This window comes from Thalia democratica, chromosome 6 (assembly GCF_965202585.1).
Source record: "Thalia democratica chromosome 6, ktThaDemo2.hap1.1, whole genome shotgun sequence".
Taxonomy (NCBI): Eukaryota; Metazoa; Chordata; class Thaliacea; order Salpida; family Salpidae; genus Thalia; species Thalia democratica.
The window spans coordinates 60,854,991-60,999,169 of NC_139170.1; the positions used below are offsets into that span (position 1 = coordinate 60,854,991).

At 27.1% G+C, this 144,179-nt stretch overlaps 3 protein-coding genes and 29 non-coding genes across 33 annotated transcripts; 17 read left to right on the forward strand and 15 right to left on the reverse strand.

Annotated features, from left to right (window-relative positions):
• The first annotated feature begins 1,827 nt into the window (after nucleotides 1–1,827).
• On the forward strand, nucleotides 1,828–1,946 carry Trnal-caa (transfer RNA leucine (anticodon CAA)). Its single transcript has 2 exons — nucleotides 1,828–1,865; nucleotides 1,901–1,946. It is a non-coding gene; the product is annotated as a tRNA-Leu (tRNA).
• A 23,899-nt stretch (nucleotides 1,947–25,845) lies between these two features.
• On the forward strand, nucleotides 25,846–25,918 carry Trnar-ucg (transfer RNA arginine (anticodon UCG)). The gene has a single exon. It is a non-coding gene; the product is annotated as a tRNA-Arg (tRNA).
• A 1,700-nt stretch (nucleotides 25,919–27,618) lies between these two features.
• Trnap-ugg (transfer RNA proline (anticodon UGG)) lies at nucleotides 27,619–27,690 on the forward strand. Its single transcript has one exon. It is a non-coding gene; the product is annotated as a tRNA-Pro (tRNA).
• Nucleotides 27,691–27,771: 81 nt separating this feature from the next.
• On the forward strand, nucleotides 27,772–27,844 carry Trnak-cuu (transfer RNA lysine (anticodon CUU)). Its single transcript has one exon. It is a non-coding gene; the product is annotated as a tRNA-Lys (tRNA).
• Nucleotides 27,845–30,566: 2,722 nt separating this feature from the next.
• Trnak-cuu (transfer RNA lysine (anticodon CUU)) lies at nucleotides 30,567–30,639 on the forward strand. The gene has a single exon. It is a non-coding gene; the product is annotated as a tRNA-Lys (tRNA).
• A 703-nt stretch (nucleotides 30,640–31,342) lies between these two features.
• Nucleotides 31,343–31,415, reverse strand: Trnav-aac (transfer RNA valine (anticodon AAC)). Its single transcript has one exon. It is a non-coding gene; the product is annotated as a tRNA-Val (tRNA).
• Nucleotides 31,416–38,621: 7,206 nt separating this feature from the next.
• LOC145838397 (uncharacterized) lies at nucleotides 38,622–42,498 on the forward strand. 2 transcript variants are annotated; one of them, XM_082945980.1, is made up of 9 exons: nucleotides 38,622–38,706; nucleotides 38,980–39,107; nucleotides 39,506–39,610; nucleotides 39,817–39,931; nucleotides 40,272–40,351; nucleotides 40,696–40,800; nucleotides 40,877–41,012; nucleotides 41,222–41,417; nucleotides 42,262–42,498. In XM_082945980.1, the coding sequence occupies exons 2-9, from the start codon at nucleotides 38,988–38,990 to the stop codon at nucleotides 42,449–42,451; spliced, it is 1,047 nt and encodes a 348-aa protein (XP_082802106.1). In that variant the 5' UTR covers nucleotides 38,622–38,706; nucleotides 38,980–38,987; the 3' UTR covers nucleotides 42,452–42,498. The 2 variants fall into 2 exon arrangements, with proteins under 2 accessions (XP_082802106.1, XP_082802107.1); XM_082945981.1 differs by lacking the exons at nucleotides 38,622–38,706; nucleotides 39,506–39,610 and having other exon boundaries at nucleotides 38,966–39,107.
• Nucleotides 42,499–45,006: 2,508 nt separating this feature from the next.
• Trnav-aac (transfer RNA valine (anticodon AAC)) lies at nucleotides 45,007–45,079 on the forward strand. Its single transcript has one exon. It is a non-coding gene; the product is annotated as a tRNA-Val (tRNA).
• A 3,695-nt stretch (nucleotides 45,080–48,774) lies between these two features.
• Trnak-cuu (transfer RNA lysine (anticodon CUU)) lies at nucleotides 48,775–48,847 on the forward strand. The gene has a single exon. It is a non-coding gene; the product is annotated as a tRNA-Lys (tRNA).
• A 505-nt stretch (nucleotides 48,848–49,352) lies between these two features.
• Trnag-gcc (transfer RNA glycine (anticodon GCC)) lies at nucleotides 49,353–49,423 on the reverse strand. The gene has a single exon. It is a non-coding gene; the product is annotated as a tRNA-Gly (tRNA).
• Nucleotides 49,424–51,005: 1,582 nt separating this feature from the next.
• On the reverse strand, nucleotides 51,006–51,078 carry Trnak-cuu (transfer RNA lysine (anticodon CUU)). The gene has a single exon. It is a non-coding gene; the product is annotated as a tRNA-Lys (tRNA).
• An 863-nt stretch (nucleotides 51,079–51,941) lies between these two features.
• On the reverse strand, nucleotides 51,942–52,023 carry Trnas-aga (transfer RNA serine (anticodon AGA)). The gene has a single exon. It is a non-coding gene; the product is annotated as a tRNA-Ser (tRNA).
• A 3,018-nt stretch (nucleotides 52,024–55,041) lies between these two features.
• On the forward strand, nucleotides 55,042–55,123 carry Trnas-aga (transfer RNA serine (anticodon AGA)). Its single transcript has one exon. It is a non-coding gene; the product is annotated as a tRNA-Ser (tRNA).
• Nucleotides 55,124–55,982: 859 nt separating this feature from the next.
• On the forward strand, nucleotides 55,983–56,055 carry Trnak-cuu (transfer RNA lysine (anticodon CUU)). Its single transcript has one exon. It is a non-coding gene; the product is annotated as a tRNA-Lys (tRNA).
• Nucleotides 56,056–57,637: 1,582 nt separating this feature from the next.
• Nucleotides 57,638–57,708, forward strand: Trnag-gcc (transfer RNA glycine (anticodon GCC)). Its single transcript has one exon. It is a non-coding gene; the product is annotated as a tRNA-Gly (tRNA).
• A 505-nt stretch (nucleotides 57,709–58,213) lies between these two features.
• Trnak-cuu (transfer RNA lysine (anticodon CUU)) lies at nucleotides 58,214–58,286 on the reverse strand. The gene has a single exon. It is a non-coding gene; the product is annotated as a tRNA-Lys (tRNA).
• Nucleotides 58,287–59,892: 1,606 nt separating this feature from the next.
• Nucleotides 59,893–59,964, forward strand: Trnad-guc (transfer RNA aspartic acid (anticodon GUC)). Its single transcript has one exon. It is a non-coding gene; the product is annotated as a tRNA-Asp (tRNA).
• A 2,040-nt stretch (nucleotides 59,965–62,004) lies between these two features.
• On the reverse strand, nucleotides 62,005–62,077 carry Trnav-aac (transfer RNA valine (anticodon AAC)). Its single transcript has one exon. It is a non-coding gene; the product is annotated as a tRNA-Val (tRNA).
• A 925-nt stretch (nucleotides 62,078–63,002) lies between these two features.
• Trnav-aac (transfer RNA valine (anticodon AAC)) lies at nucleotides 63,003–63,075 on the forward strand. The gene has a single exon. It is a non-coding gene; the product is annotated as a tRNA-Val (tRNA).
• A 687-nt stretch (nucleotides 63,076–63,762) lies between these two features.
• Trnak-cuu (transfer RNA lysine (anticodon CUU)) lies at nucleotides 63,763–63,835 on the reverse strand. Its single transcript has one exon. It is a non-coding gene; the product is annotated as a tRNA-Lys (tRNA).
• Nucleotides 63,836–65,560: 1,725 nt separating this feature from the next.
• On the forward strand, nucleotides 65,561–65,633 carry Trnav-aac (transfer RNA valine (anticodon AAC)). The gene has a single exon. It is a non-coding gene; the product is annotated as a tRNA-Val (tRNA).
• A 302-nt stretch (nucleotides 65,634–65,935) lies between these two features.
• Trnak-cuu (transfer RNA lysine (anticodon CUU)) lies at nucleotides 65,936–66,008 on the reverse strand. The gene has a single exon. It is a non-coding gene; the product is annotated as a tRNA-Lys (tRNA).
• Nucleotides 66,009–66,089: 81 nt separating this feature from the next.
• On the reverse strand, nucleotides 66,090–66,161 carry Trnap-ugg (transfer RNA proline (anticodon UGG)). Its single transcript has one exon. It is a non-coding gene; the product is annotated as a tRNA-Pro (tRNA).
• A 1,875-nt stretch (nucleotides 66,162–68,036) lies between these two features.
• Trnar-ucg (transfer RNA arginine (anticodon UCG)) lies at nucleotides 68,037–68,109 on the reverse strand. Its single transcript has one exon. It is a non-coding gene; the product is annotated as a tRNA-Arg (tRNA).
• Nucleotides 68,110–72,837: 4,728 nt separating this feature from the next.
• Nucleotides 72,838–72,953, reverse strand: Trnal-caa (transfer RNA leucine (anticodon CAA)). The gene is made up of 2 exons: nucleotides 72,916–72,953; nucleotides 72,838–72,883 (listed from the first exon to the last, which is right to left on the reverse strand). It is a non-coding gene; the product is annotated as a tRNA-Leu (tRNA).
• A 4,011-nt stretch (nucleotides 72,954–76,964) lies between these two features.
• Nucleotides 76,965–77,037, forward strand: Trnar-ucu (transfer RNA arginine (anticodon UCU)). The gene has a single exon. It is a non-coding gene; the product is annotated as a tRNA-Arg (tRNA).
• Nucleotides 77,038–78,037: 1,000 nt separating this feature from the next.
• Trnai-aau (transfer RNA isoleucine (anticodon AAU)) lies at nucleotides 78,038–78,111 on the forward strand. Its single transcript has one exon. It is a non-coding gene; the product is annotated as a tRNA-Ile (tRNA).
• Nucleotides 78,112–78,119: 8 nt separating this feature from the next.
• Nucleotides 78,120–78,191, forward strand: Trnad-guc (transfer RNA aspartic acid (anticodon GUC)). Its single transcript has one exon. It is a non-coding gene; the product is annotated as a tRNA-Asp (tRNA).
• A 2,008-nt stretch (nucleotides 78,192–80,199) lies between these two features.
• Trnar-acg (transfer RNA arginine (anticodon ACG)) lies at nucleotides 80,200–80,272 on the reverse strand. Its single transcript has one exon. It is a non-coding gene; the product is annotated as a tRNA-Arg (tRNA).
• Nucleotides 80,273–86,429: 6,157 nt separating this feature from the next.
• On the reverse strand, nucleotides 86,430–89,323 carry LOC145839501 (uncharacterized). Its single transcript, XM_082947093.1, has 4 exons — nucleotides 89,266–89,323; nucleotides 88,676–88,839; nucleotides 87,291–87,392; nucleotides 86,430–86,559 (listed from the first exon to the last, which is right to left on the reverse strand). The coding sequence occupies exons 1-4, from the start codon at nucleotides 89,267–89,269 to the stop codon at nucleotides 86,497–86,499; spliced, it is 333 nt and encodes a 110-aa protein (XP_082803219.1). The 5' UTR covers nucleotides 89,270–89,323; the 3' UTR covers nucleotides 86,430–86,496.
• Trnar-acg (transfer RNA arginine (anticodon ACG)) lies at nucleotides 87,446–87,518 on the reverse strand. The gene has a single exon. It is a non-coding gene; the product is annotated as a tRNA-Arg (tRNA).
• Nucleotides 89,324–99,838: 10,515 nt separating the features above from the next.
• LOC145838585 (uncharacterized) lies at nucleotides 99,839–108,503 on the reverse strand. Its single transcript, XM_082946203.1, has 4 exons — nucleotides 108,380–108,503; nucleotides 104,312–104,481; nucleotides 103,294–103,404; nucleotides 99,839–100,453 (listed from the first exon to the last, which is right to left on the reverse strand). The coding sequence occupies exons 1-4, from the start codon at nucleotides 108,474–108,476 to the stop codon at nucleotides 100,379–100,381; spliced, it is 453 nt and encodes a 150-aa protein (XP_082802329.1). The 5' UTR covers nucleotides 108,477–108,503; the 3' UTR covers nucleotides 99,839–100,378.
• Nucleotides 108,504–144,179: the final 35,676 nt, after the last annotated feature.

A 144,179-nucleotide genomic window follows, 5' to 3' on the forward strand; every position in this document is an offset into this window, starting at 1 on the left:
TATTTTTGAGATAAAGCTGGTTGAAGTCAGAGACTACAATAGTACTAATCAAGACCTCCCCAATACCCAAATTGACTTCTAAAAGGGGATTTTCCTTACTTTGAAAAAATGTCAGGCTAAACTAGTCTCAGTCAGGCTAAATAAAAAAAATTTTGCGCACGAACCCTGTCTTTAGCTTTGATCCCTTGTATCCAAATACTATGAATATTGTTAAGGGGTAAAAAGCTTGCGATAGATAATATAGAAAATTACAATTTATGATCAACTTGCAGTAACCTTCCTTAATCAAACAGAAAAATAAATAAATTAGACCCCCTATGACCTTAGTTGTTGAACTGGCAGGTAGATTAAGACATGTTGTAACTTAAAGTTTATAAAATATTTTTTGTGCAGAGTGAAGCTAGTGTAAAAGTTGCCATCAGTTAAATGGTTTATCACTTATGAGCAAGTGATGTTTAACTTGAAAAGGTGTAAAAAACATTTTTGAAAAACAATTCATAAAAAAATATGTTCTAAACAAGTTTAAAAAAGTATTGCAGTTTTTTACAAGATGACAAGTACACATATTTTTGTGCAAATTAAAAATACTATAAGCAAATTAAAAAAAGGTGTAACATGTTAAATCGGAAGCACATAAAAAATATAAATAAGCTTAAATTTATACAATCCCAACTATAAAGTAAATTTGTATTTCATGTATCTTTTTGAGCAATCTAAAGTAAATTTGTAAGCTTTAATAAGTAAATATGCTTAGTTTTCTAGTTTTTTAACAACATAGCATAAAAAAGTATTTTAGTTTATAACTTTTTTAAGAAACAAATTTGCTTAAATTATTTTAATTTAAGTCTATTAAGATTTAAAACATAATAAATTAATTATGTTATGGAAACTCCTACAAATATAAAAACTTCAAATAGTTTTCAAAAGATCTGATAAGTAAGTTTAAGCATTTTAGTGTGTCATATTGAATATTAAGTATCTAAAACCTAAGTAACATAATTGTATTTTAAATATATACTATTTGTTGTAAAAAGTCCTTTTAAAGTTAATTTTAACAACCTGTTCATAAAATAGTTACTTATATAGCTTCTTAGTTTAAAAAAAAGTTTTTGGTATAAAAATTTTTGTGCATGGAAAAGAATTTAAATGTTTATATTGTATAATTTTCATATTTAAAAGGCTTTTTATCTTCAAAATATAGAATTATCTATACACAATTTTTATTAAAATGTTTAGACTTGACATATAAAGTATTTTATTAAAATTTTCAAATGAGTTGCAAAATTGTTAATTTAAAGCATCAATTTAAATTACATAGTAAGTTTTTAAAAATTTAAGTGATATGTTTCTGTTGCACAATAATATTACAACATTTACTATCTGTTTTTGTCATAACATGTCTTTTTGAAATTATTAGCCATATCTAAAATTACTTTCTTATGCAAATTGCATTTTGAAGTTAACAACTTTATTACCTTGATACTTAATTAATCAAAAAAAAGTATACTGTGCTTAATTTATTATTCACTTGTCATTTTTGAAATAAAGTACAACATACATTTGCAGTCATTTTTTTTTTAAATTTTAATTTAAAGATAATAACTTAAAAACTATATATTAGATTTATACATTATAAGTTAAGTTTTTAATATTTGCAAACAAAATTATTAACAACATAGCCTATCCTAGTATAAGTACAGCTGTTCAAACAAGTTTAAAACATTTAATATAGTTGTGTGAAGGCCAAAGGCAAGTTTATTTTAACATTAACTGTATGCTACCAATGCAGTATGCTTTATATATGCATACTATTTGCTTCTATCACAAGTCAGGATGGCCGAGTGGTCTAAGGCGCCAGACTCAAGCGTAATAATGCTTCATTGCCATGCAATGCCGAGTGTTCTGGTCCACAATTGTGGGCGTGGGTTCGAATCCCACTTCTGACACATTTTTTATGTACTTTTCTAGTGTTTTTAGTAGTACCTTTAACAAGTTTAAACTTTAAAAATTGTATTTTGTACCTTTAAAGTTTTTACTTTATTTTTATAGAAAAATTTATAATTATTTAAACTTAAATTTATGAAGTGCATTGTTTTAAAATTAATTACAAGTTGAAATACATAAAAAATATTAAAATACTTAATTTAACTGTAAACTTAACAGCTTTTAAGTTTTAAACACTCCAACATCTAATTAATAAATTATATATGTTAGCATTTTTAAGCATATATTAGTGAAATTATCATGTAAAATCAATTTAATAAACAATTTTAATGACAAATATTTACAAATTTGCAAAGACTGCTTATTTTGTTTGTTTAGAATTACACAAGTTTAGCTGTTGAAAAATCAAATGCTTACTTATAAATGGATATACAGTGTATTTATTTAATTAAAAACATAGCAAAATTTAAATGTTTTTATATAAATAGTTAATATATATAAATAGTTAAAAAACTCAAAATGTTGTTTAAATAAAAACTTCATTGTAAACCATAATTTTGTTAAGTGCAACTGTTAATATTTTGCCACTTCACAGAACTAGCAAATAAAAAATTAACTTTTAAAAATGGACTGCGAACTGAAGTGCAATTTGAGAGAGTGTGGCAAGCCGCTGTCAAGCGGTCATGCTTGGGTGACTTGCTGCTCACACATTTTCTGCAATGAGCATGGCAACAAGTTTTTAGGTGAGAAAATAGAATTGCTACTACTTACTACACATGTGTGCTTTGCAGCATGAATTAAATTGCGCTTTTTTTGAATGATTTTTAATTTGGTAGTATTTTTTGTTTAGGTTTTGTTTTAGAAAAGCTATATTTTTGATGGCTTTGTGCTCTCCATTGTATACACATTTTTAAGGTGAACTATTTTAAAGTTGGGTATATTCTTAGTTGATAATCAAACTGTTTTTAAATTAAATAAATCTAATGTTACTTCAACAATTTTAGTGTTTGGAATCTATATTTTAGATTAAGAATTGGTTTTTCATCTAAATGTTCTGTATAAAGCTTATTTAAAAAAAGTATTATAACTTTTTGTTGGTGAAAAGCCTACCCTTTAAAAATAAGTATTACATATTGAAAAACTATTTGTTTAATTTTGGCTAAAGCATGACAGTAAAAAAGATATGCAAAACACTGTTGTTTTACATTGTTTTGAAGTACCTTAATTTTGTCTAGTTATTTACCTGCATACTTAGCTATACAAATATTTGCCTAAATCTGATGTCTTTTGTTTTTAGAAGTATAATCTTATCACCAAGTAATTTAAAATTTTTGTATTTGGCTTTATTTCCACCACCAAATATTTTAAACTAGCTTTGTAAGTTTTAATATACCTTATATATTAAAAAAAATCTTATATTCATTGTAAGCTTGCTTTTGTTACATCTTATTTTAATCGTAATACTTTTATACTACACACATGTTGCTTTTTCTAGTGTTCGATTACCTATTTAATTATTGAAACCTACATTTTTATGAAATTTCTCATAACTTAACTGTACAACAGCACATAGTTGTAGTGTATAGTTTTGTACCACATATATAAAGTATTTAACTATAATTTTTACAATCAAACAGTACAACAGCACAAGTGTCCAGTGTGTGGCCACATAATGAAGGGGGAGGAATACGAGTTTGTCCGTGTCAACCTCAACCCAAGTGAAGGGTACAAGACCATGTCCTTGGTGGGCCACAAACCAGATGTTATCATGGACATTTGTACCAGGGCCATGAACTTTTGGATATTTCAGACCACCCAAGACTCACTGTATAAGGTTTGTTGTTTTAAAAATATATAAATTAATATTAATTAATAATTTAATTAAATAAAATTTAATGAAAAATCACTTAATCATGTGTTAAATGTTTATGTTAAATTTTTTGAATTTCAGAGTATCAATTTTATTAATATTTATTTTAATTTGAATTAAGTTTCAAATATGATTATATTTTAAATAATGATAAAATAATTAATTGGTTAAAAAATCTAAAATATAAACAAAGTTTGTCTTAAACATATAAATCATCCGTATATATGAAGTATTAATTGTTTTTAACACATCCAACTATAAGTATTAAAGAAAAAATAAACTAAATCAAGTCTCAAAAAAAATTTTTGGTCTACACAATTCAAAGAATTTTTTTAAGGTTGAAAACTACTGTTATATATTATTTAAAAAAGCTTAATTGACAACAATTCCCACCAAACAGTTACTGGCAAAAGGTGAGTGAAAATAAAATTGTTTTCACTTATTTCAATTACACAATAATATTTTTATAATAACTACTTTTATGTATGATATATACGTTTCAAAGCCTGTTTATTTTCGTTTTTTGTTTATGATATTTACTGTTTCATTCATGCAGTTACTGGCATCAGTGGGTGAGAAGAACAGGGAACTTCAAAAGCTGAAGATGAACTTCACAACGCAGAAGATGAGGAACAAACTCCACAGCAGGCAAGTGAGTCCTCACATGAAGCTCCACAGCAGGCAAGTTAGTCCTCACATGAAGCTCCACAGCAGGCAAGTTAGTCCACACATGAAGCTCCACAGCAGGCAAGTGAGTCCTCACATGAAACTCCACAGCAGGCAAGTTAGTCCTCACATGAAACTCCACAGTAGGCAAGTGAGTCCTCACATGAAACTTCACAGCAGGCAAGTGAGTCCTCACATGAAACTTCACAGCAGGCAAGTTAGTCCTCACATGAAACTCCACAGCAGGCAAGTGAGTCCTCACATGAAACTCCACAGCAGGCAAGTTAGTCCTCACATGAAACTCCACAGCAGGCAAGTTAGTCCGCACATGAAACTCCACAGTAGGCAAGTGAGTCCGCACATGAAACTTCACAGTAGGCAAGTGAGTCCTCACATGAAACTCCACAGTAGGCAAGTGAGTCCGCACATGAAACTCCACAGCAGGCAAGTTAGTCCGCACATGAAACTCCACAGCAGGCAAGTTAGTCCGAACATGAAACTTCACAGCAGGCAAGTTAGTCCGCACATGAAACTTCACAGCAGGCAAGTTAGTCCGCACATGAAACTTCACAGCAGGCAAGTTAGTCCGAACATGAAACTCCACAGCAGGCAAGTTAGTCCGCACATGAAACTTCACAGCAGGCAAGTTAGTCCGCACATGAAACTTCACAGTAGGCAAGTTAGTCCGAACATGAAACTCCACAGCAGGCAAGTTAGTCCGCACATGAAACTCCACAGCAGGCAAGTGAGTCCGCACATGAAACTCCACAGCAGGCAAGTGAGTCCGCACATGAAGCTCCACAGTAGGCAAGTTAGTCCGCACATGAAACTCCACAGCAGGCAAGTTAGTCCGCACATGAAACTCCACAGCAGGCAAGTTAGTCCGCACATGAAACTCCACAGCAGGCAAGTTAGTCCGCACATGAAACTCCACAGCAGGCAAGTGAGTCCTCACATGAAACTTCACAGCAGGCAAGTGAGTCCTCACATGAAACTCCACAGCAGGCAAGTTAGTCCGCACATGAAACTCCACAGCAGGCAAGTGAGTCCTCACATGAAACTTCACAGCAGGCAAGTTAGTCCGAACATGAAACTTCACAGCAGGCAAGTGAGTCCCCACATGAAACTCCACAGTAGGCAAGTTAGTCCGCACATGAAACTCCACAGCAGGCAAGTTAGTCCGAACATGAAACTTCACAGCAGGCAAGTTAGTCCGCACATGAAACTTCACAGCAGGCAAGTTAGTCCGCACATGAAACTTCACAGCAGGCAAGTTAGTCCGAACATGAAACTCCACAGCAGGCAACTTAGTCCGCACATGAAACTCCACAGCAGGCAAGTGAGTCCGCACATGAAACTTCACAGCAGGCAAGTTAGTCCGCACATGAAACTCCACAGTAGGCAAGTTAGTCCTTACATGAAACTCCACAGTAGGCAAGTGAGTCCGCACATGAAACTTCACAGCAGGCAAGTGAGTCCGCACATGAAACTCCACAGCAGGCAAGTTAGTCCGCACATGAAACTTCACAGTAGGCAAGTTAGTCCAAACATGAAACTTCACAGCAGGCAAGTTAGTCCGCACATGAAACTTCACAGCAGGCAAGTGAGTCCGCACATGAAACTCCACAGCAGGCAAGTTAGTCCGAACATGAAACTTCACAGCAGGCAAGTTAGTCCGCACATGAAACTTCACAGCAGGCAAGTTAGTCCGCACATGAAACTCCACAGCAGGCAAGTTAGTCCGCACATGAAAATTCACAGCAGGCAAGTGAGTCCGCACATGAAACTCCACAGCAGGCAAGTTAGTCCGCACATGAAACTCCACAGCAGGCAAGTTAGTCCGCACATGAAGCTCCACAGCAGGCAAGTTAGTCCGCACATGAAACTTCACAGCAGGCAAGTTAGTCCGCACATGAAACTTCACAGCAGGCAAGTTAGTCCGAACATGAAACTTCACAGCAGGCAAGTTAGTCCGCACATGAAACTTCACAGCAGGCAAGTGAGTCCGCACATGAAACTTCACAGTAGGCAAGTGAGTCCGCACATGAAACTCCACAGCAGGCAAGTGAGTCCTCACATGAAACTCCACAGCAGGCAAGTTAGCCCGCACATGAAACTTCACAGCAGGCAAGTTAGTCCGCACATGAAACTTCACAGCAGGCAAGTTAGTCCGCACATGAAACTCCACAGCAGGCAAGTTAGTCCTCACATGAAACTTCACAGCAGGCAAGTTAGTCCGCACATGAAGCTTCACAGCAGGCAAGTTAGTCCGCACATGAAACTCCACAGCAGGCAAGTTAGTCCACACATGAAACTCCACAGCAGGCAAGTGAGTCCGCACATGAAACTTCACAGCAGGCAAGTTAGTCCGCACATGAAACTCCACAGCAGGCAAGTGAATCCTCACATGAAGCTCCACAGCAGGCAAGTTAGTCCCCACATGAAACTTCACAGCAGGCAAGTTAGTCCGCACATGAAACTCCACAGTAGGCAAGTGAGTCCTCACATGAAGCTTCACAGTAGGCAAGTTAGTCCTTACATGAAACTCCACAGCAGGCAAGTTAGTCCTCACATGAAACTCCACAGTAGGCAAGTGAGTCCGCACATGAAACTTCACAGCAGGCAAGTTAGTCCGCACATGAAACTTCACAGCAGGCAAGTTAGTCCGCACATGAAACTTCACAACAGGCAAGTTAGTCCGCACATGAAACTTCACAGCAGGCAAGTGAGTCCCCACATGAAGCTCCACAGCAGGCAAGTTAGTCCGCACATGAAACTCCACAGCAGGCAAGTTAGTCCGAACATGAAACTTCACAGCAGGCAAGTTAGTCCGCACATGAAACTCCACAGTAGGCAAGTTAGTCCGCACATGAAACTCCACAGCAGGCAAGTTAGTCCGCACATGAAACTCCACAGCAGACAAGTTAGTCCGCACATGAAACTCCACAGTAGGCAAGTTAGTCCGCACATGAAACTCCACAGCAGGCAACTTAGTCCGCACATGAAACTCCACAGCAGGCAAGTGAGTCCGCACATGAAACTTCACAGCAGGCAAGTGAGTCCGCACATGAAACTCCACAGCAGGCAAGTTAGTCCGCACATGAAACTTCACAGTAGGCAAGTTAGTCCAAACATGAAACTTCACAGCAGGCAAGTTAGTCCGCACATGAAACTTCACAGCAGGCAAGTGAGTCCGCACATGAAACTCCACAGCAGGCAAGTTAGTCCGAACATGAAACTTCACAGCAGGCAAGTTAGTCCGCACATGAAACTTCACAGCAGGCAAGTTAGTCCGCACATGAAACTCCACAGCAGGCAAGTTAGTCCGCACATGAAAATTCACAGCAGGCAAGTTAGTCCGCACATGAAACTCCACAGCAGGCAAGTTAGTCCGCACATGAAACTCCACAGCAGGCAAGTTAGTCCGCACATGAAGCTTCACAGCAGGTAAGTGAGTCCGCACATGAAACTCCACAGCAGGCAAGTTAGTCCGCACATGAAACTCCACAGCAGGCAAGTTAGTCCGCACATGAAGCTCCACAGCAGGCAAGTTAGTCCGCACATGAAACTTCACAGCAGGCAAGTTAGTCCGCACATGAAACTTCACAGCAGGCAAGTTAGTCCGCACATGAAACTTCACAGCAGGCAAGTTAGTCCTCACATGAAACTTCACAGCAGGCAAGTTAGTCCGCACATGAAACTTCACAGCAGGCAAGTTAGTCCGCACATGAAACTCCACAGCAGGCAAGTTAGTCCGCACATGAAAATTCACAGTAGGCAAGTTAGTCCGTACATGAAACTCCACAACAGGCAAGTTAGTCCGCACATGAAACTCCACAGCAGGCAAGTGAGTCCCCACATGAAACTCCACAGCAGGCAAGTTAGTCCGCACATGAAACTCCACAGCAGGCAAGTGAGTCCACACATGAAACTCCACAGCAGGCAAGTTAGTCCGCACATGAAGCTTCACAGCAGGCAAGTGAGTCCGCACATGAAACTCCACAGCAGGCAAGTTAGTCCGCACATGAAACTTCACAGCAGGCAAGTTAGTCCGCACATGAAACTTCACAGCAGGCAAGTTAGTCCGCACATGAAACTTCACAGCAGGCAAGTTAGTCCGCACATAAAACTCCACAGCAGGCAAGTGAGTCCCCACATGAAACTCCACAGCAGGCAAGTTAGTCCGCACATGAAACTCCACAGCAGGCAAGTGAGTCCACACATGAAACTTTACAGCAGGCAAGTTAGTCCGCACATGAAACTTCACAGCAGGCAAGTTAGTCCGCACATGAAACTCCACAGCAGGCAAGTTAGTCCGCACATGAAACTTCACAGCAGGCAAGTTAGTCCGCACATGAAACTTCACAGCAGGCAAGTGAGTCCGCACATGAAACTTCACAGCAGGCAAGTTAGTCCGCACATGAAACTTCACAGCAGGCAAGTTAGTCCGCACATGAAACTCCACAGCAGGCAAGTTAGTCCGCACATGAAACTTCACAGCAGGCAAGTTAGTCCGCACATGAAACTTCACAGCAGGCAAGTGAGTCCTCACATGAAACTCCACAGTAGGCAAGTTAGTCCGCACATGAAACTTCACAGCAGGCAAGTTAGTCCGCACATGAAACTCCACAGCAGGCAAGTTAGTCCGCACATGAAACTTCACAGCAGGCAAGTAAGTCCGCACATGAAACTTCACAGTAGGCAAGTGAGTCCTCACATGAAACTCCACAGCAGGCAAGTGAGTCCGCACATGAAACTCCACAGCAGGCAAGTTAGTCCGCACATGAAACTTTTTATTTTAAATATAATTTTTACAATCAAACAGTACAACAGCACAAGTGTCCAGTGTGAGGCTACGTAATGAAGGGGGAGGAATACGAGTTTTTCAGGGTCAACCTCAACCCAAGTGAAGGGTACAAGACCATGTTGTTGGTGGGCCACAAACCAGATGTTATCATGGACATTTGTACCAGGGCCATGAACTTTTGGATATTCCAGACCACCCAAGACTCCCTGTATAAGGTTTGTTGTTAAAATTACACTTTCAATACAACATGTTAGTTTTAGTATTTTGAATAAGTATAAAATTTATTTGAATGAACCTAGTTTTAAAACTTGTATTTTATTTGTTGTTTTATTTAATTTTTTTATTTATTTATGTGATTATTCATAAAATTAAAAAAATTTTAAATGAGTTATTAGTTTCAATAATTTACAAAATGAAGTTTTAGCTAATTAGTCTCATATATGTGATTTTAAATATTATAAAGATTAATTGGTATTTCATATTTTTTATAACCATTATAAATTTTTTACTGTTGACTAATTTTTATAATAGGTTATGCTGTAGAGGTACATAATATTATACATTCATAATATTAAATTTAATTTCAATAAATTTAAAAAGTCTCTTGAATTAAATGTCTTGCACAATTTACATTTTTTTAGGACCACATCATAGAAAGTTACAAGGAAAAAATAGATCAAATAGAAAAGAAGTACGCTCACGCTTTTACAAGCTTGAAAGATGAAAATATTTCTTTGTCACAAAAACTCACTGATCAATCGAAAGAACTCAAGTCTGTTAAAACTAGTGATGTACCGGACTCACTATCCGGGTCCGGGTCCGGCCGGATTCTAATTTGAAAAAAAAGTCTGGATCCGGTTCCGGCTGGATTTTAATTTGAAAAAAAAGTCCGGATCCGGTTCCGGCCGGATTCTAATTTGAAAAAAAAGTCCGGATCCGGGTCCGGCCGGATCCTAACAGAGATCCGGCCGGACCCGGATCTAGTTAGTAAAAAAGAGCATATTGAAAAGTATTTTTCCAAAAACAAACCATGTGTAAATTAATAAGAGTCATTTTCGTCAGCTAAAATGAAACATCTACCGTGATTGGCTCATTTTGTACATGTGACTAATTTACATTTGTTTACATTTAAACTATGAAATAAACATTTCAGAAATGCAACTCATTACATATGTTGTTAAATTGAAAACTTTGGAATAAATACTTGCATTATTTATTGTTTAAAGTTGAGCTTAAAGAATATTTAGAGTTAATACGGTTGAATTTAAGAGCCGATGAGAATCATATGACAAAATGTTTCAAACTAAATACTGATGCAACAAAACATCAGAACATGACAGGCAGTTTATATGTAAGCAGTTAGTTAATTTGGTGTGCAGCTTGAAGCAACAAAATATCTTGAACTTTTTTGTGAATGTTTATTGTAAGTAGTGTTTTGTTTTAAAAGTGAATATTTCAACTGGTGTTTAATTGTTTAAATATTTAAGCCAGGTTTATAGTTTAATAGTTTATTAAAAATTTAACAGTTTCTTGTTTACTAAAAGTTTTATTTAATTTTTAGTTTATTGTTTTAAGTCTTTTGATATAGATTTAAATAGCTTCCAGTTTTTAAAGTGTTACCAAAGTAATTAATAGTTTTGTATATGCTAGTATTTCTTGTTGTGTTTTATATAAAAGATTCATCACTCAAAACTGTCGTGTCTGATTATAGAAAGTAATCTCAGTTAGAATTTAGAATTTGTTAGATATTAATTAAATAAGGTAGGATTTAACTATGATGGGTAGTACTAATAGGTTAAGTGTACCACAATCAGTACACAACTTTACTACCAAATTGTCAACCCTTGCTAGCTGTTCTACTGATTACAAGATTAAAGTAGTTTTTTCAGTTTTTAATAACCTCATTCTGACTCAGGCTTGTTTATATTCACTCTAGCTAGTTTTATTGACTTAAACAGAGGCAACCCTGCTAGTTTGAAAATTTTTGGGAATTTTAGAAATCTTGGACTGCCTCAGGCTAGTTTAGTTTTTTATAAAAACTCAGGCTAATTTTCTTTTAGATTTTGAATGAGTTTGAGCTGATCCAGTTTTCAATAGTTTGTAGTTTTCTAGTGTATTTTGTTCAAGAACTTGATTTCAGATTTTTAATTGTAAATAACACCTAAATTTGTAAACCTTGTGGCTAGCTGTTCTAATTATTATTAGATTAAAGTTTTTTTTTTAGTTTTAAAAATCTCATTCTGACTCAGGCTAGTTTATACTAGTGATGTATTGGACTCACTATCCGGGTCCGGGTCCGGCCGGATATTGCCATTTTGTCTGATATCCGGATCTGGCCGGATTTTAATTTGAAAAAAAAGTCCGGATCCGGTTCCGGCCGGATTCTAATTTGAAAAAAAAGTCCGGATCCGGGTCCGGCCGGACCCGAAATTGTGGGTCCGGTACATCACTAGTTAAAACTAGCCACAGTGAGGTTAGTGTTTAATAAAAATCAAACAAAATAACAATTTTAGTAGATAATGTTAAAAGGCATTAAAACTAAAATTATGATGAGAAATCACTTAATCATGTGTTAAATGTTTATGTTAAGTTTTTTGAATTTCAAAGTATCAATTTTATTAACATTTATTTTAATTTGAATTAAGTTTCAAATATGATTATATTTTAAATAATCGTAAAATAATTTATTGGTTAAAAAATCTAAAATATAAACAAAGTTTGTCTTATACATATAAATCATCCGTATATATGAAGTATTAATTGTTTTTAACACATCCAACTATAAGTATTAAAGAAAAAATAAACTAAATTAAGTCTCAAAAAAAATTTTTGGTCTACACAATTCAAAGAATTTTTTTAAGGTTGAAAACTACTGTTATATATTATTTAAAAAAGCTTAATTGACAACAATTCCCACCAAACAGTTACTGACAAAAGGTGAGTGAAAATAAAATTGTTTTCACTTATTTCAATTACACAATAATATTTTTATAATAATTACTTTTATGTATGATACATACGTTTCATAGCCTGTTTATTTTCGTTTTTTGTATATGATATTTAACTGTTTCGTTCATGCAGTTACTGGCATCAGTGGGTGAGAAGAACAGGGAACTTCAAAAACTTAAGATGAACTTCAAAAGCTGAAGATGAGGAACAAACTCCACAGCAGGCAAGTGAGTCCGCACATGAAACTCCACAGCAGGCAAGTTAGTCCGCACATGAAACTTCACAGCAGGCAAGTTAGTCCGCACATGAAACTCCACAGCAGGCAAGTTAGTCCGCACATGAAACTCCACAGCAGGCAAGTTAGTCCGCACATGAAACTCCACAGTAGGCAAGTTAGTCCGCACATGAAACTCCACAGTAGGCAAGTTAGTCCGCACATGAAACTTCACAGCAGGCAAGTGAGTCCGCACATGAAACTCCACAGCAGGCAAGTGAGTCCGCACATGAAACTCCACAGCAGGCAAGTTAGTCCACACATGAAACTTCACAGCAGGCAAGTTAGTCCGCACATGAAACTCCACAGCAGGCAAGTTAGTCCACACATGAAACTTCACAGCAGGCAAGTTAGTCCGCACATGAAACTCCACAGCAGGCAAGTTAGTCCGCACATGAAGCTCCACAGCAGGCAAGTTAGTCCGCACATGAAACTCCACAGCAGGCAAGTTAGTCCGCACATGAAACTCCACAGCAGGCAAGTTAGTCCGCACATGAAACTTCACAGCAGGCAAGTTAGTCCGCACATGAAACTCCACAGCAGGCAAGTTAGTCCGCACATGAAACTTCACAGCAGGCAAGTTAGTCCGCACATTAAACTTCACAGCAGGCAAGTGAGTCCACACATGAAACTTCACAGCAGGCAAGTTAGTCCGCACATGAAGCTTCACATCAGGCAAGTTAGTCCGCACATGAAACTCCACAGCAGGCAAGTGAGTCCCCACATGAAACTCCACAGCAGGCAAGTTAGTCCGCACATGAAACTCCACAGCAGGCAAGTTAGTCCGCACATGAAACTTCACAGCAGGCAAGTGAGTCCTCACATGAAACTCCACAGCAGGCAAGTTAGTCCGCTCATGAAACTCCACAGTAGGCAAGTTAGTCCGCACATGAAGCTTCACAGCAGGCAAGTTAGTACGCACATGAAACTTCACAGCAGGCAAGTGAGTCCGCACATGAAACTCCACAGCAGGCAAGTTAGTCCAAACATGAAACTTCACAGCAGGCAAGTGAGCCCTCACATGAAACTCCACAGCAGGCAAGTTAGTCCGCACATGAAACTTCACAGCAGGCAAGTTAGTCCTCACATGAAACTCCACAGCAGGCAAGTGAGTCCGCACATGAAACTCCACAGCAGGCAAGTGAGTCCACACATGAAACTTCACAGCAGGCAAGTTAGTCCACACATGAAACTCCACAGCAGGCAAGTTAGTCCACACATGAAACTTCACAGTAGGCAAGTTAGTCCTCACATGAAACTCCACAGCAGGCAAGTTAGTCCGCACATGAAACTCCACAGCAGGCAAGTGAGTCAGCACATGAAACTCCACAGTAGGCAAGTGAGTCCGCACATGAAACTTCACAGTAGGCAAGTTAGTCCGCACATGAAACTCCACAGCAGGCAAGTGAGTCCGCACATGAAACTCCACAGCAGGCAAGTGAGTCCGCACATGAAACTCCACAGTAGGCAAGTGAGTCCGCACATGAAACTCCACAGTAGGCAAGTGAGTCCGCATATGAAACTTCACAGCAGGCAAGTTAGTCCGCACATGAAACTTCACAGTAGGCAAGTTAGTCCTCACATGAAACTTCACAGCAGGCAAGTTAGTCCTCACATGAAACTCCACAGCAGGCAAGTTAGTCCACACATGAAACTTCACAGCAGGCAAGTTAGTCCTCACATGAAACTCCACAGCAGGCAAGTTAGTCCGCACATGAAACTCCACAGCAGGCAAGTTAGTCCTCACATGAAACTTCACAGCAGGCAAGTTAGTCCTCACATGAAACTCCACAGCAGGCAAGTTAGTCCGCACATGAAACTCCACAGCAGGCAAGTGAGTCCGCACATGAAACTTCACAGCAGGCAAGTGAGTCCGCACATGAAACTCCACAGCAGGCAAGTTAGTCCTCACATGAAACTTCACAGCAGGCAAGTTAGTCCTCACATGAAACTCCACAGCAGGCAAGTTAGTCCACACATGAAACTTCACAGCAGGCAAGTTAGTCCTCACATGAAACTCCACAGCAGGCAAGTTAGTCCGCACATGAAACTCCACAGCAGGCAAGTTAGTCCTCACATGAAACTCCACAGCAGGCAAGTTAGTCCGCACATGAAACTCCACAGCAGGCAAGTGAGTCCGCACATGAAACTTCACAGTAGGCAAGTTAGTCCTCACATGAAACTTCACAGCAGGCAAGTTAGTCCTCACATGAAACTCCACAGCAGGCAAGTTAGTCCACACATGAAACTTCACAGCAGGCAAGTTAGTCCTCACATGAAACTCCACAGCAGGCAAGTTAGTCCGCACATGAAACTCCACAGCAGGCAAGTTAGTCCTCACATGAAACTTCACAGCAGGCAAGTTAGTCCGCACATGAAACTCCACAGTAGGCAAGTTAGTCCGCACATGAAACTCCACAGCAGGCAAGTGAGTCCGCACATGAAACTCCACAGCAGGCAAGTTAGTCCACACATGAAACTTCACAGCAGGCAAGTTAGTCCGCACATGAAACTCCACAGCAGGCAAGTGAGTCCGCACATGAAACTTCACAGCAGGCAAGTTAGTCCGCACATGAAACTTCACAGCAGGCAAGTTAGTCCGCACATTAAACTTCACAGCAGGCAAGTTAGTCCGCACATGAAACTCCACAGCAGGCAAGTTAGTCCCCACATGAAACTTCACAGCAGGCAAGTTAGTCCGCACATGAAACTTCACAGCAGGCAAGTTAGTCCGCACATTAAACTTCACAGCAGGCAAGTTAGTCCGCACATGAAACTCCACAGCAGGCAAGTTAGTCCCCACATGAAACTTCACAGCAGGCAAGTTAGTCCACACATGAAACTTCACAGCAGGCAAGTGAGTCCTCACATGAAACTCCACAGCAGGCAAGTTAGTCCTCACATGAAACTTCACAGCAGGCAAGTTAGTCCGCACATGAAACTCCACAGTAGGCAAGTTAGTCCGCACATGAAACTCCACAGCAGGCAAGTTAGTCTTCACATGAAACTTCACAGTAGGCAAGTTAGTCCGCACATGAAACTTCACAGTAGGCAAGTTAGTCCGCACATGAAACTTCACAGCAGGCAAGTTAGTCCGCACATGAAACTTCACAGTAGGCAAGTTAGTCCGCACATGAAACTTCACAGTAGGCAAGTTAGTCCGCACATGAAACTTCACAGCAGGCAAGTTAGTCCGCACATGAAACTTCACAGTAGGCAAGTTAGTCCGCACATGAAACTTCACAGCAGGCAAGTGAGTCCTCACATGAAACTTCACAGCAGGCAAGTGAGTCCGCACATGAAACTCCACAGCAGGCAAGTTAGTCCGCACATGAAACTTCACAGTAGGCAAGTGAGTCAGCACATGAAACTCCACAGTAGGCAAGTTAGTCCGCACATGAAACTCCACAGCAGGCAAGTTAGTCCGCACATGAAACTTCACAGCAGGCAAGTTAGTCCTCACATGAAACTCCACAGTAGGCAAGTTAGTCCACATATGAAACTCCACAGTAGGCAAGTGAGTCCACACATGAAACTTCACAGCAGGCAAGTTAGTCCACACATGAAACTTCACAGCAGGCAAGTTAGTCTTCACATGAAACTTCACAGCAGGCAAGTTAGTCCGCACATGAAACTCCACAGCAGGCAAGTTAGTCCGCACATGAAACTCCACAGCAGGCAAGTTAGTCCACACATGAAACTTCACAGCAGGCAAGTGAGTCCGCACATGAAACTCCACAGCAGGCAAGTTAGTCCGCTTATGAAACTCCACAGCAGGCAAGTTAGTCCGCACATGAAACTTCACAGCAGGCAAGTGAGTCCGCACATGAAACTCCACAGCAGGTAAGTTAGTCCGCACATGAAACTTCACAGTAGGCAAGTTAGTCCTCACATGAAACTCCACAGTAGGCAAGTTAGTCCCCACATGAAGCTTCACATCAGGCAAGTTAGTCCGCACATGAAACTCCACAGTAGGCAAGTTAGTCCGCACATGAAGCTTCACAGCAGGTAAGTTAGTCCGCACATGAAACTTCACAGTAGGCAAGTTAGTCCTCACATGAAACTCCACAGTAGGCAAGTTAGTCCCCACATGAAGCTTCACATCAGGCAAGTTAGTCCGCACATGAAACTCCACAGTAGGCAAGTTAGTCCGCACATGAAGCTTCACATCAGGCAAGTTAGTCCGCACATGAAACTCCACAGCAGGCAAGTGAGTCCCCACATGAAACTCCACAGCAGGCAAGTTAGTTCGCACATGAAACTCCACAGCAGGCAAGTTAGTCCGCACATGAAACTTCACAGCAGGCAAGTGAGTCCGCACATGAAACTCCACAGCATGCAAGTGAGTCCGCACATGAAACTTCACAGCAGGCAAGTTAGTCCGCACATGAAACTCCACAGCAGGCAAGTGAGTCCGCACATGAAACTTCACAGCAGGCAAGTTAGTCCGCACATGAAACTTCACAGCAGGCAAGTTAGTCCGCACATGAAACTCCACAGTAGGCAAGTTAGTCCCCACATGAAACTCCACATCAGGCAAGTTAGTCCGCACATGAAACTCCACAGCAGGCAAGTTAGTCCGCACATGAAACTCCACAGTAGGCGCCAGCCTCCTCATATTAGCAAGTTGCACAGTAGAACACCTAGCATCACCAACCACTTCAAGAACAGAAGATTCGTGTGTTCTCAACAGGAACCTGCTTACAACGTACTAGGTATGATTTTGTTGTGTTTAGAAATATAAGTTTAATTAAGTTGTCAAGAATATTAAATAGTTTTATTAAAACTTATAAATGTTTTTTGTTACCGAATGTAATAATTAAATTGTTGTTCTATCCGTAAGTTAGTAAATTAAACAATCGAAAACTGAAAGTTTCATTTAACAGAAGACTTTTAATGAATTACATTTGTGTTAGTTATTAATAAAATTTTTCAAGTACTTGGTTTTATGTTCTTTACATATAAGTATTTTGAAGAAAATACTTTACCGTTGAGTTTATTTTGGTGCAGCATAAGATACTAGTTCATTAAAATTGTTCTGTGCTGTTATAAATTTATTTCAAAATTTTGTTATTGGACTCATGTTATTGTCAACATTACAAACATATAATTCGACACTATAAGTTTATTCTATGTTTTGTGTTTCATGCTACTAAAATAGTTGTTTGAAACAAACTTATTTATAAGTAAATTAGAAATTTATTTTGTGATCTTTGTAGCTTGAAACACTGTATATAGTAATATATATGTATATATAACAAACTAATAATGTCAATTTTGTTTTTACAGTTGTGTTTTTACTAAAGTGTGGCTCTTTAAGAAATAGTAACTCTTCTTTTATTTAAAGATATATAAAAATATAATAGTTGCAATTTAAGTAACTATAGCTGCTAAGTTCAGATAAACTTGTCTGTTTCATTTTAAAAATAGTTTCTGGCTGTTTTGGTAAGAATTTTTCGTTTAAGTATATTTAAATAACCTCAGAATAGTTATAGTATACTTAAATTCTTCTAGTTATTTAATTTTTATGCTTGTATGTTGAAATTATTATTTTTATTAATTGCTATAAATGTTTTTGCTTACAACATAGTAGATTATTTCTTTTATATTGAAGTTTGATTGCCAAGACATTAATTTTAATAAGTGAAAATACATATTACTAAAAAAGCTATGTTTGACTTTATTTGAAAAGATTGAAATCGAACAATGATCCTTATACATAATTTTATTGTTGAACATATCTGATCATATCCATAGCATGTATAATTTTTCAACTTTTTGATATATGTTAAGTTTATTATTGATGTTAACTTTTATCAATTTTGAATTGTAAAATAAGCTATAAAAAAATAAATATAAAATAAGTTTCAAAAGTTTTATGTAAAGTTAAAGCTTTTTAACATATGAAGCTCTAATTAATTTTACAATAGAAGCAAATCTGAATTAGAAAATTGTATAAAGAAGTATAATAAATATTTTAAAAAATAAAAATTATTCTACTAACTTATACTTTTTAAACATTAAAAAAAAAATTGCTTTTTACAAAGTTTATAATATCAGCTAATAAGTTTAATTTAAGTTAAACAGAATTAAAAAAAAAGTAAGTTAATTAAAGACTGTATAGTAAAATTAAAGCTGTTAGTTTTATATTTGATAATAAGATTTCCAAAAAAAAAAAGTTCTATCAGAAGAGTATATTGAAAACATCAAGTTCGAAAAGTAACTTAAAGGTTATTTTTGTAGTAACAACTTTCAAAAATTAATTAATTGGTTATATTTTAAACACAATAATGCCTTAAATGACATTTAAATTAAAAACATTTAAGAAAGTATTTTATTTCTGCAACCACATAGAGAAACAGCAAACTTAGCATTGCTAGCAAGCTGTTTTAATAAGAGAGAAATTGTGTAATGAATACGTGCATTATTCATTATTCAAAGTTTAGCTCAGAGAATATTTTGAGTTTGACACGCTTCATTGCACTAGCCAATGAGAATCATCTGACGTGTTTCAAACTAATTCTGATGCAACTAAATATCAGAAAATGACAGTCAGTGTATTTGTAAGCAGTTGGTGAGTTGGTGTGCAGCTGGAACTACCTTGTATTGATTTGTGATTGTGTATTGTAAGTATTGTTTTGTGTTAAAGTGAATATTTTAAATGGTATTTAATTGTTTTAATATTTAAGCCAGGTTTATAGTTAATAATTTATTCTTTTACAGTTTCTTCTTTACTAAAAGTTTTATTTAATTTTTAGTTTATTGTTTAAAGTCTTTTAAAGAAATTTAAATAGATTGTAGTTTCTAAAAAGTTTGTCATAGTAATTTATAGTTTTGTATATGCTATTATTTCTTGTTTTGTTTTATATAAGAGTCATCACTTAAAACTGTCTGTCTGATTTATATAAAATAGTCTAGAGTAGCTTTAAGTGTTTTTTATATATTTTCCACTGATAATTACAAATTAGCACTTATAAATAAGTTATAGTACTATGTCCCACTTAGAGAATATTAATGATAAGTTGCCTGCAGCGGGTCCTGAAAATAAGCCTGTTAGAAGGTCACCCCGCTTGCAGGAAAAGTCTGAACAAAAAGGTCAGGTTGACTATCTGCCCACAGTAAGTCACCCTGACCAAACTGAGGCTTTAGATGTTGGGTCACCAACATCGGTAGCCCACAATGGCGTCCTCTTAAGTAGTGAGAACTACCAATCCTTTAACCAACAGTTAAATAAGTCAGAGTTTGAGGAAAATAAGATACAAACCACTTGTAATAAAATTGGGCCCTACAGAATTGAAAATGAAAGTAAGGTAAGCACCAATAGGCAGCAGCAGGCTTTAGATTATGAAAGTGCACTAGAAGTGGAAGACTTGGAGATAGAGAAACTCACAAAGCTAGTAGCCCAAGCTAAAATGTTAGAAAAGAAGGCCATCTTAAAAAAGGAATTAAACTCTATTTATAATAGATTAGATGAAGGTCAAAACAAATTCCAAAGTAAGATAAGTTATAGTGACAGCAGTCCTGTATATACTTCTTCCAACACTGTAGGGGCTACACATAACATCAGTCTGAAACAAAGGACTTTAGAGAACTGCAAACTTTTTCCCCAGATTGAAGCCATAAGGGACCCTGTTATTGAGTTAAGATTTTTTGAGGATAGGTGTAGTACTTATGGCATCACTGATGATACAGAAAAGTTTGAAATTCTTCAAAGAATCTGGCCGCGTGCTGACATAATAGACTTTGTTGAAGCTTATGATGAGGACCGAACATACTACAATTTGTTTAAATTTTTAGAAGGCAAAGGCAGTAAGTTGCCTCGAATCTTAGGTGTGAGCCCATCATGGTCGGGACCAGTAAAATTTCAAAACTTGTTTCTGTCAGCCAAACAATGGGCAAGAGCAGCTGAGGAAGACAGAATTAAATATTTTATGTATGTACATGCCCCAGATAATCTGAAAAAGAAAATTAAAGAATGTTTTGGGCTTGGTTATAATGAGTTCTTAAGACGGGCTGAATCAATATGCAACATTGAAGAACAGAAAGTTTGTGAACAAGCTAAAAATTTTACATATGAACCTAATGTTTTAAAATATAATAAGCGCTACACTACTAAACAAAGGTGGCAAGATAATATTCCACAAAGACAAAAATATTTTAGAAATTATGATCACAAACGTACCCAGGGGTATTCGGGAGAAGTTTATAACCAACGTGAAAATCATGACACAAACATTAATGCCAACACTATGCCATCAAACTTTCTTTGCAAAAATCACAGAAAATATGGTAATAACACTTATGAATGTGATGCACCCGATACTTGCAGAATGGCTGGCATCACAGTACAACGTCAAACAAAAAACGAGCTCCCATCTTCAAGACATTAAGAGGACAGAAAACCTCTTACTATGCCTACTGAACCTACTTTTGTAGGTTCCACTAACAAACCATGGCGGTCTAATCAGCCATCACAGAGCTGTCAGCCAAACGTTAAAGGTGAGATGCGTCATGATGTTAAGGCAAGTCAGAACTTCAACACCAATTGGTCATTTGCTATCACAAACACCCCGTCAATTGATCCTAAAACCTTACCACAGAGTCTACTATTTGTAAAGGACAATGTTACTAATGTACTTTTTTTGGTTGACTCTGGGTGCGAAATTTCAATATTGCCAAAGAATCTCACAAATGGTATTAACAACTATTTCAAACCATTCAGTAAATCCATAAAAGGAATTGGCAACAATGAAATCCACCCAATAGGAAGCGCTTGTGTTGAACTTCAAATAGGTAATTTAGATATTGTTAAACACAACTTCTGGGTTACACAAGAATCCCAGAGTTATGGAATATTAGGCATGGACATCTTAATGGTCAACAAATTAACAATATGCCCATTTGCATTAAAGTTGTGGCACCAACAATCTAACCAAACAGCTAAATTGTTCAAGGCTGCAAACTTGCCTACACCAGTAGTTTTGTCAACAAATTCAGGAGAAGTTAAATACAGTAATAATACCACGTTAGAGGCAAAATGTGAAACACTACTGATGAACTACCCTGAGCTTACAAAAACTCCTGATTACACTGCTCCGAGAAAACACAACCACTTTCTAGAGATTATAGTTGACAACTATAAACCGCGAATGATTAAGGCGCGGAGATGTAATTTTACTTGTCAACAAAAAGTAGATAAAAACTATTCAGATCTAATTGCGAGAGGAGCGGTTGTAAAGGGAGATGCCAACATGTGTGCATCACCAATCACGGTAGTGCCCAAAAAAGATGGTGATTTGTGTCGATTACACAGTTTTGAATGCCCACACACGTCCATTTTCATACCCGCTACCGCGCATAGATATGCTTTCGGAAAGAATTCCGGGAGGTACCTCTTTTTTCAGCACATTAGATCTTAAAGAGGCTTACTATAGTTTGCCTCTCCTTCCAAACTCACAAAAATATGCTGCTATCATAACTAATTCCGGAGTATTTGTCCCTAAGGTGACTTCTTTTGGGTTGCGGAATGCGCCAACACGTTTCCAGAAGTTTATGGATAGTATCTTGTTTTCATGTAAGGCCTTCACGTTTGTATATTTAGATGATATTCTTGTGTTTTCAGATTCCGCGGACAGTCACATATCACATTTAAAACAGGTTTTGGAAACATTGTCAACAAACGGTTTATTTTTAAATAAAGCAAAATGTTCTTTTGCAAAGACTAAGGTAGACTTTTTAGGTCATACAGTAGGTGTTGACGGGGTTGATGTTATGGAATCTAAAGTCGAAGCGATAAAAAAACTACCATTACCAACAACACGAAAAGAATTAAAAAGGTTTATTGGTATGGTCAGTTATTATCATAAATTGATTCCAAAGTTATCTGAAGTAATGGCACCACTTACAGAAATTTCAGGGGGACCTAAAGAGAGCAATAGGAAAATCATTAAACTTACAGACAGTCAAACCAAAGCTTATCATGACACAATAGCTATGTTAGTTGAATCAGCAACAATAAGCTACGAGGATCACACTAAACCTCTGATTCTATTCACTGACGCATCGGACAGTCATGTCGGTGCAGTGTTAGAACAAGAAGGTAAAAATGGGGAAATGCAACCTCTGGCCTTCTTTTCTAAAAAACTTCCCCCATCCAAGCAGGTACGTCACACTTTTTATAAGGAGCTTCGTGGAGTATACTTGGCTCTTAAGCACTTTCAAAGTAGAGTATTGGGGAGGTCTTTAATAATTAGAACTGACAGTAGATCAGTAGAAAGGGCCATTACAAATGAGGTGGCTAACCAATCTCCTGCGGAACAACGTTGGATATGTGCTATAAAAGAGTTTAATCCAACAGTAAAACATATTGACGGTATAAAAAACGTGGTGGCCGATAGCTTGAGTAGACCACCACAAAGCACGGCGATGTATGTGAAAGTATGCAAAGAGGATTCAGATTATGTGTACACGTCTGAGTCGAATAAAAGTGACAGTGAGTCAGATGATTACAGTATTATTGACGAAGACCCACTCATAAACTCCAATTTTTTTAGCCCGGAATAAAAAAACACAGATACAGAGGCAATTAGTTCTAAAAAAATAAATAAGAAAGCAATTGCGACATTACAAGCTAAGGAATCAGGGTTAATGGATATTGTATGTAAAATGGATAAAAGAATTGAATATCTAGAACCAGAAAAATTAGCAGTGGTGATAGAGGAAGGCAACAAACGAGTGATTCTTCCCGAAGCCTTGCGCCTAAGAGTATTCAACATGGCTCATGATAGATTGGCACTTGGGCATAGAGAAAACAATCGAGGCCATTGCAAAAGACTACTACTGGCCCACTATGATCAAAGACATAACACACTGGGTCAAAAGTTGTGTAGTATGTCAAGCAACAAAGGTTGCGAGGTATAATCGGCCAAAAATTGGTTTCTTTCCGGACAATACTGAACGTTTCCAGTTTGTTCACATAGATCTTGTGGGTCCGTTAAATGAGATTTCTTGCAACAATAAATTTATTTTGACAGCTAAAGACCGAGCAACAGGGTTCCTTGTAACTATGCCAATTCCAGATAAAAAAGCTGTGACTGTTAGGAATGCTTTTTTTCAATGCTGGGTAGGTCCGTTTGGGGTCCCACAAGTGGTCGTTTCCGATAATGGCCAAGAATTTGTAAATACTGTTTTGACTGAAGCCTTCGAACAGTTGGGCATAGACCATCGTTTAATTAGCCCGTACAGCCCCCAAACAAATGGTTTTATAGAGAGGCAACATAAAACTATCAATGTAGCACTTCGTGCTTTGTCCGATAAGACAAATTGGGCGCTACATTTGCCCCTAATAACTGCAGCTATTAACAATACCTTTGTGGAAGGGTCACTGTACACCCCATCTCAGTATGCCCTAGGGGCATCACTCAACCTTTCGGGTAGTGTAATGTTCAATGAAATTAAGGAAAATTCACTCATTACTACACCTAATTTATTAGATACCGAAACTTTTTTAAATACAATGGCAAAAACTGGTAGACAGTTCAAACGTTATAAAAATAAGCCTTATTATGAACCAGGTATATTTGAGTGTGAATGGGTATGGCTCAGAAGACAAAACAAGCGGAAACTTAGTTCACTTTATCACGGCCCGTATAGAGTTCATTCTTGCTCAGAACAAAGCATGGTAATTCAGAAGAACTCGGGGTTAGTAAAAGTCTCTATAAGAAACGTGAAAGCTTACGTGCCCAGAGACATAAAATCTTCTGCCACAGGTAATTACAATTTAAGGGAACGTAAAATTCCAATAAATTACGCCGAAACATCAAGCTCTGATGATTTATGATCTCTAAAATATCATTAATCAATTTATAAAATTCTTTGTATTCTTGGGTTAAGTTAGGCATGACAGTTGAGTGATGATTCTGTATGACTAAACATATGTTTTTTTTTTTTGTGAAAAAATTTTGATTCTAATACCAATTGATACTATATTGCCAAAGATTTTTTTTTTTGAGTTTAATATTTTGATTAAGAGTTGTTTATCTATTTATAGTAAAAATAATATTTGGAATTGTAAGCGTAAATTTATTGATATTTCATTTTATTTATTGTGCAAATACTATTATGTTGATACCATTTTTTTTTTACCATGTTGTCTAAGATTTTTTTACTGAGTTAGTTATTCTGATAAAATTTATGTTATTATATAAATTTTTTTTATTATGTGAAAACCAAATACCTAATTTTTCTCTCTCCTATTAATATTCTACTTAAGTTTGATTTTTAAATTAGTTCATGACTATTTTGAATTTGTTTGTTCTTTACACTGTTCCTTTTATTTTGTTTTTTTGCTGTTTACCAATTAGATTTAGGTGAACATCACCTTAGAATTCTTCTAGCAGGAGGCAAGCAGAGGATAGAGTGATAATGCTCTTCAAAAAAAAGGACTACAGAAGATAGTGTAATGAATACGTGCATTATTCATTATTCAAAGTTGAGCTCAGAGAATATTTTGAGTTTGACACGCTTCATTGCACTAGCCAATGAGAATCATCTGACGTGTTTCAAACTAATTCTGATGCAACTAAATATCAGAAAATGACAGTCAGTGTATTTGTAAGCAGTTGGTGAGTTGGTGTGCAGCTGGAACTACCTTGTATTGATTTGTGATTGTGTATTGTAAGTATTGTTTTGTGTTAAAGTGAATATTTTAACTGGTATAAAATTGTTTTAATATTTAAGCCAGGTTTATAGTTAATAATTTATTCTTTTACAGTTTCTTCTTTACTAAAAGTTTTATTTAATTTTTAGTTTATTGTTTAAAGTCTTTTAAAGAAATTTAAATAGATTGTAGTTTCTAAAAAGTTTGTCATAGTAATTTATAGTTTTGTATATGCTATTATTTCTTGTTTTGTTTTATATAAGAGTCATCACTTAAAACTGTCTGTCTGATTTATATAAAATAGTCTAGAAAAGCTTTAAGTGTTTTATATATATTTTCCACTGATAATTACAAATTAGCACTTATAAATAAGTTATAGTACTATGTCCCACTTAGAGAATATTAATGATAAGTTGCCTGCTGCGGGTCCTGAAAATAAGCCTGTTAGAAGGTCACCCCGCTTGCAGGAAAAGTCTGAACAAAAAGGTCAGGTTGACTATCTGCCCACAGTAAGTCACCCTGACCAAACTGAGGCTTTAGATGTTGGGTCACCAACATTGGTAGCCCACAATTGAAAAAAAAATTTTATCACAGCAATTTGCTATGCAGAGCTTTATATGAGAGCATTCAGCCAAATAAGCGCATTTATATACCCGTATGTCCCTTCCCAACAGACCGGCCGTGTGGCCTAATGGATAAGGCACTCGACTTCGAATCGAGGGATTGCGGGTTCGAGTCCCGTCATGGTCGCTTTTTTCTTTTTATTTTTAATAAGATACATAAATATCATAAAACAGTTTCACATGGTCATATTCTAAATACATGCACAAAGTGTTTAGATAGTTTAGTTTGTCAACATTAACTGAGGAGAGCATTATAGACTTATTTTTTCTTTAATTTGTATATCATATTTTTTCTAGTTTTTATGTATTAAGTTATATAAAATCTATTCAAAACATGTTTTGTTTATACTATGCTATGTTTGTAGTTTTAGTTGCTTTGATATTTTATAACTTATTTTTAATTAAAAAGTATACTTTACTTAATTCAACTTATTACAAATAACTTTTGATTACTTTTTGCTTGTTTTTCTTTGTATATAATTGATTGTAAAAGTGTTTATTAATTATTAGTTTAGTAATTTGCTAGTCATTAATTTGTAGTATACAAATGCTTTTATTCTAAATATCTTTTTTTGTGCCTGAAGACTTAGTGTTGAAATATTGTTGTAATGCAATTATATTGGCTGAACCTTATTGTTGTTAGTGTGAAGTACTAAAAATAAATAATATTTTGTGTTAAAGTAGGTGGATAAAGTGATTATTTGTTTGTATATGTATTGCAAAATTTATAATCTATTATAGGTAGTTTTTAGTTTTAAAAGTAAGTGACATGGAAATTTTACAAGTAATTGTAAAAGTTGACAGTTTTTAACAGATAAATAACAAGTCTTTAACCTGCTTAAATTTTTTTAAATCTAAATATGTATGAGGATTTTTAGTTATGAATTTTGTCAGTTTAAAATTAAATTATAATGAACTTATACAGGAGCAAAACAACGTAAAGTACAATTTCATATATTTACAATTTCTTTTTTTATTTTAACTTAAATATAATACAAAAGCTATAATGTTGAAGGATAGTTTTAATATTTTTTATTATAGAACATAAATACAGAAAGTAAATTTAAAAACTAAATGTCCTTTGTAAATTGTATTTTAAACTTAAGTTTTTAAGTAAAAATACTAAAACTAAGCAGTTTGTGATTTTTTTACTTTTCTTTAATTAGAAAACTCTATCAACTTAATTTTAAAATTTTAACTGTATTTTATAAGTTTTTTTTTTGTAAAAAGTAAATTCTTTCAATTTTTTTATATTGATAGTAAGGTTTTTTTTTATGCCAGAACATTTAATGATGCAAAATTATTTTAAGAAAAATCATTTAAAATTATATTCAATGCTTCTTTTCACTTCATTAAAACAGCTTTTTGTTTATTTGGTTCGGTTGAGCTTTTATATAATTAAAACATTCATTTAATTAAATACAAATACTTTTTATTAGGCTGTAGCAGTAATGGACAACATAGCACTCCGAATAGAAAGAAAATTATTTACCCACAAGCAAATTTCGCCAGAAGCACAAATGGTTAGTTGAATAAGTTATTGAAAGTTTTAAACTAGTGCTGACATTTAAAATATTGTAGTATCAAATCAATTATTGCTCCAGAAATGATGTATACATAGTTTATAGCTAAAATAAATAAGTCTTAACAATGTAGTCAATAGCACACAAGCACATTTTCAAACTGATCAAGTAAAAACTTAAGTTTAAACCATAAATATAGCAATGTAATAAATAGCAGCTGAACATTGAGCTTATAACTGCATTGTTACGTCATAGACATCAGTTTTTGGGAAATATAATGTTGACAATTTGCAATCGTATAAGCGGCTCGTTGGTCTAGGGGTATGATTCTCGCTTTGGGTGCGAGAGGTCCCGGGTTCAAATCCCGGACGAGCCCGTTTTTGTGTCTGTTAAAGCATTATTACGTCATAGCATCGTCTCAAAGGCTTTAAAAAGTCAACAAGTTCTTCTCTAACGTGCCCGGCTAGCTCAGTCGGTAGAGCGTTGGACTCTTAATCCAACGGTCGTGGGTTCGAGCCCCACGTTGGGCGCACTTTTTTTATTTTAAGTATCTGGAATAGATACTGTTTAATTTTGTCATAATTAAACTGACAATTTGTTTTTAAGTAAACAATTACATATTTTAAAAAAGCTTTCTAAATTTCCAATACATTTAATTAAAATATTAATAAAAAAATTTACACTCTTAAAATACAATAACTTATTATGTATTGCATAGTCACTTAATTGTAGTTTGAAATATAATTTGTGAATTGAAATATATTTTGTTTTTTTGGATGAAGATTAATTCTGCACTTAATTTTTGCACTGTACTTATTTAATAACTACGTCATTTGTATAACTGTTATATCATTGTTTAGCTATTTATTTCAAGCTGTACTAGCTGAAGGTAAAGCATTTAGCTTTATGAAACGTATGTTCTGTTTTTTTTTTTAATATTTACATTTCTTAATAAGTTGTTTAAAATCCCTTAAATTGGGCTCTGTGGAAAGTGTTGAAGTTTATTTAACCACATTATTTTCTATATATATATATATATATATATATATATATATATATAAAATAAGGTTAATGTTTAAACGTAAACACTTTCAACTGAGCCCACTTGAAGGGCTTTTAAATAATTTATTCAAATGGCGATTTTAAAAATTCTGGAACATATGTTTCACAAAGCTTTAATTTTTCATAAAGCTTTGATCATCAGCCAGTTAAATTCAAAATACAAAGCACTGTGCTAAACAAAGATACAAAAGTTATGCAAAAAAACAAAAAACAGTATGACGTAATATTGTACATTACAAATATTCAGTACAAAAATCGATCTACCTTCTAACTAATTAAACAACTAAAATTAACGAAAACAACAGTTAATTGACTATAAAATGCTTCAAAATTTGTTGTGTTTTAAAAGAAGCTTGTCGACATATAAAAAAGCTTCTTTTAAAACACAACAAATTTTGAAGCATTTTATAGTCAATTAACTGTTGTTTTCGTTAATTTTAGTTGTTTAATTAGTTAGAAGGTAGATCGATTTTTGTACTGAATATTTGTAATGTACAATATTACGTCATACTGTTTTTTGTTTTTTTGCATAACTTTTGTATCTTTGTTTAGCACAGTGCTTTGTATTTTGAATTTAACTGGCTGATGATCAAAGCTTTATGAAAAATTAAAGCTTTGTGAAACATATGTTCCAGAATTTTTAAAATCGCCATTTGAATAAATTATATATATATATATATATATACATTTTTAATATTTTTTATATTGCTTTCTATTGAACACAAATATTGCCGATGAAAGCATGTAGTGCGCTGAAACACCTGTACAAGAAAACAAAAACATGTAAATTAGTGATAAAAAAAACAACGGATTAAAACAATCAACTTAATTAAGATTGACTTTTATACTATACAAATATCATAGTTGTAAGCATGATTACGTAGTTTATAAATATAAAAACCAAGTTTTTAGTTTAGTTGTTTGTTTTAATTCGTTGTTTTTTTTTAACAGATATTACACAACATACTAAAATAAATAACAAGGTATTTCTACATTAGATTTACTAAGATAATCTTAATACTATGTGTTATTACCAAGTAGCTTAAGATTGCTTGATCATAAAAATTATTTTATAATTTTTTGCTAAGTAATCAATAAAGTTAAAAGTTCATGATTCAGAATTACTTCTTATAACGAATTTAAATAATTTACTGTAAAAAAGTGTTATTATTAGTATACTATATTGATAGTTTTAAAAGTATTGAATAACTAAAAGTTTCTTTAGGATAAACAATTAAGTATCATTTAATAATAAAAGTTTTAAGTATTAATTTAAAAATAATAAAGAAATAGTTATGAATGTTTCACAAAGTTCAGATTAAAAGCCACTTTATTTATTAAGTCAAGTTTACATTAATAAAAACAAATGTTAAGTATATAGCATAATTTTTTTTATGACTATTACCAATTTGTTCAAATATTTCTAAATTTAAGTTTTAAATCATAGATAATTATTTTTGCTATATTTTCACGGGTTTAGTTTTTATTTGAGTATTTACACCAAACAATGTTTCAGTTGAATTACCAATTGTTGTTGAATTCAATAATTTACTAACTGTTTTTTATATTAAATAAAAGTTAATTAGAAACTGAACACATCAGCGGTTAAACAAATTTAAGAAAAATAATCTTCAAAAAAAGTATACGGATCATATTATAAACAACTAATGCAATAAATATATAATTCTGTTTCCAAGCTTAGAACTTTCTAATCAATTCAGCAATCCAATATTTTTAAATTTTAGTTTTTTTGTCTTGAGTTAAAAGTTTCTAAAGTCAATGTCGATTTTAGTAACAGAAGGGCGTATTAGGTTAAATGGATCTTAATTTAAGTAATTTTAAGCTTTTTTTATTTTCAAGTACAGATTTTATTAGTAGTCTATTTTCTATCCTGAGTTATGTTAAGAAATATACAAATGTTAACTTTATAATTCAGGCATATTGTTCAAAGTGTTTGCGTTACCTCGCGTTACACAAAACCAAAGTTTTTTCTTAATATGTTTTATGACCTAATTTAAATAGTACAAACGTTTTTATCTTTACTTTTATTAATTACAATCAAAAGTTTCGTCAACAGTTGATGTTAAGTTACTAATCCTTGACGAATCTTTTTTCACGTCAGTCAATGCATTATTACGTCCTAGCATCGTCACAAAGGCTTTATAAATCAATATAGCTCATTTCAGACGTGCCCGGCTAGCTCAGTCGGTAGAGCGTTGGACTCTTAATCCAACGGTCGTGGGTTCGAGCCCCACGTTGGGCGCACTTTTTTTATTTTAAGTACAACAAGAGCTAGTTAATTTTAATTATTTAAAGAAAAGTTATTTTCTAAAGAAAAATTATAACAATCTTACTTCCTACACATAATTAGTCAAAAGTTTTACACTTGTATTCGTTTTTTTTAACTATGTTTTAGTTATTAAGTGTTTTACATGATAAAGTTTGTGAAGGTTTTCATACTAACTTTGATTTTTAATTTATTGTTGTACTTACTAAACAAACTATTAAATTACAGTCATTATAAATAAGGAAATACATTGATCAATCAAGTTTTGTTATTAGTATGTTGCATTATATTTATTTACTAAAATATTCTTCAGGTATTTTTTTTTGAAAATTAAGCTATCCACCTGCTTCTAAAATTTTTAGATAATCGATATTAAATAATGTTTATGCGTCCTAGTTGATAAGGATAGTTAAATCTGTACAATTATTTAAACTTTTATTTGTTGTTACTTTGCAGGTCCTAATGTAGTTTAACATTACAATATATTTGATAAAAACTGTTTTCAAAGTTGAATATTTGACACATAGATAGTCACTTAAAGTTTAAACAGGGTCTCTATGGAGCTATGGAATAAATAATTATCTATAAATAATTATTAATTAAGTTATAAGAGTGGATGTCTAAAATTTGGCCAAATGAAATTACCTCATTTATTGTTGATGGTCAACTTCAATAAATATGTTTCCGCCCGGGCTCGAACCGGGGACCTTTCGCGTGTTAGGCGAACGTGATAACCGCTACACTACGGAAACTTGTGATAGGGTGCAGTATATTGTGTTTATATACTAATTAAGTGAGTAAGTTTGCGCTTAAAGCTTTTATGTGAAGCTTTCATAGCATCTATCAGAGATGTTAAATCGCAGAGCACAAAATCCCCGCAGTAGAATAAAAAATAAAAAGCATGGCAATAGAATTAAAATTTCTTATGAAAGCAAAAGCTGTATTTTACAAGTTGAGAACATAAAAGTTTCATATATTCAATTACACCAACATATTTAAAAGCATATAGTTTTTATAAGTATGAATGCCTTAAATGTAAGTTTATGTTTTTTATTTTCATAAGGTTAATTTTATTCACTTTATTGTTAATTTAATCATAACTACCTTTTAACCTTGTAGTAGTAGGTAATGTTTGGTTAGAAAAGTTAAAGAAAAGTATCTTCCACTTATTTAAATGGTTAATAAACTAAAAACATTGTAGCTTTGGAACTAATCGATGTTAAATTAATTTATTATTTGATTTTTTTTTCCAAAAATTAGATGCAATAGACAAATTATTTTTTCTTATATCCTACTTTTATCAAATTATTTGAATTTTTAAACTTAAAAATAAAGTTTGATTATTATAATTTTTTAAGATTCATTATAAATTATTTTATTAAGACATAGATTTCACTTAAAAGTAATTTGAATATAATTTATTATTTTTGTTTACAAACTTGAAACTACTATTTGCTTAGATTAAATCTATTTAAAATTTTTAATGTGACAAATTTATTGAGTCTTTTTTTATTATAATTAGGTAGTTTATCTAAAAAAAAATATTATACTTGAAAGTTTTAGTGTACAACTCAAGGTTTTTAAAACTAGTTTTGTAAATTAAGCAGAGTTGAAACAAGGTCAGGAAAAGTCAAAAAACTCAGGAAAAGCAGAAAAAAAAGATAAATAACAAGAATAGTAAGGTTTTTTTTATTAAACAGTCAGGAAGTTTGACTAAATATTAAAAAATACCAGATTTTGTCAGTTTAAATTCACTGAATTCCTTATATTCAAAAACAAGTCTTTGAATGGTAAAAAATTAATTTAAATTCTTCAAAGTGTGATTAAAATTGAAAAAACTTCCAAGAATTTTACAAAATTACTTAATGCCTTCATCTGGTAAAATTAAATGAATATCCTTTATAAAACTGCAAAATGTTTCTATTAAAATTTTTTTAAACTATCCTACTAGAACAAACAGTTTTTGTAAGCAGTTTGATAATCTGTAGCATTTTTTAGTAAAACAATGATAATACACATAAGTTTGTTTATCTAGCATATGTTAGAATTGAATCGTTTTTCGTTTAAGTAAATAAATAATTTCATTCTAATTAAACACTAGGTTTAGTGTTTTGGGTAATAAGTTTATGTTTATAATTTACCTCATTATAATTTTTTCAAAATTGTTTAAATTTTTAAAATAAATTATAAAAGAGGTGAACTTCATGGTTAAGTTTAATTATTTATAGTTTATTGTAGAATAGTTGTTTTTTAATATTTTTTACATAAATAAGGGTAAAATATTTACTACTAATTTTATAAATATTGATAAACTGAAATATAAAATTGAAGGCTTTATTAATTCCAAGTGTTTGAATATGTATTATATTATTTGTTTAAATTGATAATTTGATTTAGAAAAGTCAGGAAAATTGTAATAAAAAGTCAGGAAATTGTTTAAAGAGTGGATAATAACTATAAAAATTCTGTACTTTGACAATTAAGGCAATTAAAACCTTAGCAAAGCTGAAATTAGATATAATTTAAAAAAAAACTACATTTTTTAACAATAAACCTAAAAAACCTGAAATTCTTAACAAGTTTACAAAGTTGGGTAATAAAATTTAACTTGATTCAAAAATATTTCATATAAATAAGTTTTTTTTTTATCAACAAAAAAAAATTTTTTTCATAAAACGCATTTCAATAAACTTAAGTGTTTTTCAATGGCTTATGCTATCAGGGTTGCCACTTTACCTGGAAATCTGTTTTTACCTGGAAACCTGATACTTAACAACTAAGGCAAAAAAAACCTGGAATTTGAGAAATTTTTAACCAAAGACTTAGAAAAACATTCAGTTTTTAACAATTTCAGCATGTTAAGTAGTACAATTTTAACTTGACACAAAAAAACTATCATATAAATAAGATTTCAATTAAAATTTTTTAGTTATAATACACATTTTAATTAACTTTATAGTACATATACAATGTTTTTTTATTATTTAACACAGTTTTTTATATTAGACATAACTTTAAACTGAAAATAAACCAAAATACATGTAATTTTAAAAGCCTTGTAGAGATTTGAAAAACCAGGAAAAATTTATAAACATGAGTGGCAACCTTGTACTATTCCAAACAGTTTATTACAATAAATTTAACTTTAAACTAAAGCTAGACTCTAAAATGTGTATTTTTGAAGACATTTTGAAATCATGTAAAAAATTTAAATAAAAATCAGGTGGCTATTCTCAGGGTTGCCACATAGTCAGGAAAATTCAGGAAATCAGGAAAAACTAAGAAAAATGACAAAAGTCAGGAAAATTCAGGTCAAAATGGGGGGTTTTAGAAAATATTCAGGAAAAATTCAGGAAAAAAATTTATAAAAACCTCAGATATTGTCAGTTCAAATTTATTTATTTCCTTTTATTTCAAAGCCTTCGATTAGTGAAAAATTAATTAAAAATTCTTTAAAGTCAGACTAAAATTGCAAAATGTTATTTTAATTTTACAAAATTACTTAATTTTCAATGCCTTTTTTAGTAAAATTATAGTAAAAAGTCAGAAAAATCTTGAAAAAAGTCAGGAAAACTTTAGTAAAATGTCAGGAAAAAGTCAGGAAAAGTCAGGAAAAATTTCTCAGCTTGACTTGTGGCAACCATGCTATTCTGTAGTAGTTAAGGTAAGTCTCTAATGGTTTTTTTTTCTTGGATTTACAAATAGTTATTAAGTTACACACTAAACACATTACTTTAGCAGTTACATTTTCGTAGGTAACAACCGTTGAAATTATTTTAGATGAAACTCCAGACCAAGAAGATTTACCAACTTTAGATTTTCCACCACCTAAAAAGATGAGGTACCAGAAATCTTGGGAATCTGTTTATGAGTTAAAAGGTTTTTTATATCTAACAATTTGTAGTATTTAAGAATACACATTTGAGTATTTCAATTTTGATTTTAACAACAATTTTTTTTTAATACTGAGCTTTTTTATTAAATATTATAAAGGAAAGTTCTCATGTTTTTATAGAATTAAATTAATTTTTCCATTGTAATTTTTGAAAAAAAAATAATTTTTAAATAGTTTTTAAAGTATTTTTTGTAATTTTATTTCAATAATGCACAAAAAATTTTATCATCTAAAGTCAAAAATTCCAATTCACTTTTTACCTAAAAATTAACATTTTGTTTTAATAATTTAATAATTAACAATACTTTAGCATGACATTTTTTTTACTTTAGTACTAACCTTTGACTACTTTATTTAAATAAATATACTTAAAATACATTTTATAATAACAACACACAAATTAAACTGTTAATTTTATTATAAAATTAAAACCAAAATTTGTTAGTATAAAACAAAGTTCGCTTCATAGACAAAAATTGAATTTCTAATTTTATTATTTAAGTAAAATGGTTCATAGAGGCCATAAGGCGGTGAGATGGGCAAATTATTTATTTACAACAATTTTTTGGTTTTACACCTTACAAATTATCATGATTTTTGTTTGTTAAACAAAAAAAAAAATTTTAATTTTTGTCATAAAATACATTTATTTGAATATTAAAAACATTTTTCTGACAAATGGTTTGTGGTAATATCAAGAATTCTTTATAAAATTTTTTAGTATATTGCTTTCAAATACAAAAATTAAATTTTTTTTTACTATTTTATAAACGCTAAGAAGATTAGCTTTGACTGATTTAATTACTAGACAGATCTACTTAGTTTTTTTATTTCAAAAAAGAATTATTTCACTGCATTGATTAAATTTATATATAAATTTTTGATAAAAGTTGTGATATAAATAACAATTTTATTATAAGCAAATTTATTATCCCATTTGTAAGCTTAGATTTATAAGATAGATTTAACTAAAGCTTTTATTAATTGAGAATAAATAAATTAAAAAAAAATTGTTATTTATTGATCTTGTAGTGAAACAAAACTTTAAAAAGCACGTTTTAAAAGTAAATACATACTTAATTAGCTCAAGTTAAACTGTGATGCTTACATCAGGCTAGCCACTTTACCTGGAAGCCTATAATTTGTCAAATTAACCCAAAAAAAAACCAGGAATGTTTGTATTTTTGAAAAAAAATCGGAAAAACTTCAAATTAAAAAAAAAACTGGAAATTTTAACATTTTAAGCATTGTCAGTAGTTAAATTTTCGATTTGACACAAAAATTTATAATATAAATAATATTTTATTTCTTCATCTAAAAATTTTTTATCTACCAACACATTTATTGTAAGTTTAAAGTATCTTTTTAATGTTGTCATACTATTTAACACAGTATCTTACTTTGAACCTAATTTTCGACCAAATAAAGATTAAAATTGTGAACTTTTAAAATTCTGTAAGAATTTTGGAATACTTTGAAAAAAATTTTAAAATACAAGGCAACACTATTACATCTATTAAACTGTTTAGTTTATTGTGAAACGTTTTTGTTAAATCATTGAAATCTCAATTGTTCACTTATTAATAAAATAAATATTAGATACACAACTTATTTATAAACAAATATTAATAGTGTTTAATGTTTTATTAGTTATATCTGTTATGTCAACTATGTGTAATGCTGTTTTACTTATTAGATTGGATTGCTCCAACAAATTGTGAAACTAAAGCTTATTGCAAGTGGTGCAATGTAGAACTACAAGCAAAAAAGAGCAACTTAAAAGTTTATTCTTATTCTGACCGACATAAACGCGCATCTCCAGTCACAAATAACCACAACTCAATAAATCAGTTTAGGATGGAAAAATCTTTTAAACAGCAATTCAACAATTTCCTTAAAGAAAACGTACGCCAGACAGAAGTCCGGTTAGCATTGCAACAAGCTCTTCACGGGAACTTGCTAGCAGGCGAACACCAGATAGATGTCATGAAGACACTTGGGACAGCTCACGAATCAGCAACGCTTAAAAGGAGGAAAGCAAAAATTATTCTGTGCAATACTCTCGCACCAATTTGCAGAAGACTAATCATAACTGATTTTATGGTGAAGCATTGTTCTTTCTATCTGGATGAGAGTACAGATACTGCTGGACAAAGTTTTCTAGGTAAGAAAATTACTTTTAAGCTTTGTTAATTTAATTAAGTTTAAATTTGTTATTAATTTACATACATTCTGTTGAATATAAAAATATTTTAATACAAAAAGCTTATTAAATTTAAATTTCAAACATGAAATAAGCTTTAAACACATTGTTCTTTGTTTTATTTTTTTAATATAGATTAATTCTTGTAACACGTTAGCTGTAAAAGAAAATATTTTGTTATGCAATGAGTTGGACATTTTTAGATTACTCAGATGTAAGTAGGTTTAATGACAGTTAAAGGAAAAAGTTTTTATTTTACAGAATTTAATAAGTTAATAAATTAAAATTTACATAAAATTAAAGTTAGAATTACTATGATTTTTTTTAATAATTATACAGTAAACTCGTTCTAGTAAACTATGTCAGTTTCATTTCTAACATATATTTGATTTTTGTGTTGACTTTTATTTAATAGTTTAAGAAATATGTCAAAATATTGTTGATTTTATTTTTCTAATAAGGAGAATGATTTAATTATTATAATATTTATTAAACAGCAAAAATTTTAATTAATAAAGAAAATAATGAATAAATTAGCAATTTGTTGCTTTAACGAGCAGGGTTGCCACTTCACCTAGAAACCAGGAAAAACATGGAGTTAAAATTTTAGGCATAAAAATACCTGGAATTTTGTACATAAATCTTTAAAAGACGTTAAAAAACCTGATATTTTCAATAATTTTTACTTTTATAGTAATAAAATTTGGATTTGAATAGAAAATTATACCCTATTTTTCAAAGTTTTTTGTCATCATCAATTTTTTTTATTAATGAACCATTTATAAAGCAGCTTTAGTGTAGCTTTTCCATGTTTTTATACTCTTTAATACAGTTTTAACATTAAACTTAACTATTAACTTTAAACAGACCTTAATATGTGTAATTTTTAAAACGTGGAAGAAATTTAGAAAACCTGGAAAAAATTTTTAAAATACCGAGTGGTTAACCGGAAGCAGTTTATGTTCAAATGATTATAACAGTTTTCCTTTTATATACAGCGGTTGTAATTACAATTAAAGCTATACTTTCTTAAACTTTTGTTCTACTACCTTCAGTTGTTTAACTAGAACAAAGTGGTAGTCCTTTAATTTCACAGATTTTATGTACTTAAAAGTTCGACTATATTTGGTATTTTTTAACTTTCTTAGATATCTATTTAAAAAAGCATGAGTAGTAGTTACCAACAGATAATTTTAAAACATTTATATTTTTTTTTATTCCAAAGTATACAGATATAAGTTCTTTTCATTCAAAATTTTACAGTTTTTAAACTTATAACAAAAAAATTAGAAAGCTTTATGTTTGAATCACAGGTGTTAGTATTTGTTATCTAAGCAAAATAAAGAAAACTTCAGTATCTACATTTTTACACCTCGAAGACCTTGGAAGAGACAAATCAGCGTTATCTATTGCTAACGCATTCAAAAGAGTCTTAAAGATGTATAATGTTCACTTAAAAAATGTAGTTTCAATATGTAAGTATATATGAACTGTTACTGTTTTTTTCATTTTTGTATTCTAGTTATGTATTTATTAAATAGGTACTACTAACGTGTTTTTAATTTTAAATTTAGATATTAATAGTAAGTTAATTTTTGTTTATTTCAGCTATTCTCTGTGTATTCTTGCTAACTTTTATAAACTAGTTTTAATATCTTACAATGATCTATCTTTATTAATAGACTTAATTTAATTTTATTCAATTGTTTAAGAAAAGTATAAATTTAAGCACAAACTGGTCTTATAATTTAAGAAAAATATTTTTTTTTTTAACTTAGTAAATATATTTTTAGGTACAGACGGAGCTGTTTCCATGACAGGAGTTAAGAATGGAGTAGGACAAATTCTGAAAAAAGATAATCCCAGGCTTATAACAATATCCTGTACAAATCATGCTTTGCAAAATGCATGTTTAAATGCAACCAAAGCTACAATACCTAATGAAGTAAGTATTAAAACTATTTTATATAAATTATTAATTCAATTGTTGAATGAGAATTTTAGTAAGCTGCATTTATTCAAGTTACAAAGTTGTTTTTTTATATTTATTTATGATAATTTATTTTATCTTATATTTATTTTTAGTATTAAAAAAAACCATTGTTGTTGAATAAAAGTGTGTATACTTTTAAATTAAATAAGGTTGAGGAGCTTATTAAGAAAACGTTCAACTACTTCAAGTTCTCTAACACAAGAAGAAGTGACTTTGAAAATTTAGGTGTGTGTATGACGGGTGAAATTCCGTTAAAATTTAAAGCCTTAAGCAAAACTAGATGGATATCACACTTTCCATGCATTGAAAGAATTTTATTGAATTGGGAAGTACTCAAAGCTTTTTTTAATGAAGTAGGTATTAAACTATTACTATAAACTTCAAGACGCTTTAATAATTAGAAAAATTATTAGTATAAAACTTAAAACAATCCTGTTTTAAATTATTTAGCATTTTTACAATTATATTTTTACAAATATCTATAAATTTAAAATTCAATCTGCCCTGAAACTTAGTAATCATATGTTTACTAAGGTAACATTTTATTAAATCAAATATATAATCAGAAGATATATAATAAATGTTTAAAAGCACAAATTAATTAACATAGATTTAATAAGAATATATATCTTTTTGAACAAAACTTTCTTTGTTAATGAGCCTTGTTTTATAAGTATTAGTGTTTATTAACTATAATGATGTTTGTTTTCGAAATTTTTATTCTTACCTATAACATTTGTTTGTATATTAGCCAGAAAGAAGAAGAAACGATTTACATGCTGAAAGTATTCGAAAAATGCTAAATAGCAATAGATTAAATTTTGTTTTTAAATTTATGGGCAAAATTTTAGAGAAAGTTAGTTTCTAAGACCTATTATCTGCTTAATAATGAATTAACACCCTAAGCACTATAACATAACTAATTTCAATCATTCTAATTTGATTTTAAATGTTTATTTTTAATTTCTTATTTTGTAGTCATGCCAAGTTTAGCTGTAAGTATTAAATGTAAAGCAAGACTAAATTTTTACAGTGTAATAATTAATTATTTTTATTCATCAGGTAAATTCTGTTAATATTCTTCTACAAAAAAGTAAAGTAGAACCTTTTAAGTTTGGATTAGCAATAACAAAACTTATACAGCATCTAAAAGACCTCATTTACCAACCAAATTCAAGTAAGCTTAATTTAGATCACAAGGCAACTAAGAATAATTTTTAATTTTAGGCTATTAATAATAAAGTTTCGTTTGATTTTATATCTACAACATTTTGGCGTAAATAAATATTATTTTTTAATTAGTAACGCAAACAAACGTACAATAACGTTCTTATAACAAAACATTACTAACATTTTGTTAAAGGTTTAGTAGATTCAAATTTAGATTGGATTTTATACAGAGTAAACGATATGAGTAATTAGTATCAATATTTTATTTTTTTACCAAATTAATTGTTAAATTATTATTTTACTATATAAACTAAGTTGTAGTTACTAAAATTTACATTTTTTTGTAGCTAACCTTTTGGAAGAACCTATCTTTCATGTAGAAGTAAACGAAGTTTATGCAAATTTATCCATTAGTAAGAAGGCAGAGGTTAAACTAATTAAAATTCACGTTGTTTAGTCAATTGGGTTTATTAACAACTAAACTTAATTGATTTTTTTAAAAAGGATTTGTTTAATGAGAATAATTTCTGAAATTGTTTTTACTTTACTTGAAAAAATTTTAAGTCAAAATACAAGTTATTATAATAACTGTGTTTTTTTTTTACATAATCGTTTTTTTTTTTCAGTAAATTCTCATACTTTACTTAAGTAATTTACTTAATGTTGTGTATTACACGTGAAAAAATTTCTGTTAATGACACGCTACGGTTCTAATCTGTAACTAATTTTCCTATAATTCCAACATTTTTATAATTAATTGTTTTAATACAGGTAAAAAATATTTTTCAAAGTTTTGTTGTAGTGTTTATAATTGAATTGGAAAAAAGAATGCTGCAAAATCTTGAATTTATGGCTCAGTATGAAGTTGTAAACGATGTTAGTTGGTATTAAATATATCTTAAAAAATAAAATAACTTATTTAAATATCATTAAAACTTATAATTTTTTAAAGGCCTTAAATAGACGGATGCCGGATATTGAGAAGTTTTTAGAACATCCAAAAATTAAAAAAGTGTTTGAAGGAAACCACAGAGATACTATCTCACTTCAATACAAAAGTTTGCATGGACGTCATCAAACAAGTATCGGTTAGCTAAAGGAAAATAACAATAGTAACGTACTACTTAAATATAAATTAAAATTTTCAGTGTTAATGTTAAACAAGTTTTGTAATTTAGTAAACATTGTAAATCTACCGAAAACTAAGTTCTGATAAAATAAAAACATGATTTATTATTGTAAGAGTACACTTACAATTGATTATGTACATAAAAAGTTATCAGTTTATTCTTAACAGATAAATCAACAAACGTTAACTTTTGGAGCAGTGTTCGCGTTGAATACCAAGAACTTAAGGAGTTAATGATGAAACTACAAACGATACCTTTTAGTAACGCGCAAATCGAGCGAGACTTTTCCTTGATGAATATCTCGAAAAACAATAGACAATCTAATATGGGCCATATTTTGTTAAACTCCTTAATGATTATTAGGTAAGTAAAAATTTAATGTATTTGGATTTATGTATTTTTATTTTAAACTATTTATTTCATAGAAATGAAATTTTAATGTGTTATTTAAACTGTAAAGTTTTTAATCATTATTTAAATTATTTAATTTTAGTTAAAGTTGGGTATGCAACTCGATGACCGAGAGGTCTTTTTGTGTACCCGGATCCTTGAAACAAGAAATTTTTGAATTTTGTTTTGTTATTATTCAACAAACCTTATCATTTTGATTTTTACTTTTAAAAAACATATTTTATTATAGGAGACATAAAGGCCCTATTAATAACTTGTTTTTTTTAATGTAATCCAATTAAATTGATATTTTGTATTACAACGATTTGTTTTATATAATTTTTTTTCTTTTATTTTAAATATAAGGGAAGAATAAATGCATAATAAGAATTGAAAAATTTTTTTGCTAAATTTATCGGTATATTATCAGTAAAATTCAATGATATATATCACTAGTAAAAGTTACTAGAACTTTTTTAACAAATTTTAGTTTAGGTAGTTTTTTAAATTTTTTATTCTAATTAAAACTATTTGTACAAGGTTAAAAAGCTTGGCATTTGCTTATTATTTAAATATTATATAGGTTGTTGTCTTTTTAGATAAAGTAAAGTATAGTGTTAATCTGTTTGTTGAATATTTTTATCATAAATATAATATTGGTAAAGTACAAAATTATAACTCAATGTATGGTTTATAAATTACTCTTTTTTATTCAAAGGTTCAATTCAAACATTAGTAATAAAAAATTCCTACAATTACTTTTTACATTCTTAAGCCAATTATTACCCAAAATTATAATAAATTCTATTTTTCTCAGATCAACCTGCAAAAGAATGGAGTTATGCTGTGACAAATTTCCACTTTCAGATACATTGATAGAAGAAGTTGGTAAGTCTAGTTTGTACAAACCAAGAAGCCAAGATGTCAATGAAATCTTGACAAACGAAGAGTACAGCAAATTTAAACCTTCAAATTTGACAATGTTTGCAGCAAACAATGTAATATAAAATTTCAACAAAATTTTTGCGTGTTAAAAAGCAGTTAATTTTTTTCAAAAAAAAAATGCTTTTCATTTAAAGTCAATTCACTATTTTAAAAACACTTTTACTTGAGTGACTGTTAAAGCATTCTACTGTTTAAATTTGTTGTGACTGTATTTTATTCAAAAATTTCAAATTTGTTTATTTACAAAGTTTTGTACATTAATTGCTAAAATTTCTTAGACTATTTGTACTTTTTTACATTTTTTGTAGTAACAATAATAAGTTCAATAATAATCCAACCGTTAATCGCGCTAATTTTTTATCATATGAGTATTATGCTAAATTTCTTTTGCCTTACAAACTTTAAAATTTGTCATTTTCTTAGTTTTTATTAAGTATTTTTTAATACTTTAAATTGTTATTTTAAATTTCCGTATTAACTTTTGTATTTTTTAAAATTTTTATTTAAAATTTTAGGTTTTTAAACAAAACATTTTTACTTCAAATCAGCTTTTTTTTTAAACAATTTTCTTTATTTACCAATATAGATTTTTTTAATTGCCATAACTGCTAGTTATTGCGATACAAATTAGTTTAAGTCATAGTGCTGTAAACTGCCCTTATGTTATGCACTTGTTCTTTTATTAATAAACATATAAAATTAATCCAAGCTCTTTATATATATATCAAAAAAGTATGTAGAGTATATAGCTTGTATTAGTATAATATTTTGTAGTTTCGAAGGTTTGTATAATTTTTTTAATTACAATATAACCTAGTTTTTATTTTTTCACAAACTTTGAAACTTGAATTAAATGAATAAACCTAGAAGTACATAAGCAACTTACAAAAATAAATTTCTTTTTAGTTAACTATACTTACAAATTAAACATTGAAAATGGTTTAAAACTTAAAGATAAATGAAATAAGTAATACTAGTAACCTTTTAGATTTTTTTTCTCTTAAATAAAGTTTTATTTTATGAAACAGTTAAAGTAGTTTAACATGAATTCCTTTAAATGTACAATTTCAGTCTTTGCTTTATATCATAGTCATTATTATCTAATAAAATATCTTTTCACTAAGTTAACATTTTTAGCTGCGAATATTCTTACTGCAAAAGCTTTAGTATAATTAGATTGTTATAAAACTTATAGCAGAAAATATTTTTAATTTAGTTTAAAAAAGTAAATTAAGCTTAAATCTTTAACAAACCAGTTAAACTGACCTTATTTTTTTTCATTTAATAAAAATTTAAGGTATATAAACAAATAAATTTTTGATAAAAATTTTCATAAAAAAAAAAATTGTTAAAATAAGTAAGTAAATTGTAAATTAAACACTTATGTAGTTTTTCACTTTAATAAAATTTTTGCAGGAACAAAAAAAAAATTTGACTTTAAGAAATATAAGACAAGACGTGAAAGTTAGTTAAAACTTAAAAAATTAACATGCATTATTAAAGTTTTAAAATTAAGTGAATTACTTAAGCGTACGATTTTGGCTTATAAATTTCTTTTTTCTTCTAGCTCTCTCACTTTTGGGCTAAAACTTTGCGTCTATTTGTAAAGTTCTTAAATGAAGAGAATAACTCGAGCGCGCTCCAGCGTACCACTCACTTTTCACTTTAGTTTCTTTTATTTCTCCAAATTTCTCTCAATTTACTATAGAGCTTTAAAGCGCGTGTTTACAATTAAAACAGCTGTATTTAACTGCCATCTTGACTATACCATGTCTGGCATCTATCATGGTAAATCGTGTTTTGTTTGCATATCTGCAGAATAAAAATTAAGCATTAAAAAAACTCAGTGTTTTGAAGTGTTTATATATATATATTAGAGTGCTTATACGGTGACCTTTGTGTTTACAGCTAAAAATTTTTTACATTTGGCAATTATCACAAAAGAACCCTGTGCAAAGTTTTAGCCAATAAAAAAAAACTTCCATGTTATCACCATCAGATTTTTTAAAAACTACCCCAATGCAATCTGTAATGAACCAAATAATAAGGTCTTAAAGTTTTAAGTGAAACTTTTTCTAGTGGCAATTATCATTAAAAATGGTTCTAAGTAATTTTTTGAGAAAGTTTTAAATTTCAGGTTTGTTTTTCAAAAAATCAAGAACTGCTTTAATAAATAAAATTTTAATCGTCTTAAATCATGGACAATGTGTTTTGATAATAATTGGCACAGAAAAAATTCAAGCTAAAAACTTTAAGGCCGTATTTTTTGGTCCCATACAGATTGCATTGGGGTAGTTTTAAAAAATCTGATGGTGATAATATAGAAGTTTTTTTTTATTGGCTAAAACTTCGCACAGGGTTCTTTTGTGATAATTGCCAAATGTAAAAAACTTTTAGCTGTAAACACAAAGGTCACTGTATAAGCACTCTAATATATATATATATATCAACACTTCAAAATAATTAGTTTTTTAAATGCTTAATTTTTATTCTGCAGATATGCAAACAAAACTCAATTTACCATGATAGATGCTATGTAAGCTTCACATAAAAGCTCTAAGCACAAACTTACTCACTTAATCAGTTTATAAACACAATATACTGCACCCTATCACAAGTTTCCGTAGTGTAGCGGTTATCACGTTCGCCTAACACGCGAAAGGTCCCCGGTTCGAGCCCGGGCGGAAACATTTTTATTGAATTAACCATCAATAATAGAATGAGGTAAATTAATTTGGCCAAATTTTAAACAGCCACTCTTATAACTTATTAGAGGATTATTTGTTCCATAACTCTATAAAGACCCTGTTTTAAACTTTAATTGACAATCTATGTGTCAAATTATTTTATACTCTACTTTGAAAATAGTTTTTATAAAATATATTGTAATGTTAAACTACATTAGGACCTGCAAGGTAACAACAAATAAAAGTTTAATTAATTGAACAGATTTAACTATCATAGTCAACTAGGACGCATAAAAATAGAAATAAAGCATAATGAAATGAAAACATTAGAATACAAAGAAACATTAGAATATTTGTATGATCGTCAATAGTTTTTTTTTCAAACTGTTAATAAATAGCTAAACAATTATCTCATGAGAAATCTTTTACATTTTTCAAAAGACCAACTATTTACTGTTGTACCTGTAAACTTGTAAACTTCAGGTAGGCAACGTTTTCAGTCGGAGGGCCAGATGTTGAAAAATTTAGTCCTTGGCGAGCCTGAACATTTTAATTTCGTTAATTTCACAAAAAAAATTATCCAATTCGTTTTGACAAAACTATTTCTATGTAGTTTTTTTACTATATCTAGTGTCAGTTTAAAATCTACCATAAGTTGTACCTAATAACTTTTTTGCTATTCATTTTGAATCTCAGAAAATATAGTATGAATTTCATGCGCTAGATTTATATGCTTTTGCGGGCCGCAGTTTTACCTTTTGCGGGACGGATTTCACTAAATTTTTGTTAACATTGGCAGGCCGTACGTTGCCCATTGTTACCTAAATCTGTTTAGTCAATTTTCAAACGTGTTTCTTATACATGTGACAACAACGTTAACTCTAGTTTTTAATTGATAAAATTGCTCTTGTAAAGGCTCTTAAATCTGACCATGCAGTCAAATTACACTGTTTTTATTTTGTTTTAATATTGAGCATTGACAGTGTTTTAAGTGCATAGAAGAGTTTTACTGATATCATTATAGGAACTCACACCAAGTAGTAAATTGTTATTTTTTGTAAACTCAAACATGATTTTAAACGCCGTACAAACGTTTAAAAAAATATTTTAAATTTTCTAAACATGTGTAAAAGTTTGTATTTAATAATTTTTTTTTTAATATACTTATGACAAAATTTATAGAATAACATTCGATTTTATGTAATAGTATTATTGTCTACTCATTAGTATTTTTATTTTGTCAAATTTGTAGAACAAATTTTAGCTCACTATTTTTGCAGAATATCAAAACACAAAAAATTATAAGAAAGAAAAAAATAAACTGCTGTTACACTGACATATATGAAATAGTTTAGCTGTATAAATTTGAAAATAAAATAACTTAATTTATAGACTTTTTTCATTGTCTTCCACTTATTTAGATAACGTATATTTGACAGTCCTTAAAGTTTTTGCTCAATTTTGTGCACATTTTGATTATTTTTTAAATATTATATTATAATAACAAATTAAAGTGCTTTTTCTGTTTAATAGAACGGTAAAACAATTGTATTGTAAAACTTAGTGTTTACAAATTAAACTTAACTAAACTAGAACCATAAACTTGAACAGTATATAAGTTATTTTATAAATATATATATATAAACTTATGTTTCACAAAGCTTTAATTTTTCATAAAGCTTTGATCATCAGCCAGTTAAATTCAAAATAAAAAGCACTGTACTAAACAAAGTGATGATCAAAGCTTTATGAAAAATTAAAGCTTTGTGAAACATATGTTCCAGAATTTTTAAAATCGCCATTTGAATAAATTATTTAAAAGCCCTTCAAGTGGGCTCAGTTGAAAGTGTTTAAGTTTAAACATTAACCTTATTTTATATATATATATATATATATATACAGTTTTTGAACATGTTTAATAATTTTTTATATCGAATTTTAAACTAATGTAATGGTAAGTTATTACAGAATATACTTTAATGAAAAAAATAGCTAACAAAATTTAAAACTAAAAAGCCTCCCCGTCGGGAAATCGAACCCCGGTCGCCCGCGTGACAGGCGGGAATACTCACCACTATACTAACGAGGACTTGTAACATTGTGATTTGTTTAGATTATAAACTTAATATGCTTTAAAATTGTACTTAAGCTTAAGCACACTTGTTTACAAAACAATAAGCACTGAGTTGGCTGTGTATGGTTAAATTTGTATGCACGAATAGTTTGATTTTGTGTGGTTTATGGTAATTTATTTTTATTACAGTATAGTTATCTGAATTATTCATACTATTAGAACTTTAATGTGTTTTTATTCAAATTATTTAGTATAGCTTTAAAAATGATAATTTATCAAAAATACAATAATTTGATTTTAGTTAAAAAAAGCGTTGAACTTTTTTTTCTTGTATTCTTTTAATTCTATTTAAAAAATTATTTAGTTTCTTCTATTTAAAAAAATCTATAGTGATTTATTTTTGAATAAAAAAGCTTACATTTATTATCATGTTATTAAAAATTAATGCTGCCTAGCTGATTACTTTTTAGAGGAATTAATGAAAACACTAACCATTCATGATGTTTGTTTTCTACTTAAAATTTTTATAGTAATTCTATTCATATACGAAAGTGAATACTTAAATTTAAGTTCAATAAATAAAATTTTACTACCATAAAATTAAATTTAAAACTATACAGTTTAAAAAAAGAAATTAAATATAATAATTAAAGCCCAAGTTTAAATTTTAGTTTGTACCTATGTTTTCATTAATTTTTAGTTTGTTGTATTTTTATATTTTAACATACAAATAGTGATACCTAGTAATGTTTATTTGAAGATAATTACAATACTATTTATATCACTAACTCTTTAGATAGGATATTTTATTATTAAAAAACTTTTTTTTTTGCAAGTTATGATTTGAAAATTGCCTATGTTATATGATTTTGTATCATAACTGGTTGTAATAAGTTATTTAGATAATTTGAATATTAGAAAATGAAATTTAATAAAACTCAGCTATTAGTAAGATGTTAAAATTTAAGTTTATTTCAAACTTTTTATCTAGAAGTTAAGATAGCCTTGGTTTAGCAATTGAAAAATTTAAGTTTTACAATAAATATTAAGTTACAGAGTTTTGAAAAGTTCATATAACTTTGTAAAGTGTTGTTTTAGGGTAGTATGTTTTTCTTAAGTAAGAATTGCTTAGAGAATAACAAAGTTATACATATTCACCAATTTAGTTCTGATAACACACTATTAATAACAAGAAAAATCTTTCGAATAGTATGTATTTGGGAGGGAGGCCTTTTACAACGTTTAGAGTTTATGTCTGCTAACAAGTGCTATCAAATTAAATATTTTATCATTTAAAATATAAGGTCAAAGAAAACTCAAACAACAACTTATCTTGACTAGAGTTAGTATATTAGTTAGTAATAAATAACATTTGCATGTCAGTTATGGTTTTTTTCGCTTATTTATTGAGCTCTCAATGGTTTTCACAAAATCGGGTGGATTTTGATAGTATACCCTTGAAAGCAATTGTTTAAAGTTGGTTACTAGTTGGTCTGAGAGAATGTTATGTCAAGGGTCTCAGGTTTAAATTTCGGTCGAGCCCTTTTTGACGTCAGTAAATTCATTATTACGTCATAGCATCGTCACAAAGGTTTTATAAACTCAACAAGTATAATTCCAACGTGCCCGGCTAGCTCAGTCGGTAGAGCGTTGGACTCTTAATCCAACGGTCGTGGGTTCGAGCCCCACGTTGGGCGCATCTTTTTTGTCTTAATATTTAAAGATAGTTTTCATTTCTCCGTATAGATTTTTTAAGCAACAAGGTATTATACCTACTTTTTCAAAGCGTTTTACTTAAAGATAATTTCTTTTTCACTGCTGACTTGAGCTTTACGGCAATTCTAAACTTTTACAATGTTATTGGTTGTTTTTTATAATGAAAGCAATATACGTATTTTTACTAGGGTGCTTATTTTTACAGCCACTTTTGATTTTCCGGCTGGATAAAATTTTATGCTTCGGAGATGTCATAAAAAGACCCTGTGCAAATTTTTAGATGATTTGAAGAAAGTTTTACCGTGGGACCAACCAATTTTCTAAAAACCACCACAATGCAAAATGTGTAGAATCCAAATAATGCGATTTAAAAGTATATAAGTGCTCTATATTTAAACTTTTCTTCGCAAAAAATAATTTTATTTTATATTATAGTTACCCCATCAACTTACTAAACAACTTAAGTCAAAAAGTAAGTAACAAAAATGCATTGTCCGGGAATCGAACCCGGGCCTCCCGCGTGGCAGGCGAGAATTCTACCACTGAACCAACAATGCTTGTAAAGTGAGGGCATTGTTGCGTTAATAAACTCAAAATGCTTTTAAAATTGGCATCTGTCCCGTAAAATATTAGCTTTTAAGTACAAATTTTAGCTTAAATTGCTTTTGTTCCTTTTAACTATAAGTGCTTTTGTCTTAAAAAGTTGTTTCGTACAACAACCTAACCTAAAATTAATAAATTTTATACGGTAGTGGTTGTACATATCATGTATTCAGTAAATTACCTCAAAATTGATTTTTTTAACAAAATAAATTGATCCAATAAAGTAATACTATGTTAACGTTGCGTGTGTACAAATGCTCTTAATATTTCAAAGTGCTTAAGGGTATCATAAGCTGTTCAATAATAGTGTAATCTAACAAAACTTGTTTGAAATAAAAAACATAATAAATGTTTTTACAATAAGTGAATAATAAAATAAAAGCTATCTTTTATAAAAAATAAAAAATATTTCTGAAGGCAAAAAATAATGCAGTTGTAGAAATAAATAAAAAATGTTTGTATAATCAGATGTAAAAAAATATAGTATTTACAACTATTATGTTTTAAAAAAAATATTGACAAACAGTATTGGCTCAACTAATGGTTTAAACTAAAATTAACATATATAGTTAGTGCCCCAACTGAAACCAATGAAAGTAAAAAAAATAGTTTGTATGGAAATTAAATCCGTTATAATCCAAGATGGTAAACTATTTATCACTAAGAGAAAAGCCAGTTATAAACATAAGAAAATCTTGTTGTTCTTATAGCTATGATAAATAGAAATTTATAGAAAGTTACGTACAAAAACATGAAATTATTTTACATGCCCACAATTTATAGTGTAGTCTTTTTAGTTTTTGGTTCTTGGCAATAACTCGACAATTAAGTAGTTTAATGCTATTATTTATTTTGTAAAACGATAATTAAACAAAAGTTATGTGCTATCACTATAAAAATTAAGCAATGATGTATAATTTAATTCTAATACAACCCCAAAACAAAAGAAATTTGAGCAAAATCTGTACTTAAAAACAAATGCGTTGTGGCTAGTTGCCAATTTTACATTTAATTTAAATTTATAAATGCAATAAACCTTTTATTAGCAGAAGCATTGTTGGTTCAGTGGTAAATTCTCGCCTGCCACGCTGGAGGCCCGGGTTCGATTCCCGGACAACGCACTTTTGTGTTACCAATTTTCTTTGTTTAATTAATTTATTAATAAAGCAGGTCATAGACTAAAATTTCATTTACCCATTAATGGTTTAACAAAACTTTTGTAACGGTATATGCACGTTTAGTTAAAAATGATAAATAAGTATGTATCGTTACAATTTTCAAACACATAGTGCACAGTTTGTAAGTTTCAAAACTTAGGCAACCCTGATCAAACCAAAAGTAGTATAAACTGGTTAGCAAATATTTGTAACTTTCTTATCAAACCAACCCAAATATATTTTATAGGAATATTTTATTGGTAAAAAATCCATAACACATCTTTTTAAACTAAAATAACCTTAAAACAAAATTTAAGTTGGTTGTTGTGTTTAAAAAACCAACAAGAGTTATGATTTCATAAACGTTATTAAAGGGGTGCGCCCAACGTGGGGCTCGAACCCACGACCGTTGGATTAAGAGTCCAACGCTCTACCGACTGAGCTAGCCGGGCACGTTAGGAACGATCCTGTTGAGTTTATAAGGCCTTTGTGACGATGCCATGACGTAATTATGAATTTAGTGAGTTCAAATAAGGATCGGATTTTTATGGGTTCACTAGTTGTCGCAAAATTTTGCAAAAATTGCTTTAGTAATTCAACTTTTTTGTCATTTCTGACGCATAGTTGAATCTTTTTTGTACAATTTTTTGGTAAGGTCTTTTCAAAGATAAAATTAAGAAATTATTCAATTTTATTTTTACATGACGTTATTTTTTCATCTTTTTTTAAAGAACATTTTTTATATAAATAGTTTAATTATGGGCTCCCTATTTAAGCAAATCCTATAGCTTATTTTTTACCTTTTAAATGGTAAATTTTAATTGTAAGCCCTGATTCGATTACTTTCTAAATAACTGAAATAAATAACTAAAATAAAAAACAACCTAACAGATTATCTATATTTTAATATATTATGATTTAGTCTTTTTTATTGACATTTTTACACAGGTACTGATATTTATTAATCAATTTTATTTTAATAATGAAACATTTATATTACATTTTCAATTTACCTGCCTACAATAGATAAAAATAGAGCATTACACTTATCTATTAAACAGTAGTGACAATAATAAACACTACATACTTAATCCATTTAAGTTTAGTCTAAAAATGTACATAAAATGAACAACAGAGTACTCTAAAACTTGTTTGTTAAATTAATATTGAGAAGCAATAATGGAAACTATGTTTTTTTTAAAACCAATTTTTATCACACAATAACTTAATTTATTATCATAGTTAATCTTAAAACAAAATATTATTGACTTACACAAAGTTTTAAGATTAACTGGGATATTACAAAATAAAAATGCGTCGTCGGCAGGATTCGAACCTGCGCGGGCAGAGCCCAATTGATTTCTAGTCAATCGCCTTAACCACTCGGCCACAACGACTTGTGCCTCATTTCATGTTTAACAGTTTATAAAGCTGTTATTTGTAAATAGCTTACTAATAATTTTGTAGCTATACACAAGTTTAATTGAGTTTTAGGCTTTTTAAAGCTTGTAGAAAAAGAATATTTCAAACTCAAGTATTCTTGAGTAATTGTTGTTAATCAAGATTAAGTTTTAAACTTTTCCAATATCTTTAAATTATATATATATATAGTAATTTCTTAGATTGTTGTTAGAATGTTTCTATGCAACTTGTTTTTGCAGAATTTATTAATTTTCTCAAATTCATGTTACACATTTTATTGAACAATTTTTGCTATTTAAATGAAAAAATAGCAACCATTATCAAAATATTTGTTTTAAGAAAATCAAGCACGTAATATATAAAATACTTATGCATTAGCATCAAAATTGACTATCTAAATTAACTTTGTTTAATACTTCATATTGTGTATGTTTGTAAAATTTGTAAAATATAATTCTATAGACTTTATTTTGCTTAGATGATCGGTGAAAGTAACAGCCTAACTATTGTAAGAAAACTTACAGAAAATTATTTATTTTACTTTGAAATAAATAGTTTTGGTCTTTTTAGACTACGGTTTTTTTATGATACAGTTGTTTCCCCATCCTAGTAAAACTAAGCTAAGGGTTGCCAAATTTTTTCCAGGTATTCAAAATTTCTTCCAGGTTTTTAAAATTACATGTTTGAAGGTCTATTTTTATTATTTAGTTTTATTTTAATTTTAAAGTAAAGAACTATGTTGAATAGAATCACGACATTAAGAATATATCTTAAAGCTTATTTATATACAGTAACCTCTCGTGTCTTTACGCACTCGTGAGTTACGCACTCTCGTTTAGTTACGCATTTTAGAATTCTAACAAATTCAAAAAATAAAAATTTCAATTTATTTTAATATTGCACAAATTAGGTTTTTTGTATCTTTTCAATTTAGAATAAGTTTTTAGGTGCTAACTATCCTCCATATATCTTTAGACTTTGTAAACTTATGTTCCTTGACTAATTGATAAACATTTAGTTATACCTCAGTATATCAGAAATTTTGTTAACAATAAGAGATTAAATTAAAAATCTGAAAGAAATATGACTTTGTTAAATAATGAAAGTATAATGAAATAATGAGAGTTAATAACACAAATAAAGAAAACAAATAAACAATAAACCACCCTTGCCCTATATATGAATAAACATCTGAAAAAGAAATTTAATGAAACTTCCTAGCAAAAAGTAGCAGTGATACTTAATAAATATAGAGCTTACACTTATCACGAAACTCAATTGCTTTTTTTTAGTAAAAATATCATTAATTTTTAATTTTACTTAAGAAAATTGCATTCAATTAGATCTAAATTATAATTTTTAGTTTATAAACATAACTTAACAACTTAGTTACAATTATTTCTATTTATCAGTTGTAACATGTAGGATTTATTACTACTTTCAGTAACTGTAATTACAAATAAGTATTGAATTTTCACTTTGAATTTCACATGTGAAAATTCAATACTTATTTGTAATTACAGTTACTGAAAGTAGTAATAAATCCTACATGTTACAACTGATAAATAGAAATAATTGTAACTAATTTGTTAAGTTATGTTTATAAACTAAAAATTATAATTTAGATCTAATTGAATGCAATTTTCTTAAGTAAAATTAAAAATTAATGATATTTTTACTAAAAAAAAGCAATTGAGTTTCGTGATAAGTGTAAGCTCTATATTTATTAAGTATCACTGCTACTTTTTGCTAGGAAGTTTCATTAAATTTCTTTTTCAGATGTTTATTCATATATAGGGCAAGGGTGGTTTATTGTTTATTTGTTTTCTTTATTTGTGTTATTAACTCTCATTATTTCATTATACTTTCATTATTTAACAAAGTCATATTTCTTTCAGATTTTTAATTTAATCTCTTATTGTTAACAAAATTTCTGATATACTGAGGTATAACTAAATGTTTATCAATTAGTCAAGGAACATAAGTTTACAAAGTCTAAAGATATATGGAGGATAGTTAGCACCTAAAAACTTATTCTAAATTGAAAAGATACAAAAAACCTAATTTGTGCAATATTAAAAAAAATTGAAATTTTTATTTTTTGAATTTGTTAGAATTCTAAAATGCGTAACTAAACGAGAGTGCGTAACTCACGAGTGCGTAAAGACACGAGAGGTTACTGTATATAAATAAGCTTTAAGATATACTTAATGTCGTGATTCTATTCAACATAGTTCTTTACTTTAAAATTAAAATAAAACTAAATAATAAAAATAGACCTTCAAACATGTAATTTTAAAAACCTGGAAGAAATTTTGAATACCTGGAAAAAATTTGGCAACCCTTAGCTTAGTTTTACTAGGATGGGGAAACAACTGTATCATAAAAAAACCGTAGTCTAAAAAGACCAAAACTATTTATTTCAAAGTAAAATAAATAATTTTCTGTAAGTTTTCTTACAATAGTTAGGCTGTTACTTTCACCGATCATCTAAGCAAAATAAAGTCTATAGAATTATATTTTACAAATTTTACAAACATACACAATATGAAGTATTAAACAAAGTTAATTTAGATAGTCAATTTTGATGCTAATGCATAAGTATTTTATATATTACGTGCTTGATTTTCTTAAAACAAATATTTTGATAATGGTTGCTATTTTTTCATTTAAATAGCAAAAATTGTTCAATAAAATGTGTAACATGAATTTGAGAAAATTAATAAATTCTGCAAAAACAAGTTGCATAGAAACATTCTAACAACAATCTAAGAAATTACTATATATATATATAATTTAAAGATATTGGAAAAGTTTAAAACTTAATCTTGATTAACAACAATTACTCAAGAATACTTGAGTTTGAAATATTCTTTTTCTACAAGCTTTAAAAAGCCTAAAACTCAATTAAACTTGTGTATAGCTACAAAATTATTAGTAAGCTATTTACAAATAACAGCTTTATAAACTGTTAAACATGAAATGAGGCACAAGTCGTTGTGGCCGAGTGGTTAAGGCGATTGACTAGAAATCAATTGGGCTCTGCCCGCGCAGGTTCGAATCCTGCCGACGACGCATTTTTATTTTGTAATATCCCAGTTAATCTTAAAACTTTGTGTAAGTCAATAATATTTTGTTTTAAGATTAACTATGAAAATAAATTAAGTTATTGTGTGACAAAAATTGGTTTTAAAAAAACATAGTATCCATTATTGCTTCTCAATATTAATTTAACAAACAAGTTTTAGAGTACTCTGTTGTTCATTTTATGTACATTTTTAGACTAAACAATGGATTAAGTATGTAGTGTTTATTATTGTCACTACTATTTAATAGATAAGTGTAATGCTCTATTTTTATCTATTGTAGGCAGGTAAATTGAAAATGTAATATAAATGTTTCATTATTAAAATAAAATTGATCAATAAATATCAGTACCTGTGTAAAAATGTCAATAAAAAAAGACTAAATCATAATATATTAAAATATAGATAATCTGTTAGGTTGTTTTTTATTTTAGTTATTTATTTCAGTTATTTAGAAAGTAATCGAATCAGGGCTTACAATTAAAATTTACCATTTAAAAGGTAAAAATAAGCTATAGCATTTGCTTAAATAGGGAGCCCATAATTAAACTATTTATATAAAAAATGTTCTTTAAAAAAATATGAAAAAATAACGTCATGTAAAAATAAAGTTTAATAATTTCTTAATTTTATCTTTGAAAAGACCTTACCAAAAAATTGTACAAAAAAGATTCAACTATGCGTCAGAAATGACAAAAAAGTTGAATTACTAAAGCAATTTTTGCAAAATTTTGCGACAACTAGTGAACCCATAAAAATTCGATCCTTATTTGAACTTTCTAAATTCATAATTACGTCATGGCATCGTCACAAAGGCTTTATAAACTCAACAAGATCGTTCCTAACGTGCCCGGCTAGCTCAGTCGGTAGAGCGTTGGACTCTTAATCCAACGGTCGTGGGTTCGAGCCCCACGTTGGGCGCACCCCTTTAATAACGTTTATGAAATCATAACTCTTGTTGGTTTTTTAAACACAACAACCAACTTAAATTTTGTTTTAAGGTTATTTTAGTTTAAAAAGATGTGTTATGGATTTTTTACCAATAAAATATTCCTATAAAATATATTTGGGTTGGTTTGATAAGAAAGTTACAAATATTTGCTAACCAGTTTATACTACTTTTGGTTTGATCAGGGTTGCCTAAGTTTTGAAACTTACAAACTGTGCACTATGTGTTTGAAAATTGTAACGATACATACTTATTTATCATTTTTAACTAAACGTGCATATACCGTTACAAAAGTTTTGTTAAACCATTAATGGGTAAATGAAATTTTAGTCTATGACCTGCTTTATTAATAAATTAATTAAACAAAGAAAATTGGTAACACAAAAGTGCGTTGTCCGGGAATCGAACCCGGGCCTCCAGCGTGGCAGGCGAGAATTCTACCACTGAACCAACAATGCTTCTGCTAATAAAAGGTTTATTGCATTCATAAATTTAAATTAAATGTAAAATTGGCAACTAGCCACAACGCATTTGTTTTTAAGTACAGATTTTGCTCAAATTTCTTTTGTTTTGGGGTTGTATTAGAATTAAATTATACATCATTGCTTAATTTTTATAGTGATAGCACATAACTTTTGTTTGATTATCGTTTTACAAAATAAATAATAGCATTAAACTACTTAATTGTCGAGTTATTGCCAAGAACCAAAAATTAAAAAGACTACACTATAAATTGTGGACATGTAAAATAATTTCATGTTTTTGTACGTAACTTTCTATAAATTTCTATTTATCATAGCTATAAGAACAACAAGATTTTTTTATGTTTATAACTGGCTTTTCTCTTAGTGATAAATAGTTTACCAGCTTAGATTATAACGGATTTAATTTCCATACAAACTATTTTTTTTACTTTCATTGGTTTCAGTTGGGGCACTAACTATATATGTTAATTTTAGTTTAAACCATTAGTTGAGCCAGTACTGTTTGTCAATATTTTTCTTAATACATAATAGTTGTAAATACTCTATTTTTTTACATCTGATTATACAAACATTTTTTATTTATTTCTACAACTGCATTATTTTTTGCCTTCAGAAATATTTTTTATGTTTTATAGAAGATAGCTCTATTTTATTATTCACTTATTGTAAAAACATTTATTCTGTTTTTTATTTCAAACAAGTTTTGTTAGATTACACTATTATTGAACAGCTTATGATACCCTTAAGCACTTTGAAATATTAAGAGCATTTGTACACACGCAACGTTAACATAGTATTACTTTATTGGATCAATTTATTTTGTTAAAAAAATCAATTTTGAGGTAATTTACTGAATACATGATATGTACAACCACTACCGTATAAAATTTATTAATTTTAGGTTAGGTTGTTGTACGAAACAACTTTTTAAGACATAAGCACTTATAGTTAAAAGGAACAAAAGCAATTTAAGCTAAAATTTGTACTTAAAAGCTAATATTTTACGGGACAGATGCCAATTTTAAAAGCATTTTGAGTTTATTAACGCAACAATGCCCTCACTTCACAAGCATTGTTGGTTCAGTGGTAGAATTTTCGCCTGCCACGCGGGAGGCCCGGGTTCGATTCCCGGACAATGCATTTTTGTTACTTACTTTTTGACTTAAGTTGTTTAGTAAGTTGATGGGTTTACTATAATATAAAATAAAATTATTTTTTGCGAGGAAAAGTTTAAATATAGAGCACTTATATACTTTTAAATCGCATTATTTGGATTCTACACATTTTGCATTGTGGTGGTTTTTAGAAAATTGGTTGGTCCCACGGTAAAACTTTCTTCAAATCATCTAAAAATTTGCACAGGGTCTTTTTATGACATCTCCGAAGCATAAAATTTTATCCAGCCGGAAAATCAAAAGTGGCTGTAAAAATAAGCACCCTAGTAAAAATACAAATATTGCTTTCATTATAAAAAACAACCAATAACATTGTAAAAGTTTAGAATTGCCGTAAAGCTCAAGTCAGCAGTGAAAAAGAAATTATCTTTAAGTAAAACGCTTTGAAAAAGTAGGTATAATACCTTCTTGCTTAAAAAAACTATACGGAGAAATGAAAACTATCTTTAAATATTAAGACAAAAAAGATGCGCCCAACGTGGGGCTCGAACCCACGACCGTTGGATTAAGAGTCCAACGCTCTACCGACTGAGCTAGCCGGGCACGTTGAAATTTAACTTGTTGAGTTTATAAAGCCTTTGTGACGATGCTATGACGTAATAATGAATTTACTGATGTCAAAAAGGGCTCGACCGAAATTTGAACCTGAGACCCTTGACATAACATTCTCTCAGACCAACTAGTAACCAACTTTAAACAATTGCTTTCAAGGGTATACTATCAAAATCCACCCGATTTTGTGAAAACCATTGAGAGCTCAATAAATAAGCGAAAAACCATAACTGACATGCAAATGTTATTTATTACTAACTAATATACTAACTCTAGTCAAGATAAGTTGTTGTTTGAGTTTTCTTTGACCTTATATTTTAAATGATAAAATATTTAATTTGAAAGCACTTGTTAGCAGACATAAACTCTAAACGTTGTAAAAGGCCTCCCTACCAAATACATACTAATCAAAAGATTTTTCTTGTTATTAATAGTGTGTTATCAGAACTAAATTGATGAATATGTATAACTTTGTTATTCTCTAAGCAATTCTTACTTAAGAAAAACATACTACCCTAAAACAACACTTTACAAAGTTTTATGAACTTTTCAAAACTCTGTAACTTAATATTTATTGTAAAACTTAAATTTTTCAATTGCTAAACCAAGGCTATCTTAACTTCTAGATAAAAAGTTTGAAATAAACTTAAATTTTAACATCTTACTAATAGCTGAGTTTTATTAAATTTCTTTTTCTAATATCAAATTATCTAAATAACTTATTACAACCAGTTATGATACAAAATCATATAACATAGGCAATTTTCAAATCATAACTTGCAAAAAAAAAGTTTTTTAATAATAAAATATCCTATCTAAAGAGTTAGTGATACAAATAGTATTGTAATTATCTTCAAATAAACATTACTAGGTATCACTATTTGTATGTTAAAATATAAAAATACAACAAACTAAAAATTAATGAAAACATAGGTATAAACTAAAATTTAAACTTGGGCTTTAATTATTATATTTAATTTCTTTTTTTTAAACTGTATAGTTTTAAATTTAATTTTATGGTAGTAAAATTTTATTTATTGAACTTAAATTTAAATATTCACTTTCGTATATGAATAGAATTACTATAAAAATTTTAAGTAGAAAACAAACATCATGAATGGTTAGTGTTTTCATTAATTCCTCTAAAAAGTAATCAGCTAGGCAGCATTAATTTTTAATAACATGATAATAAATGTAAGCTTTTTTATTCAAAAATAAATCACTATAGATTTTTTTAAATAGAAGAAACTAAATAATTTTTTAAATAGAATTAAAAGAATACAAGAAAAAAAAGTTCAACGCTTTTTTTAACTAAAATCAAATTATTGTATATTTGATAAATTATCATTTTTAAAGCTATACTAAATAATTTGAATTTAAACACATAAAAGTTCTAATAGCATGAACAATTCAGATAACTATACTGTAATAAAAATAAATTACCATAAACCACACAAAATCAAACTATTCGTGCATACAAATTTAACCATACGCAGCCAACTCAGTGCTTATTGTTTTGTAAACAAGTGTGCTTAAGCTTAAGTACAATTTTAAAGCATATTAAGTTTGTAATCCTAACGAATCATAATGTTACAAGTCCTCGTTGGTATAGTGGTGAGTATTCCCGCCTGTCACGCGGGCGACCGGGGTTCGATTCCCCGACGGGGAGGCTTTTTGGTTTTAAATTTTGTTAGCTACTTTTTTCATTAAAGTATATTCTGTAATAACTTACTATTACATTAGTTTAAAATTTGATATAAAAAATAATTAAACTTGTTCAAAAACTGTATATATATATAAATATATAAAATAAGGTTAATGTTTAAACTTAAACACTTTCAACTGAGCCCACTTGAAGGGCTTTTAAATAATTTATTCAAATGGCGATTTTAAAAATTCCGGAACATATGTTTCACAAAGCTTTAATTTTTCATAAAGCTTTGATCATCACTTTGTTTAGTACAGTGCTTTTTATTTTGAATTTAACTGGCTGATGATCAAAGCTTTATGAAAAATTAAAGCTTTGTGAAACATAAGTTCCAGAATTTTTAAAATCGCCATTTGAATAAATTATATATATATATATATATTAAATAACTTATATACTGTTCAAGTTTATGGTTCTAGTTTAGTTAAGTTTAATTTGTATATATATATATATATATATATACATATTAATAAAACACTAAGTTTTATAATACAATTGTTTTACCGTTCTATTAAACAGAAAAAGCACTTCAATTTGTTATTATAATATAATATTTAAAAAATAATCAAAATGTGCACAAAATTGAGCAAAAACTTTAAGGACTGTCAAATATACGTTATCTAAATAAGTGGAAGACAATGAAAAAAGTCTATAAATTAAGCTATTTTATTTTCAAATTTATACAGCTAAACTATTTCATATATGTCAGTGTAACAGCAGTTTATTTTTTTCTTTCTTATAATTTTTTGTGTTTTGATATTCTGCAAAAATAGTGAGCTAAAATTTGTTCTACAAATTTGACAAAATAAAAATACTAATGAGTAGACAATAATACTATTACATAAAATCGAATATTATTCTATAAATTTTGTCATAAGTATATTAAAAAAATATATTAAATACAAACTTTTACACATGTTTAGAAAATTTAAAATATTTTTTTAAACATTTGTACGGCGTTTAAAATCATGTTTGAGTTTACAAAAAATAACAATTTACTACTTGGTGTGAGTTCTATAATGATATCAGTAAAACTCTTCTATGCACTTAAAACACTGTCAATGCTCAATATTAAAACAAAATAAAAACAGTGTAATTTGACTGCATGGTCAGATTTAAGAGCCTTTACAAGAGCAATTTTATCAATTAAAAACTAGAGTTAACGTTGTTGTCACATGTATAAGAAACACGTTTGAAAATTGACTAAACAGATTTAGGTAACAATGGGCAACGTACGGCCTGCCAATGTTAACAAAAAGTTAGTGAAATCCGTCCCGCAAAAGCATATAAATCTAGCGCATGAAATTCATACTATATTTTCTGAGATTCAAAATGAATAGCAAAAAAGTTATTAGGTACAACTTATGGTAGATTTTAAACTGACACTAGATATAGTAAAAAAACTACATAGAAATAGTTTTGTCAAAACGAATTGGATAATATTTTTTGTGAAATAAACGAAATTAAAATGTTCAGGCCCGCCAAGGACTAAATTTTTCAACATCTGGCCCTCCGACTGAAAACGTTGCCTACCTGAAGTTTACAAGTTTACAGGTACAACAGTAAAAAGTTGGTCTTTTGAAAAATGTAAAAGATTTCTCATGAGATAAATGTTTAGCTATTTATTAACAGTTTGAAAAAAAAACTATTGACGATCATACAAATATTTGTATTCTAATGTTTTCATTTCATTATGCTTTATTTCTATTTTTATGCGTCCTAGTTGACTATGATAGTTAAATCTGTTCAATTAATTAAACTTTTATTTATTGTTATCTTGCAGGTCTTAATGTAGTTTAACATTACAATATATTTAATAAAAACTATTTTCAAAGTTGAGTATAAAATAATTTGACACATAGATTGTCAATAAAAGTTTAAAACAGGGTCTCTATAGAGTTATGGAACAAATAATCCTCTAATAAGTTATAAGAGTGGCTGTTTAAAATTTGGCCAAATTAATTTACCTCATTCTATTATTGATGGTTAATTCAATAAAAATGTTTCCGCCCGGGCTCGAACCGGGGACCTTTCGCGTGTTAGGCGAACGTGATAACCGCTACACTACGGAAACTTGTGATAGGGTGCAGTATATTGTGTTTATAAACTGATTAAGTGAGTAAGTTTGTGCTTAGAGCTTTTATGTGATGCTTACATAGCATCTATCATGGTAAATTGTGTTTTGTTTGCATATCTGCAGAATAAAAATTAAGCATTTAAAAAACTAATTGTTTTGAAGTGTTGATATATATATATATTAGAGTGCTTATACGGTGACCTTTGTGTTTACAGCTAAAAGTTTTTTACATTTGGCAATTATCACAAAAGAACCCTGTGCGAAGTTTTAGCTAATAAAAAAAAACTTCCATGTTAGCACCATCAGATTTTTAAAAACTACCCCAATGCAATCTGTATGGGACCAAAAAATACGGCCTTAAAGTTTTTAGCTTGAATTTTTTCTGTGCCAATTATTATCAAAACACATTGTGCATGATTTAAGACGATTAAAATTTTATTTATTAAAGCAGTTCTTGATTTTTTGAAAAACAAACCTGAAATTTAAAACTTCCTCAAAAAATTACTTAGAACCATTTTTAATGATAATTGCCACTAGAAAAAGTTTCACTTAAAACTTTAAGACCTTATTATTTGGTTCATTACAGATTGCATTGGGGTAGTTTTAAAAAATCTGATGGTGCTAACATGGAATTTTTTTTTTATTGGCTAAAACTTTGCACAGGGTTCTTTTGTGATAATTGCCAAATGTAAAAAATTTTTAGCTGTAAACACAAAGGTCACCGTATAAGCACTCTAATATATATATATATAAACACTTCAAAACACTGAGTTTTTTTAATGCTTAACTTTTATTCTGCAGATATGCAAAAAAAACACAATTTACCATGATAGATGCTAAGTAAGCTTCACATAAAAGCAGTTATGCACAAACTAACTCACTTAATCAGTTTATAAACACAAAATACTGCCTCCTATCACAAGTTTCCGTAGTGTAGCGGTTATCACGTTCGCCTAACACGCGAAAGGTCCCCGGTTCGAGCCCGGGCGGAAACATTTTTATTGAAGTTAACCATCAATAATAGAATGAGGTTATTCAATTTGGCCAAATTTTAGGCAGTCACTCTTATAACTTTATAGATGATTATTTATTCCATAACTCTATAGAGACCCTGTTTAAAACTTTAAGTGACAATCTATGTGTCTAAAACGTTAATATACAACTTTTAAAATAGTCTTTACCAAACGTATTGTAATGTTAAACTACATTAGGACCTGCAAAGTAACAATAAATAAAAGTTTAAATAATTGAACAGAACTAACTATCCTTATCAACTACGACACATAAACATTATTTTATATCGATTATCTAAAATTGTTTAAAAGCAAATAAGCAGGTAGATAGCTTAATTTCTAAATAAAAAGTACCTAAAGAAATTTTTACTAAATATAATACAATATTTTAATAACAAAACTTAATTCAGCAATGTATTTCCTTATTTATAATTTCTGTAAGTTCAAATGGTTTTCTTTTAGTAAGTACAACAATAAATTAAAAATCAAAGTTATTATGAAAACCTTCACAAACTTTATCATGTAAAACACTTAATAACTAAAACATAATTAGAAAAAACCGAATACAAGTGTAAAAATTTTGATTGTTATAACTTTTATTTAAGAAAAAAACTTTTTATTAAATAACTAAAATTAACTAGCTCTTGTTGTACTTAAAATAAAAAGATGCGCCCAACGTGGGGCTCGAACCCACGACCGTTGGATTAAGAGTCCAACGCTCTACCGACTGAGCTAGCCGGGCACGTCTGAAAAGAGCTATATTGATTTATAAAGCCTTTGTGACGATGCTATGACGTAATAATGCATTGACTGACGTCAAAAAAGATTCGTCAAGGATTAGTAAATTAACATTAACTGTTGACGAAACTTTTGATTGTAATTAATAAAAGTAAAGATAAAAACGTCTGTACTATTAAAATTAGGTCATAAAACATATTAAGAAAAATCTTGGTTTTGTGTAACACGAGGTAACGCAAGCACTTTCAACAATATGCCTGAATTATAAAGTTAACATTTGTATATTTCTTAACATAGTTCCGGATAGAAAATAGACTACTAATAAAAGTTTGACTTGAAACTAAAAAAAAAAGTTTAAAGTTACTTAAATTAAGATGGATTTAACCCAATACGCCCTTCTGTTACAAAAATCGACACGACTTTAAATACTTTAATTTTTTTTGTCAAAACAATTTACATGTTGTTGTTTTCTTGTACAGCTGTTTCAGCGCACTACATGCTTTCATCAGCAATATTTGTGTTCAATAGAAAGCAATATAATAAAATATTAAAAAGATGTATATATATATATATATATATATATATATATATAGAATTAAGTTATTTAACTTAATAAATTAAATTTTTCACACTGAGCCCACCTTGAGGGCTTTATTAATAAAAAGGTTTATTTAAAGATGCAAAACTCAAAGCACTCGAGTTTCGTGATTATTCACTCATCAGCTTCAAAACAAGTTCAAAATATATATTTAATTATTTATATAGAAAATAATGTGGTTAAATAAACCTCAACACTTTCCACAGAGCCCACTTGAAGGGCTTTTAAATAATTTATTAAGAAAGGTAAATCTAAAAAAAAAAAACAAAACATACGTTTCATAAAGCTAAATCCTTTAATCTTCAGCTCCAACGGTTCGAAATAAAAAGCACTTTGCTAAACATTTATACAAAAGTTATACAAAAAAACAAAAAAACACTATGAAGTAATAATTTAATTAGTACAATACAATAATAAGTATTCAGTGCAAAAATTAATCTTCCATCCGAACAAACAACTAAAATTCACAAAACTACAATAAAGTGACTATGAAATACTTTACAATTTATTGTATTTCAATAGAAGCTTTTTCATATGTCGACAAGACGATATAAATTCACTTCTCTTATTTAAGCAAGCTTCTTTTTTCAACGCATACACAACGGCCGTTGATTCTTTTAAACACAGCCTACAAACAGGCTTATTACCACCTGCTATTGGCTGTGCTATTCTTATCACCTCCCAAGTTATTCTAAAATCAATGTTTTAGCGCTTTAGGTCATAAACATACTTTGAAAGCTCAGTCTCATTTTCATACACATGATTAGCATATCGGAGTATGAACTGAGTTGAGCATAAGCCAATGTAGAACTTCTTTTCAAGGTCAGAGTAAAATGTTGCCTTGTAAATAATGTTCTCCAAACGGCAATTGCCCATTTTCAAATTACATTTGCAGCCACCAGCGCAATTGTATTGATTCTGGATTAGCTTACTTATAAGATATACATATATATCAAAACCGAAAATATTCCAAGTTTGGTCAGGATTTTGTTCTGCAGGTATACTAATAATTATTAAAATAACTACAATATACCATATTTAAACACTATGTGAGCTTCATATTAAACCAGATATTAACGAGCCCACTCATTTATACACATCATTAACTCAATAAACTGCTTTCATTCACAAGTTTCCGTAGTGTGGCGGTTATCACGTTCGCCTAACACGCGAAAGGTCCCCGGTTCGAGCCCGGGCGGAAACATTTTTAGGTGTGCTTATTATTGTAAATACCAAATGTTACAAAAAAAAATATAAATAAGATTATGCTAAAAAGATTTGTTAAGCACAAAGAAGTATTTATTTATATCAATCTGTACTAATATGTTTCTTTATACCTCCAAAACTAAAACAAGTATAAATATAACTTTAGAGTGTTAATTAATAGTATTGGAAATTTAAACGCTTTTTTGAAAATAGGTAACTGTATACTTAAAAACTAGTTGCTAATTTAAGTATGATAAAATTAAACAGCATTTTATTCCAGATACTGGTTAAAAAAAGGTGCGCCCAACGTGGGGCTCGAACCCACGACCGTTGGATTAAGAGTCCAACGCTCTACCGACTGAGCTAGCCGGGCACGTTGGAAACGATCTTGTTGAGTTTATAAAGCCTTTGTGACGATGGTATGACGTAATAATGCTCTTAAAGACACAAAAACGGGCTCGTCCGGGATTTGAACCCGGGACCTCTCGCACCCAAAGCGAGAATCATACCCCTAGACCAACGAGCCACTTGTATGAAAGGAAATATTCAACATTATATTTTCCAAAAACTGCTGTATATGACGTAATAATCCAGTTGTAAGCTCAATGTTCAGCTGCTGGTTATTCGATTGCTATATTTATGGTTTAAACTTAAGCTTTTACTTGATCAGTTTGAAGTGCGCTTAAGTACTGTAGACTACATTGTTAAGACTTGTTTATTTTAGTTTTACATAAACTATGTACATCATTTCTGGAGCAATAATTGATTTGATAATACAAAATTTTTAATATATTATTAACAATTTTGTACTGGAAATTCAAGAGCCAAAACAAACTTATTTTAAGACCTAAATGTCAGCACTAGTTTAAAACTTTCAATAATTTAATCCACTAACCATTTGTGCTTCTGGCGAAATTTGCTTGTGGGTAAATAATTTTCTTTCTATTCGGAGTGCTATGTTGTCCATTACTGCTACAGCCTAATAAAAATACTTTGATTTAGTTAACAAATGTTTTAAATAGATCTCAACCGAACAAAATAAACAAAAAGCTGTTTTAATGAAGAAAATAAATTATTATAATTTATAATTTATTGATTATAATTTTTAAATGAGTTTTCTTTGAATAATGTTGCATCATTAAATGTTCTGGCAAAAAAAAAACTTTACTATTAATATAAACAAATGGAAATTATTTCATTTTTTACAAAAAAATAGACTTATAAAATGCAGTTAAAATTAAAAAAAAAAAAAAGTTTATAGATTTTTTTATGTAAAAAAAGTAAAAATATTACAAACTGTTTAGTTCATGTATTTTTACTTAAAAAATATTAAGCTTTAAAAACAATTTACAAGGACATACAATTTTTTAATTTACTTTCTTATATCATTAAAAATATTAAAACTATCCTTTAAAATTATAATTCTTGTTTTATATTTAAGTGTGCTCAAATCAAAATAAGACATTGTAAATATATGAAATTGTACTTAATGTTGTTTTGCTTACGTACATAATTTCATTATAATTTAGTTTCAGACTGACAAAACTTATAATCAAAAACCTGTTACATGTTTAGATTTAATTTTTTTTAGCAATTTAAAGACTTGTTTTTTCATCTATTAAAGAATGTCAACTCTTACAACTATTTGTAAAACTTTATGTCACTTATTTCTAATAATAAAAGAGTAACTATAACAGGTTATAAATTTTGTAACACATATACATAATATAATATTTTGTCTTACATATACAAACAAATAATCTATTTATTTAGTTTTACATACTTCTGATTAAACACAAAAAATATTATTTAGTTTTAGTACTTCACACTAAGAACAATAGTGTTCAGCCAAGAATATTGCATTACAAGAATATTTCAATTAGCAGATCTTCAGGCACAAGTAAACATATTTACAATAAAAGCATTTGTATACTACAAATTAATGACTAGCAAATTACTAACTAGTAAGTAATAAACACTTTTACAATCAATTATATACAAAGAAAAACAAGCAAAAAGTAATCAAAAGTTATTTATAATAAGTAGAACTAAGCAAAGTGTAGTTTTCAATTAAAAATAAGTTTCAAAATATCAAAGCAACTACAACTACAAACATAGCATAATATAAACAAAATATGTTCTGGACTTGAATACATTTTAAATAAATTACTACATTTAAAACTATCAGAAAATATTGGTTTGAAGAAAATTATGATAAACAAATTAAAGGAAATATAAGTCTTATTCTGACAAAAACAATTATTCAGACTTTTCTATTTGCAATCCTCAGTTTATGTTGACAAACTTAACTAACTAAATATTTTGAATATGTATTTAGAATATGACCATGTGAAACTGTTTATGATATTAATGTATCTTATTGAAAATAAAAACAAAAAAGCGACCATGACGGGACTCGAACCCGCAATCCCTCGATTCGAAGTCGAGTGCCTTATCCATTAGGCCACACGGCCGGTCTATTGTGAAGGGACATACGCGTATATAAATGCCCTTGTTTGGCTGAATACTCTCGAATTAAGCTCTGCATAGCAAGCTGATGTGGGAAAAGTTATTACTCACTTTTTTTAATTTCTCTCTTGTTAAAGCAGCTTGCTAGCAATGCTAAGTTTGCTGTTTCTCTATGAGATTGCAGAAGTAAAATTATTTCTTAAATTTCTAAAACTTATATTTAAATATTATGTAAGGCATTATGGTGTTTAAAATATAATCAATTAATTAATTTTAAAAGATTTTTACTACAAAAATAACCTTTAAGTTACTTTTCAAACTCGATGGTTTCAATATACTCTTCTGATAGAATTAATATTTTTTAAAATTCATATTATCAAATATAAAATTTACAGCTTTAATTTTACAAGACAGTCTAAAATGAACTTTTTTTTTATTAAATTCTGTTTAACTTAAACTAAAACTATTGGCTGATATTACTAACTTTATAAATAAACATTTTTTGATGTTCAGAAAGTATAAGTTAGTAGTTTAATTTTTACTTTTTTAAATGTTCATTATACTTCTTTATACAGTTTTCTTAATTAAATTTGATTCTATTGTAAAATTAGTTGTAGCTTTATATGTTAAATAGCTTTAACTTTACATAAAACTTCTTTAACTTATAGCATATTTATTTTTTTACAGCTTATTTTACAATTCAAATTTATTTACTTCAGTTTAGCAGTTATAGTTACCTTAATTGCAACTATTATATTTTGACATATTTTTAAATAACAGATAAGTTATATTTTCTAAAAAAGCCCCACTTTAGTAGAAACAAAACTGTAAGAAAAAAAAATGAAATCAATAGTTTACCATTTATATATATATGGTAAACACATGTATTAATATACACAGTGTTTCAAGCTACAAAGATCACTAAAATAAATTTCTAATTTATTTATAAATAAGCTTGTTTCAAACAACAATGTTTGTAGCATGAAACACAAAACATAGAATTAACCTTTATAATATATAAACCTAAAACCTATGTCGAATTTATATTTTTGTAATGTTGACAACAGAGTCCAGTAATAAAAGTTTAAAATAAGTTTATGACTGTTAATAACAGCACAGAACAATTTTTATGAACTATTATCTTATGCTGCACCAATATAAACTTCACTGTAAAGTATTTTCTTCAAAATACTTATATGCAAAGAACATAAAACCAAGTACTTGAAAAATTTGTTTAAAAACTAACACAAATGTAATTCATTAAAAATTTTCTGTTAAAATGAAATTTTCAGTTTTCGAATGTTTAAATTATAAACTTACGTAATTTACAATTAAATTATAATATTCGAAAATCGAAAAATTTATAAGTTTAAATAAAATTTTTTAATATTCTTGACAATTTAATTGAATTTATAATACTAAAACAAGCATCTAAACACAACAAAATCATACCTAGTACGTTGTAAGCAGGTTCCTGTTGAGAACAAACGAATCTTCTGTTCTTGAAGTGGTTGGTGATGCTGGGTGTTCTACTGTGCAACTTGCTAATATGAGGTGGCTGGTGCCTGCTGTGAAGCTTCATGTGAGGTTTAACTTGCCTGCTGTGGTGTTTCATGTGCGGACTAACTTGCCTGCTGTGGAGTTTGTTCCTCATCTTCTGCGTTGTGAAGTTCATCTTCAGCTTTTGAAGTTCTCTGTTCTTCTCACCAGCTGATGCTAATAACTGCATGAATAAAACAGTTAAAAACTCATAAAAGAAACAGAACATAAAACGGCTTTGAAACGTATATATCATACATAAAAGTAGTTATTATAAAAATATTATTGTGTAATTGAAATAAGTGATTATAATTTTATTTTAACTCACCTTTTGCCAGTAACTGTTTGGTGGGATTTGTTGTCAATTAAGCTTTTTTAAATAATATATAACAGTAGTTTTCAACCTTAAAATTATTCTTTGAATTGTGTAAACCAAATTTTTTTTTGAGACTTAATTTAGTTTAATTTTTCTTTAATACTTATAATTGGATGTGTTAAAAACAACTAATACTTCATGTATACGGATGATTTATATGTATAAGACAAACTTAGTTTATATTTAAAATTTTTTAACCAATAAATTATTTAACCATTATTTAAAATATAATCATATTTGAAATTTAATTCAAATTAAAATAAATATTAACAAATTGATACTTTGAAATTCAATAAATCTAACATAAACATCTAACACATGATTAAGTGATTTCTCATCAAAATATAAGTTTTAATGCCTTTTAACCTTATCTCTTAAAATTGTTATTTTGTTAGATTTTTATTAAACACTAACCTCACTGTGGCTAGTTTTAACAGACTTGAGTTCTTTCGATTGATCAGTAAGTTTTTGTGACAAAGAAATATTTTCATCTTTCAAGCTTGTAAAAGCGTGAGCGTATTTCTTTTCTATTTGCTCTATTTTTTCCTTGTAACTTTCTATGATGTGGTCCTGAAAAAATGTAAATTGTGCAAGACATTTAATTCAAGAGACTTTTAAAACTTATTGAAACTAAGTTTAATTTTATGAATGTATAATATTTTGTACCTCTACTGTACAACCTATTATAAAAATTAGTCTACAGTAAAACATGTATAATGGTTATAAAAAATTTGAAATACCAATTAATCTTTATAATATTTAAAATACAATACATGAGACTAAAGTTAGTTAAAGCTTCGTTTTTTCAATTATTAACAATTGATAATTATTCTTTTAATTTACTTTTATGAATAATATAATCACATAAATAAAATAAAAAGTTAAGTAAAACAACAAATAAAATATAAGTTTTAAAACTAGGTTCATTTAAATAAATTTTATACTTATTCAAAGTGATAAAACTATTATGTTGTATTGAAAATGTAACTAAAACAACAAACCTTATACAGGGAGTCTTGGGTGGTCTGAAATATCCAAAAGTTCATGGCCCTGGTACAAATGTCCATGATAACATCTGGTTTGTGGCCAACCAACGACATGGTCTTGTACCCTTCACTTGGGTTTAGGTTGACACGGACAAACTCGTATTCCTCCCCCTTCATTATGTGGCCACACACTGGACACTTGTGCTGTTGTACTGTTTGATTGTAAAAAGTATAGTTAAATACTTTATATATGTAGTACAAACTACACACTACGATTGTGTGCTGTTGTACAGTGAAATTATAAGAAATATTCATAAAAATTTGGTTTTTAAACAATTAAATAAGTAATCGAACAAGAATAGCCTAGAAAAAGCAACATGTGTGTAGTTTAAAAGTATTACAATTAAAATAAGATGTAACAAAAGCAAATTTACTATGAATATGAGCTTTATTTGAATATATAAGGTATAATAAAGCTTACAAAGCTAGTTTGAAATATTTGGAAGTGAAAATAAAGCCAAATACAAATATTTTTAATTACTTGGTGATAAAATTATACTTATACAATCAAATTTAGGCAAACATTTGTAGAGCTAAAGAGACAGGTAAGTAACTAGACAAAATAAAGGTACTTCATAACAATGTAAACAACGTTTTGTATATCTTTCTTATTTTTTAATGTTATGCTTTAGCCAAAATTAAACAAATAGTTTTTCAATTTGTATTACTTATTTTTAAAGGGTAGGCTTTTCACCTATGAAAAGTTAGAATGCTTTTTGAAAAAACCTTTATACAGAACATTTAGACAAAAAACCAATTTTTAATCTAAAATATAGATTCTAAAAATTAAAATTGTTCAGGAAACGTTAGATATATTTTATTTAAAAACAGATTAATTATTAACTAAGAATATACCCAACTTTGAAATAGTTCACCTTTAAAATGTGTATACAATGGACAGCAAAAAGCTATCAAAAATATAGCTTTTCTAAAACAAATCCTAAACAAAAAATACTACCAAATTAAAAACATTCAGAAAACGCGCAATTGAACTCATGCTGCAAAGCACATGTGTGTAGTAAGTAGTAGCAATTCTATTTTCTCACCTAAAAACTTATTGCCGTGCTCATTGCAGAAGATGTGTGAGCAGCAAGTCACCCAAGCGTGACCGTTTGACAGCGGCTTGCCACATTCTCTCAAATTGCACTTCAGTTCGCAGTCCATTGTTAAAAGTTAATTTTTTTATTTGCTAGTTCTGTGAAGTGGCAAAATATTAACAGTTGCACTTAACAAAAGGATGATTTACAATGACGTTTTTATTTAAACAACATTTGGAGTTTTTGATATTAACTATTTAAATAAAAACATTTAAATTTTGCTATTTTTTGAATTAAATAAGTATTTTTTTTTTCCATTTATAAGTCAGCATTTGATTTTTCAACAGCTAAACTTGTGTAATTTTAAACAAAAAAATAAGCAGTCTTTGCAAATTTGTAAATATTTGTCATTAAAATTGTTTATTAAACTGATTTTACATTATAATTTCATTGCTATGCTTAAAAAAGCTAATATATTTTATTTATTAATAATATGTTGGAACGTTTAAATCTTAAAAGTTGTTAAGTTTATAATTGAATTAAGTATTTTTATATTTTTTATCTATTTCAACTTGTAATTAATTTTAAAACAATGCACTTCATAGATTTAAGCTTAAATAATTATAAACTTTTTTATAAAAAGAAAGTATAAACTTTAAAGGTACAAAATACATTTTTTTAAGTTTAAACTTGTTAAAGGTACTACTAAAAACACTACAAAAGTACATAAAAATGTGTCAGAAGTGGGATTCGAACCCACGCCCACAATTGTGGACCAGAACACTCAGCATTGCATGGCAATGAAGCATTACGCTTGAGTCTGGCGCCTTAGACCGCTCGGCCATCCTGACTTGTGATAGAAGCAAATAGTATGCATATATAAAGCATACTGCATTAGTAGCATACAGTTAATATTAAAATAAACTTGCTTTTGGCCTTAACACAATTATATTGAATGCTTTAAACTTGTTTGAACAGTTGTACTTTTACTAGGATTTTTAGGTATTTTGTTACTAATTTTGTTTGCAAATATTGAAAACTTAACTTATGAGATATAAATCTAATATATAGTTTTAAAGTTATTATCTTTGAATTACAATTAAAAAATAAAAATTTCACTGCAAATGTATGTTGTATTTTATTTCAAAAATGACTAGTGAATAATAAATTAAGCACAGCATACTTTTTTCTTTTAGGACTAATTAAGTATTAAGGTTATAAATTTGTATACTTCAAAATGCAATTTGCATAAGAAAGTAATTTTAGTCAATAATTTTAAAAAGACATGTTATGACAAAAACAGATAGTAATTTTTTAATATTATTGTGCAACAGAAAATATATCACTAAAATTTTTAATAACTTACTATATAATTTAAATTAATGCTTAAAATTAACAATTTTGCAGTTCATTTGAAAATTTTAATAAAATACTTTATATATCAAGTCTAAACATTTTAATAAAAAATGTGTATAGATAATTTTATATTTTGAAGATAAAAAACCTTTTAAATATGAAATTATTCAAAGTAACATTTCAATTCTTTTTCATGCACAAAATTTTTTTATACCAAAAACTTTTTTTTAAGACTAAGAAGGTATAAAAGTAACTATTCTATGAACAGGTTGTTAAATTAACTTTAAAAGACTTTTTACAATAAATATAATATATTTAAAATACTATTATGTTACTTAGGTTTTACATACTTAATATTCAATATGACACACTAAAGTGCTTAAACTTACTTATCAGATCTTCTGAAAACTAATTAAAGATTTTATATTTGTAGGAGTTTTCATAATATAAATTATGTTTTAAATCTTAATGGACTAAACTTAAATTAATTTAAGCAAGTTTGTTTCTTAAAAAAATTATAAACTAAAATATTTTTTATGCCATGTTGTTAAAAAATAGAAAACTAAGTATATTTACTTTTTAATGCTTACAAATTTACCTTAGATTATTCAAGAGATACATGAAATAGTACACTTTACTTTTTAGTTGAGATTGTAACTGTTCAAAAACATAGGTTTATGATTTGTTGTGTATTTTAGTTTACTTTGCTTAACTTAGACATGTATAAATTTAAGATTGTTTATATTTTTTTATAAGCTTCAAATTTAACATGTTACACCTTTTTTTAATTTGCTTTTATTTCGTTTAATTTGCACAAAAAATGTGTACTTATCATCTTGTAAAAAATTGCAATACAATTTTAAACTTATTTAGAACATATTTTTTCATGAACTTTTTTCAAAAAAGTTTTTTACACCTTTCCAAGCTAAACATCACTTGCTCATAAGTGAAAAACCATTTAACTGATGGCAACTTTTACACTAGCCTCACTATTCACAAAAAATATTTTTTAAACGTTAAGCATGTAAGTTACAACACGTGCTAATCTACCTGCCAGTTCAACAACTAAGGTCATAGGGGGTCTATTTATTTTTATTTTTCTGTTTGATTAAGGGAGGTTACTGCAAGTTGATCTTAATATATATTAAATTTTTTATATTAGCTATCAAAAGCTTTTTACCCCTCAACAATATAAGCAATCAAAGCTAAAGAGTTCAATAAGTACCTTATGAAAGCAAAAAAAAGTATTTTATCATAATGATAATCTATCATGTTATTTTTTATGAATGTTTTGCGGCTCCCATAAGATTCCTATTGTTGCCTCTGACTTTGACTGCTATATCTTAAAAATTATTTTGAAATTTTAAAATCTGTTAAAAGCATTTTGCAGCTAAGCAAAAACTGTATAAAATAAGATCAAATTGTGAAAGAAGTGTTTTACCCCCCCCCCCCTATGCCCTCAAACTAAAAATTAGAATTTTTTACACCACCTTTAATTCTGCTTTTATTTTATTTTTTTAAATACATAAAAATTGTAACACTACATATATTTCAAACATTTAAAATAATATTCCCTAAACATTTGGTGTTTATGTTGAAAAAAAAAAGGTATTTTTTTTCAAGGAAATTGCATCTAAAAAAATACAGTCGATCCATACCTTTGTATTGGAAACTTTTTACATACATGACTACATCTCATAGTTAATTACCAATAAAATCTATCTCTTCCTTCATTTTGTAAGCAATCTTCTTCAAATTTTCAAAGAAAGTGTATTATTAAATTTCAAAAAGATTGAATGCAGGAATTTTTTCATTTTATAAATTAATTTTTTTATTAAAAAGAAACTACCTATTATTTTGTTGTTTTTGGTCTAAAATTTTTATTTTTAAATATTTTTAAAATTCCAGCATTTTAAAGTCTTTTAAATTATAAAAGAAAAGTTTCCTGAAAGTTTGAGGCTTTTAGCTGAAAAAATGAAGGAGATAATAGATATTAGTGTTTTTTTAAATTTCTGAGAAAATTGACCCTGAAAAATTTGCAGTCCATAATTTTGTATCTAAAATTTTTTTTATAAATTACAATATCTTTAAAGTTAAACAAGATTTTTTAATTATAAAAAAACTGGCTTGTAGTTTATACTTCAAGTTCATATAAGATCCAATGTTATTTTTAGTAAAATAATGTCCGCACCCCCCTATGCCTTTGACAACCTACAAATTTTCTGTGCCCAAACAAAGTTATAAATTGAAATGCAGCTTAGTTTCTTTTAGGTTAATACATATAAAGATAAGCTATTACCTTATAATTTATTTCAAAAACCAAGCAAGTATCAATCATAATTTTAGTTAAGTCAGAATTTTTATATTCATTAAAAATAATACTTTTAATATTCTTAGACCAACTTTCTAATATGTTCCTTTTTATTATTCATTGAAAAAATAGTCATCAATGAGTTAACCACTAATCAAAATATATCCTTTAATAATTATTATATGTTGGAACAATTTATTTAGTAATTTATACATGATATTTACTACAAAAAGATTGTGAGTATACTAGAAAATTGAAAAGTTGTCAAAAACTTACTTAATACTCCAGTAGCATCTTTTAGCATTACAAGTTTAGTAATAACTAGTAATTAACATTATTGAGTAAGTACAACACTATTTGTTAAAAGGTTTATTTGTAAAAAATTGAAGAAATACAAAAATGTGGTCACTCACAATTATGGTCAAGGGATTGGTGTTGAGATATACCTTTTGGTCATCAAGCTACACAACATTTAAGTAGAATTGTTATGTTTGTTTTACCTTAAAAATGTAAATTAGAACCAATATAAATTTTAGTCAACAGATTATGTCAATTTAATGGACATGTAACACAATTGTTTATTAAATTGTATCTTTTTTTTCTTTTTAAGCATAAGTTTTTTATTACATTTACTCATTGAGAGCTTGTGTGTTTACCTCTCCGCCCAACTAAGCTAATGTTGCCATATGTTATAATTAAACTTTTGTTGTTATACATCAGGGGTCGAGGTTAGTTTTATGAAAGTAAATCTAAAAGCTTATCAACATTGGTTCAATAATAGACAAACTACAGTTTTAAAAAAAGATAAGCAAAAAAAATTAAACTAAAATTATAAAATTAAAAGTAGTACTTGATTTTAGATGGTAAAAACGCTTTAGCAGAAAAATTTTCAAACCAAGTTAAGCCAAAATTTACATCAAACATTGATGCTTATTTTTATAACAAGTAAAAAAGACAAACAATTAAGCAAATTTAAATTTATCAAAAACTTTATTAATTTATAAAGAAATATATTTGACTAATACCATTAAAAGTATTCAAAACTGCACGTTTTACAAAAACTAAAATCTTTAAAACGGTTTTTCAATCCAAAAAACAGCACAAAAGTTTTTAACAGTTTTAACGCGTTAACCCGCAATAAAGACTATTCTACTTTTTTTGGTATAAATATTTACTATTTGGCCTCTTAGCAAGCGTCTCCGTAGCGCAATGGATAGCGCGCTGGACTTCTAATCCAGAGGTTCCGGGTTCGAGTCCCGGCGGAGATGCGCCCCTTTTATTTATTGCTTTTAATAATCAAGTTTTGTACTTAAAATTCTAATAAGGTTTGTATTGACCAATCAAGTTTTAATATTGCTATCTACTTTAATAAAAGTTGTCGAATAGAAAACAACTACTTTAAACTATGAAAGTTATTTAAAGCTTCTTTTGAATAACAACTAAGATTTTTGTATAGTTTTGTTTTAAGTGTAAAAATTAGACTTTTTAACTCACATTCAAAAAGATAAATACACATAATTAAAAATAAAAAACTTACCGTGTAAGAGATTTTCAGTAATGTCTAAAATTCTGAAAAAAACGAAAATAAAGTACGGACAATAAGGCTTACCAAAAATTAACAAACTAGATTTAAAACTAGTAAAAAGAACTAAACAGTTTTAAACTACTTACTGAGAAAATATTGTTTAAATTTATAAAACAGTTTATAAAAGTTAAAATCTAGTTGTATAAATTATTTTTTAATAAAAACAAAATTGAATAGTTAAAAACGACAAACTTAGGTTAAAAAAACTTGCAAATAAAAACTGCTAAGCATAGTCATTATCAGGTTAAACTAAAATTATTTTTATGAAACTACCAAGAAACTAAACTGTGAAATGTACTTCTAATTAAAAAATATTATTTTATCATAAATATTAATTCTATTGGCTAAAATATAATATTAAAAAAACATTGCAAACTTTGAAGTATAACTTACCGATTTTTATATAAAGTCTTCAATTCTAAGATAGGCATATATTTACATCTAGTACATTATTTCCGTTAAAATAATTTAAGTTGCTAAGTGTGAGTTCATAAAATGAGGACAGGAAAAAGTTATTCATTTCATTTTTTATCGCTAAAACTATAACCCAAAAACTGCTTAGAGCACAGAAGTGTAATTTGCAAAGCTTCAATAAAGTACTTAATATCAAGTGCTATTGACACTAGCAACGCGAAAAAGAAGCAATTAACTTTATATAGCATAAGTTTAGCAGCTAGACGTGTGGCCGGTTAGCTCAGTTGGTTAGAGCGTCGTGCTAATAACGCGAATGTCGCGGGTTCGATCCCCGTACTGGCCACATATCCATCCTCGTTAGTATAGTGGTGAGTATTCCCGCCTGTCACGCGGGCGACCGGGGTTCGATTCCCCGACGGGGAGTTTATCTTTATACTTTTAAAAGCATTTAAACCTAATTATAGTTTTTTTTTTTATCTATTGTTCTGTATTTTTTTTTGAAAAAACATAAAAAGATATATAGAAAATTGGAAATTTAAAATTTTTTGTTATGTGTAAAGTATCATGTTTATATATGTATACCAAGTTATTGACCATCTAACCTTTATTAGTTACTTAATAAAACATTTGTTTAGAGAAAGCCTAAGTATTCAATCTAAAAATATATTAGATCACAAGAATATAAACTTAATAAATTAATAAAATAAAAACAAAAGTCTTATTTAATTTATTAATTAACATATGAATTAAATGCTCAAATCTAATCTTTTTCTACTTTATAAGAATATCTTAACATGCAAATGAAACTAAAAATATAACCAGTTATTTTAAGTTTCAATTTTTTTTAAAGATCTAGTTGTATAACTACTTTTTAGTTAAGCTTTAAAAATGATGTGAATAACTTACTTTATAATAATGTTTTCAACTAGTTTTTAACAACAAAAATCATATATTTTTAATAGCAAAAGAACTGCAATCTATACTTTTTTCTAAATACAGATCTAAGAGTTTAGACAGTGGTAATTTATCATACAAAAAAAAATTATTAACAATATAAAAAAAAATTTCCAAGTTTTCTAAGCTTTTGACTACGAAACTTAATTAAAAACGATAGTTATACTTTTTATTGTAGCCAAATAATAATATTTAGGACTGGGTTGTGTTATTTATGATTCTTACAGGCTACGATCATTATTTTTAAATGCAACCCAGTTTTTTTCTAATTATTAAAAGATTAATTTTATACTTTAAAACTTTTATAATTTGTTTTGTTGTATTGATGTTTAATTATAGACTTATATTGAAAGAAAAAAATTGAAGTAAAGCAAAGTGAGTATCATTAAGTTAATATTCAAAATTTTCCATTTCATTTTAAAACACAAACAAGTGCCTATATAATTTAAAACAAAAACTATTCTATATCTTTGACTTTGTTTTAATTTTATTATGGACTTTGTAAGTTTTAAAGAAACAGTAGTTTACCTAAATTGAATAAAACTGATAATTGTTAAACTAACTGTTGTGTAAGTAAAAAAAAAAGTTTAATCTAGATTATTATTTTTATAAATAAAAAGAATCATAAAAAGTAATTGTGTTTAATTGTAAGACAAGTATAAAAAGTAATAATTAATTTAATGGTCTAATAAACCAAAAAAAATTAATTAAAAGTTATAAACTTTATGATATAAATTTATTCATGCATATTTATTCATAAGAAAAAGAATTGTAAAACCTCACAATATAATTACAGGTTGATTACTAAAAAAGACATAATCAATTAAACATTAAGATGAAACAGTTTACGATAAGATGAAAGAGGTCAGAATTTTCATTTAAAATGAAAATTCAATTAAGTAAATACTGCAAATTAAACCAGTAAAGTATCTAGTGAACTAGCATGTTACGATTTTTTGCCGAAAGGTTCCTTTGTACACCAGGTCATCAGACCATACTTTTTGAGTCGATTGTTGTTTTATTTTTAAATAGCACGTTATGACTTTTTATAACTTTAAACTCTTCTAAAGTGTTCAGTTTCTTTGACAGTTTTTCCATCTTTCAAAAACTCGCTCCTCTGTTTAAATCAATAAAATAATGAACAATAAATATTATATGTATATATTGACAAGCAAACTAACTGCAATGTATTCATCGTTACCCATGTATTCTCTTTTATGACATCGTCATATGTACTAATTATTTTTTTTATATTAAACAAGACCAAAAAATATATGTTAATAAATACATATTCTATCTAACTTTACTTACGTATACTAACCGCAATGTACTCATCATTGCCCAAGTATTCTCTTTTATGACGTCTTTTTATTCCGTCCATTTCAAATTCTGCCCACACGTCAACAAACTCCGATCGTTTTAACTAAAAATTATTGAAAATAAATAATTAAATATTAAGAAACAAAACTAAAAAACTTGACCACGATGGGACTCGAACCCACAATCTTCCGGTTCGTGGCCGGACGCCTTATCCATTGGGCCACGCGGCCGGTCGAGTGAGAATTAATATTAGCGTATATAATTTATAGTTAAAAGCGTAGTCTCTTACGTCATAATGCAATTTGCATTTTGGTCGCACATACAGCTTGATGAACTTGTTGTTGTATACTTTTGGTTTTAAGTGCAATTTTTACAATTCTTAACTAGTATTTATAGAAAATACAATTATTTTATTGAAAAGAATTTTTTTACTGTATTGATATTCAGTTGCAACTACTGTCTTATTAAATCGGAATACCAATGCATTAAAATAGATCCTTTTTGTGTTTTGAAATAGTATAAATATTTCCTAGTTATGTAATGTAGTAATTGCTATCAAATCAATTGTTTTTTAATTTTTTCATGTAGTGGTTAAAATACTTATTTTTATTTTTTGCCACAAATACTCATTTTAATTACTATTCGGCAGAACTTTCAGAATTAATAAAATAAAGATTTGTTTGTTTAAACTTAAAGTCTATGGTCAAGTAGATATGTAGCAATTAGCTGATAGAAATCTAGCAGTTTTGCTGTTCTACAAAGTTGCCGTAGTTTTTTTTAACTTTAAGTTTGTAAGTGTCGTTAAGAATGTTTAAATCTTCATGAATGTAATGAGTTAAATACAAAAAAGTATATTTTTTAGGGCACTTAATTAAATTTTTTTTTTCTATAGGTTTTGATTTGAACTGACTACAAAAATCAGGTAAAATTAAAACTATACTGTTGGGTAAACAACTTTACAATAAAATTTAACCAATAGTATACTACATATATTAAGATAAAAATTTATTTATTCTCATACTAACATTAACTTGTTTTCCATCCGGAAACTTAATTGTGACGTCATCACCGTTGCTAGTGGTAACAATGGTGCACCCGTTTTTCTTCGAGGTTTCCACGTAGCAACCATCACCCTTCTTTTCCATGGTAACAGTAACCTTGGCATCCTCTTTTTAGTATTGTTTGAAACCTGATAATTTATATTATAAAAAAAAAACATTGTAAGAAGTTTATGAAGTTAGAATAATGCAGGTGTTTTCGATCTTTACACTGAAAACTACTATTAATAATGGTGGTATTAATGTACACTGAAGTTTTACGATTAAATATTGTAATATTATCTTCTAAAATCAAGTAATGTTTATATTGGTTTTAAAATTTTTCTAAAACTTATGTGTGCAAAGTTACTACCAATAGTTTGGAAATATTAATCTACAAAAAGGTGTTTACTTAAACTATTTATTGTGTTCTGAAACAAAAAAACTCAACTTTTAAACTGCTTACTTATATCTAAAATATAACAAACATACAGAAAATCAAACCAATCAACCTGTAGGCTTCGCGTTTACCTTCAAACTTGTACCTTTCAAAATCACCTAACGGAAGTCCTTCCATATTTGATTTGTGTTTATGTATTGTTAAGATAAAAAATATGTAACAAGCATTTATATACTAAACTGTAACAATAAAATCGGCTAATAGTGGTAAACCTTCCATTTTTATATGTGTATTAATTACTAAAAAAAAATCTAGCTAGTTTTGTCAACAGCATTGCGAGATGAAATACTTTTTAATGATGTTTCAAACTAATGTGTTTTTGTTTAAGTCTTTACTACTATAAGTATATTTTTTATATTTAACGTTTGTAGATGTTTTAAAAATTACTTTTAAATTAATACATAAACTACAAAAAACTACAAAACAACAATACGCACTAAAAATGCATATTTAAAGCACTGTAATACAGTGCTTCTGAAATGGGGTTCCGCGGAACCCTAGGGTTCTGCGACGCCTCTCAGGGGTTCCGCGAAGCCTTTCGAAATTAAAAAAAGAAAATTTATTTAATTAAACATTTTTGTAAAATTAAAATTAGGGGTTCCGCGGAAAAGTTGAACTTTGAAAAAGGGTTCCGCCACTAGAAAAAAGTTCAGAAGCACTGCTGTAATACTTATACCTGTATTTTTAAATCACTTATTTGATAGAACTTTAGAAGTGTCTATTTAAATAAAATGCTTTTATTAAGCATGCATTTGTTGTAAACTTCGATAAGAAAAGCAGACATTAGATATTTTAAATTAAAGTTGAGTTAATTGTTTTTGAAATTTAAACAAACAATATAAAAGCTGAAGAGACTTTTTTTAGTTTATGTTTTTGTCCTACAAAATTGTTGTACTTATCTGAAGTTGAAATGTTTTCTTCACAAATGTTAACTACTTTTTTTTATTTTTTGAAAATGATTAAGAAAAATATACTGAATTTAAATTAAAAACCATGGAAAATACTTTCAATACTTTCAAACTAACTTATAGTAATGTGATAGTGAAGCTTAAAATCAATAATACTCTTTTTTTCAAAATTCTACACAAAACTATCATCGAAATAAAATAAATATGAAAACATATAAAATGTTATATCACAAACAAAAACAAACACAATTTTGTTAACGGTGCATAATTGCAAAATAACTGGTGCCGTATTAATTGATAATTTGTTAAGTTTAATTAACTAGTCTTAAGTAAAAATTTAACATATATGCTATTTAATTTATGTCTATCATAATCCGAAAAAAAGTGATAAAACTAGATAAATTAAATTAGTATAGAAAAACTAAATGTGTCATAGCATATAAAACCCGTATTAAGCATCGTCATTTTATGTTATAAATAGCTTTTTAAAACACAAAAAAAGCTATTTGTACAACAGGTCTTACCGTCGCACACCCGTTTTTCTGAAAATAGTTACTCGATTTTATTCATCTGTATTAGTTAAATAAACTTCGTCTTTTAAGGTTATGTTGTTTTTGCCTAAATTTGTATTGATAATTTAACTTCGACTTTATCGTATACTACTTGGAAATAAATTTTTTGAAGTTAACAAAATTTTTTATTCCAAATAGGGTATTAGCTTACTCATTATATTAACGCAGGCCTGGTTTATCTATAAAGTTCTATCTTTTTAAAGCTAACATTTTATTAGTACCCTATTTTAAGATCCACTAAAGACTATGTTTATTAATGAATCTAATAGAACTTACTTGTTAAACTAAGATATTTTGTGCTTAAACACTAACTATAAACTTTTACAATAAGTTTGCATGGTTTTGAACTTAATTTTATCGACATAAATAAATTTACCCTATACAAAAACTGCAAATAATAATACAACAAAATTAGATAAAAAAAGCAACAGAATATAGCTGCGCGTAGCTAAAAGCTAATGAGCAATTTCTTAACGTTATCTTGAAATAAGTGCACAGTTTCGGCTGACTATGGCGCCAACTGGCGAGAATCGATTTCTTTACACTTTTTCTCAATTATGTTGTAAATAGTAAATATATAATCACATGTTTAGGTAACTTTATGAGCTTTATATGACGTAATAAGTTTACTTTTATAATTATTTAGTTTTCGCGTTCAGTGTATTGTGAAATCTGTTGAATAAAAAAGTTTTCACAAAAGATTTAAAAAGTCACAAAGTTTAAAACAGCTGTTTTAAAAAGTTGCGCCAATATGACAAAACTAAAATTGATATAACATTTAATTGACGATGATTACAATGAATAATCGTGTGTATATTATATAAGTGCACAACAATTTAAATTCGGACAGTTCAAATTCTGAAAATTCAAATTTTTATTTTTTTAACGGCCACTAATCTAAAAGTAAAATTAATTTAACAAAATAAAAAATACATGTTTAGGTTATACTTAATACTTACAGAACATTTTTTTGATCAAAACTTTTTTAATACTTTTTGAAATACGGCAAAACTTGTTTAGAAATATATTAATTTTAAGTGATTTTAAACTTCTTTTTGAATAGTAATTATTTTCAGTTTATTTGTTGCTGACATAGTCGTATTAATTGAATGTACAACAAGTTTATTAAAAAAATATATTATATTTTGAGTTATGTTAAGTTATACTATATTTTTAAGAATTTGAATTGTCGGATTTTTAATTGTTATGTAACCATCTTAAGTAAAATGAAAAAAATTTGTTATACAGTGCTTATTCACTTATCCGGACATGTTGGTCAAGATTTTCATGTAAAGATGTCCGGATAAGCATTTTTCTGGATAAGTAAAAAATATCACATTTTTATATAAAATAATATAAATACTGTTTGTTATGCAATACATACCAAATAATAAAAGCGTTGTATTTAAACAAATAGTATTTATGAGTAAGATGTCATGTTATGACAAATAATAAAAGCTAAGTTTCAGGTTAGCTTAATAACTTAATAAAATTAAAACAGAAATTACCGAATTTATTACTCTACAAATGTTTAATGTTTTTATAACGATCACAAGCAAATATGCTGATAAGTGACAATGGTTAATACTATACATATAGTATAAGGTAAGTAATTAGTCAAACAAGTAATTTTAATTAAACAATAAAGATAAAAGATTGAATTTAGTAATTAAGCTAAATTAAATAAGTAACAAACTATTAACATCAACGTATAAAATAACAACAACAAAAAAAAGAACAAAAAACTAAAACATAAAACCAATTATAAAATTACGTATAAAAACATAGTTAGGTTAATTTTAAACATAGCTAAACAGTTAAGATTTCAAATATTGTAAAGTGCCTGCGTTTTTCTTAAATTCGGATCTCAAGTTTGACAGTTTACAAATGTCTACGAATGTAATTTCAACTTTGTCTAGATTGCAGAGTATGCATATTTTGCCTGTTTTATTTTGATTTTGGATAATCTTCCATATATTGATTTTTTTTTCAATATACGTTGTCATTTTTGATTTTGTGTGAAAATCTGCTTAATTATTTTTTGTTTTATTCCTAAAGTATGTGCACTAGATTTCCTGAGTTGCACATGAAAAGCTAAAAAAAAAAGTCTTAGGTGTTTTAAATGGTAGTTTTTTGAGTAATCTTGTTGGAGGGGGCTATAGCCTTTTTTTTAAAGGGGGATATTTGAAAAAAAAAATTGTAAACCCTGATTTAGAAGGCACATTAATTAAATGCTGACCTCAAAGTTTTACAGTGTCTACTACTGTTTGAAAATTAGAGGTAGCATCATTTTATCTTGTAATCTAAAAATAACGTAAAACTAACATTCCGATTTTAAGCGTTCGAAGATTTTAAAAAATAATGTTTATATAATTTTGATCATGAACAGCAGCATTGGCATTGTAATTGTAACAATAAACCAATTAATTGACTATAAAAGATTCACTGTATTTAACTCTTTTAGCAATCACTAAGTTTTTTTTAGTATAACTTCAAAGTTGTTTTTGATCAAAATTTATTGTAAAATTTAGGACTAGCAACTGTTTTTAAATTTAGAAATTTTAGAAAAAAAGTTTTATTGAAATTTAAAATTTGTCAGAAGTGCCGTATATGTTTTTAAGTGTCAATAAATTTGATATTAAAAACGTTTCTGCTAATAATTTAAAGAATAGCATTTAAAATTTTTACTAAATTAGAGCTATTAGTAGTGACACAAGTGATTAAAAATTAAGAAATTTGTTTTTCAAAGTTTTCTTAGCTTTTTGCAACAAAACCGGATTATAAACGATTATATCTTTTCATTTTGATAGACTTTATAAATATTTTTTCATTTAATTAAACTTTTCAAATATAAATAAACAAGTTTTTTTTTTTTCATATTTTTTATTCATTTAATTATTGATTGTATACTTAATTGTCAAAAGAAAACTAAGTAGGACATAACAACGTCATTAAGTTATTATCAAAAATATTATTTTCTAAATAAAATATTGAAATGCATATCGAACTTAAAACATAAACTATCTCATAACTTTAGTATTCAAATTCGAGTTTATATGAAATGATACAGACTTCATGTAAATACTTTAAAAAAAAGTAGTTTACCTAAACTCAATCAAACTGAAAAATATTTTTTACCACAAACAAAGCTTTTAGATTAGTTATTTAGTCAAGAATATTAATAAAAGTAAAAGATCGTGTACTTTAATAAATAAATAAACACATATACATCAACTTACACCATTCAAATTGGTTTAACAATTGTATTGATAAAATTACAAACTACTTTGAAAAAATCGAAACAATCATGAATTGAAAGTTTAGATTAAACCTTCTATAATAAAATGAATTAAAACAAATTTATAAATTATTATAAAAGCAAAATTTAGTAAATATTGCAAAAATTGATATTTTATAATAAAACATATTACAACGCTAAATAAATTTATAATTAGATAATAAACTGTTTAAAAAAATCTAAGCTCTTCTGTAGTGTTCAGTTTCAATAACAGTTTTCCCGTCTTTTGAAAATTCACTCCTCTGTTTAAAACAATAAAACATTTAAATTATTTTAGATACATTTGTATTTAGGCCTTTAACAAGTAATTACTCTAACTAGCAAAAATTACGGAAACGCTTTATCAATGAAAGTAAAGTTATAACTTTTAAAAACTTAAAAAAACAGTAGTAATAATAAAACTTTGTTTAATTTTTTATAAATAAAAGAAAAATTTAAGAAAATTATTAAAGTAAAGTATTGATAATAACTTTTTTCCAAGCAAAATTTTTGCATCAAAAACTCTGTATAAACAAAAACGTTTATGTTTGATATTGTTTGACTAATGTCCCAATAATTGTGTCTAGTATGAAAGTATTTTCAAAGTAAGTTAAAGTTTATAAAAAACGGATTTGTGCAAAAAGTTTATAAAGTTAATAGTTATGTAATCGTGACGTAGATTTTTCTTTCTTTATTGAATTTTTATTTGCTTTGAAAAAACTCAACAAAATTAAAAAAAACTGCAGAAAAAAGTAAAACTATGTATATTTATAGCAACTTTTTAACATTGTTTTTATAATGATATATATAAAGTTTTGCAGCATTTTAGTTGTAAACAAGCACTTTAATAACAAATTATAATACAATCTGTTTAAATGCATTATACTTGGACCAAAATATACTTATCATTTCCCAAGTGTTTTCTTTTGTGGCATCTTTTTATATTTTAAATAAAACCAGCATGTAAAAATATATGTTATATAAATAAACTAACTGCAATGTATTCATCATTGCCCACATATTCTCTTTTATGACGTCTTTTTATTCCGTTCATTTCAAATTCTGCCCACCCATCAACAAATTCCGATCGTTTTAACTGAAAATTAGTGTAAATAAATAATTTAACAATAAGAAACGAAATAAAAAGAGTGACCACGATGGGACTCGAACCCACAATCTTCCGGTTCGTAGCCGGACGCCTTATCCATTGGGCCACGCGGCCGGTCGAATAAGAATTAATATCAGCGTATTTATATTAAAGTGAAATGCGTAGTCTGTTACGTCATAAAGCGTTTTAAGTTAGTTGGTCGCACATACAGTGTTGGTTTTAAGTGTTACAACTATAGTTCTCATGTTTAGTTCAAAAATATATAAATACTTTACTTGAAAAATTCTTTATATAACAATGTTTGACTGTATCTTCAGTGAAGTTATAACTAAGTTCTTTTTCCGGTTACATGACAATTCAAATTAGGACAACTCAAATTCCGACAATTCAAGTTCTTGAAAAATTAGTTAAAAGACTATATCCCAAAAAGTAATACAAGTTTGAAAAAAATAAAAATGTATATGTAGATCTTATTAATATCTACAAGCCGTTTTATATTTTTGGCCAAACCTTAAATATTTTTAAAAGTATTTTAAAACTACTAAAAATAACTATTCTTTTAACTTTATTTAAGCCATATCTCAAAAAATTCTTAATGCTTTGGAAAAAGGAAAAAATGGCGTGTAGATAATAAAAGGACCATCATATATATTTTTATATTTGACAAATATACATTACATTTTTAGTTGTGGCCTTTTATTTTTTTTAAGAACTGAATTTTCGGAATTTGAATCGTCGTGCACCCCTTATTCCAATGGACAATTTATACTTTAATATAAATCTTGTTTTTCTTATAAAGTCGTATAAATAGTTTTTATAGTTTATTACAAACAGCTAGTTTAATGGCTGTTAAAGTTCTTATTTGGTTAACATAATCTATAAAAAAACAGGTCCATAGTACTTGTTAACATACCAGTTATATGTTTTTATTATTTTTACGTTTAAAATTGTTTTTATTTTTATTAAAAGCACTTAAATATTTTACGCAGTTGCCACAGTTAAAAAAAATATGAATATCGAATAAACACTTTTTAGTTTCAACTTAAAATAATAGTGTGACGATAGAAATCTAGAAATTATTAAGATAAAACTTATTAAGTGCATAGAGTAAACAATATTGTCCATACTATCTAATTAAATTAACAAAATGTAAAATTTAAACAAGTTGAACTTTATATGATAATTTAAAAATAAATAACTTCCCCACACTACCACCAACAACATGATTTTCAAATTTAAAGTATTAAAAACTACAATATTTTTTTACTAACATCAACTTGTTTGTCATCCGGAAACTTAATTGTTACGTCATCACCGTTGCTAATGGTAACAATGGTGTATCCGTCTTTCTTCCAGGTTTCCACGTAGCAACCATCACCCTTTTTTTCCACGGTAACGGTAACCTTGGCATCCTCTTTGTAGTATTGCTCGAAACCTGGCAATTAGTATTAGAAGGTACATAAGAAGTTCAGGTAATGAAGTCAGAAAAACGCAGTTGTTTTCAATCTTTATACCAAGAAATTTAGACTTTAGACAAAACTACTACTAATGACAAAATTAATGCCATTAGCAGTTTGTGATGAAATTTTCATGTGGAGATTCTAATTTTACCTTCTAAAATAAAGCAGTGTAGTTATTGGTAACAAAGTTTTTCTGAAATTTAAGTGTATAAAATTATTAACAATGCTTTGGAATTATTATTTTGTAATAAAAGTATGAACCTAGATTATTTATCATCTTCTGAAATCGAAAATTCAGTTTTTAAATTACTTATTTATATTTAAAACATACCAAACATAAAAACAAACTTAAAAACTATTTTTTTACTTCTGTTTAAAACATACCAAACATAAAAACAAACCCATTAATTTGTAGACTTCTCGTTCACCTTCAAATTTGTATCTCTCAAAATTACCCAATGGTGGTGGCCCTTCCATTTTTATCTAATTTAGTAATAATCTGAATAATATTACATTAAGTGTTATTATATTAGGTTTTTACTTAAAGAATAGTTTTTATATTTCATGGAAAATATTTATGTTTCATATAAACTTCAAATTAATACAAACTATAAAAATGACCTTATGCATAAAAAATGTATGTTTAAAACATTGTTACTCGTACTTAATAACTGTTTTTTAATGTCACTTATTTATTAAGCTTTAAAAATGTTTGTTTTAATAAAATGATTTTATCAAGCATGCTATTGTTGTAAAGTTTGAATGAAAAGCAAACATTTGATACTTCAAATAAAAGTTAAGCTATGTGTTTGTATAAATTTAAACAAATTATTTAAAAGCTGTAGACAATTTTTATTATTATTGTTTTTGTCCTACAAAATAGTTGTATTTTTATGAAGTTAAACAGTTTTATTCACAAATTTTTATATATTTTTAAAATGGAACATAGAATTTTTCTTTTAAATTAAAAACATGAAATTTTTTTTTTAAAATTAAAATAAAGTAATGTAATAGCGAAAGCATAAAACTAAAAAAAATAACTTAATTTTCTAAATTCTATACAAAGCTATCATTGAAATATAACAATTACGCTTAGAAAATCACATAAAATTTTGTATCTCAAAACAGTTTTGTTGGTTTTTGGTGCACAATTGCAAAATAATTAGTGCAGCTTGATGACCTAATATATCAAAATTTAGTTAATTAGTTTTTACTAAAAATTCAATATATTTGCCATTTAATTCATGCTTATAACAATGCAAAACGTTTTGACAAAGCATTTGTTCCTAACTTATGAGTTTATGTAATTTAAGTGATGAATTATTTTTTAATAATTTGTATTTTATAAAGATTTAGTTTTATGAAATGATCAATTTTTTACAATGAGTTTGGACAATACGCTTTAGTATAAAAGGTTTATTAGGTATATAAAGTATACAATTAAGTTTATTAGGTCTTTCTTAAACTACAAAAAAAAAAACAGTATAAGAAATAATTAATAATAATTTTTAGCTTTTTTAATAACAAAGTGGTATACAAGCAGTAATTAATAATATTTCAAGCTACATCACTGTAAAATATCTTGAAAAATAAATTCAATAAAAGCTAAACTGCATTAAAAAAGCTCAAACATGTTGAATTTCAAAACAAAAATACTTTTATTGTTTTGAAAAAACATAGTGAACTCATGTAGTAAAGCTTTCAAATAAAAAAAACTTTCTGCAAAAACATTCTTAAAATCAATAAAATAATGATCGATAAAACTAAAAGCAGAAAACTAAATAAAATTTGTTGCTGCTAAAACCGATGATAACAACTTTTTTTTAGTTTTGAACAATAGAAGCTTTAGCAGGTAACTTTTGCATTTGACATACAAAAAAGTCAGTTGGCTACAAAACCAAAATTGTTTAAAATCTTCGTATCAGGCAAAATAAATCAACGAAATTAAAAAACAAAACGAATTTGAAGTTAACTTGAAAACTATAACTTTAAATATGTTAAAAGAAAGTAACATGGTTTTTTAAAGCAAAAAAAAAAAAAAGCTTCATATAAAAAAATTTGAAACATTGATTAAATAACGAAAAATTTAAAAACTTATACTGTTTACAATCGACTAATTCAACGTTAGTTAAACCGTTTAAAAACTAGTTTTTTCCGTTAAATTGTTAATAGAAACTGTAAAAAACAACAAAACAGTACTTCTAATCTAAATTTTATGCAAAAAATGAACTGCAATAGTTAAAAAACCATCAGTATTAATTGATACAAAAGTATACGCTGTAAAAAGCTGTCAGCTTATTTATGCAGTAAACAAAAATAAAAAAACTTAAAACTTTACAAGTTTGAAACTATCAGCACTGCTTTCACTCTGCAAATGAAACGCTACTATTGCTGCAAGCCATCCACTTATAACTACAAAGCTCGCTTGTGGCCACACAAAAACGTTTTTCTCAATTCAGCTCGAGTATTTGCAATCGCGTGATGTGGTCATTTGGTAAAGAGAAATTACAATGAAGTATTTGAACTTTGTGATCGATTACACTGAGTTTGTTTTTCAACATTGGATTAACTTAATCAAGTTGATTATCAAGTTTTGTGTTTGAAAAATGTAATTATTTTTGTTAGAATTTTTGCATATTTATTGTTAATTTTTTTTTGTAACTTAAACCTTTTTGTTAACTTATACTTTCGTATAAACCAGTGGTCTCCAACCTTTTGAAAAGCTATGCACACTAAATTACTGATAAAAAATTATGTACACACTATACTATTAAAATTTAAGTTACTTACAAAAAAGCTGTGTCATAATAAATGTAACATATAGAAACCGTATTAAGCACTGTCATTTTACGAAATAAGTAGTTTTATGTGATACAAAAAACAAAAACAGTTTATACCACATTTTCACTTCTGCAATTCTTTTTTTTTCTGCGGAATAAACTAACTTTTATACACAACACTGTACACAAACCGTGTTGACCACTGCTATAAACAACCGTTTTTCCAAAAAATAGTCATTCAGTTTTACTCATCTGTATTTATCAAATGAACTTTATACTTCAAAGTTTTTTTGTTTTTCATTTTAAAATGTATTGATACTTTAACTTGGACTTTATCGTAAGTTTATTAAAGTTAAGAAACTTTTTCAATGTTTACAAGTGCTTTTTCTTAATTAAATTGTAAAAAGTAAATAGTACAGTTACGATCATATGTTTGAGTAAGTTTAGGAGCTTCTAATAATTGTACGATGTAATACATTTAGTTATTTAAGCATTTAACTTTCTCATTCACTGTGTTTTGAAATCTGTTGAATTATAATAGTTTTATTAAAAGTCATTATTTATTTAAAAATTCATACAACTTATAACAGCTATTTTAAAAAGTTGCACAAACAATACACAGTAGACGTAAGTAAAATTAATAAAGAGTTTGATTGATGTATGATTACATGAAAAATTTTTCAATGTCTTAAATAAAACGAAAATTGTTTATTGTACCGTTTCTGTTTAAAATCAGTCTAGAAATATTCTTATAAGTTAGCAAAGGAATACTATTTACATTCTAATTAGACAAAATAAGTAAACTCAAAAAAAACTTTTTTTAAATTATATATGCAGAACAAAATAAACACGTGCACAAAAAACTAAGTATGTGACCATGAAACAATAGACATATGTTCATGAAAATAAACATTTGCATTTGAACAATTAAAACTGTTGCGTAGAAACATAAAAATTGTTCATTATGAAATAAATATGTGCACAACAAAAAAAAAAGAGTGAGCTTTAAAAAAAGTTACACTTTTTACTTTTTAGCTTTTAGTTTTCATAGAATCTTATGTTTAAAAACAAAATTTTCAAAGTAAAGTTGGCATTTTTAGTCTAATAAAGTTTTAAGCTTTCAAGCAGACACTTTTTTCTACAAAAATGTAATAAAAATAAGAGTTATAATTATTAATCAAAATGAGAGAAAAATAATATATTAACATTACGCACGTCTTGGTAGAATTTAAAATTTGTTTTCTACACATCAACAACTTTTTTTCAAAAGTAATAGAAGCTGAAATAAAATTTTATAAATCGTATTGATTACTTCTTTTATTTTAACTTTAAACCTAATTTAAAGTCGCTTTTAAGGTTTTAAAAATGTAATAAAAAGATTATACTAAAATAGAGGATTAGTAACAGTATTTTAATGCTAGAAACTTTAAAATTTAAAAGTTGTAAAAAAATTAAATCTAATCATAAGGGTATACTTATGTTTTTATTATAATTAATAAAACTTAATGTTTCTTTCATTAATGGTAATAATAATTTTATACTAAGTATTTAACATTTGGTATAACTTGCTAAAGTAAACATTTTTTCGAAAAAAAAATCAAATTGTAGAGTAATTCAAAAATATAAAACCAGTGAAAACCAGTACTTTAGAGCAAATACTTAGTTTTTTTCATTACAACAAACAAGTCTATTTTGCAAACTTTTACTAAAATAAAACTAAAATTTCAACTAGCATTTATAATTCATTTTAAAACATACTTTAATGTAATTTATAAATATGCTTTTAACTTTGAGATATAAAAATTGAATTGTTATTTTAAGTTTCCTAAAGGCCATGAAAACTGTATTTAAATTATATGACGTTTTGTTGCATCTAAAGTGCGTAGAAATTTCACTTAGCAGTTTTACTTGTGCTAAGATTATATTATGCATTTGAACAAGGTTTTCTTGTTAGTAACTAACTTGTGCTAAGATTAAATTATGCATTTGAACAAGATTTTCTTGGAAACTTAATTCTCAAAAAAAGCTATTGATAGGTAATTCAATTACTTTTTGTTGGAAAAGAAAAAAAAAATGTTGTTTTATTTATTGACGCGTTGTTAGATATAGGTAGTTAATTCAATTACTTTTTGTTGGGATTGAAAAAAAAAATGTTGTTTTATTTATTGACGCGTTGTTAGATATAGGTAGTTAATTCAATTACTTTTTGTTGGAATTGAAAAGAAAAAATGTTGTTTTATTTACTGTCGCGTTGTTAGATATAGGTAGTCACCTAGTTATTATTAAGTTTTTTTGTTTATTTAGTTTTAATTCTGTTTTGGATTTTTTTTTGTCTTTCAACTGCAGATTATATTTGCTTAATTCTGAAAATTAATTTTTGTTTTTTTTTTCATCTAATTAAAAGTAGTAAGCATAAAACTTAAAAAATGGCTTGTTATTTTATTTATTCAAAAAAAAAGTAAAGCAAAACCAAATATATTAAGGACAAACAAAAAATTCACAAACAGTTCGATAAAAGTAATTAAGTAATTCTTTATTAAGTAAGTAAGTAATTAAAGTAGAAAAAAAAATATTTAAAATACATTTAAGTAAAGTTTGTTTAAAACAATATACTAGTAATTAAATTTTTACGAAAACTATCTACTGTTTAACTTTTACTTATTTTACAAAAGAAAAGGCATAGAGGTATTTCGTTTGTTTAGTTAATTTATATATATTTTTTACTGAAATAAAGATGGGCAAGTTGAATATTTTATTTACAACCAGGTTTTGGTGGCAAAAATTGCGTACTCTTTAAGTAAAATAAAATAATAAACTGTTATAGTTTATCTTACTTGAAGAGATTGAAATTTTTGTCACCGATTCCCGGTTGTAAATAAAATATTTAATTTGCACATCTTTATTTAAGTGAGCTCTTTAAATTTCAGTAAAATCTTTTGTAGTTAAGACAAACAACTATATATATTTTTCACTGAAAACTCTTAGATGAAAAAGTTTTAACTGAATAATGACGGAACCCAAGTCACGTTCCTGCCACCTCCCGAACGGGAGAAAATACAAACTGTTCCCCGAACGGCGCCCCCTACTGGCCGCCACCCATTTGTGCCACCGCTCAGGAGGCCGACTGGTTCAGATCGATGACGTAAACTCCGCCGATGACGTCATAAAGTGCACGGGAACTAGCGATTACGATTACTGGGTGGACCTTATCGGTTGCCATGACGACAAACTTTCGTGGGTGCCAAGTTGCGTGTACGGCTTCCCCTTTCAAGTATCTGCGAAGGGGAACCACCCTTGCACGGGGGCATCTTTGAACCCTTTGAGTTTTGCAAAAACCGGCACTTATGACGTAACAATGAGGAATTGCGACGACGAGCTGGGATTTGTCTGCAAATTAGGGAATTTCCCAAGATCGAGAATTCTTTTTAACAATATCTCAGATGATGCGATGGCGCCTTACTTGATCGCGGGGATTTTTCTACTTATAAAGTGGCTTTTTGTTCTGGTGGCGTACCAGGTGACCAAGTACAGGTTTTTGAGGAGGGCCAAGAAACAGGAGGAAGAAGTGAAACGTCATAGGATGAAGGTTGAGGCGGAAGTTAAGAGGAGGAAGAACAGTGAGATGAACATTGAGAAGAAAAAAGAAATGTTAGTTTGAATAGTTATTATTAATAAATTTTTAAATCTAAGTGCATTGCTTGTAATTGTTGTATAAAACAAACAACGTTGCTGTGTGTATTTAAACAAACCTTCAGTTGTTTTTATGTGGCATAAATAAAAATGTAGCTTTAAGTTGAAAGTTGCACAAAGTGATACATTTAGGTGTTACTTTGTGCAACATTTTTACAAGTATAATGTATACTTACATGTATTGTAGAATTTGAGACATATTAGTCTATAAGCTAATCTTGAGTTTTGCTTTTAAGTTGGGACATTTAGATGTAACAACTAGAAAGAATAGTTAAATATATTTAGTCACTTGTATAAAACAGTTCAAGAAAAAAGTAAATTATCTTAAATGAAATTGGAAAATTCTTTAAAAATGATCATTAAGAGTGTGGGTATTTTGGGAAAAACTAAATGTTGTTTGTAATATTAATAAGGCTAGTTTGACTATTGTATAACTTTGCTTTATTTCATTTATATGTTAATACGACATTAAACCCAAAACAATGCTTAGCTTTACAATGTTTTCATTTGAAAAATTATAAAGTAAATAAAAGTTTTTAATTCACCAACTACTTTATGTGGTTTTTTGATTTTTTATTAAACTGCATTTGAACTAATGTTTCAAGTTGATAATACTTAATTAGTTTTTTTTGAACTTCAGGTTGGAAATAGCAAAACAAGACTCGGTTAAGTTTACAGATTTCGATGACATTTTTCCTTGACAAACTTTGATGATACATTTTCATTTTTCGATGTAAATTGTTAATAATTTCTATTGTGAAACATTTCAAGTTGATTTACAAAAATAAAAAGAATTTTAAAACATTAAAATTTAAACAAAATTAGCATGTAATAACTTAATGTGATTTTTTATAAGCTTTTAGCTATGTTTTTTTAAATCATTGTCTATTACCGATTTCTATTTTAAAACTTAGTCCTTTAGCAATTGTTTAAATTTTTTTTCATTGCTCGTTTGATTCTAAAAGCTGTTAAAAGTGCAAAACACAACAATTTAATTTGAATTTAGTTTTTATTATATGTCTCCACATATCTATAATAACAAATCATCTTATTGTAATTTTTATAAAAGACAGCATGTAACACTTTTGTAATTGTAATGTTTTAAGATGTTTGAGAAGCAACAGTAGATCACTACTTTCGATGAAATAGTTTATTTCTACTATATTAGTTATAAGTAAGTTTCAATCGTTTACTCAAATTACCATCGAACTAAAATTTACTTTGTTAAAAATTTAAACTTTATAAACTAAACTTTAACATTTTTTTCTTTAAACAGCTATCAATTTAAAAGTTTTTTTTTTGTTTCGAGTTTTATCTCTTTGTTGAGAAAAGACAAATTTTCAGTTTTAACTTTTTGCAGTTTTAAATGCTAACAACTTTTTTAAAATAAGTTTATGGAGAAGTTGTTATATCATGTCCATAAACTAAGTTTTATGGAACGAAGTGTAATTATAGTAAACTTTATCTTTGTTTTAAAATAATACGTAAAACTGTTTACTGAAAATTTATTTACTAACACGTTTGGATTAGTTGAAAATTATATATTTTAAAGTTAATGTTTTATACTAACGAACTTATATAAAGCTTGCATTCATGTAAAAAGAAAAATTTCCAATGCAACATGTTCAGTAAAAACAGTTTTAATTTTTGTAAAAAAGTATAATAAAAATACTAGTGACCCGCATTCAAATTTTTTTTTGAAATAAAAACCCGGTGGCTCACTAAAAGTAGACAAAAAGTATTACTTTTTAAAAAGTAATCAGGTTTCATTGTAATTATTTATAATTTTCAATTTTCAAAAACATTATTTTTAAAGATTTTAAATCTAGTTTAAAAAGTCCGCATAACACTGAACTAAAATAAGTCTTTTGAAGAAAGATCAAAGAGTTAATCGCTCTAGCTTCAAAGTATAGCAAACTAAAAACAAATCATGTATTTAAAAAAACAAAATTATAAAATCTTTTTAATACCTAAGTATACAATAAACAAAAAAATTATGAGTTATAATTGTTCAATTTAACGTTTTATCATATGCAATTTATAAATTAAATATTGTATTTAGATTAGAAGTGTGGTAAAAAAAATTTTACTTTTGTTAGTTATATTCAAACTTACACTTAAAAACCTGTTTTAATGCTTTAATTATAAGTCTAAGTTTTTAGTTTTGAATACCAATTTTATTTAGTTGAAGGTCTTAGCAACAATTAAGTACTATAATTGTAAGTTAGATAAAAGAAAAGAACGTATAATAACTTTTTTACACAAAACAATAATATTTCGATCAAAGTTTTCAACTAACTTTTTCATATTAACATATTTCAACTAATACAAGTTACTAAAGTAAACATTGTATGGAACTGATTTTAGGTTTTGGGAATTTGAAAAAAAAAGTTATTGACATTTTGCAAAGTGTATATTTTATGGTATTGATTAAATTACTTCAACTTTACATGTAAGTGTTTCACAATAAAACATATAAAGGGTTGTTTAACTTTTTAGTTTTCAAAAAAAATATTTTATATACCAACTACATAACATTTAGCAGATATTTAAATGTTTTACTCCAAAAATCACTACTTATAGAAACAAATTATAGTAAAATCTATGTTTAGATTTGTACTTTTAATTCAAAAATGTGTAATACAAATAAAACTCAAACAACACTTTTAAATATATGAAATCTAATAATAATACGTGTCCCGGACAAGACGTTAAAAGGTATCCGTGGTGTGCGACTCGATAACCAAAAGGTTCATCGTGCACAAGGCCCTAGGACCTAATATTTTAAGCGTTTATTTTTGTCGTTCAATAAACTATAATATTAAAAACATAAGATATTCAGTATTCAGATGAGCTAAATTCAAAAAGAAAACATATCGACTTTGTGTCATGGGTTTTAGTTATATTATCATAAGTTAAAACTTTGTAGCATTTAAAATAGAACAAAATACAGTAGTGCTTTAGCTACTAATATTTAAAGTTGGATCAATTAGTTAATCAAAATATACCACAAAAAAAAATAAGCAAACAGATATGTTTATATCGTTAGAAAATTATAATTAGATAAAAAATATTATTCATAACATCGGATATAATTTAATTAAATTATGCTTAAATTTTCACTTTAAAAGCCACGTGGGATTAGACAAATACGTGAAATTTCTAATTTGCGGCTGACTGACGAGTTTCAATAAGATCCAAACCTCAGTCTACAAAAATTTGATTTGATGATCGAAATGGTATGATCAAAACTTTACGTTACAACAACTTTTACTCAACTTAAACTTTTTTCTACCATTTTCTCAAAAAGATAATGTCGTGGTGTCAATTTAGTTAAAAATAAAATCCTGCGTTGAACAAAAAAAATGAGTTATGATTTTTGTTATAAGATTTTCAAATTATATCAACCCTTAAAAGACGTTACAAGCAGTTTTGTTCACAATTGCTTTATTTTAACTTGCTTGAGTAGGTAGCAACTGTAAACTAAAAGCACTACTTAAATAAAAAATATTCTTTTTAAGCGGTTTACTTTATACTTTATACTGTGTAGACTTGTAAGTGCATAGGATCATTTAAATAATAAAGGTTTTCAAATAGAACACTTTAAATTAGTATTGTATTAAATGAACTGGCTGCAGATTTATATACGTATTTTACAGCTTTTAAAAAATAATGTAGAATAGATAAGATTAAATACTTTAAATTAAGAATTTTTTTAAACATGATCTCTTAAGTTACACAGTGTAAGTTAATACTTAATTAATTTTTATTCCAACACAATTTGATTCCATCTAATGAAATTTTTCATTACAATCGCTATTCTCTGAAACAAAAACAAATCAGTCTGAGAATTTTCAACTAGTGTTACAAGATGAGATTTATAAAATATCAAAAAGTTTAGTTTCTTAAAAACGATGTTCTAGAATGACCTGCAAAGTTCACACTGCTAGCAGAATTGTATATCTGAAGAGTTAGTTGATAACCCAACTAGTTTATTGTGTTCAAACCTTTTGTAAGTTAATAAAGAACTACAGAGCACCTTGTTTCTAATGTAAAAGCTTTCGTAGTAAAACTATATATCAAATATAACATTATATAAAATGTTTATCGACAAAAAGTCTTCAAACAGCTTATTTTGAAAAAGTTACTTAAATATTGTGAACAATCTTCATCTTAAACAAAGTACAGCTGTTGTTTTATAGCACAAACAATAAAGATAAAGTAAGTAACTGATGTGTAGCTTGATGACATAAATTTCTTATTGTACATTTTAATTGTTCCTTAACAAAAACTTTTGAGCTTTTATTTCATTACTGTGTTCATAACACTTATAGAAGCACATGTATTTTAGATAGAACAATAGAGTATAACTAAAATTACGTATTTTATCTGGAATTTATTTAGCATATAATAGCATAACGTTCAAGTAAACACTATTAAAACAACAATATGTACAAAAATAGATGAACAATCAAATCGTTTCGTATAAAAGTAGTTAAGTATATACAATTTTATCGACTAAAATTTTTTTCAAGTAGCTTTAATTTATAAACTAAAATTTTTGAACTTTGTTTCAAACTTTAGAAAACTGGTATATACAGAAAAATACTGTTAAGTTTAAAGGTCTTGCAAGTTAGAATTTAGATTTTAGTAGTACGTTTAAGTATTTTGTAAAAAAGTTTGCAACAATATAATATCTGACATACATTTAAAGAAAATTAAATGCTAATAAAGCAGACTCAGTTACCACAGTTTTAGCTTTTTTTTTTATATACCGGCTGCAAATTTTATGTTTTCTTACACTCAAGTCGTCATACACAGAGTGTTGATAAGTGAAATGTAAAAAAAGTTTTAAAACCGCTAGATATAAGAAAGCTACATTTATAACAACTCTGCATTAAACTCAAGTTAAAGCTTTAAACCAAACGATAACTGTGGCGTGCAATACCAAGAAAAGCCTAGCACTAAAACTATATATTAGTAGCGCTGTAGTGAGAAAACGGAAATATCGAAAAAGGACAGAAAAGTATACAGAGACACGTGATCAGATCTTCTTGAAGTAGTGATGAACTGTGAGCTTCATTGGGAGTAGGCTCTTCTCTATTTCATACTCATCATGCTATAACAAATAAAAAAGTATTAGCTGTTGAAAATATCAAATTGATTAGAACGTATAAATATTTAACATGTTTATAATATATTATACAATAACTATCCCTTAAATCTATTTTTTAAGTCAGATTAAAGTTTATACATGGTTAGCTTCAAACTTTGTATACTTAAATTGATTTAGTAAATATCGTTCTGTCTTAACTTGAACTAATTTTTTTAGTTGTATAACTTTGACTCAAGTCTCAATTGATAATTAATAACAAAGCTATGTAGTAATCTGCAGTACATAGAAATGTTAATAGTTTTTTCTACAGTACAGTAACTGTTTAAAAACCTTTTGTTTTCTAAATACCTAATCATAATCTCCATAAGTAGTTCATACTCAACATGCGATAAACAAAGATATTTAGTTTGATATAAAGTATGATCTTTCAAGTAATACTTCATTGGATTATTTAAAATTTATTTTGAACTCTTACTTAGCCAAAATGTGCCAGTTAAAAAAATTTACTTAAAAATTTTGTTTAGTTATTTGTCTAGGTAGTTTAATTCTATAATTACTCGAACTGAAAATTAACAAAATCTTTATTTTGTTTTACAACTTTGACTCAAATCTCGATTAAAAATTAACAATAAAACTATTTAGTATGTGGTACTTAGAAATTTTATTTGTATTTTCTAAATGCAGTAACTATATAAGAACCATTTTTTAAAATTTATACTTATAATTTCAAAAATATAAATTTTGCAATGCTGTTTAATGTTTTAGTAACTTTTGTTATTGTGAAAATTTCAAAACATTTACGAAAAAAGAAGAAGTTATGAAACTATTAACAAGTTACTTTACATTTTAAAGTCTATTTTTATATCAAAGCAAAATTAAAATTAAAAAATAGTTATAAAATAGTTTTTTAAAGCAATATTTTAATATTGTAAAGCTTTTCCTAAGTAAATTTTTATAATAAAAGTAAGTCTAAGATGACTAAAAAAACAAGTTATTTTAACATTTAATTAAAACTTTAAGATAATGAGTTTTTGGTTGTTTAATATCATAAAAAGGCTATTATAATAGCTTTTTTTTTAATTTAAATTTAATAAAGCTTTAAACATTTACATTTTAACAGTAGCAAAAAATGAAAAAAAAAAACTACAACGACTTATATTGTCAAAGTAGAAATATTTGATATCCAAAAATAAAAACATTTAATATAATATTTAAGGGAATATTACAAAAGCAATACTGTAGTATCGTTTTGTTTTCTACATAAAATAAATTAGACAAGAAAAATAAAGACAGCTTTAAGTCTGGTAGAAATAAAGATACTGATAAGTAAACGTTTGTATGTTCGAATGACTGTTATTTACTCTAAAACGTTAACCTTTACCATAGTGTTTTGTTTGAAAATAAAATTCAGCAGAATAAGAAAAAAATGTTTTGTTTGAAAATAAAACATGTTTTTCACTTTAATGCTTTAGAGAAATAAATGAAATTTATTTTTAACCTAATGTTTTATTTAAAAGCTGTCTTACTTAAGCACCGAAATCTTTGTACAGACTGAAACTTATAAATCTGCTTTACTGAAGCTTTATTTGTTTGCAACTTTTTTACGTATAAGGGTTTTCAGAAAAACAATGCAATAGATATAAATATCATCAAAGATTAGGAAACAAAAAAAAACTACAAAAACCATGAAAAATACTCATAATATTGAATTCAATTTAATAAGTAATATTGTGGCTAAGTTTATTCTAAATGAAATTGGTTTTAAAAAGATACACAAGAGTTTTATGTAAATATTTTATACTTTGCAACATTATTGATTATCATTACATACTATTTTATTTGCCAGTTAAGCTTATAAAGTTGTCATAATAAACTTTTATTATAATGTTAATTGGTTTCAGTGTATATCTTCTTTCGCAATTAAAAATCTTTTTTCCAGAAATTCAATACTTTTATTAAAACAAAATTACACCAAAATGATTTGTAACAAAATTATATTAGTCAAGCATATTGCCTTTCGCACGAAAAAGACAAATGATATTTATTGAAAACGTTTTTATTGTTTAGTATTAAACAAGTTATGATACAAAAATATTAAGGGTCTTTAGAAGTCGAATTATTTTGATAAAAGGAATGCAATTATTTAGTATTAGACAGCTTAAAATTTTGACGTTCCATTAAAGTTTTAACTGGTAAATTTTAAAAATGGGAGCTTGTTAATATTTAATTTTAAATACATACGTATTTTATTTTTTGGGTGAACAAAAAAAGGTTAAACTTAAACTAAAGTTTAGAAAACAGTGAATTCACTGATTATTAACTTGGATAATCATTTTTCATCCTTTATTTAAAACGTTCAAACTTTAAAAAGAAGCCTACTAACAAAAACTGTGTGTTTTTTTTTAAAATAATAAACATAAGTATGTACATTTCTTAGCATCGAGTTAAAAACTGTAAGCAAAATTTATTACTAAAACGAATAGACTGTAGACGCAAGTAAAGTTATGAAAAAAAAACATTGACTAGTATTCAGTAATATGTACTAAGTTGTTAGTAGTATTACATTTGCAATAATTTAACATTAGAATATTAACATTTTTTGCTAGTCAGTACCTTACATAAAATAATCAATACGAGCTTAGATGATATAATAAAGAAACAAACTGAATATTGTTAGCTAATCAACACTTTGTGTTCAAAACTAGAGAACACAAAACATTTTATATATTAAATTTTACAACATAAAATTTTGCATTTATGATAACTTATATAATATACCAACTAATGCTTATTAAAGAAAAAAGCGAGCTATTTTAGTTGTTACTAATAAACTGTTCACTAACCAACACAAGCTCCTCCTTTTTGATTTCCTTCGTCTGTTTCCTCTTGATACCATTGTGAGTGAACTGTACGCCGTTGTGCAAAAGTTTGGATGTATCAAAGATCATCAGGTCCTGAGAATAGTATTTAGTTATATAAATAGTATGTAAAGAAGTGTTTATTGTAGTATAAGCTTTAAAACACGTTGTCAAACGAAGTATAAACCAAATATATATTGTTTATTAAACGGCAAAAAAATACGCTCAAAAGGTTTGGTCCAAGGACCTGGTGTACAAAAAACCTTTCGGTTATCGAGTCATACACCAGAACAGTTTAACGTCATGCATAGGACTTGCAATTGTTTCAAAGCTTTCGCTCTGTTACAACATCTTTAATAAAATATAACTTATGTATCATGTTTGTAAACTTAAGAGATTGAAGTTTTTAGTTTTAAATATTAAGAAACTAAAGTTTTTAAGATTCAATCACTGACGTGCTAACGAAAAACAAAAGGAGTTTAAACTACTAAGGGAACTATTTTCAAACTAGAGTGGGTTTAGAATGAAATGAATAATGATTAAATCGAACTACCATGTAGATCTTTTGTTGTATAATATTATTTATATGCGTGAGTTTATATACTTATAGAGTAGGTTTAGAATGAAATGAGTAACACCATGTAGATCTATTGTTACTACTTACTGCGTATTTTGTCTTTCTTTGCTACAGTGACACACCTACAGTGAGTTTTAAAATCGTCATTTTAATAAATTATTTAAAAGCCCTTCAAGTGGGCACAGTAGAAGGTGTTCAAATTTGAATATTAATCTTATTATATATATATATATATATATATATATATATATATATATATATATAAAGGTTTATTTAAAGATGTGAAACTCGAGTCCTTGGAGTTTAACATCTTTAAATAAACCTTTTTATTAATAAAGCTCTTAAGGTGGGCTCAGTGTGAAAGATTTAATTTATCAAGTTAAATAACTTAATTATATATATATATATATATAAAATGTAACTAACATGGGTGTTTTGTCTCTCCTCCCCAACGGTGATCGTGAACCCCTCCCCCTCGATCTTCGACGTCACCAGCATGTCTCCTCTCTTGTAAACCTCCTCCCTCCCACTAGGTGTCTTTCTGATCGTCAACGACACCCGCATGTCCCTGATCATGTCGTACTCCTCCGATTTTCCTGCAATGGGGGAATTTTCTTAAATAATTTGCATAATTGTTGTTGGTTTTATTTATGTTAAATCTTTTATTACTCAAACTTAGATTTCTACACCAGATAAAACTTTATTTTTGCTAAGAACTTGGTTTTAGGGTTTATTATAGAACTTTTAAAATGTTTTATACAAGACTGGGAGTTATTTGTTGAAAAAAAAACTTTGTACTATAAGTCTTGTTGTTTTTAACTTACTTAAATATTGCCATTACCCTCTTAATTTATAATACTTGTTTTCGGGAGCTAAATTTTTCTCATGTTTTAATAAACGATATTTTTTTTTATTGAGACGAACAAAAAAAGTATTTTGTCCGTTATGACTTGTTTAAATTCTATTAAATAGACACACAGGTTTCCATTTTTATTTTATCTGTATATGTTGTTTACAACAAGCAAAATAAATTAAAAAATAGAAATGCCCATATGTTACTAAACTTCCTTATTGTTGTACTACTATGGTTTTTGTTAAATCAAAATAAGCTGTAAAAATTATTGTAATTACATCAAAATGTGAGTTTTTAATTCTTAAGTTATTTCCACCATGCTAATTAACTACTTAAAATATTTTGAAAACTAAAAATAAAGTGTAGTTTGTTTAAACGCTTTGTTTTCAAAAGCTTTTATTAAAATAGTTTTAGTTTTAAGCCTATATTTAAACCCAAATAATTAAAAAAAAATATGCTAGAAAAAATGAAAATATACTTTGATTACAGAAAATATTCAAGAAAATATTTGTGGTATTAATTCTATCACATAGGATAGAAAAGCGCTCAAAATTAAAATGTAGATCTTTAAAGAGAACATTTAGTTAGTGTAACTATACATTAGCAAACTTTTAGGTTTAACTGTTGTTCAAAGTTGTTTTCACAGTACACACTTTAAAAAGTAGTAAAGACAAAATTGTACATACATGTACCCAATACATTCTAAAAGCAAGACATAATAGACTTTAAAAAAGTTGTTTTACTTAACCACTTACACAAAATAAACTTGAAAAATACATAACCACTTTAAGCTGTGTGTGCATTTTATGTTGATGCATTAGAACAAAAAAAATTCATACACTGCACATAAATTCAAAGTAAAATTAAATCAATACTTTTGTTTTAAAAGGGAACAAACAAAGTTTCAAAGACTTATGTAATTCATATTATTACTACTTCAGAGTTTTCAAAGCGAATTTTGTGTTATGAAACGAAAAATGTGAAATTATTAAAGATAAACAAATGTTGAGTTTCCTTGCAAAATGTAATTTGAGTACAAGTTATGTAAAACTTTGTGTACTCTCTAGGGAGTAAAAAAGTTTTCCAAACTTACCAAATCTAATTTAAATTTAATATATTTTCTCGGCTTCATACAAATAAGATTATTTAGCGGGATCGCGTAAATTGGTAAAAGAATAACTTAGTTAAGTTGTTTAGTATTTGTAAAAACTATTGGTTTCAATATAAAAAAAACTAGACGTAATTTCCCTAAAGATTAAGATAAGCTTCTCCAAAGTTTAATTAATTTTTATCAAAAGCCAATTTTAAAATAAAAAAAGATAAAAACTAATTGGATATAACTTTTAGTAGCAAAGCTGTTTAATTTTAGTTTAATCAGCTTTAATAACAAAGTTAAATAATATTAAATTTTTACTTTTAAAAAACTTTACGGTACTTTGTTGTGAGGTATACATTTTTTAATATATTAGGTGTTTAGTAAGTTATTTGGTTTTATTTTACTAAATATTACCTAAAATAATAAATTTTGAAAGCATATTCAATAGTCTTTTTTTTATTAGTTTACAACGAAAACATAAAGCAAAACCTAAAGTTACTCGTTTATTATTATTTAAAACTTTTGAATACTTGCTCTAATTAAAGTACAAACAATTGAGTTCTTATAAAACAACATAAACTAATAAGTTGGAAAATAAAATTTACTTCAGTATGTATTAGAACAGTTCCAGGTAAGCAAAGTATAAAAAAACATAAACACAATGCACTTTTTGAACTTTTAAACTATTAACTTTTATTGCTAAAAAAAAGGTAAACAATAAGTTATCAAGGTAGCATAAAAAACTCATTAAATATAAATTAGCCTTAGATTCAAGTAAATCCTCTAAAACTACCGTAAATTAAATTATGGAAAAAACAAATTCAATTATATTTCCCAGTAAATAAACAAACAAAAGAAAATCATAAGTAAATTCCAAAATAAATTGGAATTTTAAAATCAAACCGAGACGGCCAGACACGAAAGCCGTGCTTTCAAAAGTGCCGAGTTAATCAAAAACTTTTTTTTTATTTCAACAGATGCACAGAAGTCTTAAAATCGATAACTCGAAAGATCAAGATTAAAGCCCACGCATTAGGCCCGCATTAGGGCTCAGCTTTAAAATATTTTTTTTTTAACTTCAAATCTTTTTCATTATTCGTACAGAGCTTAACTCAACTTTTTCTCTGCTGTAAATCGGATAACTTTGATTTTTTTCTCAATTTTAATTTAACAAAAGCTTAAGTTTGAGTTCGAGCTCTTTAAAATATAAACAATTTTTTTACCTTCAATACTTTATGGAACAAAAATCAATTCATAAAAAATATCATATAAATCAAAAATTAGTAATAAAGTTTTTTAGTAGTTTTGTTTCGCATGCAAAGTTTTGTTTAATTAAATTTATGTACAAACATAAGTTTGAAATAACGACAACATTATCTAATTATTGATTTTAGCATGCCATTATTATGACAAACTATTGATTATGATAATAACAGTGTCATGCCCTTATGCTATCTTAAATAATTAATACTAAGGTACTTTTTTATAACTGTTATTTACAGTCACATGATTTGTTTCGGACTAGGTTAATTTTTTTTTGTTATCTAGAAGTCAACCAATGCATAGCCAAAATAGAAAAAATTAGCCTTTAAAATTTTATTGAACTTGAAAACATCTATACTAAGTAACTATATATTGAATAGCTTTTTATTTTACAGATATTTTCTTTAAAAACATGTTAAAGTACAAACTTTTTCTTTCGTTTCTATATTTTAACATTATCTACTCCTAGTTAAACATAGTTTGCAATCTCAATATTTATTTCAATTTGATGTAACACTAAACCTGCACGCTAACATGACTAATCTCTTTGTAATGCTTACTAGAAACACGAATTTAAAGTTGTTTTTAGCTTAAACTGTTTTTTATCTAAATTGTATAAATTGACTTTTATTTTGCGAAAGCAAGGTAACGCCTACGTAGTTTGAACAGAATAAAAGTCAGATAAAGATGTTTGAAAATCCACTTAAACTTGTTTCACAATTTTGTATCTAATTACAGAGTATATAGTTCAGGTCATAACAAGTTTCAATAAAGTTTGTAAAAATTTCATGTTTCTAATTAAATATGCTTTACATTGTGCTCTACATTTGTAATTAAAAAAAAAGTATTACCTTAAAACAAATCTATAGATTTATAAAAAGTTTATTAATTTTCACGTTGCCTCACATTAGATGAAACCTGATTAGTTAACTTTTTGATACTAAGTAATGAAATTATAACTAAACTTAAGAAATTAAAGAACAATTACTACTTAATAATGTTTAGTTAGTATGTTGTCGAAATTTTTCAATACTTAATTATACAATCTTATTGACTTTTTTGAAAATTAAATAAACAATCGTTCATGAACTTATATCCAATATACTTAAAAAAATAAAAGTTACTCAGTTTAAAAGTTACTTTAGTAGTATATTATTTTTAGTTTTAGTAGTATAAAAAACTCATTTTTAACTAATAGAGAATGTTGCTCAAAGGCATAAAAAATAACTTGTTTTATTTATTAAATTTTTCCAAGTATTAATGTATATAGTATAAAACAAACCCATTGATTTATACAGCATTTCCTCATTTTTGACCTTGACTCTTTCCCATACGCCATACATTCTAGCATCTAATTGTGATTTGTTTGATTTGTCCATGTTTATTTGTTATTATACACTAAGTCTGAGATTTTGTCAAAATAAAATTAAATAATTCAAACTTTTTTAATAAAAATCTATACATTAATTAACATTTTTGCAATAAAAATGCCAAATCTTAATGATAATTAATGAATAAAATCAAAGTTATATTTATCCATATAAAAAATGCTTATTTAGTTCAGTTTAAACAAGTTTAAAGCTACAATATGTAATTACAATGCAAAATACCTGTAAAACATAGTCATAGCTTCCACATGGTAAGCCTTGTAAAAATAAATGTCGTTTAAGATAATTTAGTTAATACATCTTTGTATATTTTATAAAGTCAAATAAATAGAAATATTTATTAAAAATGTATTCCAAAACATTCAAACTTAAAAGACTGTAACAGGAGTTTAAAATTTGCACTTTTGGTCAAGATACTTGAAAAAATTAAAAACTAAATACCTTACTAATAACTATTTAGAAATGTGTCATTTTCAATATTATTTTAGCTCTTTAACAAAACAAAAGTACCAGCTTTTATATTTCTCACAAAAACAAATAATTTCAAAAAACAAAATAACACAACGTTTTGGTTCAAATTAGTTGCTGTCAATAAACTAAGTTAAGTTTAAAAATATTTAGATTAATTAAACAAAACTTGAAGAAATTAAGTTGTACAACTTTTTAATCAAACATTAAAATTTAATATAAAAAAAACTTTAAAAAACTTTACAAACAGCTTTTGAAAATGTTATTGACTTCCTCAACTTTTTAAATGTGTCAAAGTACAAAAAACCACATAATAAATTACCACATGCTTCCTAGTAGTAAGGAAAATAAAAGTTTATATAGATGATTGAAAAAAAGTTTTTGATAATTTGATTTTCTAACAACTTGTTATATCAAGGAATTGAAAATAAGCATAGTTGCGTTTTATTGTATAACTAAAATTTTATTTTGTAAAAAAACATTTAAACTTATACAAATTTTATTGTTACATAAATATTTATTTTTATAGTGAATCTTTAAACTATTCTGTAAAAAACTAAAAAAAAAAGTTTTAAAATAATACTTTAAGAATCTTTTGTATAAACAGGGCAATTGCATAAAATAATTAAGAAAACGAATTTTTTTTTTGAACATTATTTTTAAATGGTAAAATACAAAACGATCTTAATCAAAACATGTATAGTAAAAATAATTTTTGTTAATTTTTTCAAAATTTTACTTAGTAGTTATATCTGCTGTTTCAAAATTAAAGAGTGAGAAGAACTTGATATATTTGATTAATTTACTTAGATAAAAATTTAAAAATTCAAAAATAAGTACCCGATTACATACTAACACATATTCGATTTAGTTTACTTACTACGACTTTATTGATTAAAATTTTTACAAATACGAAAAAGACAATTATTTAGTTCTGCAAATAAATATTTAAAACAAACCTAATTAACAATAAATCACTTAACTTATGAACTTACAAATAAAACTACTTTTGTATAAAAACAATGATACAGATATCTAAAGTGATTATAATAAAATTTAAGAATATAAACTCACAAGCTAACAGTGTGTTCACGTACTTTTTTGATTATAAAACTGCTTAAAAGCAAACTAAAATTTCAATATTTTTAGTTATGATAAGTAATGGATACACAACTATGTTCTAAATATAAATATAGAAATTCGAAAAGGAAAAACTGTACTAATAATCATCTAATTCTTGTATATAGTTTATAAATAAGGTACCATATACCTCATTACCTCATATAATTTACCTCATTTTTGTGTTTATTTGACAACCAAAACTATATTAGGACTAAACGTACACTATATGATTGAGAACTAAAAATAAATTTAATAAAAAGCTAAACAAACTTTTTAGTTGACTTAAGAAAAAAGTAATAAAACATATACAACAGAAAACATAAGCAAACAACTAACTACAAACATATAAGTATGTAGCACAAATGTACAAGCTAATATCTGCAAGGTGAACGCAAGTTTATCACATGCAGCAAGCTTCCTGCCATATTATGACGTCACTTCAAGTAATACGACGTCACAGCGTGCAACGCAAGTCATATGAATGGATGGAAATTGTGAACTTGGCGAAGAATAAGATTATTTTGAGTTTTTAAATTCTACGTGACTTTCTTTTAGTGACAAAGATAATAAAATCTTACGTCACAATACTTAGAAGGTATTGTTTTACTAAAATTAAATTAATTCTGCTTCACCGAATATAACTAGGGTTCAAAAATTTACAGTTTTAAACTGGGGCAACTTTTAAGTAAATATCTTCAAGTTCTGTTCGTGGTTACTCAAGTTAAATGTTTAATAAAGTTCTATGAATGTTTTTTTTTTATTTTTAAAAAGTTTAGGTGCTAAATTTTTCTTCTCACATGATATTATTAAGCTCAAAACTTCAAAAAAAAGCTTCTATTTTCATTTACTTTGAATTTTTGATGAAACGTTATCGAAAGCTTTTTTGTTTTTTGAACTGTAAAATATTATTTTGTTTATACTACTATACATAACTTAACCCTAATAGGTCATGAAGTTTTTTATGAGTGTTTGTTTATTTTAGTTTATATTTGTTTATTTTTCTTATAATGTTGCGTGAAGACTTTAAAGTGTTGGACGAATAAAATGTTTGTTCGTGCAAATAATCACACTTCTACAAAAACACGTAAAGAGCTACTTTAGGCAACTCGGTTCGATTATTTTATGACAAATGTAACGAAAACATGTCGTTACTTCCAAACTCATGTCGATTGCATAAAGTAAAAACAGTCTTATTTTAACTATTTAAGAACTTTTAACCTATTTGTAACTCATGCATGAAAATTTTAAGTCAGGAAACCAAAAAAGTTGCCAAATTTATTTTGCTTTTAGATTTAAAAAAAACAGGCAATTTTAGTCGAATTAAACTGTTTTAGATTTTTCATAAAAACAACCATCAAACATTTTATAAGTTTCAATTTATTTAAAAACTAAAATATATACCTTAAAAGGTTTTCAAAAATACGTAATTTTTTCATTTCTGCCTTTAAGCTCAGAGTTGTGATTTTTTATCACAAAAAGCTGAAAAGCTGTGCATTATTAAAATTTTATTTTCATATTTATGCTGACGACTAAATTTAAACTAGATTGTTAAATTATCTGTACTGCTAAATACACACTTACTATGACCAAATTTGTTTAATTTTACAATTATGTTTTTAGTTTAGTAAATTTGCTGTTTCGATTCAGCTATCTAGCTTTTACTTTTCACTAGTTTTAGTTTTTATTTTATGTAGTCTAAATTAATTTAAGCTAAATTAAAAAGGATTTACTAAAGTAACTCGTTTAAATTTAATTCTTAACCTTAAAGTATACCTTAATATATAAAGAAAGTTGTAGAAGAACTTAACTATAACTATTAAAAAAAATATATTTAAAAATGCATACTTTTCCTTCTTTATAATACTTATATATTTTGTTTAAAATATAGCTTGTAAACTTTTCTACTAATTGCTGTCAATTTACTGCAATAAACAAAGTTGAATTTACAAATTAGCATCATATAATTTTAGGATAAAGCAAAACATTCTTCAGTCATGTGACACAACATAAAACTTTTATTAAAAATCTTGTCTGCATATTAGAGAAAAAATAGTCTAAATAGATTTCGGTTTAAAGGCCTTACCGTAAGTTACTGCAGTCTATTGAACAAATGTGAACTAAAATATATTAAAAAATAATTCATGTCTAGATTCTTAAAACAAACAAATGTTTAAGACTCTGTCTGCATAACACATTTAAGAAAATAATTTCAGCAGTTTTTTTTCTTATATAACTGTCTGCTGCAGTAATCAATATATTTGCACAAGTTTTCATTAGTGAAACTTTTTGCAGCATGAAATATTTATGAGCTGAGAGAAAAAGTTGAACTTAAAAGCTTGAAGTTCAACATTATCTCAAACAAGCCCTCTGAGAGATAGTGTTAATTAAGCAAACAGAAATTTAACTTTGGAAGTTTAAGTAACCCTGTTGAAACCTTACAATATAAACAATTAAAGAAAGTTACTGTTGAACTAACTACGTAATACTAACTTTAATAATTTAAAGTAAGGTAGGTTATTAATTTTCATATTCCAGAAATCTATTTTTTAAGTTAAAAAAACAAAAGTTTAGTTAAATATTTGTCTTAACTCCCACACATACTTTAATTTTATAAACTCTATTGTGATAGTGTGAAAACTTTCAACAGTAATTTTTTGCAAGCTTTTATTTTAAAGCGTATTAAACTATGAAACTTACCTATATTTTGGTGAAACATAAGATGATTAAATCCCTAAAAATGTGTGGGAAGAGGTTTCGTTGGTTTTGATTAAATTTTATTTAAATAAATCTTAACCTAAACTAAAAAAAAATTTATCGAAACCATTAAAATATATAAATGTTTTTTTACAAAAAGTAAAATGTTCAGTGTAACAATTATAAAAACTTAAATTTAAATGATTTCTTTATCTTTTAATGATTTATTTTTTTTACATATTGACTTTATTAATGCAGATAAGTTAACTTTTAAAAAGTATAAGCTTCTTTTTGCTTAAATATCTAATAAGGAAACATAAGATAAGTTTTAACTCATTCAACCTTATAAACCATTCTACCTAAGTAAATAAACAAAATTTATCTTTTCTTTTAATTAGATTTACCTTAACATTTTTTTTTTGCTCTACCCTACATAGGTTAAACTAATAAGATTTCAATACAAAAACACTATATGAAAGTTAAAAAGCATTGAGTAGTATTAGTTCAACAATGTGGTAAAATACGTTTAAACTATAGGAAACAAGATAATAAACTTTTCACTTAAGTAAATATACAATTTAATTTTCATGTAAGAACATAAGTTACATAGAACAAACAATTTATCATAGAATCTTATGACTTCGCTTAACGATGGATTTTCTTGTTACGAAAGGTTTTACATTCTTTATAGAACTTCACTTATTCGATAAAATATCAGAATTTTTTTTTTCTATAAATTTTAAAATTAAATTTTAATATGGTTAAAAATACATTTCCTTATTCTTTACATAAAATTTTTTAACTATTTTACCAAAGTTGCCTTGGTAGTTATTTAGAATTAATCGTTGAAATAAACGATCTGTATTTCCAAAAGTAAAAAATTAACAAAAAGGTTTTTACAATGTTGTTATTTCCTTTTTTGATCAAACTTTCAGTACGTAAATCACAATAAAAATTTCACGGTACTTTTCTGCTATTACTTGTCAAAAAGCCAAACCATAAAATTCTATTTGGGAACAAAAAAAAAACTACAATAACAAAACTTGTCAATAAAAAGTTAGAAAATAAATCAAACATACAATTTTTCTTTATAAAAGTTTTGTAAATATACTTTAGTTTTCAATAGTAAAGTTTATGAACATACAACATGCTCTAAACGATTGTATGATTTAACATAAAATTTCATTTGATATGTTTTTGCAAGATCAATTTAAGTAAAGTTTAGTAAGCTGTAGAAGTTTTAATTAGTTTTAATTAAAATTTAAAATATCTTAAATAAAACTGTGCTATAACGTAATTCGTATGCTGTTTATATCAAACAAAATAGGTTGCCAAGCAAGATTTTATATAAGCTTTACATTCTTTATTTTTTTTACTTATTCTATAAAAAAAGCTAAAAATTTCAATTTTTATAATTCAATAAACTAAACTTTAATATGTTTAAAACTACATTTAATTATTCTTTACAAAATTTAACTATTTTACTGAAGTTGCTATTGTAATTATTTAGAGTTTAACGTTTAAAAAAAAAAGTTTTTGTATTTCGAAAAAAAAAAATTTTTACAATTTTGTTATTTCCTTTTGTAATAAAACTTTATGTACGTAAATCACAATAAAATTTTCACGGTACTTTTCTGCTATTACTTGTCAAAAAGCCAAACCATAAAACTCTATTTTTAGAACAAAAGTTTACAACAAAAAAACTTGTTAATAGTAAACTGGAATAAAACATTTTAAGAAGGAAATTTTCTTTGTAGTAGTCTTGTTAGTATATTTTAGTTTTTAATAGTAAAGTCTATGACAAATAATATACTCTAAACTGTTATATGATTTAAAACAAGATTTCAACTGATACATTTTTGCACGATCAATTTTAGTAAATTTCAGATAACTATAAAATTTAAATCAACTTTAATTAAAATTTAAAATGTTTTTAATAAAACGTTTCTATAAACTAATTCGTATGCTGTTTAATACGTATTTTTACCAAAATAAGTTGCCAAGGAAAGTTTTTTATAAGCAGTATAATTTATAGTTACATATCTAATACAAAAAGTATTCATTTCCTTGTTAGAGTAGTTAGAAGTGTTAAAAAAAACAATTTTATATACTAGGATAAGCACTGCTTATATCTAATTAACTAATAAACTTTTGAATAAGTAGTTTGATTAGTCTGAAAACTGAGTCATTCTTAATATTTTTTTCTAATCACTGCCAAAAGCAGTATGACTAATAAATTTAAATTTAATACAAAATATATACGCTTGCATAAAAATTTAGGTTTTGTTATACTTCAAACTGTAATTAAAACATACATTAAAAAATATAATAAACTGTTTTTTATAATCAGTTGATTAGCTTAGTTTCAAATAAGCAGCATGATTAGTCTAAAGACTGAGTCATTCCTATCAAATCTGTCTCTCATTGACAAATACCAGAAACTATATGACTCATAAATGATATTTAAAACTTCAAACAGACTGGTTCGATATTAATAAAACATCTAATTAAAAACACATGATCTTAATATAACGAAGATGTTTGAAAGAGTCGGTTTTCAAGTTATAACTTCAAAGTTTTAATTTTTGATAAGTTAAAACGTTTTATTTCCCTGGTTAAAGGTCAACTTTTAAGGAAGTTAAAAATCTTACTTCCGAAAAGTATTTAAGTATAGGAATGAATTTTGTTTATAGTTTCAAGTTATAGTATTTTTTTTTTATTTAGCTGAACTTTTTTAACTATTTACATTATACTACAGATTCTAAAATCAAGTAAAAAAATTAACTATAGTTTTGTTAAAAAATAACTTTAAAAATAATTTGAACAAATTAAACTTAAAAATAAGTTGTGACTTTTACTATCAACTGTATCTGCAGTCTTCTTAAAGCACATTTAAAATTGCCAATGAATTTAATGGTTAAAACGAAAAACTTAAATAACTGAATCAATTTGTTTAGTTTAGCATAGTTTTGGTTTCGGACAAAATAAAAAGTTTACAACCGCTTTTTTGAAAACTTTTTTGGCTTAACTATAAAAATATAATCTTCAAGTTAAAATGAAATCTAAATAAAGATAGTAATTTTCTTATAGCCTACTTTATGTCGTTTAAATCTATCAAAGATATAAAGTCACTCAAAGCTAAAATCTAAGTGTTTGCAAAAACTGGAACTCAACAATAAAGAAAAAAACTCAATTTAAAGTGATATTTGTGATGAAAAATCCTTTCTAACTTACTAGAGATAAAAAACTCATTTTATGTGGGTTTTGCGAAGAAAACTTGATTTTAAGTTCATACAAAAACACAACTTAATAATGAAAACAAAAAACTCAAATCAAAGTGAGATTTGTGATAAAAACTTCATTCTAACTTATTAGTAACAAAAAACTCAATAATAAAGACAAAAACTCAACTGAAAAGTTATTTTAGTGAAGAAAACTTCATTCTAAGTTAACAAAAAGTTGCAACTCAATAATAAAGACAAAAACTCAACTTAAAGTGAGATTTGTGATGAAAACTTCGTTCTAGCGTAACGAAAAAGTGCAGCTTCGAACAAGTTTGCGCGCCTTTTGAGAGAAAAAAATTAAATCGAGAGAGTTGAGTAAAAGTGAAACTGCAACTTGTATGAAGTCTGGTATTGCTTTTACTTTTAGTTAAATTAAAATTGAAAAAATCAAGTTAATTGTCATAAAACGATTTATTCATAAGTCGTCTTTAATAGTATTTGGTTTAGAAAAAATATCTTAACTCATATTAGAATTTTCAATATTAAATGACTTGTTGTGAAATAAATAACTAAAAATAAATCTAGAAATTTAAATGAACACTCATCAGAACAGACAAAAAAATAAAACTAAAATACATAACAAATAAAATAATTATCTCAGCCATGAAATTTTTATAAATGATAAAAATTTTTATTACTAAATGAAAAGCCATAACAAAGTGTGACGTCAAAGTTATGCCTACGTCATTAAGCTGTGACGGTGAAGTTTTTCCGTTCTATATTTGAATTTCTTTGATGTAAATTTTATTTATTTCTATTAATTCTAAGCCTTTCCATGGTTTATATTAACTCTTTGATGTAAACAACTGCCTATAATTAGTTTAATTTTATTTTAGTAGTAGTTCTTAGCTCGTTTTAAATTTGATAGAAACTTTATAAAACTGTATGACTGATTCGCTGAAAATTAATTTTTAATGTTAGAAATTTTAATTTATTATTTAAAAGTTATGTTCTACTTGGTATCTTAGAATAACTTAATATTTAAATTTTCCGTTTTCTTTTTACTATTTGTTTGTCTTTACTGACTTCACTGTTCTTGAAGTTTACAAATAAAGTTATTAAGAAACTATAAAAATCTTAAAAATGAGAACTTTAACAGTTTTTGACGACAAATTTTTATAGTCACTACGTCAAATTTGTATTTACGCTATAAATATGACGACGTGCAAGTAGTTATAAAATTTTATTGCTAACTTTAAATACTCTTTGAAACTAAAAATAAAAACTGGTTATAGGTTTTCATTTATAGTATAAATACTTTTATAAACTTCATCTTTATTAAAAGTTACTTCACAAAACGGATGGATTAAAACGTGAATATTTACATCACAAAAAGGAAGTTTGGTTCAGTAGCAAGCTATCTTAAAGTATAAGTGAAATTTAATCAAAGTTTATTATATACATAAATATAATCTTTAGTAATTAATTTTAAATTATAAAATCTATCGCTTTCATTTATTTATCTTAAAAACTTAGAAAACATAAAACTTTTTGATATTGATTACATCTTATAGGATCAAATTAGTTTGGGCTTTTGTGTATAACAAAAATAGTTTTATTTGTTTTATTTTTAAGTGTAAAGTAAATTGAACAACTTTTTTTAAATCTTCAAAACTACGAAGTTTAGTGTGAAAAAATGCTTAGATAATTTTTATTGTTAGTATTATTATATAATTTTCTTAGTCGAAAACAAACATAATGATTTTTAATTTAAAAAGAGTAAGGTAACAATTTGTACAAAAATTTAGTTATAACAAAAACTTTATGTGCTAAGTTTTAGAAACCAAAAGATTAAATAAAAATTATAAGCATGAGAAAAATGTATAAATTATTTTATAAAGCAATCTAATTTTTAAAGTGGTACTAAAATAAAAAAGTTGAAAATAGTTATACTTAAAGACGAAAATTGTTGCAGTTTTAGTAATTGTATTTAATATTAAACACTATTTTTTAAAAGCAGTTAGTTTAGTAATTTTATAACATACTAAGTTTTGTTCTTTTATTTAAAAACAAAACTATTGTTACCTGTCACTTAACTATAAAAAAGACATGATGAAAAATAAGCTAAGCTACCAGACTAATCATGAAACTACATATTTTATAAAATAGAAAATATACTAAAATTCTTATGCTTAAATTAAAAACGTTAAATCAATCCTCAAAAAGGGTTAAAACTTTAAAACTACGTTTAAACTTTGAGAAACTATAGATATCAAGTTAATAACTCAAATTTATAAAAGTAAATCAAATTATGTATGAATTATATCAATATATCGTCAATTGCAGTTTTTGTTTTGTAACTTTTTAAAAGACAAGAAGAACCTAAAGAAAAAGGAGATGTTAAATAAGTAAATATAAATAAAACAATTAACTTCTAACAAAGCAAAATACTAAAAATAAAAAAACTAATTTAAATATTCAACAAGAAATTAAAAATATTAGTAAGTAGAAACAAATAATAAGTTTTCAAAAGTACTTTCAGGATAAAAAATTAACATTTAAAAAACCTTGTAACAGAGAAATTTTTGTGATGGGTATTTAACTTTATATGAAAAACATTATTAATAATAAAAAATATAATGTGAATAAAACAACATTCTTTTAATTTCAAAGTTAATCTAAAATTTAAACTAAAAAAAGTTACTTATGTTTCAAACATAACTCATCTTTATATAGATATTATAGGAATTAGTATTTTTTACTTCTAATGTATAATCTAACCATTGTTTATATAGATAATTGATGATTTAAAACATAAAAATAACTAAAACGCTTTGATTTACAAAAGTTAAAGAAAATTTAACCATCAAAACTCAACTAAAACGTCTTTGAGAAAACAAAATTGTCAACAGAAAATCGATTTACGTAAAATTTACGTCAGACGTACTATTTGTAGAGAAAATTTGATAAGAAAAGTTTAAGTTGACTGACAAGAATTAAATAGGTCAACACAACAAACTTGAACTTTAAAATTTTTATACATCAGTCAATCTGTGTTTTTCTGTTTGTAAGAATTTAGAACTAGTATTGATCTGTTGTTTTATATGTGTAAACACCTAAATGTTTTGTTTTAGTACTCTAACTACAATTTCAGATATACAAAATAAAAAAATGTAATTTTATATCTTTAAATTTTAAATTAGAATTATGTTTTATAAGAAAGTAAACGTGCATGAGTACTTTACAAACATGTATAAAAATACTCTTAACCCTTATGGTAGGCTTAAATAATGTTTTAACCACATAGTACATAATTATCAAGGTTAGTATAATTAAACAAAAATGCACAAAAATAAAACTAACTCCCTAACATATTGTAGTTTTATTTATTTTTCGACTTCTTACACAATTGCAATGATGTAATCGTAATAGAATATTAGCTTTAATGCGTTATGATTTACTTTAAAATTTTATTAAAATGTTTGAAATAAACTGTATATGTTTTTATAAACTAAAACTAAACTATTACAGCATTTAACAAATAAAAAACCTTATAAGAAATCTAAAATGTACAAAAAAATTGCAGAATGTTATACAATTAAATTAGTTACATTCGTTTCATAAAAGTTTACAATTAATTAAATTAAAAGTTTTTTTGGTAATCTTGGTTTTAAAAGTGCTACAATAAATGGTCTACACTGCACATGTAAATAAAATGTCCAAAGTACATATTGTACAGTTTTACCCAGTTTAAAAATCAACAATTCAAGTTGTTTAATTGAATGAAAAATAAAAATAAATTATAATAAAGGAACAAAATAATTGTAAATCCTTTAAACTTAACCAGAAATAACTTTGGGTTTTGAAGAATGTCACTGCTTTAAAATAATGTTTTATGTTTTATGATAAGCATTCATAGTTAAATTTGTATAAATTTTTACTACGTAGTAAAGAGTTTGAATATAAAGTTCTAATGATTTTCTAATATAAAGTCTAAGAATATCTTTATTTAAAAAAAACGTTAATAACTATACATTTCTTCAAAAACAAAATCATGCTTTTATTACTAAGTATTGAATGTTTTAAATAAAAACTTTTTTTGAGTTTTTTGTTCTTTTATGTAATAAAAAACAGCAGCTTTTAAATTTTCAAAAATGATGTGTTAAACAGTAGATTTTAACTAATCTTTTAAAATTTGTATTTTTTATTTAATGTATAAGTAGAAAACTTTTATCTATACAATAGAACAACTCTATATTTTAAAATTGTATTAGTGGATTATTTCTTAACACAACATTTCATTTTTTGTGAGAAATTCTTTTGAAGTTTTTAGTTAAAACTTACTATAAAACTATGAAAAATTGATGATTTTATTAGTTTAGTTAAAATAAAATTAAAACCTAAAAAACGACTTTTAATATTTAGTTTAAAAATAAAGAGCTTATTATAGTGTATTAAAATCATAGTTTAATAAAATATTTTATTATTGTAGTTTTAATAAAAAATATATGCTTTTATTACAAACTAAAATGATTTTTAAAAGTAAGCAGAAAATGATAGTTCAAATTATTACTTCTTTAAAAAAACCTTAGACATTCAACGAACGTTGTTTTTATCTAAAAAAATTAAAATAATTTATTTAGGAATTAAAATTAAAAATAAAATAAAATTTTATATTGCTAACATATAACTGTCTTCAGCAAAAAAAAATCTAAAAACATCAAACTTGTCAACTAAAGTATAAGTTTCAGAAAAAATCAATTTACGTAGATTTACATAGCTCGTACGTCTGTAGTATACTTTAAGAAGTTTTTGATAAAACACAAATTTAAATTCATTGACAACTTTTTATATAGGTCTAATAAAATAATAAAAAAAATAAAAATTCAGTCGCTCTTATTAGTATAAAAATCATTTGAAAGTAGCAAAAAAAGGTAATGGAGGTTACTGACTGGTAACTGTTGTTATAAGTTAAATCAAATAAATAATAAGTTTTGTTTAGTATTTTTCAACCAAAATTAAAAAAAAAATTTTAGGTATAACTGTCTTCAGCAAAAAAAAACTTTCGCAATACTAAAGGGACTAAACTTGTCAATTAAAGTAAACGTTTTGAAAAAATCAATATAGAGTAGTTTCATAACTCTTACAATTGTCGTAGTACATTGTAGGAAGTGTTTTGATAAGATAAGACACATTTTTAAATTGACTGACAACTGTTGATGTAGGTCAAGTAAAATTATACAAAGTTTCAGAAAATCTATTGCTTTAATGTGAAAACTGTGTAAAAAGATAACGAGGTTTGAGTCAACTATTGTCTCTGTAATACACAACTCGAAACCATATTTTGATACCAGTTGACAAAATAAAAATTCCAACTTAAAATAGTTTTTCCAAGTTTCCTAGGTCAAGTTTATTTTATTTATAATGAAAATTAATTACTTTCTATATGTTATTTTTAATTTTTTGTTTTCGGTTATTCAGAAAAAGATCTAAGTGTTTGCCTTCTTTAAACCCAACAAAAAACTTGCAGTTCAAGGTTAGAGCGCAAAAAAATTTGTCAATTACAATCGATTTACGTGAATCTACGTCAAATGTAGTATTTGTGGTTAAAATAAAAAAAATAGTTTCAACTGGTTGAAAAAAGTTAAATAGATCACATACAAAACTTGAAATTTTAAACTATGTCAACACTTGTGTATTTGTATTAGTACAAAGTTACTATTGACTTAAAGGTTTAAAAAAAAAAAAATTATAATTGAAGTTCATGGTACAGTTATTTTAATAAGTTAATTAATCTAACACTATAAATTTTTTATTATTTTATTCATTTCTAAGTTTTTAATGATAAAAATAATAAAAATATTAATATTTAGAATAAAATATTTGTTTAACTCGTGTATTTAATGTAAGTTTGTAAACTTCAGCGATTTTTTGCTATAACAGTTTAGTATTATACTAAGAAATCAAAACAGCAAAAACATAAAGTTGGACCAATTTAAAGTTAACAATTAAAACTTAGCTGCAAATTTCATTAAAAAAATTAACAAAAAATTTTACTATAAGTTATGGGTACTTATGTTTTAATCTACTTAAGTTCGTTCAACTTTTTACCTTCGTGTAACGGATGTTTAAGTTTAACTGAACTTAATGAACGGTTAAATGAATGACTATGAAAAATTAATACAAGATCAAAATGACTTAGTAGACTCAAACTGTATACGTGTCGACATTGTTCGAGCTTCAACTCAAATGTTATAAGAATTGTCTTAAAACTAGGTATATAAAATAAGCGTTTGGTATGGTCGGTTTTAAATACATCACAACATAGATTAGTGGAGAGTGTAGATAACTAAATATTGTATTAGTAATAAAAGTTAAATTAAACTAAACCAAGTACTACAGTTATATATAAAAAGTTATAGCTTTTTGTAGATAAAAAATTATAAACTGTGCACATTAGTAGGTTTAGTACATTAAAAAAAATAAAAATTAAATTTTAATAATACAAATACGTATTAGAATTACTATATGCAGTATATATACTTCTACTAAAAGCTCAAAACATGCTCATTAAATTTCATCATAAAAAAGTTTTTCGTATTATAATTTTTTAAATGTCCTTTGACATGCCGAAAGGTTTTTTGTAAACCAGGTACTTGGACCAAATATTGTCAATGCTTTTTATTGTAGTTAGATAACCTATAAACATTACTTTAATCTATAAAAGGTTTTGTTTAAATTCAAAGTACTAAAAAAATAAATGCTATGCAGTTACACAAATCTTACGTCTGTAGTACAACGTAGGAAATTTTGATAAGAAACGACATATTTTAAACTGATTGACAGCTGTTGATATAGGTCAAATTAATTTAAAGTAACATAAGTTAAGTAATTTAGTAAAAAAATGTAATAACAAAGTTTATGTCAATTATTATATTTGTTTTTCACCGCTTAAAGCTGTATTTTAATACTGGTCGATAAAATTAAAATAAAAAGTAAAAAAAAATATGTTCCTAACCAGACATGTTAAAAAGCTCTGCTTTGTTTACTCGAGCGTGAAATTACTAACTTAAAACAAACCAAAGTTTATACGCTTCATTGCTGAATTACCATAGTAACTATTAGCATTTTACCAACTCTGTTCCTAACTAATATAATGGGAACGGATCAAAAATGTACGAAGAAAAAATTGCACGAGGTTACTAAATTGCATGAGGGGACAAAATTGCACTAAGATAACATCAAGGACCAATTTTGCACGAGTTACATTTTTTCACAGGAGTAAAAAAAAAACAGAAATAAAAAAACTAATAGATAAAAAAATGAAAAAAAAAACAAAAAGAAAAAAAAATATTACTGACGAAGGTAAGGGTTAGGGGTAACAGTGTTAGTAAAAAAAAATAACTAATAAAAATTATTATAAAAAAAAATAATTAATTTAAAAAAAAGCTACCGACCGAGGGTAAGGGTTAGGGGTTACAGTGATAGTAAAAGTAATAATTAAGTTTAAAAAATAAAAATTAATTAAAGAATTAAAAAAATAAATTCAACCCATACTCAAAATAAATTCAATTTGTCTCCGTGCATATTTGTCTGCTCGTGGAATTTAATCCCCTCGTGCAAAAGTGTCTTTGTACAAAAGTGTCTTCGTGCAATTTTGGCAGCTACCTAATATATTTACTTTTACTTATTATATTAAAGTATATAAAAATAATATTAAAATAAAAATACAGTCACATTCTTTACAATAAAAGTACAAATAAAAATCGTAATATCGATTTACGTGAAACTGCGTCAAATGTAGTGTTTGTAGTCAATTTAAATAAAAATTAAATTTAATTTCAATTAATTGACAAAAATAAATAAGTAAATAAGATGCAAAACGTGAACTTTAAAACCATGTCAGCATTTGCTATATATATTTTTATGCAAACTACTATTAATTTTAAGTTTATTAAAAAATAAAGGTATCAAAGTGGAATCCATTATTTTAAATATGCAAAGAACCAAAATAAAGTTCTAACATAAATATATGTACAATAAATTTTCAAATTTTACTCGTAAACAAATACTTTTTGATAACAAAAAGTAAATAAGTTTTACAAAAAAATTTTTGTACATGCATAATACAAAAATATTACAAATATTACTTAAAGCCTTACTTTAATGATCTTTTAAAAGTAAATCAAAATTTAGCTTTACTCATTAAAAGAGTTAAATTTTTTGTGATGCATGAGTATAAATTTTATATGTACAAAATAGTTCTCAACAATCAAATTTATATTCCGTGTTTTTTTGGTGTTAAGTTTTGCTAATAGTGCTTTAAATTTGTTTGTGTTGTTATAAAAAAGTAGTTTAAGTTAAACTTTTTTTAACAATAAATATTAACTTATACTGTTTTGTAAAAGTGTAACTGTAGTGTGTTTTCTTTTGTTTTTCTCCAAAAAACTAATTTTTAGGTATTACAATTTTTTCTTCTTTATTTACTTAGAGTTATTGAAAAAAAAAATTAATAAAAGAAAACACACTCTAAATTTTTTATGTAAATTTTACAAGTTCAAAAATGGGTTTAAAGCTGTTAAAGTTTTATTTGTTCAAAAAGTATTTATTTTATATAAATTATTTTTAAAACTTTACATCAAAACTTTTATGCGCTTCAATTTTTCTTAAAAACACTTTAAGTTATACAACAAAACTCTATTTCAGATTTCGTCAAGTAAATAATACATGTATAATATTTACATAGCACATACATTACAATGTTTTCTAAATATATGTTTAACTAGTTTCACTTTTAGGTTTTTGAAATTTTGCATTTAGTTTAAGTAAAGATGACTGATCACTGTAGTTAAGTAATTTGTGCATGTACTGTAGAGTATTAAAAGTAGTTTGTTTTTTCATCTATTACCATACAAACTGTAAATAAGTAAAATGCAAGTTGTTACTAAACATTGAAAAAATCTACGTTCTTTGTTAAATTAAACTAAACTCAAATTTTAATTAAAACATATATTGTTAAAATATTTAAGGAAACTTTAAGGATTGAAATTATAAACTAACTAAAACAAAAAAATATTTTTAATTAAAATTATCTACGTGTTTAATTTTCCTAATTTAACCTCAATAAACCTGTCAACTTTGAGTAACGGAAGTTAAAGTTCAATTGAAACTAACGAAAAGGGTAAAAGTTCAAAACTACAAGTTTAAAATTACATTGAAAACTTTACTGCGTACTAATCAAATTTATTTGAGCTTTCATTAAAAATCTATGAATTTTTTTTGATTAAAATAAAAAAAAAAGTAATAATGGTTTTTGAAATAAACCAATAATGAGGAGTACAGAATGAATAATTCATTTAATTTTTTGTTAGAAACAAATAAATAGATTTAAAAACCATGTACTTTCAATATTTAACTTTAAAAAGGTAACGTAAAGTAGATAATAAAATATTCATGTCATTTTAAATTAAATGGTCTATAAACCGTAATGAGTATGTGTCAATATCAACAAAAGACATTATATTATACATAACACTTATTGAATGGGATAAATTAAGGTAATAATCATGAATGTTTTATAAAAAAAAGTCGATTTTTACAAAGTTTGCCGTTAGTGTGTTTGGTTTTGTTTTTTGGATTTAAAATTTTTATAACCGCTTTTTATGGTAAACAGTATTCAAAACTGTATTTATATTAAAAGTGTTTTATAGATGTAGTGTAATAAAAAATATTCTTAACAAATAATGTTTACACATAATTAAAAAATTAAAAAAATATATAAAAAAACTACTTTTAAGGTTTCCAGAAAAAAGTTATCTCTGAGTAGTTTAAAACTATAAAACATATTCAAGTTTAGATTTTGAAGAATTTTGATATAATTCGGCATAAGATCATTGTAGAATGAAACAGACTACTAACGTCATAGTAGTGACGTAAAAGTCTTCCTTTTACCTTATTTATTGAGATTTTTGTTTTTTTTAAGTTTTGTTAATTTGAACTTAGTTTGAAATAAAAACTATTAAAAAAAAATTCAATTTCACACTGTAAACCTAATTTATTTACAAAAACGATCTTAAAAGTTTACTAAAGAAATAAGACAATTTCAAAATTTAGTTTATTAAAAAATTAAACGTAAACGTGAAAAACAAAGGTGTTCTATCAAAGTTTGTGTTTTTAAACGTTAAGATGTTCACAATACTTACATTTTATATCAATTAAAGTTTGACTAAATAAAATATCAGGTTCACAACACAAAAGCTTTAAAATAAAATTCAAAACTATCAGACTACATAGGCAATACGAAGGGTTCTGTGAAAGTTAGTCAAGAAGAGTTGCATAATTCTTGCGTCAATTGTAGTATTTTTAAGGAAATTGAGATAAGATAAAATGTTTTTTAAAACTGACTGAAAATATTGAAATGGGTTAGAGAATATGTAGTTAAAATATTTTTCAGAAAAGCATTTGTTAAACAATGTATGACTAAAAAAAATATTTGTTTAAAAAAACGGTTAGAGTAACTAAAAAGTAACAAACTTCATAGGCAATATGAAAAAAAAGAAAAAATCAGTCAACAAAAGTTGCATAAATCTGAAGTCATTTTTGAGGGTAATTGATAAAAAAATAAGAAATTTTTTTTAAAAATTGACAAATGTTGAAGTAGGTTAGAGAAAGTAAAGTAAAAAACAATATCAATAATTTATTAGCAAACTTATTATAAAGACTATATATCAAATTTAAACAAAATCTATGCTAAGTATAAAAGATTACAATACTAAAACCAAAAAAACTTAAATATTAAATGAGTTTTTTCTCCTTTATAAACATATTTTAGGTAAATGTACCGTTAAAAGAAACTGAATTTGATTTAAGTAAAAAACTTAAGGATACTTATACAAGTATTTGACAAGTTTAATAGTAATATAGTTTAGTAAAAATAAGTTTATAATATTCAAATATTGAATAAGGTTATATATAAGTAAATTAATATGTCTGAATTGGAAATAAAAAGTATCATTGAAAACTGCAAAGTTAGTAAAGCAACAAAGGAAAGTTTGCTACAACTAGGAAGAAAGAATGATGCAAAATTTCAGTCAATGGAAAAAGAAATCAATAACTTGAAAAGTCAGTATGAAACAAAAATCAAGGAACTTGAAATCAGTATCCAGAGTACACAAAAAACTCATGAGGAGGTCTACAAGAAACAAACTACAGAAAAGTCTCTTGATCACAAAATCAGTTCACTAAATGAGAGTTTTATGAAATTTAAAACAGAGTTCTGCAAAAAGTTTGATAATTTTGAAAAGAAACTTTCAATGTATGCAGAAGCATCAACAAACTCCTTTCAAAAACAACCAGATTTTATTAGTAACATTGACAGTAAATTGTCACTAGTAACACATCAAATAAATGCTGAAACTGAGAGGAAATTGAAAGAAAAAAAATCTTTGAATGTAATAGTATTTAATATTCCAGAAAACATTAGCAATACATCGGTTTATACGGTAGAAAATGCAAAAAATGACCTGAATAAAATACAAAGTTCTCTAGGTTCCAACAAGATAGCAGAAACTGAATTAGATACAATATACCGTATCGGTAAATACAACGGCAATAAAACGAGACCAATAATTTTGAAGCTACTGACACAATCTAGCAGAAAACGACTGTTGAGTCTAAAAAACCTTAAAATACAGCATCTGGGAAAACAAATTAGTATCTACATTAATATTGATCGAACAAAATCAGAGATGGAACATTTTAGAAAATTGAGATTTGAACTAAAACAAAAACAAGCAGAAGCTGAAAGTAAAAATTTGAACATAAGATACGTTATAAAACAAAACAAAATAGTTGAAAGTACTCAACTGCCCTTTCGGTTTAACGCCCAGGATCTCTGGGCCTAATAAGTCTAGCTTAAACACTGACTTGCATCTTAAGTCATCTAGTTTAATCTTTAATTGTTCTAATACTAAGGCCTCAGGCACTGTTTTTTCTAATAGTTTAACCTCTAGTAGAGATTTATTTTTAAACATTTCATATACTAATATAAGATCTATTTTAAACAAAATAAGCTTCATTGAATGTTATATGTGTACACAAAATTTAGATTTATTTTTTTTTACTGAAACATGGTTAAATTCAAATGTTATTGATTCAAATTTTTGTCCTCTAGGGTATAATATAATCCGTAATGACAGAATAGGCAGGGGAGGAGGCGTTGCTGTTATATTTAAAAACTTTTTAAAATTAATTGAAGTAAAAACTAATTTTGTTTCATCTGATGGTTTTGAATTTTTGTGTTTTGATTTGATTCTTAAAGGACTCAGATTGAGATTTTTATGTGTCTACATCCCTCCAAATTCTTCTAAATCTCTAGCTGTTGTTTCAAACATGATCGACTTAATCAGAAACCTTATTCCAAAACAGTCTCCTTTTTACATTTTAGGTGACTTTAATTTGCCAAATATAGACTGGAATATCCCAAGCACAACCTACAATGACTGTCACAAATGTTTTATTAAATTTTGTTCAGATAATCTCCTTACACAACTTATTGACTCACCTACCCATAAGAACGGTAATGTCCTCGATTTACTGCTTTGTAATTATATGGCATTAGATAGAGTTAAGTTTCATTTGGTTGATTCACCTTTAACAAATATAAATGATCACAATGTTATTTTGTTTGGGATAAGTGTTCACAAAAGTAAAAAACCATCTCCTAAATCACTCTATCCAGACTTTCGTAGAGCAAATTTTGAGAATATTAATAAATTTTTATCAGATATAAATTGGAAAGTTCTTTTTAACAACTCAAAAAATCTACAAATGTTTTATGATAAATTTATCAAAACAATAAACTTTTCAATCAAACAATTTGTGCCTTTGATTAAACAAGACAGAAAAATGAAAACATATCCTTCTGATATAAAAAAGTTGTTAAGAGAAAAACTAAAACTCTACAAACAATGTAAGTTAGATAAGCAGATGATAGAAAAATACAAAACTGTATCAAAAAAATATGAAAAAGCAGTGAAAGTGTTCAACATAGAACATGAAAAACGTTTTTGCCAAAACACAAACTCAAAAAAATTCTACAGCTATGTAAAATCAAAGCTCAAGTTAACACCTTCTTTACCTGTATTAATTAATGAAAATAATATTCCAATAATATCAGAACTTGATAAAGCCTCTATTTTTAACAGGTCTTTTCAAAAGGTATTTATTAAAGATTGTGATGACAAAAATTTTACACTTGTTAGTAAAAAGTGTCTGGAAATGAAAAACTTCTTCATAAGCAATGATGAAATAATAAAGTCTGTTAATCATTTAAAAGATAAAATAATCAGAACGCCTGAAAACATTCCTTCATATTTTATTAAACGTACTATTCATTCTCTAATTCTTCCAATTTCACTAATTTTTAATTGTTCACTAGCTACATCCTCTGTACCAAACCAGTGGAAAGTCTCATATGTCATACCAGTGCACAAAAAAGGTAGTAAGTACAACCCTTTAAACTACAGACCCATTTCTTTAACAAGCAGTTTTTGTAGAATTTTCGAACGTATAATTTCTCTAAAAATACTTGATCACCTTTTTTTAAATAAGCTAATTTCACATAAACAGTTTGGTTTTCTACCTAATCGATCATCTAGTTATCAACTGTTGAATTGCTTACACTCATGGCTGGTTTCATTTCTAAGCAATAAGTCAACTAAAGTTATTTACACAGACATTCAAAAGGCTTTTGACTCTGTATCCCATTTTAAACTAATAAAGACTTTAACTCAATACAAAATTCATAAAAGTTTAGTTAGCTGGTTCAAAGAGTTCCTTGAAAACAGAACCCAAAAAGTAGTTATTGGTAACACTTTTTCAGAGTCTTTACCTGTTTTCAGTGGAGTGCCTCAAGGAGGGGTTATTGGCCCACTTTTATTTATAATTTATATCAATGATATAGCTTTAGAAGTAGATGTCGATAGCAACATAAATCTCTTTGCAGACGATACAAAAATTTTTAGCCATTCTAACACAATTCTACAAAAATCTTTGGATAAAATTTATCATTGGCTAAAAGAAAGAAAACTAGTTCTAAATCCTAGTAAATGTCAGGTTCTAAACATTCAAAAAAATACATCTAGTATCACTTCTGAATTTAGAATAAACAACATAAGGTTACCTTCAACTAAAGTGTTTAAAGATCTGGGAATTTTTATTGCTGAAAACCTAAAATGGAACCACCACATCAATTACGTTTATCAAATTGCATCAACTATTTCTTTTCAAGTTTTAAAGAGTTTTAAATCTACAGATATAAACATTCTCAAAAAAATTTATCTCGTTTACATTCGTCCTAAGTTAGAATACAACACACCAATTTGGTCTCCATACCTGAAGAAAGATATTAACCATCTTGAATCCATTCGAAGAAAATATACAAGAATAGTCTTCAACCGTTGTAACATCTCATACACATCTTATTTTGATAGACTCTCAAAGCTTGGTATTAAGTCTTTAGAGTATAGAAGGATTGAGTTTGACTTAATTACTTTTTTCAAACTGATTAATAGTGAAACTACAACTAATTTACAGTCTATTTTTGAACCTCATAAATGTACTTATCTACTGAGAGGTAACAGCAGAAAATTTACATGCAGACATAGTTTCAATAATAATGTTTGGCATAATTCTTTTTTTTATCGTTCAGTTGAATTATGGAACAAGCTTCCAAACGAATTAGTTTCTTGTAAAAAAGTTGAGCATTTTCGGTTAAGGTTAAAAAAGTTTGATTTAAATAAATATTTTGTTAGCAAAATTCATAAGTGATTTTTTTTTGTTCTTATTTCTTCATTAACCACTGATTGTATTTGTCTAATTTGGTTTAACCTATAGCTTTATTTTATTGGCGGCGCCTTTCCTCTGTGTATAACAAAACCTGTTCCTTAATACATAGTTTATTGGGCTATTAAAGTGCTAGAGGCCTTGGGTTCTTAAGTTTTGTTTATAGTCAGTGTTCTCAATATTTATCAGCTACTACGAAAGTCCAACAAACGCTGAGTTATCTGAGTATTAAAGATTTGAAAGTAAATATGAAGCAGGCTCTCCTAAGAAAAAAGAAAAACGTTGTTCATATAAAAGCGGTTCTAGTTATACGAATAAAAGTGAAACAAGTTGTATGGATAAAAGTTAAGCCGGTTACTCAAATGAAAGCTGAACCAGTTGTTCAAATAATGTGAAGCCAGTCGTTCGAATGAAAGTGAAACCAGTTTTGGAGTGAAACCATCTGTTCGGGTGAAGTTGAAGTAGGATATTGTTGTTCTTTTTTCGGAAGCACCGGAACTATAAATTTTGTGTTATAATTTTTGGTGTTTTTATGTTAATTTTTAAACTTTAATCAGTTAAACTCAGTTTTTGTTTTTCATTTTTAATGTACAATTTTGGTTTATTTTTGTCTTTTTGTTGTATGTCTTTCTGTATAAGTGGCCTAGGTTTTGACGCCTGGGTCCATCGCATGACAATAAACTTACAATAATAATACTTATACAAGTATTTGACAAGTTTAATAGTAATATAGTTTAGTAAAAATAAGTTTAGTATATTTAAAGTTAAAAAAAAAACCTTACTGAGTTTGTTAAGAAAATTAAAATTACCAACCTAAAATCGATTCAACCTTAAATTAAGTATATATGTTTGAAAATATAAATAAAAACATTTTAAAGCTTGTTGACAACTATTTATAGGTTAAAAGAGTAAAATCTAGATTAACTTAAATCAAAAACGATAAATACTAATAAGAAAAAGTTGTCTATTTAAAAAAACAACATTAATACCGCTGTAGTCGGAAAATTTATAAATAGCCTATTTATAACTAATTTATAACCAACTCTTCTAGTAAAACTTGCTCGCGGTCCGCACTGTTTAAAAACAAAATTAAAATTCTCCGCGGGCCGCAGTTTGAAAAAAAATATTTGTAGTAATCAACGTAAAATATATTTTAATCCTAAAATGTTGTAAAATAAGCAGCAATAGAGAGTAATTGTTAGGTTTTAAATCAATAGCCTAATATTACAGATATATCACAAAAAAAAAATACTGATTTTTGATATATATTTTCGGAGCTAAAATGTACTATTAATGCTGCAGATCTTGGCTTTTAAGTTTGCATACATTTATTAAAACCTAACGTTTAATACTAAAAACTAAGGTTGTCTCTAAATAAAAATAACACCAGAGCTCTATAGAGCTTTGAAAAATAAAAGTATTTCAAATATATAAAAGTAACAAGTAGAAGGTATATGTGTGATTTTTCTTTATATTAGTAATTATGTTTTTTCTCAACTCTACAGAGCTGTGTTATGCGTGTTAAACAGAGTTAAACAAAGTTAGTTCTTAATAATTTAAGTAATTTTGCAAACTTTTGCTTAATTCTAACAAGCTTGTTTCATCTGAATCATTATTAGCGAAAATTATTAGCAATACCTTTCTTAGTATATTCTTTAAACATTTTGTTATTTGTTGTTTGATTTTTATTTTATTTTGAGTATAAATAAAGTAATAAAAATTAACAACTTTGTCAACTAAATGCTTATATTGTTCTGTATTTTATAAAAGCAAGAAAAGAGAAACCTCTGTTTTGAGAAAATGAACAAATTTTAAAAATAAATTGAATTGCGTAATTTAAAGGAAATTTAGTTTCTTTTTTACTAATTGTAGTCAAATTTCGATATTAAGTTTTTAATTGTTATGATAAGACAAAGTAAATTAAAAAATGGATGTGAAGAGTCACAAATTGTTATAAATAAATAAACGAGTTGATTAGATTGAAAACAATTTGTAAAAGTTTTTCTAATTTTGCATTTAAAACAATATTAAATCGTAATGTTGAAAGTATGAAAAAATATTCTCGTGAAGAAATCTACCATATATTTAAGTAAGTCGCACAAAAAAAAAGTTATAATAAACTTTTGGTATATACAGGGTTAAAAAGAATTTCTTATATTTCAGGCTCATGTTCCAAAAGTTAGCGTAGTATACTAATTGTTTTCCTTAATCTTATTTAAGTTAATATACACTTAATAATTTTTTTATGATAAGTTACTAAGCGTTACGTAAATATTAGACTATTTCTCGTGAATTACAGATAATAAATCAGATTTCACTACTATAAATTAAAAAATTACCATAAAAGTAAAAGTTTATGATAACATAAAAGTGTACGATGAGTCCAAAAAGCGGTTTAATTGCATAACAAATCAAATCAACGCTTTTCGATCCGAAATTCTAAAGAAGGATCCAAATGTTTTATAAGAAAGTGGTAGGGAACTATGGATGAAAAATCAATAAGGAACTTCAAAAAATGATTTGACGGTTATCTCTTTAAAATTGCAATTTCTACTATTTTTGAATAGTTGTAAGTGCTAAAAGAGTGTAGCGAAAATGTCTTTTTAAAATTGCAGAAGCGTCTGCTTCTTACCGCTTTTGTGCTGAGAGAGTGGATGAGGCTCAAAGAGATTAAATAACTTAAACGGCTTAGAAAACATAGAGGTCTTAAAGAACTTATAAAGTTTAAAATGCTTAAAAAACTGAAGTAGCTTATAAAGCAAAGATAACATTAGTGAGTTGAGAGACTTTAGAGAGCTTAGAAAGCTTAGAGAGATTAATGAACTTAAAGAGCATAAAAAGCTATAGAGTTTCTATTCTTTGGAAAACATCTATAGTGTATAAAGAATATTTTTTTACATCACACCTCAAATAATTAACAACAAACAACATCACACCTTACCTTATTCAAAATAAGTTATATTTACAACTAAACAATATTATAGAGATATATTCACAACAAAAACAAATTGCTTAGTATTATGTAATAAATATAATTAATAAAAACGTATAATATAAATATAAATACGTATAATTAATAAAAAACAAACGGTATAAACTTGCGTTTTGAGTTTAAATAGTCTGTTAACTGTTTTATAATTATAACTCTTTATCTCTATTAATGTCAAAGTTGGATAACCATTTACCCCATTAACCAAGTTCAGGGTTTTTTTACAAGTATTGACATTATTATAACGTGAATGTTTTTAAATTTTTACAACTTTAAACCATAAACGGTTTTTAAGTCAATATTATACACTTAACTGTCTTAAAATAGTTAAAAAAAATCAAACTGTTTGATGTAGTGCAGGGGTCGTTTATGAGTGCAGAATTATGTGGAATAGTAGGATTTTTGATATGTTGAAAAAGATATTTTTGGTTTAGAAAAAGTTGGACTGTTCAGGGATGATGTTCTAGCTATTTTTCTAGCTTTAAAGTTGAAAGACTAAAAAAAAGAAACGCACGGCTTCATCAAGTCTACGGGGTTGCGAGTCACTGTTGAATCACCAATAATGACAATTGACTACCTGGATGTGAAGCTCAACTTGTATGATCTCTCCTCTAGCCTTATACAAAGCAAAACGCAAAAATTTATGTATATTAATAAATGTTTTAAACACTCAAAAAGTATTATGAAATAAATACCAAATATAACTAATAAGCGTTTTAATAAAAGATCAAGTAAAGAAGACAAAACAAGATTACGAATTAAGAATGAAAAACTGCGGTTACAATAACAAACTTAATTTTGAAACAACGGAGCAAAAAACTAAAACAAACCATAAAAATAAAACGTAATATAATTTAATTTAACTCCCCATTCAGCAGTTCATTTAAAACAAATCTCGGCAGAAAATTTATATTCTATTATAAAAAAAAATTAACAAAAATAATCCATCTACAAAAACCTTTAATAAACATAATATGCGCATTAGTTATTTGTATACGGCTAACTTGGAGAGATTAATTTTGACACACAATTAAGGGATATTAAATAAAAGTAATCTAATCCAGAACTAATGTAATTGCGCTGTTGGCTACAAGTATAAATTAAAAGGGGGCAATTGCCGTTTGGAGAACATTATTTACTAGGCAACATTTAACTCTGACCTTAAAAAGAAGTTCTACATCGGCTTATACTCAACTCAGTTCAGATTCCAATATGCTAACTATAAAATCTTTTGAAGATGGTGTATAGGAAAATGAGACTGAGCTTTCAAAGTATGTTTGTGACCTAAAGCGCAAAATCATTGATTTTATATCAACCTGAAGGGTAATAAAAGACTATAGCCAATAGCAGATGGTAATAACTCTGTTTGTTGGATGTGTTTAAAAGAATCAACGGCTGTTGTGTATGCATTGAAAAAAGAAGGTTGTTTAAATAAAAGGAGTGAATTTATATCGTTTTGTCAACATATGACAATTTTCTCCTTTTAAAATACAATAAATTTTAAATTTTCTAAAGTATTTCATAGTCACTTAATTGTAGTTTTGTAAAATTTAGTTGTTTGTTTGGTTATAAGATTAATCTTTGCATACAATATTTGTACTGTACAGTTTGTAATAATTAGTATTATTTTTCTTTTTTATATCTTATATATATATATATATATATATATATATATATATATATATATATATATTCATATTATTAAAAAAAGCTTTAAATGTACCGTCACTTTCTACACGTTTTATAACTAATAAAAGAAGAATATCTGAATACAATACTAGTAGGAAAACATAGTTACACTAACTACAATTAATAAGCTTTTATAACTGTTTTAGCTAATTTTCTAAACATCATAGAAATATAAGATAAACCTATGCTAAATGGTTACTTTACTATAACCAATAAAAATGTTAGAAATATTTAATATAATACATAACAACCAAACATCGACTAAATTATATTTTATCAATGTTAAATTTAATAAAATCGTTTGTTATAAATGTTTTAGGTTTCAAGTACAAACATTGATAACTAAAGTGTACGAGCGATCAGTTTAGAAACTTATTTGAAAGAAAACTATAATCTTTTAGGTTGTAAAATAAAGTGCTTTAAAATATCAGTATTTGATTTTTTTTAATTCTTATATTCCATTTATGTAATGTTAAAGTAAATAAAGTGTATAAAATTAAAAAAGGTATTTTTATAACTCGACAGCCGAAAGCTTCGTATACCAAGTCTTTTTACAAAACTTTTTGGATTGATTTTTTTATCGCTTAATAAACAATACTTCATTACAGGCTTATTAAGAATAGATTTAGAACTTTATTTCTGTTAAATTATAACAAGCGATTCTATCAAAACATTGTTAGATAAAACTAGTAGAAGTTCTAAAGCATTTTATCATTCTTAATTGAAAATAAAGTTATAGAACTTAATTTCAAATAACGTGTTTTAGTTTTTTTCAATATATTAAGTGTTGTTTTTGTATTAAAATAAAATATAAACCAACAATTAATAAAAATTGTTTGACCAGTTTTACTACAAATTATATTAACTAAGAACTCGTTGTTAGGTATCAAAAAAAAAAATAGTTTCTAAAAATTTAAGCATTGTTAAATCACGTTTTATACAAACAATCATATTACAAATGTATTTACCAAAAAAAATCAGAATTTTCTAACTGCTTTGGTATTTGAACGACACTAAAAAAATTACGTAAGTCATAGTGTACATTTTTTTAAACTGCCTTTAATTAACTGTTCTGTTGCTTTTAAAGCAAAAGCTCAACAGTTAAATGAAAGTTTCTTAACTAAAAAATGTATTTTTAAGTAAGCTTTTAATATTCAACATGACATATGTTGAATATTAAAACAAATTATAACATAAAAAGTTTATTCAAAATTTAAAAAGAAATCAATATAGATATATAGAAAGTTAGACTGTTGAACAATATGTTTCTTCACATGGTTTTCATGTTTACAAAGGACATTGAACAGTATAAAAAAGAAACCAGTTTTATAAATTTCATAGCTTCAAAATAAAATATGTTAAACTACTTGTATGTATAAAATTAGTTCTCATAAACTAGAGTAGCTTTGTTTAGATGACCAAAATTTTAACAAGCCTGGTTTCAAAACTAGACCTTAACCCAATTTATGTATTATTATAAGTTTTATAAAAAAGTATACGCTTTTTTAAACAGATAAAAATACTGTTTCAGATACGAGAAATAAAATGAACTTATAAAATTTTGTGAAAAATGTTCCAAATTTAGGTTTGTAGTTTGTTTGATACCATCATAATAGCAAGGCTAAATAAATTAAAACGTTATGGTTGTTGTTGTATAACTCCGCAATAAATATAAACATTGAGTTAATTTAATTAGTTAAGTTAACAATATTTAGTAACGACTTTACAAAATTGACAAAATGGCTTGTACAAACAAACAACTGTAATTTCAATCCGTTTAGTAAGTTTAATTTAAATTCAATCACGAAACGTCTATTTGTGTTGTTTGTTAGTGACGTCACAAAAAAATAAAGAAATTGAAAGAAAAATATGAGATAATTTTCATACTGGTTTATAAATTGTTCAAGCATTTATAAAAAATATAACTACCTTTTGGTATCAAACTACTTTTTATTAAAATAAAAGCTTTTTAATAAAGTTAGAAAGCAATTTAAAGAGATAGCACAATGTTAAATTTTAAAAAGTAGTTTTTAATTTAGTTTGTATTATATATTTTCATTAACAATGTCTAAAATATACTAACAACAATTTTAATACTGCACTTGAATTATAATCTCCAGTCAAAGAGTATATGTTTTTTTAAGTGATAAACGTACTGTTTTCAATTAGGTTTTTGTGTATCTAATTTTAAACTAAATAAAGTATATTGACTGTAAATAAGACAACTTTGTTACTCAATAACCGAAATGTTCCTTCGTACACCCTTGGTCTATAGACCAATTTTTTTAGCACTATTTTTATCGTTTAATAAAAAACTTTGCACTAAAGGCTTTAAAAAACTTAAAATTTAATTTCTGTTAAGTTTTATAACCCTTAATAATAATAAAAAATTTTCTTTTTAATAACTTAAGAGGACATCGTAACAAAGAAAAACAAAGTGTTTTTTTTTTTGATAAACGATTTGAAACTGTCTAAGCATCAGCACAATACTGTCTTTTGCAAAGACACGTTAGAAAACGTCTTCAGAAAAATCTCACATCACATCCAGCCAACAACTTACTGGTAAGTTACTTATTTTGCTTATGTTGCACTATTTCATTATTAAACAAATAGGAAAAATATTAAAATCTGGATGAGAGTGAAACACTTTTACAGATTTAAGACTCACAACATCAATATATTATATACTTATTCTTTATTACTACTATTTACTATTATACTTTTTTTTTGTACAATGTTGGACTCAAGCATTAAAACCTAAGTCACTTAAACAGGACATACAAGAAGAAAAATAAAAATAAAGTAAATTTATATTTCACAAAAATATAAATACACAACAAAAATTAGACAAAATTAAAATCTTTATTTTAGTTGTGAAGGCAAAAAAAATCACTTCAGTATTCAAACAATACTTAAAATATACGAATAATTAATTAGAAAATAACTTAAACAAAAACAACTATTCTTCATTAAAAAGAAATCAATTTTTTTGAAAACATGAAAAGTTATTTTCTAACTTACATAACCCATTTATATAACGTTTCTTGAATAAAGTATGTTGATTGTAACCAAGTAATTTTTATATTATCAGATTGTTAAAATCATTTTAAAAACTTTACTTCTGTCAAATTTTTTACTTACCTAATGATGAAAAGCTTGAGTTACATTTAGATTTAGATTTGTTTAATAACTAAAGTAAACTTAATGTTACTTAAGAATAAAACTTATAAATATATTTTAGAAAAAATAAAACTGGAGGACAACGTAAAAAATGTTTAAGTGTTTTTAATTGATAGACGATTCTAACAAAATTACAGCAAACTAGTAAAAGTTCAGATTTGTTTTATCATTCAAGTTGAAAAGAAAATTATGGTATTTTACTTTACATAAACAGTTTTGTATTACTTCCATACATTAAATATTAGTTTTAGTTTATAATACAAAAAGTTAACAAATAGTTATGAAAAAGTGATTGATAAACTTTAGTAAAGGTTAAATTAGTCAAAGACTCATATTGCTGAATATATAAAATTTATTTTTATAAAACTTTTAAGCATTTTCAAATCAAGTATTTGCTATAGACACTCTTATAACAATTACAGTTATTAAAATAATGTAATTCTTTAATTCTTTTGCTAATTGTAATATTCAAAAAGATGCAATAACCTAAATGTAAATGTTTTTTATAAAAGCCCAAATTTGACTATTGCTTTTCAAACAAAGAAAGAATTTTTAAATAAAATTTTCAAAAATTAAAAAAAAAATAAGTAATATTTTAAATATCTGACGTGACATATGTAGAATATGGAAAGAAAAGTATTGTTATCCAGGGATAAAAACTTTATATTCAAAAATATTTACATATAAAAATTTAAAATATTTAAAAATTTATTTTTCAATAGAGTGTTTACAAGGTACAGTAAACATTATAGGGTAAAAAAAGCAAATTTGTTTTATATATTTCATAATTTAAACATAAAAAGTATTAAACCCCTTTTTTTTTTAAATTATAGTTATCAAAATTTATAATAAATGACCAACTTTTTAGGCTACTTTCTATCAAAATTAAACTCAAACTAAATATATGCTTTGTTCTGAGTTCTAAGACAAGTATACGTTTATAAACAAAATAGTATTGTTTTAGCTAGAAGAACAAAACTTAAAATTGATATACATTTTAAGGTTTTTTAGAAATATACAAATTTTTTTTTGTTTTTATCCTTATAATAACAAAGCTAGATACACTACAACGTTTCAGTTGTGACTATTTAGCTCCGCAGAAAAATTTAAATGCAAAGTCGTTAGTAAAGACTTTACGAAATTGATAAAATGGCAAGTACTAAGCAAACAACAGGTATGTCAATTTAGTAAGATGGATTTAAATTCAACCACGAAGCGTCTGTTTGTGTTGCTTGTTAGTGACGTCTCAAAACGATAGAGCAATTTGAAGAAAAATATGAGAAACCTCTTAGTACGGGTTTGTACTTTTCTCAGCATTTATCAGAAGTTAAACTACCTTTTGGTATAAAACAAAAATGCTTTTTGTTAGAATAATTTTTTTAAATTAAGAAGAAATCTTAAACGTTCCATGAAGAATTGGTTTAGAAAGATTAAGTTTTAGTAAATGCGAAACCAATGAGAAATATAAAAATATTATTTGAAGCTTACTTGCAGAATCTTCTTACTAAATTTGAATAGTTAAGAGAACTGAGAAGGCCGAGCGATTTTAAAAAGCTGAGACAAGTGAGACAGGTGAGAAATGTTCAAAAGGTTAGAAGGGTTAGGAAACTGAGAGATAGCAGATAGTATAGAAAGCTGAGAGAACTTAGAAAACTGAAACAGCTTTAAAACCTAGAGAGTTCAGAGAGCTAATAGTACTTATAAGCCATAAAGAGCTTCGAAGGTTAAAAGAACTTAGATAGCCTAATAGCGTTTCTAACTTTTTGCTACTTATATTAACACCATCACACTTAACCATACTTTCTTAAATATTTTACTTATTCAAGTCTAATTTCTTGAGAAACAAGTTTATTTACAACAAAAATAAACTTGATATATATCACGCAGAATAAAATTAAAGGAGTTAAAGGGTATAAATTTATGTTTTGCATATAGACTATCATAAAACTGTTTATAAAATCTGATATTAACTCTTTTAATGTTAAACTTGTTTAATTATTAACCACATATATTGAAAATTTAGAGTAGTTTCAACAAGAAAACTTAGTTAGTTTTCAACTACACGTACACTAGTTATACGTGAATGTTAATAGATTACAACTACAAAATGTTCTCGAGGCAATATCACATAACTGTTTTAAAATATGTTGGCTTATAAAAATACGCTACACTTGGCAAGTTTTCCATATTTTAAAGCTATCAGTTTTTGTAGTTTGTTTTGGTTTTGTATGCTTAACTTATTCTTGTTTTTAGTGGTAACAGAGTTTATATATTCCAAAAAATTCTTAAAGTCCTCAGATTTAATTTCATTTTTCAGGCTATTAGTCATAAGTTCAATTTCAGAGTTTAAATATTTTACAATTTTCTCTATTTTCACAATTTCACATTTCAAAAACAAATTTTCAACTTTACTAGACACTTTTAATTTCGAACTTCTTATTCTAAATAAGATCCATTTAGGTAATACAAACTTAAGGCTACACTGTTTCAACATTTCTATACATAAACTTTTCTTAGTAATTTTGCAATGAGTCATTATAAGCTTATTACAGAGCTTAACAACATGTATGTCATAATTTTTCTTTAGATAATTAAACATTATTTGACATTAGAATAATTTCTTTCAAACTATATAAATGAGACTCAATTTTTAGAACAAGATATATTTCATGCTTCTTTCATCAGTTGAATACTAAGCAATAAAAATAAAGTTTTAAATTTAACTTATATAGTGGAAATGCAATCAACGTAATTAATAATAATAAAGCAAAGAGTAATTAACAATACATAAGTACTTATAATTACAATGCAACTAAAAAAAATAATAATAAAACAGAGCAAAGCAACAACTTATAAAACAATTTAAGAAAACAACGAAACAGTATAATCAAAATCTTTATGTTTATATAACTTAGGTTTTCTTAATAAAATACAAATAGCCTCAAGTTTAATTAAATCCGAAATGTGAAAACATTTTTTAACAATTTTAAATCTTTTTAAATTATAATTACTAGCACAATCAAGGTTATTTACTAAGTGTTCAGAAATAGCAGATCTTTTAATAGCAGAAGTATTGACGAATTTTGTAAGAGTAATGAGAAAATTAAATCTATTAGAGTAATAAATGCTTCAAAAAGATCTGCTATTTCTGAACACTTAGTAAATAACCTTGATTGTGCTAGTAATTACCAAGCTACAACACTCAACTTGACTAGTCAATTATTATTTGAAAATAATTTAAATAGCTATTACTTTCAACACATTTCACAACCTATTATTAAAACTTTACTTAAAAAAAACGCTACTAGTAGGAATCATGGTTAAACTAATTATTATTAATAACCTTTCTTAATTAATTTTACTAACTTTTTTACAGTTTAAAAACGTATTTTAAAACTATAATAAGTAACTATTATACTATAACCATTGAAAAATGTTTAAAAAGTTTTTTTTTACGTAACTACAAAGCATCGAATAAAAATAATGTAACCCAAACTTAAACTTAAAAAATATATGTTGTTAGAATTTGCAATGGTAGCTTAAGTACACGAGTAATTAATTAAATAATGCGTTTAAATAAGAATTTCTATTAAAAGATTAAGTTTGTTAAAACAGATTTTTCATTTTGTCAATTAGGTTTTTACAATTTTAATGTTTAAGTGAATATAGCACAATGATTGTTAAAAGTTACCTAATTAGTCTAGGCTTATTAAAAATTACTAAAACAATATTTTCTACTAAAAAATGATACTAACTTTAAGATAAAAATATTTGAGTTACTTTTATGTCTATTTATGTTGTTATTCTTATTTTGATTAAACGACGCCCAAATTATTTTGTCCTAAGACTTGGTGTACGAAAATCCTTTCAGTTATTAAATAAGAAATTTTCAAATTAAAGTTTATATGAGAAATCAACTGTTATGAAATTTCTATGAAAAACAACGTAAGTGAGAAACTCAAAATAGTTATATCTAATCAGCGATTATATTAGGATATTAACACAATTAACTTATAAAAGTTCTAAACTTCTAAAAACGATTTAAATAAAAAACTTAAATGTAGCAATTATCTTTAACAAAAGTTTTTAGTTTTAGTATAATACACTAAAGATTAGTCTCCATGAATAATACAACAAGTTAATAAACAATTATACAAAAGTTATTGATTAACTCTAGTGCAAGTGTATTTTTTAATAAAAATAACTAAGGAATAATTTAGGAAATATTTAAACAAAAACAATTCAAAAAGTTTCACAAGTTTCAAACTATTATTCAAATTTGTAAGAAATGTAAAAAAAGAATATATTATTGATAGCTGTCGGTACAAACGTTCAAATATAAATGAAAAAAAAACGTTTAAATATAATAATTTATTCTTGGTATCTCGCTTTTCTGTCTGCCATTCTTTTTTGGTTGCTTCCTTCGTAAGCGAGACCTGCTGCGGGTAAGAAAACTCCGGCACCAACCTATTAAAAAATAAATAATAAAAAAAATAATTTAAAATACTAAATTAGTTTTATTATAAGTGTAAGAAAGACACTGTCAGCGGTCTTGTAGAAAAAAAATTCTAAAAAATTTGCTAGTATACAGTATTATAAGACCAGTTTTATCATTATAGTTTTAAAAGGAAAACGGTCTTAGTTTGAGGTAAGCTGTATAAGAATGATAGCTTAAAGCAACTAAACTAGCCTTGAAATCAAAACAAGTTCTTGCCAGGTTATTGAAAAGTAAAAATAGATTTTACTAAATAATACAGAAAATTTATTTTAAAAGAATTCTAGAAATTCTTTATTTATATACCCTTATATAAGATGTAACGTTATAAGGCGTTAAATCCTGGAGATCCTGATAAGCTAAGCTTATCGGAATGTATATCACAGATGTTCTTGTGCTAAAACTTTATTCCGACTAACGGCGTTTCACTGCTCTCAAATAAATTTAAGAACAGATCTACGGAGTCTCAAATTCTAGAGCTTTTTGAGACTCCGTAGATCTGTTCTTAAATTTATTTTAGAGCAGTGAAACGCCGTTAGTCGGAATAAAGTTTTAGCACAAGAACATCTGTGATATACCCTTATATAGATATTCTTTTTTATAAATTTCATTTATTTCAAATACTTGCCTTTCCAAATATATATTTCTAAACGCTCTCACAAACATAACGTTTTTACAGAATTTAAATTCTATAACTGCCCTTCGTATCCATAAAATGCTTACATTTAATGATTTATTTAAGAGTTTAGGCAATTAAATTTTTTATCAAAATTAAATTGTTTAAGCATTATTTTTAACTTTAAGCAACATGAACAAAATTTTGTTTGTAAAAATGCATTAAAAATTTTCTGTTTATCAAACAAGCAATCAACAGCGTTTTTTGACCTTCCTATAGTTACATAACGTATTTTAATACCTTATATATTGTAAATAATGAATGAGCTAGTAGACTAGAAACTAAACTTAAAAATTATAAACTTCTTTTTTAA

What these genes read in the sequence shown, in the direction of transcription:
- LOC145838397 (XM_082945980.1), top strand. Translation starts at nt 38,988, where the DNA reads ATGACGGGTGAAATTCCGTTAAAATTTAAAGCCTTAAGCAAAACTAGA. An exon ending in TCAAAGCTTTTTTTAATGAA is followed by an intron (nt 39,108 to 39,505) that starts GTAGGTATTAAA and finishes TTTGTATATTAG; the next exon opens with CCAGAAAGAAGAAGAAACGA. An exon ending in TGGGCAAAATTTTAGAGAAA is followed by an intron (nt 39,611 to 39,816) that starts GTTAGTTTCTAA and finishes TTTATTCATCAG; the next exon opens with GTAAATTCTGTTAATATTCT.
- LOC145839501 (XM_082947093.1), bottom strand. An exon ending in CGGATGACAAACAAGTTGAT is followed by an intron (nt 87,393 to 88,675) that starts GTTAGTAAAAAA and finishes ACTAATTTTCAG; the next exon opens with TTAAAACGATCGGAATTTGT. An exon ending in GCAATGATGAATACATTGCA is followed by an intron (nt 86,560 to 87,290) that starts GTTAGTTTATTT and finishes TGTTTTAAACAG; the next exon opens with AGGAGTGAATTTTCAAAAGA.
- LOC145838585 (XM_082946203.1), bottom strand. Translation starts at nt 108,476, where the DNA reads ATGGACAAATCAAACAAATCACAATTAGATGCTAGAATGTATGGCGTA. An exon ending in AATGCTGTATAAATCAATGG is followed by an intron (nt 104,482 to 108,379) that starts GTTTGTTTTATA and finishes CCCCCATTGCAG; the next exon opens with GAAAATCGGAGGAGTACGAC. An exon ending in AGGAGAGACAAAACACCCAT is followed by an intron (nt 103,405 to 104,311) that starts GTTAGTTACATT and finishes TACTATTCTCAG; the next exon opens with GACCTGATGATCTTTGATAC.